This window comes from Sphaerodactylus townsendi, linkage group LG03, assembly GCF_021028975.2.
Source record: "Sphaerodactylus townsendi isolate TG3544 linkage group LG03, MPM_Stown_v2.3, whole genome shotgun sequence".
NCBI lineage: Eukaryota > Metazoa > Chordata > Lepidosauria > Squamata > Sphaerodactylidae > Sphaerodactylus > Sphaerodactylus townsendi.
In genome coordinates, this window is record NC_059427.1 from 3,856,153 (window position 1) to 3,997,992 (window position 141,840).

Below are 141,840 nucleotides of genomic sequence, written 5' to 3' on the forward strand. Positions count from 1 at the left end.
AACAAGTTTAGATTTGACTCTCAAAAGCATATACCCCCAAAATGTTATTGGGTCTCTAACGTGCTATGAGACTCAAATCCGTTATTCTTCTCTGTGGATACTGAAAATGGTCAGCTTCCTTTTCTACAGACTCAACGGCTAAAGAATTGTGAACATTCTTTTCCTTTTCAGCAAAGGGGTGTGTGTGTGTGCGCGCGCATGCGTGTGCGCATGCGCGGGCATGTGTGTGAGCAGTGGGGAGGGGTGAGGTAGTTGTGAATTTCCTGCATTGTGAAGGAGGTGGACTAGATGACTCTGAAGTACCTTCCAAGTTGATGGTTGGTGTTTCCAAGGAAGGGGACAGAAAGACAAGCTTTTAATTCCTGCACACAACTAAGGTAGGGGTCCATTAAGATCTCTGCTCATGAAACAAAGATGACAAGCATTTCTTTGGAGAGGGGGGAGTCTTGGAGGGGGGGGGGAATACTGTGTCAATGCAAAATGGTAAGACTAAACCCTATCAGAAAAGTTCAGAGTGCCAAGCAATCTCCAAAGCACTCAGACCCACAAACACTAAATTACCCACCTGCTGAACTTTCCCCTTCCTCAAAATAGTGAAGAAGCTGATCTTCCTCTTCTTTCACCCAAAAGTCCAGGTTAGGATTGGGAACGAACCCTTTAAAAATAAAGAGACAGACCAATTACCTTTGATCACAAAATATTCAAAATGCAATAATTTTTTAAAAAATTATTGCATTCAAAAAGAGGATAGAAAGGTAGTTTTCACACAACAGCAGAATAGGGTTTTGTGAAAAGACGCCTTTTACTGAAACTCAAGAATGATCTAGGACCAAGCATATACACTCAAAGCCTGGACCTACCTCCACAGGCTTTGTTGTGATGATATGAGGAAATGGAAGGAGGAGGGGAAAAATAAGTGAGTATTGAGAGAAAGGTGAGGTATATATGAAATAAGTCAATTTGGTCAGTCACATTGAGATTCCCAGTGGAAAGTGGAAGGACAGTCAGAATTCATAAAAATCCTTTCCAACCGTTTGTGGGTGGGTGTTTTTGAAGTGATGTCCAGAGTGCAGCTTTCAATCTTACATGGTGCAAACCCTCATGGGGGCCTAACAGAGGGTTTTGCCATTGCCTGGACTTCCTTGGTGGTCTTCCATCCAAGAAGCACCTAAGCAGGGCCCCATCGTGCCATTGGCTTCTCGGGCTGCTATAAGTGCCTGAGCCTGACAGGCACCCAGTTAGAGATCTTAACCTAACAGGCTGGGCATAAATGGGACAAGATAGATCAAAAGAACATGACAATGACATTCACGCTTGATTAGAAAAGGACTCCTCACATTTCCATGCCGGCGGGTTGGGCGAGCTTCTGTCTTCACCACCACTCCACCATGCTAAGGACAACATGGAAGCCTTACCCAGAGCAGCTTTCATGAGCCCCGTAGTTCTCCAGCCATGACGGTATCAATGAACAAGGCTCTTTGGTCCTGGATCCAGCAGAGCCTAATTCCTCATCGTGGTATTGAAATAATAACACACGTACACTTCCTGGAAAGTTACGATCTCCTGGAAGAAAAAAAGAGCACAAACTGCCTCGCACATAAGCACACCACACACATTTTTAATTATTTTTTCCCCATTTTTATCCCACCAATTTCCCAAAGGGCTCGAGGTGGCTTACAAAATAAATAAAACATAATACAATAGTTAAAAACAATACAAAAATATAGAAATATAGAAATATTAAAACCAGTTTAAACAAGATGGCAAAAAATGTCAAGGCATGAAAAAGCATGTTTGTAGCACTCAGCCGTCGGCCAGAGGATGATTTTTTGACGAGGAAGCATGCCTGGTCAGTCCGACTGAAAAGACGCAGGGAGAACAACTCCTGATCTTGCAGGTCCTGCGGAACTGAGATAAACACAAGGCCTGGATGTCATTGGGGAGTGTGTTCCACTCCGCTGGGGCCAGGGCCTTAAAACCCCTGGCCCGTGTCAATACCAGCTGAACGTCCCTGGGCCTGGTACCACTAGCAAATTCCTCTCCACAGACCAGAGGGGTCTTTGAGGGCAATAAGGGTAGAGGCGGTCTAGCAGATATGCCAGAATATCTCAGAGTTTATAAAGGAGTAGAGCAGGTAATCTGGGACGGAATAATAATTTCAAATATTATCGTAGCAGGATAATTGGAACACGTCTGTTTTTAGAGTTGGCTCAAAGCATAATTTGGCATTCAGAGTTAGAATGGCATTTTATCCAGTATTTTAATACAGTTAAATTAACTAGAGCTCTGGTTGACGGGAACCTGAACTCTGATTGCATATATGCTGCTGGGGATCTGTTTGGTAAAAGTTAAAATACGCTCAGTGCATCCCTCAATCTTGTCTACACCAGTGGCAGGTCTCCGGAGAGTCAGAGTCAGAGTCACTTTCTGCCTGGTTCTTTTAACTGGAGATGCTAGGAATTGAACCTGGTTCCTTCTGCGTGCCAAGAAGCAGCCCCCGCCACTGAAAAAAAAGACAGTCAGCCCCTCAGACACCAGCAGCCTTGACTTCATGGAATGTTTACTGAAGGGTGATGGCCGTCAAATAACAACCCAGCCATCAATAGACCAGAACCCCAATCACCTCGTCCTGTCAGAAGATCAATGGATTCCATGTCTGGCAGCAGGAAAAAGAACAGAGCAGAGATGGGCAACCACGGCTCAGTGGTAGAGAATCTGCTTTGCATCCAGAAGGTCCCCCGGTTCAATCCCCAGCATCCGCAGCTAAAAAATGGGTGAGGTTGAGAGAGAGGGAGAGTAAATGGCCCCCAATAGTCCCCCAGCAAGCTTCCGTGGCTCACAGGGAATTTGAACCGGGGTCTCCCAGCTCCAGTACTCTAACCAACATTCAGAATTCAAAGAATGAACAGGCACAGAAGACCAAGTGAGTATTTGTCAGAGCTCGCCATCTTTGTACTGCACCTAGTACACAGGTGTCAAACTCACGGCCCTCCAGATGTTATGGACTACAGTTCCCAGTTCCCATACAGTTCCCATGATGCATGATGCTGGCAGGGGATGATGGAAACTGTAGTCCATAACCCTTCCTGGAGGGTCACAGTTTGACACCTATGACTTCAAATACATTTTTTTAAAAGAGGCTTTTTTCAAAATTCAAGGTTGGCTGCTGGGGGTTTTCTGGGCTGGGGTCTGGCGGGTTTTGCTCCTAATGTTTCTCTTGCAGTTGCCAGCCATTAACTTGGGCAAAATGTTAGAAAGAAAAACTACGAGACCATGAACAGCCCGGAAAATCCAACTCACCCAGTTGATTCCGGTCATGAATGCCTTTGACAATACTTTATTTTTATGAGATTAAAAGCATCAAAGTGAAGAAAAACTCACTGAGGAGATTCAATGAAAAAGATGCTGGAAATTCTACCTGCTTATTATGGCAGGGAAGAACTAACTGAGGGAAAGGGGAACGCTTCAAGGGAGAGGGCTCCCCCAAAATGTTTCTAAGCTTAAAGAAAATGCTGGAAGAATCTACCATTGTCTGGCCTGTGCAAGCGCAGTCCCGGTGTGTGCCTGCACAGAAGACAACTCGATGAACAACAGTTACAGGTCAGGGCTACACAGTTTACCTGAGAAGGCTGCATACTGGTTCTTTCCACCCCACCCTAATGAGGAGACAATCCAGGGTGCAGCCCCGCTGCCTGCGAAAGAGACAAGAGCACAGATCTGTGGCGGGCATTTTACCATCCTCTCAGCCTCCATAGGTCTAGACCAAATTATTCCCTGATTCCTCCTTTCTTCCCTCTGTTTATTTCCCAGGCCAACTAATAATATCACTTTATTTTCCATTGGTTTTTGAAGGTTATCATGGCAAAATGGCATGTGAGTAAATTCTATCCCATTCATTTATTTGTGTTTGCAGACCAACTGATCATAAGCAAATATAGAAAAAAAACCTACATTGTTTTGAATAATGTAGTTACAATATGAGAATGCCATAGGCAAGAATTTAGTCACTGCAAGTGTTATGGGGTGGGGGGGTGGAGTCAACATCTGCTAACAATTCAGCTACAATCTTTACATCTGGAGCTGGAGTCCATTTCTACGTGGACTTCTCTCCAGCAGTAGTGTATGCATTATAGTCAATAATGATATACCAAATTATATCAAGTTTCCCAGATTTACTATCGCAAAGCCTCTCAGGGAAAGAAGAAGAGTGAGTTTTGGATTTATATCCTCCCTTTCTCTCCTGTAAGGAGACTCAAAAGGCCTTACAATCTCCTTTCCCTTCCCCACCCCCCACAACAAACACCCTGTAAGGTGGGTGGGGCTGAGAGAGCTCCAAAGAACTGTGACTAGCCCAAGGTCACCCAGCTGGAATGTTAGAGCTTCTTAAAGCTAATCTGGTTCCTGGGCCAAGCTCCACCCAGCTCAAGTGTCCCAGAGCAGGGAATGCAAACCCAGTTCTCCATAGATTAGAAGCACTATGCTCTTAAGTGTACATTCACACTGGCTCCCCTTTGGCAAACCTGCTACACATAGTTTCTTCCAATGTAGCTGCTAGGCAATGAAACCACGAGTGATGGGACTGGGTCATGGAAACTTACAAACTGCAGATAAAGTCTTTGGGGCTGAAAAACCCAAATAATATAGGAAGCAACCCCCCATGCTCTGCAGCATGTTCTCCATTGTCAAAATGCAGCATGCTTGATTTTAATCAATTGCCATAATGAGGTACATTCCATTTGCTTAAGAGATATCCTCCCAGTACTCAATCAAAACTGCTTCTCCAGATTACAGTCCACCACTCCTAACCATTAAACTACACCACCCTGATGCTCAATCTCCAAAACCATCTAGTCCCGCCCAATGCTAATTATATCTCCCTAAGCAGATATCAAATCTTTACCTACTCTTAATAGTGGACTTCATGACAATGTGGTCATTTAGGGTTGCTGCCCCCCACCCCACTAGCTGGTGATGGGGGCGGGGGGCAGGTGCAGGTCGGTTGCCTGATCCTGGAGATTTGGGAGTGGACCCTAGGGAGAACAGGGACCTCAGTGAGAAACAGTGCCCTACAGTCAGAGGTGGGATCCAACCAGTTCTCACCACTTCTCTAGAAGTGGTCACTAATTTTTTCTGAGTGCCCAGAAGGGGTTACTTTAAAACCGGCCTCCCTGCCCAATAGGGAAGAAGAGAAGAAGAGTTTGGTTATATCCCCCTTTCTCTCCTGCAGGAGACCTCAAAGGGAGCTTACAATCTCCTTGCGCACTTCCTCCTCACAATAGAAACACCCTGTGTGAGGTGGAGGTGGGGGGCTGAGAGCCTCTAAGAAGCTGTGTGACTAGGCCCAAGGTCACCCAGCTGGCTGTGAGTGTGCGAGTGCTCCAGGCTAATCTTTGAATTCCCCAGATAAGCCTCCACAGCTCAGGCGGCAGAGTGGGGAATCAAACCCGGTTCCTCCAGATTAGATACACGAGCTCTTAACCTCCTACGCCACTGCTGCTCCTGGAGGCGCGTGTGTGCGGCACTGCCACTGTTTGAATCCCACCACCATCGGAACCTGTTATTTAAAATTTTGGATCCCACCACTGCCTAGAGTCCACCCCACAAAGCATCCAATTTCTCGAGGGGTTATTGATATCTGTCGTCTGGAGATGGGCCATAATTCCAGGAGTCTCCAAGTCCCTCCTGGAGGCTGGCACCCCTAATTGTCATAATCCCTCAGGTCAGGACGAGGACCACCTCGCAGCCAATCTGCTTTTCCAACATACCGTGTCCCTCCCACCCCCCAAACGTGGAAACCCTCACTGGAACACTGCGCTGCAAATCCTGCTGTATAGCCTGCCCGGTCAGCAATCCGAAAGGAACAGCACTGGTGACTGGACTACACTGCATGGCTGGTGTAAACTCTCCTTTTGGAATTAAACGGGACGGAGACACCCCTTGCTTTCCCGCCCCCCCCCCGCCTTCCTCAGCCCCACGGCCTCCCATTCAGCTTTGCCCTTCCTTGTGCAACCCCCTCCCCAAATGCGCCCGCATAACCCACTAGATCGCGGGGAAGACGCCAATGCTGCCTGCAGAGAAATCAGGCTCTTTCCCATCAGAGGAGGCGGGGCAGGAAGTGGCGGAGTCCATTCATATTGTCCCCCGTCCCTTTTCTTTGTCCCTCCTACCTGCCTTTCTAGGAACTGGGACTCCCTTCCTTTAACCCGGTCCCCCCACCGGGCGAGATAAGCGCCCCGGCGCGTTTTTACGCAGCAGAAACGCTCGCTCCAGATCCCCCTGGATAGAGGGGGCGGGGCAGGGCGGGGAGTTTGAGTCGGTGGGTGGGAGCACAAACCCCTCATCTCCCGGAATTTCCCAACCCAGAGTTGTCAACCATCCTCCCTAATCTAGCCCTTCCCCAGGAAAGTGGTAATGAACTAGATCTGTCTTTCTGGTGATGCCCATTCCTATCTCTGCTGCCCTGGGTGGGACCGAACAGGTGTTTGAATGAAGAATCGCTCCTACTGATGGACTTTGAAAGATTTGGTTGGTTGTGCAGATTTTTTAAAATGTTGCTCTCCACCACGGCACAAGAATCTACACTGTGAAGCGGTGGCAATCATTTTGTGGATGACCCCACCTCCTCCAGGTGGGGCCTGCACATTTCCCAGGACTACAGCTGATCTCCAAACAATAGAGATCAGGGAAAGTGATCGTACCCAACTGAAATATCTCCCCCCCCCTCTAAATTCTGGTCTCCCCAAGCTCCACCCTCCAAATCTCCCAAGAATGTCTCAACTCAGAGCCCATAACCCTAGGTTTGTACTACGCATTCATTTGTTCACAACGTGTGCATTAAGAACAACTTCAGTGTCCACTGCACAGGGATTGAGCATGTATCAATTGTAATTTGTGATCAGGGCTGGTAACAGCTTGTGTTCTCAGGGGTTTGGGGGGGGGGGCTTTTCCTTTTTGTACTTTTGATAAGGCAGCCACTTGGATCAAAATCTTTGAAGCCCTTCATACAGTATCAGAATTCTTCTGAGAAGATGCAACTTGTTCCTGTCAGCCAGTCCCATGGAAACAACATCTGCTATTAAAGTCAGCATCAGATGCTATTTGCAAACTCTGCGCTGTAGAATTTAAGTGCGAGGGCCATATGGGTTTCAACTCCAGGTGCCAACTATGAATCTACTTTTTTAAAAAAATTCAATCCACAGAACTCAGGGCCATATACATAGTTCTGTCACCCTCATATTATCCTTAAATGACAATTCTCCTCTATGAGGAGAACCAGTCAGAAACCTGCATTTTGTAAAGCACAAGGAGGGGGATAGACGGTGTTTCGTACTGTGCTGTAACAGGATTTAATTGAAGAAAAGTCAACTTAAAGAAACAGACGTTTTCTCTGGGAAACAGAGGTTTTCTCTGGTGAATTTTTCATATTTGAAAATATTCCATTTTGCTGTATCCTCTGTCATCTTCCTCTCACCCTACCAGAAGATGGTTACATAGTTAATGCTGATGGATGGTGGATGTCAAAGGGAACCTGTAACTTGGAATTTCCCCCCAAAATGAATAGAAAAAGAAGATGCTGAGCTCTGACCCCGTCAACAATAATTGTGGGAAAAGTTGGAAGAAGCCATCCAGCCAAGGAGCTCGGCAGGATGCTCAGGGGAGTGGAAAGAGATCAGGTTGAGAGGAGTGAAATTTCTCCTGCACTCTTATGAGGCTGTAAAACCTAAAAGAGATGCTGATTGCCAATATTTTTTTTGGGGGGGGGGGAATCAAATCCCTTTCAAACCTCTGCATCAATTCGTTATATTATAACAGGAATTAGAAGAAGTGGTTGAGCTCAATGAGATTTCTCATCTTTTAAAAAAAAGGTTAAAAAAATAGAGACATGTTTATTAACAAAATGTTCATTAACTTATAAACATAAACTTCTGGTATTGAGAGCCAGCGCGGTGAAGTGGTTAAGAGCAGGTGGATTCTAATCTGGAGAACCGGGTTTGATTCCCCACTCCTTCATCTGAGTGGCGGAGGCTTATCTGGTGAACCAGATATGTTTCCATACTCCTACATTCCTGCTGGGTGACCTTGGGCTAGTCACAGTTCTCTCCAAACTCTCTCAGTCCCACCTACCTCACTGCTGTGTCTGCTGTGGGGAGGAGGGGAAAGGAGCTTGTAAGCCACCTTGAGTCTCCTTACAAGAGGTGGGGGTATAAAACGAAACTCCTCTTCTTTTACTTATTCAGAAACTCCCTCGCTCTCATAGGAGTCGCTCTCGGAATCTGACTCCAGGGGGATCTTCATTGAGGAAGTTTCATTGTCTTCCTGGAGAAAGTCAAGATCCCAGAACTGCTTCTCCTTCTCCATCACGTGCTGGACGAAGCTGCTCCACATCTCTGGGGTCACGGCACGCACCCCTTGCACAAATAATTTCTTGACATCCTTCAGTTTGAAAGTGGTGTTGTTAAGTGCCACATGTCCTTTTATGTAACTCCACACCAACTCTATGGGGTTCAACTCCGCATGATAAGGAGGCAGTCGGAGCACTTGATGCCCGGCGGCGATAGCCATCTCGTCTGCGCGATACCGAACAAATCGGTACTTTTCCCTTTGCACCAAAAGAAGCAGTTCGGGCTTCACTTGCTCATGCACCCAAGAGATGCCCTTCTCTGTCAGCCACGTCCTAATGGTGTCCTTTCTGGACCGAGTCGTCGGGATCTTATCGGACTTCACTGAGTGATAAGAGGCGTTGTCCATCACAATGACACTTTCCGGGGGCAGCTTAAGCAGCAACTCAGCAAACCATTTTTCAAAGTTGTCCCCACTCATTTCCTGATGGTAATCGCCTGTTGTTGTCTTCGACTTAAACAGAAGTAATGCATCCTCCACAAAGCCTTCCTCGCTCCCACAGTGAGCGCAAATCAAGCGACTACCCTTGCCAGATGGATCTTTGAGTCCTGTCGGCAAGTTCCTGGGGAAGAAGGCATCCTTTTCTGACGTCCCGGTTTGATCCTGCCAACATTTTGCGGCTGTGTGTCCTGCGTTCACCCACGTCTCATCCAGGAAAAAAATCTTCCTCCCCTCTGAACGGAAATGGCGAATCTTTCTCAGGTAACGATGCCTCCAAGCTACGACGTCAGGTTTGTCAGTCAAAGTGCAATTCCTATGTCTGCGATTGTAGGCAAAGCCAATGTCTCTCAAAATGCGGTGCAATGTCGTTTTGGAAATGCAAGGCAGATCCGGGTCGCTGTTGACATCATTGAGTATTTTATTCAGTGTGGGTGGTTCGTTTTTGAAGAAATACTTGTGTACAATACCCCTGATGGCGCAGCAAGAAATACTGTCACATTTCACGTCCCTCCTCTTTGTCTCGGATCTGCGAGGGCGTTTCTTGCCCGGCGTCCCAAGAACTCCGCCAGTTGTGTGCCACAGTTTCTTTGCCCTGTGGATGGCCGCAGAAGGCATGCCGGTTAACCTTGAGGTTTCTTCCGCACATTCCTCGACAGTGAGGCTCGGGTGCTTTTCCCTGATGCGTGAATACACATTGAGGATTATTTGCTGAGTCTGGCTTCTAATTGTCTGACCTTTGCGATGCAATTTAAAATAACACTGAGGAGATTTCTCTGCAGCGTCTGAAAAGCGGTTGAAAAGAAAATGTGAGTTGTAGAATCACAGAGCTGGAAGAGACCCCCAAAGGCCATCAAGTGCAACCCTCTGCCGTGCAGGAACACACAATCACAGCACTCCTGACATCCATCCATCCAGCCTCTGTTTAAAAACCTCCAAAGAAGGAGACTCCACCACTCTCCTGGGCAGTGAATTCTGCTGTAGAACAGCCCCGAGTCAACACTATGGCACCCATAATATCTAATTTGTTTCTGTTTGAGCTTCACACACACATATGCAAACAGCCTTTCCTATTAAGCTTGTAAGGTTATGGAACGTAACACCACAACCAAAGCTTATACTTATTTTATTGGTCTCTAAGGTGCTATGGGGCTCAAATCTGCTATTCTTTTCTGTAGATACTGAAAATGGTTTGCTTCCTCTTCTCAGTGGCTGAAGAATTGTGGCAATTCTTTTCCTGTCCGGGAAGAAAGGGGAAATCCCAGAGACTGGAAACAGAAAAAGGGTGCTCCAAGCACCATGGAGGAAAAGAACTGTAACAATTTAAAATGTATGTGTGTTTCTTTAAAAGGAGAGGTAAGTGGTAGAAGGAAGTGGGGGGTGAAACTGAGAGAGTCAGTCCATGCTAAACTGGAAGAGAGTGTTAGTCTGTGCTAAACTGGGAGCATCTGTGCTAAACTTGTATCGTTGTCAGGGGTCCCAGCCTCACTTTCGCCAGGAGAGCATGCCTGTCAGGAACGGAGCCTGGTGGTTAGGGAACACTCCTGTGTAACCTGATTGATATGCAACTTCATTGATATGTAAAGGATCTTTCTCTTCCTCTCTCCTCTGATGTTTACAGCTGTGACACAGACCGTAGATCAGTAGGCTAGTGACCCTGGCGAGCCATTCTTCAGGGAAACAGGATGTGCCTGTTGGCCTGGGGAGAGGGCGAGCCAGGTGGCTGCATCTATCTCTATTGTGGCCTTGAGGTGCCTAAACCTCCAAACAACTCTTTTCACACTTCCTCTGGGAAAGCAGGCGGGGGGGCTGGGTGAGGATAAAGGGACCCAGGAAAGCCCGGTTGGGCAGAACTGGCTTTCTCAAGCTGGGTGCTTTGCTGCCTTCCAATAAACACCACTGATCAAGAATCCAGAGTCTGTTCATTGGTTAAAGGTCCAAGACCTAACAGTGCCTGAGCACATATAACTAGAGTCCACCAGGATGCCTCAGAGCTGGGTGATGGAACCTGGCTGAGGGTGGAGAGAGGCAACAGACCAGGGGAAACCAGAGGAGAGGGCTTCTCCCAGGGAGTCAGGGGAGATGGCTCTCTTCAGCCTGCCCAGCAGAGGTGGGGAATTAGGGGCAGGGTGAAAGCCCAAGCAGACCCAGATTGAACCCTCGTCAGCACAGCTATCATGTGGACTAGCAGCAGCTGACCTCACACAGGTGAAAGGAGGATTAGGGAGAGATTTCAGAGAAAGCAGCACCTGGGGCTTGGAGAAGGGATAGGAATGGCGACAAAGCGAAGACAGACAGGAGGAGGAGCCAATCCCAACGCCCCAGGGTGAGCTCGTTCCAGGCTTTGGCAACCCCCTTAAAAAGAGCCAGAGTCTGAGACCTGGGGGGGGAAGTTTTTAGACAATGGAAAGGGGATGCCAAGCATAGTCGGATATGCATTCTAGACTTTCAGAAAGTTGATTTCAGTAAACATAGGAAACTACTGAGTGTCATCCCATGGTTAAGAATACTAAAAGAGGAGGGTGTGCCTGATGGACTGGCAAGGACTAGTGAGGGAGTGCATCTAATCTTCCCATCATCCACTATTTGCTCTATTTATCTAACAGCCCCCCCATAGTATCCTTCCTTTTTCTGTTTCATTCCTTCTCACTACCCGTCTGCTTTCCACAGCATTTGAAAAGCGCGCTTCCACTCTGTTGGCCATTGTTTCACTTGAAGGAAATGTCTCTGAACAAGGCAGGTTTCGCCGATAATCACTCAAGGCAATATAAATGCTCTCTTCTCAAAGTACCATGTTTAATACTGCACAAAATGATGGTCTTGATGAGGGCTGAGCTTAAAAATGATTAATGCTCATAAAAATTTGGAACTGTTTTCATCAGTGGAAACATCCAACTTTTATTTCTGCTGCCACACAAATAATCACACTTAGATCTTTCGGTGGAAAAGGGTATAGCGGACCAGAATAAAGCCATGTGGGGATGTCCACCATTAGAACAGGCAGCCTGGCAAATAAAACTGCATCGTGGAGCAGATTAAACACTACCAGAGAAAGGCAAAACATTTACAAGCAGCAACTCCAGTTTCCACCTGCAGGGTCACCATTCACCTCTGAGCACTTACCTGTCACGGTCTCCACTTCTGTGCAATCCCTGACAGAGGGATCTTCCTCTTCTTTGAACCAGGAGATCAGGTCAGGCTTGGGAGCTTTTTAAAAAGAAGAACAAAAAGAGACCTGGCTAGAGACCACTCAGGCATTTCAAAGAAACATTTCGTGCCCCAATCCCAACGATATGGTCGCCATCTTCAAGCATTTGAAGGGCTGTCATGTAGAGGATGGCGTGGAGTTGTTTTCTGTGGCCCAGAAAGTCAGACCAGAACCAGTGGGTGGAAATTCAATTAAAAGAGTTTTGGGCTAAACAATAGGAAGAACTTCCTTACAGTTTCAGCAGTTCCTGGAAGGAATTTTCCTTCAGGCCAGATTGGCCAGGGATCCGAGAAGACCCTTCCTCTGGGCAGGGTCACAGGGACACACTCTCTCTCTCTCTCTCTCTCTCTCTCTCTCTCTCTCTCCCTCTCTCTCTCTCTCTCTCTCTCTCTCTCTCTCCCTCTCTCACTCTCTCTCTCTCTGTGCATGCACGTGCACGCAATGGGGGGCAGGGTGAGGTAGTTGTGAGCAGGAGGTGGACTAGATGAATCTTGAGGTACCTTCCAAGTTGATGGTTGGTGTTTCCAAGGAAGGGGACAGAAAGACAAGCTTTTAATTCCTGCACACAAATAAGTCCATTACGATCTCTGCTCATGAAACAAAGATGCCAAGCCTTTCTTTGGGGGGAGTCTTGGAGGGGGGGGATACTGTGCCATGACAAAATGGTAAGACTAAACCCTGTCAGAAAAGTTCAGAATGCCAAGCAACCTCCAAAGCACTCAGACTCACAAACACCAAGAGACCCACCTGCTGAACTTTCCCCTTCCTCGAAATAGTGAAGAAGCTGATCTTCCTCTTCTTTCACCCAAAAGTCCAGGTTAGGATTGGGAACGAACCCTTTAAAAATAGACAGACCGATTACCTTTGTTCACAAAATATTCAAAAAAACTTTTTTAAATTATTGCATTCAAAAAGAGGATAGAAAGGCAGTTTCCACACAACAGCAGAATAGGGTTTTGTGGGCCTTACTAGCTCAACAACGCTCCAGATTTCGGACCAAGCATATACATCTGACCTACCTCACAGGCTTGTTGTGATGGTAAAATGGAAGTCAGGAAAATTATGTAAGCCATTGAAGAGAAGGATAAGGTATATATGAAATAAGTGAATGTAGTCAGTCACATTGAGATTCCCAGTGGAAAGTGGAAGGACAGTCAGAATTCATAAAATCCTTTCCAACCTTTTGGGTGTGTTTAAGTGACATTCAGTTGCAGCCAACTTACGGCAAACCCTCATGGGGGGCTAACAGAGGGGGTTTGCCATTGCCTGGACTTCCTTGGTGGTCTCCCATCCAAGCACTAAGCAGGGCCCGACCCTGCTTCGCTTCGGAGCGCAGGCTAGCCTGAGCCACCCCAGTTAGAGATCTTAACCCTAACAGGCTACATAAATGGGACAAGATAGATCAAAAACATGACAATGGCATTCACGTTGATTAGAAAGGACTCTCACATTTCCGTGCCGGCCGGTTGGGCGGCTTCTGTCTTCACCACCTACCAGCCAAGGACAACATGGAAGCCTTACCCAGAGAAGCCATGAGCCCATAGTTCTCCAGCATGACGTCAATGAACAAGGCTCTTTGGTCCTGATCCAGCAGAGCCCACTCCTCATCGGTGAAATACACGTACACTTCCTGGAAAGTTACGATCTCCTGGAAGAAAAAGAGAAACTCCCTTGCACATAAGCACACCACACACATATGCCAGAATATCTCACTTTACGAGAAAACTACCAGACTATGGCCTAACAATATGGGAAACCCACATCAGCCAGTTGATTCTAGCCATGAAGGCCTCCAACGACACAGAGTTTAAATACATACAAAACATTTTTAAAATTGCTTAGGAAAAAGAGATCATTGAGGAAGTAACAAACAAAACAAACAAGTCTTCACCCAAAGAAGTCTTCAGAGTAATGTAAAGGGGCTCCATGTGAGAAACTATTTTTGTTGGGTTAGATTTCATTTCTGAAGGATGTGTTCTTCTGCATTTTAAAATTCTGGGTTTTTTAAAACTTTATTATCATCTCTGTATTGCCAAAGGCTTTCACAGCTGGAATCAACTTGCTGTTGTGAGTTTTCTGAGTGTGTGGCCATGAGTGGGAAGTTTAATGTTTTGCTTGCATCTATGGCTGGCATAATCAGAGGTATGCCACGGTATTTACCATGACCTGCCTCTAAAGATGCCAGCCATAGATTCAGGTGAAACATTAAGAGTAAAAACTACCAGACCACGGCCATACAGCCTGGAAAACCCACAATAGCCAGCATCCTCTTCTTTCCCTACCCTGTGCTGTTTCTAAACTGAAATGTGATTTCCCCTCATTTTTATGATTATTTTCAAAAGTAAGCAACTTCTCAGATATCTGCAGTCAGTCAGTTCTCCAGTGACCAATCAGAACTCCAGCTATGCAAAAGTCCCACCAGGCTCTGCCCACATTCTCAAAACACTTGGCACGTGACCTTGTGCACATGGGTAGGATTTTGGGGGAACCTTCATGGACTCTCTAAAGAACATCCTAAGGATCCTAAGAAAATTCTATCAAAATAAATATGTCTATCATAACCACAGCACAACAAGTATAACAAAAATATGTCTGAGCATCTCCTGTGGCCACATGTATATGCAAGAATGTGTTTTGCTCTGTATTTTAAAACTCCTAACTCCCATCTATTTATTAACCAACTGCATGTGCATTGAGTGCTCTCCCCAACATACACACAGACTTTGTTTTGTTTCTTTTCTATATATTTCTACATATTTTGTTTATTTTCTATGTATTTGGTCTTGAGATGGGGAGATGTATATCATAGGCTGGAATAGAGTCATTTTATTAGTCGCCATCTGTAGATACAATCTAGGTTTTTATTATTAATTTCACAGTAGAGTTTTTGTATTATTGTATTATTTATTGCTTTTAAATGGTTGTAAGCCACTCTGGTTGGGAATGGGCAGGATATAAATACAAGACAATAAATAAATTCACCTGTGGGCAGCATAAACCCAAATCTATTGAACCTCTTGTCATTTTTCTGAAGCTGTTTCACTGTGGTAATGTGCTGCCCAACAAATGCGTCACAGGACATAACTCAAACGCATAACCTACAATGCACTCAACTCGGGACTAGGGCTCTCCTCTACTACAAATGCAGCAAAGTCCTTCTTAACTTTGTTCCATTTCCAACAAATTAGATTCATCAGAGATCGTAGCACATCTAAAGTTGCTGGCAAGTCTCAACTAACTCATAGGCCCCTTCCACACATGCAGAATAATGCACTTTCAATCCACTTTCAATGCACTTTGCAGCTGAATTTTACTGTGCAGAATATCAAAATCCACTTGCAAACAATTGTGAAAGTTGACTGAACGTGTGCTATTCTGCATGTGTGGAGGGGCCATAGTGACCCCATGAAGTTCCACCTTATGAGGTTTTCAAGGCAAAAGATGAACAGAGGTGGTTTGCTGTTCCCTTCCTCTACATAGCAGCCTCTGCCTTTCTTGGTGTCTAACAAACCCTATTTAGCTTCCAAGCTCTGATGAGATCAGATTAGTCTGGGCTATCTCATTATCTGGAAATGGTGCCGGAGACGGAAATGTCTCGGTGTTGCAACCCCACGCACCTGGGGGCAGAGCAGAAGAGACAGACATCCTCCGTGAGGTGCTTTTATAAGCACTGAGGCCGGGGCCGGGCTCAGAGGTGTGTGTGGACATGCCCCCGAGCCCTGCCCCCAGCCTCAGTGTTTATAAAAGCACCTCTTGGAGGACGGCAGTCTCCAGAGGGGGAGGGCAGAAGCCAGGGCTGCTGGCTGCCAGGCTTCTGGGAGAGGTGGGGGGGGGGGCATCCCTGGCCTTGGGCATCCTTGGCCCTGCCCACATTGATGACACCATGGGCGGGGCCAAAAAAGTCCAAAGACAACAAAGCAGCAGGACTTCTGCTGCCTCATCATCTTCGCACTAGACCTAGTCACGTGGGGGCCTATTTTGCACCCCCCACGTGACCAGATTAGTGGCGCCCGGGGACAGGGGTTACCCCCCGTCCCTGGGCAGATCGCCGGACTATTACAGCAGTTCCACACAGCCCGGAAAACCCACATCACACGATTGATTCAGGCCGTGAATGACTTCAGCAGTATGTTTTTAAAAGAGATTGGAAGCATCAAAGTGAAGAAAAACTCACTGAGATTAACTGAAAGAGATGCTGAAAGTTCTACCTGCTACCGTGGCAGTGAAGAACTAACTGAGGAAAAAGGGAACACCATGCCTTGGAGCATGTGAAAGTTAATGGGGAAAATGGTCACTGGCACACTTCAAGGGAGAGGGCTCCCCCAAAGTGTTTCTAAGCCAAAAGAAAATGTTGGAAGAATCCTCCGTTGTCTGGCCTGCACATGCAGAGTCCAGGTGCAAGCGCAATCCTGGGGTGTGCCTGCACAGAAGACAACTTGATGAATGACAGTTACTGGTCAGGGCTACACAGTTTACCTGAGAAGGCTGCATACTGGTTCTTTCCACCCCACCCTAATGAGGAGACGATTCAGGGTGCAGCCCCGCTGCCTGTAAAAGAGACAAGAGCACAGATCTGTGGTGTGCATTTTACCATCCTCTCAGCCTCCATAGGTCCTAGACCAAATTATTCCCTTATTCCTCCTTTCCTCCCTCTGTTTATTTCCCAGGTCAGCTAATAACATCACTTTCTTCTCAATAAAGGTTAGCATGGCAAAATGGCATGTCAGCGAATTCCATCCCATTCATTTATTTGTGCTCACAGACCAACTGGTCATAAGCAAATACATAAGAAAACAAACTACGCCATTTTGAATAATGCAGTTATGATAGGAGAATGCCATAGGCAAGAATTTAGTTTATTGGGGGGGGGGGGTCAACATCTGCTAGCAATTCAGCTGCAATCTCTACATCTGGAGCTGGGATCCATTTCTGTGTGGACTTCTCTCCAGCAGTAGTGTATGCATTATAGTCAATAATGATATGCCAAATTGCATCTAGTTTCCCAGATTTAGTATCGCAAAGCCCCTCAGGGAAAAGCATTCCTGCAAACCTGCCAGACAATTCCCCCAATGGTAGTCCATTTAATGTAGTTGCATCTGAGGGTATAAAAAAATTCACTGAAGCAATCTCAGAATCACTTGCTATAATCTTTGAGAACTCCTGGCGAATAGGAGCAGTCCCAGCAGACTATAGCAGAAATAATGTTGTCCCCGTCTTCAAAAAGGGGAAAAAAGAGTACCCAAACAATTACTTCCCAGTCTGCCTGACACTGATACCAGGAAAGATTATAGAACAAATCACTATAAGGACCATCAGTAAGCACTTGGAAGGGAACACTGTGATCACTAACAGTCAACATGGGTTTCTCAAAAACAAATCACCCTAGACTATTCTTATCTCTTTTTTTGACAGTGTGACAAGTTTGGTAGACGAAGGAAATATGGTGGATGTAGCACACCTTGACTTCAGTAAGGTCTTTGACAAGGTCATGATATTCTTGCAAACAAGCTGGTAAAATGTGGGCTACACATTAGATCAGGGGTCTGCAACCTGCGGCTCTCCAGATGTTCATGGACTACAAATCCCATCAGCCCCTGCCAGCATGGCCAATTGGCCATGCTGGCAGGGGCTGATGGGAATTGTAGTCCATGAACATCTGGAGAGCCGCAGGTTGCAGACCCCTGCATTAGATGAATTAAACCCAAAGGGTATTCACCATGCCCTACAAGGAGAGACTTAGGGAGCTGGGTAAGTTCAGTTTGGAGAAGAGAAGGTTGAAGGATGACATGATAACCATGTCTGAATATTTGAAGGGATGTCATGTTGAAGAGGGGCAAGCTTACTTTCTAAAGCTCGAGGGACTAGGACAAGGATTAATGGATTTAATGTACAGGAAAAGAGATTCCACCTAAAGGGCTGTTTGACAGTGAAATGTTCTGCTTTGGAGAGTGGTGGAGTCTCCTTCTTTGGAGGTTTTTAGACACAGGCTGAATGGCCAACTGTCAGGAGTGTTTTGATTGTGTGTTCCTGCTTGGAAGGGATGGCTCTTATGGTCTCTTCCAACTTTGTAATTCTATATTGAGATGGCACTAGCTTATACTTTGGCCTTTTCAACCAGTCATAGTATGAACAAATAGGTTGAGGGCTACAAGGTTTTGCGAATCAGAGCTCTCACCATCGGGAAAAGGTGCCACAGGACTCGAATCTAATGGCAGACCAACATGGCCATCCAGTAAAGCATATTAGACACTTAGTCTGGCTGATGCACTAAAGGCAAGGGAGACATTTTTGTGTGCCAGGAGCTGGTGGATTCCCAAAAGCAAAGAAAAGTTCTGTCAGGGTACCTTAAGAGTTGAAAACCACAGCTGTCAGCCTGTATTAAATTCTGGTGCACCTTCATCTGCTAAAATGCAGACATTGTAACGTGGGGCTCTGTTAACCCTCTCCTCCCCCCAATCTTCAACGTGGTACTCTTTATTTATTTAATCTCAGAGCTGGAAGAGATGAAGAAGGGTTTTGGATTCATACCCCACCTTTCTCTCCTGCAAGGAGACTCAAAGGGGCTTACAAACTCCTTCCCCTTCCTCTCCCCACAACAGACCCCTTATGAGGTAGGAGGGGCTGAGAGAATTCTGAGAGAACTGGGACTAGTCCAAGGTCACCCAGTTGGCTGCATGTGTAGGAGCAGGGAACAAATCCAGTTCACCGGATAAGAGTCTGCTGCTCTTGTGGAGGAGTGGGGAATCAAACTCAGTTCTCCGAATCAGAGTCCACCACTCCTAACCACTACACTACACCACCAAAGTCATCAAGTCCCACTGAATCCTAGTGCAGGAAATGCAACTATAATATCCCCACCCCCAGCGGATATCCAATCGATACTTACTCTTAACAGTCTCGTATTCAGCGTTCCCCTCCCGCTTTCGCCTTCATTGCTTTGCTTTATTTCTGCAACCCCCCCTACCCAAATGTGCCCGCATAACCCACTAGATCGCGGGGAAGACGCCAATGCTGCCTGCAGAGAGATCAGGCTCTTTCCCATCAGAGGAGGCGGGGCAGGAAGTGGCGGAGTCCATTCATATTGTCCCCCGTCCCCTTTCTTTGTCCCTCCTACCTGCCTTTCTAGGAACTGGGACTCCCTTCCTTTAACCCGGTTCCCCCACCGGGCGAGAAAAGCGCCCCGGCGCGTTTTTACGCAGCAGAAATGCTCGCTCCAGATCCCCCTGCATAGAAGGGGCGGGGCGGGGCGGGGGGTTTGAGTCGGTGGGTGGGAGCACAAAACCCTCATCTCCCGGAATTTCCCAACCCAGAGTTGTCAACCATCCTCCCTAATCTAGCCCTTCCCCAGGAAAGTGGTAATGAACTAGATCTGACTTTCTGGTGATGCCCATTCCTATCTCTGCTGCCCTGGGTGGGACCAGACAGGTGTTTGAATGAAGAATCCCGTTTCTTTTAGAGGTGAGAATGCCGATCATGAGGCTTTTTAACCCCCCCCCCCCTCACAACACTCTGGGGGGGAAATGTAGAGCAAGGGTGACCCGATGCGGAGCCCCTGGGTGCCATGCATCTTCTGGTTCTTGTGTGGCACCTGCTAAGAAGTTAAGCTGTGGCAATCTTTTTGCAGCTGGCTCCATCTCCTGCAACAGTCATTTTATTGTGAAATGGGATTTTAATTGTTGGTCACTTCCATGAACTCACAAGGGGAGGGGAGGGGGTATAAAATCAATCAATCAATCAATATAAATAAATAAAAACCTGTTCTACTGTAATATTATATTTTATATGTTTGTAAGCTGCCCTGAGCCTGATTCCAGCTGGGAACAGATGGGATAGAAATCAAATAAAATTAATTAATTTATTAATTAATTAAATGTTGGGATCACACTGTCAAAAATTTTAGTTCTCAGTTGAGAACAATATATCTTTGATTTACCTCTCGGAGTTAAATATGAGTTACACTTAAACCCCAGAGTGACAGTGGTAACATATAGCAGGCTGTACATATATCTTGTAGCAATTACATTGATCTAGGAATGTATCTCAGTCACTTAGATACAATCCCCCTGACATATCCCTAATATAAAGAGTCAGCAAACTTCTGAATACCAAAACTGGGAGGCAATGGCGGGTGAAGACCGTATCTAAGCCCTGTTTGTTCAGCCCTGCAGGGTAAGTAGTTGGCCGTTGTATGAGACAGGATGCTGGACTCGTTGGACCACTAACTAGTCTGATCTAGCAGGGCTCTTCTCTTCTCCAGAATTGGAAAAGCAGAAGAATTCCCTCTACAGGCAGCTCTCTTCTCTCTTCCTGAGGATCCTGGAAGATCCTTGGTATCTGGTATCCATTCATTTCCAAAATGCCTTTTGAGATAACGTTGGCACTGTATTGTTTAGCTATGCTGTCAAGATGACGACTGCCAACAGGACAGGCCCCAGGGCTAACTGAGTGAGAGGAAACAGCCAGATGGGCCCAAATTTTGGGGTCTAGACAGGTCACTGGCTGCCTCCCTCAGAATGAGTGATCAAGAGGAGTTGAGGTACTCTCCAGAAAGGATCCCCTGAGGGGGAAATTGTCCTCTTGCAAAAAGCCAGGGAAATGAATCCGATCAAAGAGCCTCAGATGATAGCTTAAAAGGAATCTGAAGTTGGCTCCAGGTTTTTTATTCACAGTTCCTCTCCCTTTATTCTCAAATCTATCTTTTTTCATTTAGAAGTTCAGCAGTCCAAGATATCATGTGTGAATTAAATTAAAATAATGCAGTGAAATGTGCTGGGTCAGCCAGTCACCAGCAGGCATACCACATATCCAAATTCATTGCTGAATCTGCTCCTCCACAAGAGATGAAAAACCAGATCTCCCCCCACCCCCTCCCCATGTGGAAATTTCTTATCAATCTTTGGGCAGCCAATTACGCCTGCATTTTTGCCCTCTTTGGCCATGCCACATGCTACATTTTTGAAAGAGATGTGTGTTCTTACAGAAAGAGCCCCTGAGGAGAAAAATTCCTCAGAAAAAAAGACGTGGAAACATCAGCAAAGACCCTCAAAGGGCAGACAGAAGAAGAGCAGAGCACGGCTAGGCTGGGCCATTCTCGGATGCCTCAAAGAGTCCCAAGACAATTCACAATGAAGTAAAAGAGCTTCAGAGCAGTTTGTGGGAAACAGAGCTCCCTTCTGCTCTGCTGGAGCCTCTCTCCTTCCATCCCATACTGGAGGAAGCAAACCAATCATGAAAGGAGGCCTGAATTTCAAACCATGGTTCCCAACAACCAGCCAGATATTGATTTTTTTCCACACGAGTCTCTGAAAACGTTTGCAAAACATTTTTGAGCCCCGCCCCCACCCCCATTTGTCAACACTCATTCCCTCAAAACTATTCCTGGATGCCATTTTGTGGGTTTTTCCCCAGGATTTTTAAAATTCTCTGACTTGAAAGATCTATATTGGCTTCCTAATTCGCTACTGGGCCCAATTCAAGATCTTGAGGATACCGCCCAGGAAAATAGCCAAAATATTTTCCTGAGTCAAGTTACCTGACTACACTGGCTCCAGGTCAAGACGCAAAGACCAGTGTAGCCCAGAAGCTCCTATGACCCACAAATGTGATTTTATTGATGTTCCCAAATAGGTTTTGTCCCCTGATCTGCTCTGTTAAATATGTATTATGCTTCTTGTACTAGGTCTAGTATGCTCTGCTTAAGTTTAGCCTTGGTTAAGTTAAGTAAAATGTCATTTTAGGTAAACTGTATTGGAAAAATGTAATGGCTTAGAATGGTGAATATTAGAGGCACAAGGAAGTTGGCTCTGGACTTCAGTTCGAGCCAACACCCGGCCGACTTCCCAGCTGAAACAAAGACCCTCTTTGGTTTTGCAAATCGAGTTTGATGACAGTGCCCAGAGGTCCCAGCCGTTGCAGAATGTGTCGGGATCGTCATTGGACTGTTTAAACTCTCTTTTGTTACGGGACTGAGGCGCGGGAGCCTCAGGTCATAACTCAAGGAAACAGCCATCTAATAAAGCAGATAACTGGGTGCGGTAGTGAGCCCAACCAGATTCTCTGAATGGACCTATTTTGCTCTCCTTTCAGCACCATTGCGAAATCTTGCGGGAAGATGCTTGACAGCGGGATTTCGTGATCCCATTCACAAAAGTTGAAATTGTATCTGTCTTTTGTATTGATGTCTCTTTATTGGTGTTTGGTAGGGGACCTGCCCCCTACCTGCCCCCTTACCTGCCCCTTTGCCCTCTTTGATGTTTATGTATAAAAGTTCTTGCGCTTGGTTACGAGAGCGCGATTCTCCTGCCCGAGCTGTCAGCACCGCTTCCGAATAAAATACTTTGCCTTGAAGAAACACCGGCTTCCTGCACCTCACTACGTTGCTGAGCTGAAATCACTTATTGTTACCCGAGCAGCAGCGGTAACATTGACATTGATGTTTAAACCCCTAAATGGCTTGGGTCCCACCTATTTGGACTGGATACATCTGGTGGACTGGATACATTTCCCCACTCCTACACTTGAAGCCTGATGGGTGACCTGGGGCTCATCACAGTTCTCGCTGATCTCTCTTAGGCCCACCTGCCTTACAAGATGCCTGTTGCATGGAGAGGAAGGGAAGGCGATTTTAAGCCACTTTGAGCCTCTTTAAAAGTAGAGAAAAACAGGGTATAAAAACCAACACAACTTCTTCAAAACCTTTGCCTCAATTCCACCCATTCCAGCATTCTGGCTGCATTTCGAAGATCTCGATTTGGGCTATGAGAACTGGAACAGTTCAGAAGAAAGCCAGAGGGTTTTTAAAAAATCAATTTATTGATTTATTAAAAATATTTGTACCCTGCCTTCACCTTGTGGCTCAAGGTGGCTTACAATTCCAAACATCAAAAACATACACAATAAAATAAAATCCCATTTAACACTCCCCCCCCCCTTGAGTTTTTTTAGCTCCCAAAAAACAGGCTCGGCTTTAATTTAAAACATGTTTCATAGCTTTAAGCAGCTGCCTGTGTTAAATTTCAAAAACAATGATATGTGTGGGCTTACACATTCCTGGGAGCTGTATCCCAGGGGCTCAGGAGATAAGTTGCCTAATTCCAGATGTTCGTGTTTACATAAGAAGAGCCCTGCCGGATCAGACCAGCCAGTCCAACATCTTGTCTCACACAACCAGTTGCCCCAGAGGGCCAAAAACAGAACATAGAGGCCTTCCCCTGGTGTTGCTTCCTGGCACTAGTATTCAGAGACTGAATGCCTCTGAATGGTCACTTACTTTTAGTGGCTATGGACAGTCCAATGCTTCCTGAATCTGTTTAATCCCTGTTTAAAGCTGTCTATGCCTGGGGCCGTCACCACATCCTCTGGAAGTGGATTCCACAATCTAATCACTCACTGTGTAGAGAAGCATCTCCTTTTCTGTATTCTTCTGAACCAATTGCCCGTTAATTTCTTTGGATGCCCTCAAGCTCTAGGCTTTTGAGGGAGGGAGAAGTTCCCCAACATGTGCATAATTTTATAACTCCCTATAACATCCCCTCTTAGTTATCTCTTTTCTAAACTGAAAAGTCTCAGTCTCTTCTGCCTCTGACTGTTGTGGGTTTTCTAGGCTGTGTGGCCATGGTCCAGTAGCTTTTGCTCCTAATGTTTTTCCTGCATCTATGACTGGCATCTTCAGAGGAATGTCATGGTAAGATGTCTTTCTCTCTATGTCACAGAGACAAACACCGAGAGAAGCACATCTTACTGTGACATGCCTCTCAAGATGCCAGCCACAGATGCTGGTGAAACATTAGGAGAAAAAACTACCAGACCGTGGTCACACAGCCTGGAAAACTCACAACCACCAGTTGATTCTGTCCATGAAAGCTTTTGACAAGACATCTTCAGCCTCTCCTCAAAGGTGTTCCTATCACCAATCATCTCAGTTGCCTTCTCCTGTACTTCTTGCTCTGCCATCTCCCTTTTGAGAAAGCAAAACTGTATACAGTATTCCAAGTGAGGCCACACCATAGATCTATACAGTGACATTATATTAGCCATTTTATTTACAATCCCTTTCCTAATAATCCCTAACATAGAATTTGCCTTTTTTCCCCAATCACTGCAGCACACTGAGTGGACACTTCCATTGAGCACTCTACTGTGACCCCAAGATCTTTTCCCCTGTCAGTCTCAGCAAGTTCAAATCCCATTTGCCTCTTCTGGAAATCTGGATTTTTGCTCTTCGTGTGCACGAACTTCATTTGATGCATTGTTGCCCACTCATCCAAATTGTGCAAGCTCTTTACAGTCATCCTTGGCTTTCCTGGTTTGGAATAATTTTGTGTAATCTACAGATTTCGCTAATACACTACAAACCCCATGTTCCTCGATTGCCTCTGATCCCTAGGCTCATTCTGCACATGCAGAATAATGCACTTTCAAATTGCTTTCAGTGCTCTTTAAAGCTGGGCGGAATAGCAAAATCCACTTTCAAACAGTTGTGAAAGTGGTTTGAAAATGCATTATTTTGTGTGTGCGGAAGGGGCCCTACGATTGCTGGGAAGCTTTGACTTCTATGCCTTCCTAGTGGATTTTCCTGCAGTGATTTTTTGTTCCAATGTGCATCCCTTAGAGCCAAAGGCAGAACTTGTGGCCACCACAAGTTCTTCATCACCATTTTAAAGTAGTTTCAAAATGTCACAAGGACACAGAGTTCTCTCCTTCTGTACCTTTTCAAGTGCCAAATGGCCTGTGGAGGGGCGGGGGTGCTGCACAAATCTCCCCACCTGTTTTGGTATTTGGAAAGCCACAGGGAAAAGAGCCATGCACCATGCTGCAACATTTTGAAAATGACTTTAAAATGGTAACAGAGAACTCGTAGCTACCACATTTAGTTTGGCTCTTACTCTGATCTAAGGTGAATTTCTTTTGCCCCTTTGATATCCACTTACCTGATTTGTGCACCTCCGGCTTTGGTGTTAACCGTCTTGAATGATTTGGTGTCATCTGCAATTGCGGCCATTGTATTGCTCACCCTTAGTTGTTGTTGTTGTTGTTGTTGTTGTTGTTGTTGTTGTTGTTCTTTATTTGATTTAATATATCGCCCTATCCCCGAAGGGCTCTGGGCAGTGTACAACATAAAACATCATACATAAAAACATCATAACTACATCATCACTAGTTCCAGATAATTTATGAACAAATCAGACAGCACCAGTTCTGATATCAATTCTTGTTGTAACTACAGTGCTCAGTTCCCTCCATTGTGAGAACTGTCCATTTATCCCTACCTTTTGCTTCCTGCCACACAACCCCAAAAAATTTAACCCCTAAAAAAAACATCCTTTTGTACCATAACTGCTGTGCTACCGTGCTTATCCCATGATGAAAGTTTCTGTGCTACCTGCTGCTCTAGAACTGAGGCTTGGTTGCAAATCAATTCCTCGGGGTTGTGTACATCAAGTCAAGTCCAGTTGCTTCTAACTCATCTTTCCTTGCCCCAGAGGAACCCCCCGCCCAGGAGTTTGGCACTCACATACAGTCCACCCTCCAAAGCTGCTGTTTTCTCCAGAGTAGTAGTCCAGAGTTCAGATATAATTCCAGGAAATCTCCAGGCACCATGCTGACAACCCTAGAGGAAATATTTGTAAGGAGGGTTCATTTCCTCCTTCTCAATGAAATCCTGGATTCCCCCCCACCCTTGAAATTAGGAACGTCAACCCCTTTGATCTCACTTGACACTGCATTATACTTCTGGGTTCAAGTCTAGTAGGACTCAAGAGACCAACAAGATTTGGGCACTGTGGGCTTTGGAGAGCCAAAACTCCCTTGGTCAAAACCAGCTTCAGTGGTGTGGTGGTTAAGAGCAGGGGGGCTCTAATCTGGAGAACTGGGTTCAATTCCCCACTCCTTAATATGAGCAGTGGACTCTTATCTGGTGAACTGGATTTCCTCCCCATGAAGCCTGCTGGGTGACCTTGGGCCACTCACAGTTCTCTCTGAACTCGCTCAGCCCCACCAATCTCGCAAGGGGTCTGTTGTGGGGAGAGGAAGGGAAAAGAAGTTTTCAAGCCCCTTTGAGACTTCTTACTGGAGATAGAGAAGAAGGATATAAATCCAAACTCTTCTGCCTAATATTGGTCATTGGTCCAGATCCTTGCTGATTTTGTCGGCTCTAGGTGATTCTTCAGGTTTGCAAGCAGAAGAAGTTGCTTTCTGGTGCCCAAGGAGGCCAAACCAGAGCCAATGGGTTGAAATTAAATCAGTAGAGTTTTCGGCTAATCATTAGGATGAGTTCACAACAGAGCAGTTTTTCAGTGGGCCGGGTTTCCCTGGGAGGCTCTCCTTTGGGGGGGAGGGGTTCAGCAGAGGCTAGATGGCCATCTGACAACAGGATTTATGCCCTTTCCGCGCATGCAAAATAATGCACTTTCAATCCACTTTCAAAGCACTTTGCAGATGGATTTTTCTGAGCGGAAGAGCAAAATCCACTTGCAAACAATTGTGAAAGTGGACTGAAAATGCATTATTCTGCATGTGCGGAAGGGGCCTTATTCTGTGAATTTACACAGATCGCGAAAGGGAGGGCAGAAAGAGACGTGCTAGTGCTTGGTTCTCATGGCCCAGGATAATGCCGACTAGGATAATGTTCGGTCAGGAAGGCAATTTCCTCCAAGCCAGACTGGCCAGGGATTTTGGAGACTTTTTTTTGTGTGCCATCTTCTGGGCACTGAGTGTGTGCATGTGCATGTGTGTGTGTATGTGTTGGGTTGGAGGGGAGGTAATTATGAACTTCCTGCATTGTGCTTTGGGTTAGACTATGGTTTGATTGATTATAATTATATGTATGGGATGTCGTTGCTGCCCTGAGCCGGCCTTTGCCAGGGTAGGGCGAGGTCTAAATTTAAAACAAAACAGTAAAGGTCCCTTCCAGCTTTATGATTCCATGAAGGCTTTTTTGGGGACATGCTACCTGGAAACTCCACTGGACACATGCCAAGCAGGTATTCTTGCCCTCTTATATCCCCCTTTTATCAACTCCCCCCCCCAACCCCCCCGATTTATTCTCCGACTTCCAGAGAGGGGAAAGGGGGAGAGAGAGCGCCTTTCGGCTGGAGAGCTCTCTTGAAGGCACTGCGGAGCCAAACTTTCTTCTGCTCGGACTTTCTCACCGATGCCGTCCAATCCCAAAGAGATCTGCTGGGAGCCCCGAGCGCGAGGTTTCCTGCTGGCCCCCAAACGCCCCCGCCGTTCCTGCTCCATCTTCAGCCGATTCCCACCCCACCCCACCCCTCCCTCCCTCCCTCCGCCCAGAAAGTGGATCTGGAGTGAATGCAGAAGCGCCGTTTGCGCACCGGATGGCATCTATGCAGCCGCTGCTGATCCTGGGGGCGACCACCCTCCTGCTGCTGGGGGGCTGCTCTGGTGAGTCGTGCCGGGGCGGGTGGGCTGAACTCCCACTCCTCTGCTTGGGCTGAGAAGGCAGAGGAAGGAATTGGCACGCACGTGAGTGCCCCCTGCCTGCATGCAGACGTGGATCTGGTGGGTGGAAGAGAGCTTGGGGAAAGCGAGTGACAAGCAGCCTCGCCCTGAACTCCATCCAGCACCCCTTCCGCACAGGCAGAATAATGCACTTTCAATCCACTTTCAATCCACTTAGCAGCTGCATTTTACTGTGCGGAAGAGCAAAATCCACTTGCAAACAATCGTGAAAGAAAGTGAATTGAAAGTGCATTATTCTGCATGATTGGAAGGGACCTGGGTTGTCAGAAGACCAGGGTGGAGAAAGGAAATTGAAACCAGCAGGGGCAAAATGTGAATCTGGAGCAAAACAAACTGTCAAAAATGGGAATAAATCCTTGCGGGATCCGGAGACAGTTTGTGAACTCAGGAATATCTCATCCTGTGGTTGCAAAAATGGCCTTTTCTCTCTCCTTGGGGTTTGGCATGAAAGAGGCTGAGCAGCACTTGTGTCCCAGAAAGGAGAAGAAAATGGAAGGGAGGGGCCTGTGGCTCAGTGGTAGAGCATGTGTTTGGTCTGCAGAAGGTCCCCAGTTCACTTCCCGGCAACTCCAGTTAAAATAATCAGGTTGGGGAGGGGGGGGGGAGGGGGGAGACCTTTGCTTGAGACTCTTGAGAGCAGCTGCCAGTCTGAGAAGACAAATCAATACTGATTGTGATGGCAGCTTTTTGTGTGTTGCGACAGCGGCTCTGGCCGAGTGGTAGAGGCATCTACTTGGCAAGCAGGTTCCATCTGAAGAGCGACTGCCAGTCCAAGTGGACAGTACATACAGATGGGCATCTACAGTTAAAAGATGCTGTGGAAAACTTTTGCTCGAGAGTGGCAGCCGGTCTGGGAAGACAAGACAATACTGGCTGTGATGGACCTCTGATCTGATTTGGTATAAGACAGCTTCTTGTGTTTTTGGAGAAGGGTTGTGGCTCAGTAGAAGACGAGAACCTGGAGAGCCACTGCCACTCCAGGTAGACAATACAAACACTGATGGGATGTATTGTCGAAGGTTTTCACGGCCGGATTCAACTGGCTGTGGCTGGTTTTCCGGCCCTTGTGCCCATCGTCTGTCTGGTGGATCTTGTTCCTAATGTTTCCCCTGCATCTGTGGCTGGCATCTTCAGAGGTGTATCACAGAGGGAAATCTCCTACACGCTGTGTCCAGTTCTACCAAGATCTACCAGACCACGGCCACACAGGCCGGAAAACCCACAACCACCAACTGATGGGATGGTCTGACTCTGTGTAAGGCAGTTTCATGTGCATTCCTATGAACAGGTGGCTAGGGCTGATTCCGCATGGGCCCAAAACAGTGGTGTGAAAACGGTGTGAAAACAGTATAAACCCTTTTACACCATTTTAAACCCTTTTACACCATTTTCACACTGCTGTTTTTGGCCCATGCGGAATCAGCCTTGGTCACATATTCATGATCCTAATCCTAACCAGTCTGGTGTAGTGGTTAAAGTGTTAGACTAAAACCTGAGAAACACTGGTTCAAATCCACACTCAAGCCACAGAAGCTCGCTGGACAAGTTTGGGTCAGTCACACACGCTCAGTCTTGATCCTGGCTAATATTTGGATGGGAAACCTCCCAGGAATACCAGGGTTGTGATATGGAGGCAGGCAGTGGTAAAACCACCTCTTACCTTGAAAATCCTGCAGGGTGGTCATAAATCAGCTGTGACTTGATGGTCAAAATTAAATCATATATATGCATGTTAATCTATGTATTCTCATGTAGTTTTTTGTAAGGCTTAGCAGAGGGTCATAAATAATACTGAACCACCTGTCAACTGGACATTTAATTAATATACCTGAAGAAATAGCAGATTGATCTTTTGATGGCAAAAAGTGGCTATTTGAACCTATAACTTTGAAGAAGAGAGAAAGGATTTGGATTTATATCCTGCTTTTCTTAACAGTAGGGATTCCCAAGCAGCTTACAAACTCCTTTCACTTCCTCTCCCCACAACAGACTCCTTGTGAGGTAGTCGGGGCTGAGAGAGTTTGGAGAGAACTGCGATTAGCTCAAGGTCACCCAGCAGGCTTCATGTGGAGGACTGGGAAAACAAACCCAGTTCACCAGATTTAAGTCGGCTACTCATATGGAGGAGTGGGGAATCAAACCCAGTTCTCTGGATTAGAGTCCGCTGCTCTGCACCATTACGCCACACTGGCTTTGAGAATTTGATTTGTCTCCTTCGGTATAAGGAAGCTTTGTGTTTCCAAGGGCAGATTTGAACCCTCTCTCTCCAGACCAGACATCAGCCCTTTCCCCTTCCTCTGTGTGTTTTTTCCAAACAAAAGAAGAATTGAATAAGACACATTATCGGAACAAGAGAGTGTTATGTTCATATGTTTGACGTACAACAAGAGAGGCTGTGGCTCAGTGAAGGAATCTGTATTTTGCAGGCTCAATCCCAAAATTCTGCAGCTAAAAGGACCAGGGGTGGGTGATGTGAAAGATTCTTCTCTGCCACAGTCAGTCTGAATAGACAGTTCAGGTTTTGACAGACCTATGATCTGATTCACTATAAAGCTGCCTTGTGTGCATGCACGTCTTTCCTCCTTCTCTGAGCTCAGCACTGAATCCATTCTGGAATTTTCTGAAGGTGCCTCACACTATATCTCTGGTCCTCTGTCTCCGCTGCTTCTCTCTCCTTCGCCCGCTGAGCCTCTTATTCCCCTGTTTCATTTCATTCAAAAACTGTCCTGAGACTTTGGGAAAGATAGCTGAGGCAAGAGAAGAGTACGGTCCATTATGCATACAGCCCTTCCCACACTGCTCCTTGCCCTGCAGTTCCTTCACAGTGGGGTTTGCCTGATTTTCCTTGTTTACACACGAGGAGATGTCCTACTGCTTGCTGTGCACCTTGCATGGCTGTCTTGCCTCCACTTCCGGGTCACTCCCCTGTTCAAGCCAATAACAAAGACCGCAGGTTTTTTTTTAGCTTCTTTAAATGTAATATCGATTTTCCTTATATCAGTATTATACATGCTGCAGCAGTTCCTATATTTATTTAGGGAAATGGCTCACAATCTCCAATCAGCACCCACAGTTAGACATGTCCCATATATGTCAATACAGCATATTCAGCAAAAGGATTAGTGAACTTTAGCAAACACCATATATGTTAATATGGCACAATCAGCAGAAATCAAAAGCAAGCCTGTCACAAGATTACCATAAGATTGCAACCACGGTGCTTTTACGGCCGTTACTTCCTTATTCTGTTTTCTGACTGGTCTTGCTACTGAAATTTCCTAACTGTGGTCTTGCAATTGGAAATTTCCCTAACATAGGGACCAACAAGTGGCATTTCCCTAAATAAGAACATAAGAACTAGCCTGCTGGATCAGACCAGAGTCCATCTAGTCCAGCACTCTGCTACTCGCAGTGGCCCACCAGGTGCCTTTGGGAGCTCACATGCAGGAGGTGAAAGCAATGGCCTTCTGCGGCTGCTGCTGCTCCTGAGCACCTGGTCTGCTAAAGCATTTGCAATCTCAGATCAAGGAGGATCAAGATTGGTAGCCATAGATCGACTTCTCCTCCATAAATCTGTCCAAGCCCCCTTTAAAGCTATCCAGGTTAGTGGCCATCACCACCTCCTGTGGCAGCATTTTCCAAACACCAATCACACGTTGTGTGAAGAAGTGTTTCCTTTTATTAGTCCTAATTCTTCTCCCCAGCATTTTCAATAAATGCCCCCTTGTTCTAGTATTGTGAGAAAGAGAGAAAAATTTCTCTCTGTCAACATTTTCTACCCCATGCATAATTTTATAGACTTCAATCATATCCCCCCTCAGATGCCTCCTCTCCAAACTAAAGAGTCCCAAATGCTGCAGCCTCTCCTCATAAGGAAGGTGCTCCAATCCTTCAATCATCCTCGTTGCTCTTCTCTGCACTTTTTCTATCTCTTCAATAAACAAATTCTTTAAATGTAATATCGATTTTCCTTATATCAATATTGTACATGCTGCATCAGTTCCTTTATTTATTCCTTTATTTCCTTTATTTATTTGTTCAATAAACAAGAAAATAAACAAGAAAGGGTAGTTGTAACCTGCATTATATTGATATAAGGAATATTGATGTTACATTTAAGGGGCTAAAAAAGGCAATCTCCATTCTCGGCTCGGACTAGGGAGCAACATGGCAGGAGCGAAACCTTGAAGAAAAAGAGAACATTGGGGTTTCCCCACGTTTGCTAACCACAGGGCTTCCAGTATTAGCAGCGCCGTAAGTGGAAGCACATCTGTACAGAAACCTCTGCTGTGAAGGAATGTCTTCTCCCCCCGCCCCCCCGGGGTTCAAATGCCATGTGTAATAAGATCACCACCCCTCAAGTACAAATGCACGTCCTCGTATTAAATCCCTGCTCCCTCTGTTTTTTAAGAAAGATCTCAGGGAGCAGGTTTTGCAAAGTTCCTTGCTGTGCCCAAGAGAGCTGCTGCCAAACATGAGAACCTCAGGGGGAAAAAAAACCCTGCTGGATCAGGCTAAGGATCCTTCCAGCCCCATATCCTGTTTCCCACAAGCGGGGCCAAGGTCTACCCACGCACCCCACCTTCTTCTTCTTGCTTCTGGCATTTTTCATTCCCAGGGTTTCTGGCTCTGAGCAAGAAAATTCCCACTCAGTCGCCATGACTAATAGCTACAAATGTCCCCCTATGAGTTGGTCAAGACCACTTTTAAAACTAATAGCCAAAACTACAATCTATTGCAGTGAGTTCCACCCAGGGCTGTATTAACTCATGACCGGTCCGTAGGTTTTCAGGTACTTCTTCAGCACTCCTGATCCTGGTACTGTAGGTACTAGACTGCGGTATATAGCCCTATATCCATTTTAGTCCCTTAAATGTAATTCTTCAGGTCTCCTGTAATTCTCCAAGGCCGCTTCCGCACGGAGGCGGAAGGGCTTGGGTCGGCGTACTCCACGCCGACCCGACGCGCCAGGAAGATGGCGCCGCGGAGCGCTGTCGCCCGGCTGACCCGGCATGTCGCTGGCCCTCCGGCGCATCGCCGAGGCCTGGAGCACACACACACCCCGCCCTGCGCGACTGCTCTAGCGTCGCAGGGCAGGGGGGCGTGTCCCCAGGCCTCGGCGACGCGCCGGACGTCTGGAGACAAGGTAAGTGCAGGGTGGGAGGGGGGGGGAGGCGCCTTGGAGCTCCAAGCCGGCATTTCCCAAAAACCTTGCTGGGGAAGCGAGGTTGGGAAACGCCAGCTTCGCGTCAGTCAGGCAGCGCGAGGGCGGTGCGGCTGCGCAGCAGCTGCGCCCCCTGTGCAAATGGCTCCCTGGGGACGCCGTTTTTGCCGTCCCCAGGCCGCCATAAAATGTCCGTGCGGAAGCAGCCCTAGTCTCCTGAAGAATTTTACCCACATTAAAAAAAAAATTTCAACTTGAAATAAAGTCTGTTGACCTCTTTTCATAGAATCATAGAGTTGGAACTTGGAAGAGACCCCAAGGGCCATCCAGTTGAACCCCATGCAATGCAGGAACACACAATCAAAGCACTCCTGACAGTTGGCCATCCAGCCTCTCTTTAAAAACCTCCAAAGAAGGAGACTCCACCACACACTGAGGTAGTGCATTCCACTATTTTAATTTTATTATTAAAAGAACAAATGGCAGCCAGCATGTACAAGAATGCATCAGGATTTCAATAGAGAAAATAAAAGGAAAAACGATTAGGCTCTATCCCTAATCCACAACCCTAAACACCTTTTCTTTTGGTTTCACAGAAATGGGATTTTGTAAGTAAGTCACAGTGGGTTAATATAAATTATGGGTTAATATAAATTACAAATAAGCTGTTCAGGCTGGTCCCAATGGCTCGTGGAAACGTTTGAGCACACGTGATCAAAATCCTAACTAGACTGTGTTGCTTGTGGAGGTGTGAAGGAGGAGGTGGCATGACGTCACAATCCGAATGCTGGCATGTTATAGGCTATTGACTATTGACTTAAAACAAACCTCATGTATTGCTACAGCACAGAGCACAAAGTGCCTTTAACCATTGGAGCCATAGGGCGCTGGTAACAGTGTTTGAGCAAACAAAATAAAAATAAAAATTGATGGGGCCCTTGTCCCTGCAGGGCCCCTAGACTTTAGTCTAGTCATCCTTATGGATAATACAGCCCTGGTTCCACCAATTAATAAAAATGAATGGTGGGGGAACTAAACCCAGACACATGCAAATCCACAACACCAACCTCCCATCTGTGAGGTGAACAAAACATATCACTCCACACAATTGTGCCACAGAGAGAAACACAACTTACTGTGACAGTCCTCTAAAGAGGTCAGCCATAGATGTGGGCAAAACGTTAAGAACAAAAAGTACCAGACCACAGCCACGCAGCCTGGAAAACCCACAAAAAGCCATCATGATGATAACACTGGAAATAAACTGAATAGGAGGGGAAGACACTTTGGCCCGTGCTTCTTGGAAATCAGCATCCTTTATAGGGTTGTTACTTGCTGAAATAACTTTACTGAGTTCCACAGATTTTTTTTTAAGGAGGGCAAAGCCCCCAAATGGTCCATTTCTCATTTTTATTGGTTAAGCCAAGTTGGAGTATAAGGAACAGTCACAAACACACAAATAACATTGTTAAGAACATAAGAAAGAGCCTGCTGGATCAGACCAGAGTCCACCTAGTCCAGGACTCTGCTGTTCGCAGTGGCCCACCAGGTGCCTTTGGGAGCTCACATGCAGGATGTGAAAGTAATGGCCTGCTGCTGCTGCTGCTGCTGCTTCTGAGCACCTGGGTGTTTCCCCCACAGACAAAATATCCTGGGATAGACCCGGGATCATATATCCCAGGGTGTTTTTATCCCAGTTTCTCCCTTCGCATGGCTGCCCGTCAGTGAGTTCAGGCTGGGAGGAAGAACTCCAGTAAATTATGCACAAGCCCATAAACATCGATAAACATCGATGGCCAAAAATCAGATTCTGAATTTAAAAGGTGCGGGGGGTGTAAAGCACTGTCAAGTTGCAGCTGACCGGACAACCCAGTTGGGCTTTCCAGGTAGGAGACTAACAGATATGGTTTGCTATTTCCTTCAAGTTGCTATACTCTGTCTCAGATAAAGATGTTAGTATGGTCAGTTGAGGTGCAGCAGTTGAGAAAATTGTATAGTTCCAAATTAGAATATAATCCCGAACAAATATGGTTCATTCCGCACTGCATATTTATAATGAGTTGCAGTCGTTAAAAATGAACTCATTTCCCCTATTTATAAATAGAAAATGAATTCATTTATGATGATTGCAACTCATTATAAATCTGCTGGGCAGAATCCATCTATGAGAATTATCATTCACTTTTACGCGCTTCCTTTGTCAAAACCATTATTTTGTGCATTATAGAACATGGCACTTTGATACAAGAGCATTTATAGTTAATTGAACAACTATCTTCCAATGGATGGGGAAGCAGAGCTAGGTAGGAGCACTAGGACCCATTCTACAACAAAGAAGGTCCAACATGTTAAATTCTGCGGCAGAGGTTTATATAATGTACTAACATCTTTTTGTGAAACAGAGTGTAACAGCCATATTTATAAATGACTGATGGACTCATTTTCTCCCAGATGAAGACTGCAGGGGTGATGGAAATGAAGATTTTTGCAGCCCTTTCTGCTTCCTCAACGAATTCCGGTGCCAGAACGGGCAATTAGTCCCCGAGCTCTGGACCTGTGATGGGTACGATGACTGTGGTGACGACAGTGATGAAGCCGGCTGTGCTTGCCAGTTCTTCCAGTGCAGGAATGGGCACCGGGTCGAGAAGAACGAACTCTGCGATGGAGATGACAACTGTCGGGATGGCAGCGACGAAGCTGGTTGTGCCTGCAGCGACAGCCAGTTCCAGTGTGCCAACGGGCGCTGCGTGCCGATCGAACTGAGCTGCGATGGGTTTGACCACTGTGGAGATGACAGTGACGAATCCAACTGCACCTGCACTGAGTCCCAGTTCCAGTGCCGGAACGGGCGCTGCATTTATGAGTTTTGGACCTGTGATGGAGAAGACCACTGTCTGGACGATAGTGACGAAGCCAACTGTACTTGTGCCACCGACCAGTTCACATGCAAGAACAGGCGCTGCATCCCCAATCTTTCGGCCTGTGATGGGGAAGACAACTGTGGAGACAACAGTGATGAGAACGATTCCCTCTGTGCTGTTCAGGGTGAGGGTTCGAGCGCAGAAAAGCTGATCGTGCCATATGCTGATAGGGTAGCCGACCTCCAAGTGGGGCTTAGCAATCTCTAGGAGTTACAGGTGATCTCCAGATGACCCTGATCAGTTCCCCGGGAGGAAACGAGAGCTTTGGAGGGTGGATTCACTTAGCTCCCTCTCCCCATAACCCCCACCCTCCCCAGACTCCACGTTCAAATTCTCCAGGAATTCTCCAAAGTTGCCCAGTGGTCTGCACCACGGAAATATTCTAACCTGAAAACATGAACATAGTTTAGAAAAGGGGTTGCCAACTGCACACTGGGAAATTCCTGGAGATCTGGAAGCAATGTCTGGCAGTGTTGCATAGTGGTTAAGAGTAGGCAGAGCAGGAGAACTGCGTTTGATTCCCCACTGCTCCAAATGAGCGGCAGACTCTTTTCTGCTGAACCAGATTTGTTTCCCCATTCCTACACTCCTGCTGGGCGACCTTGGACCAGTCACAGTTCACTGAGAATTCTCTCAGCCCCACCTACCTCACAAGGTGCCTGTTATGGGGAGAGGAAAAGAAGGAATTTGTAAGCCCCTTTGATACTCCTTACAGAAGAGGGGGTATACATCCAAATGCTTCTTCTTCTTACAATTGGCTGGCCTTGTGTCAAAACTCCAGTTGGTGCTCCAAACTGAAATAAGAAGAAGAAGAAGTAGAAGAAGAGTTTGAATTTATATCCCCCCTTTCTCTCCTGCAGGAGACTCAAAGGGGCTGACAATCTCCTTGCCCTTTCCCCCTCACAACAAACACCCTGTGAGGTAGGTGGGGCTGAGAGAGCTCCGAGAAGCTGTGACTAGCCCAAGGTCACCCAGCTGGCGTGTGTGGGAGTGTACAGGCTAATTTGAATTCCCCAGATAAGCCTCCACAGCTCAGGTGGCAGAGCTGGGAATCAAACCCGGTTCCTCTAGATTAGATACATGAGCTCTTAACCTCCTACGCCACTGCTGCTGTCTGTCAGAGTCACTGTGCATTCTGTCTGTCAGAGTCACTGTGAGTTTACCTCCACTGTGGCCTATCTCCTGAAAGAATGTGCTTCGTAAGCATCCTTGACTGTGGCTTACTTACAAAATCCCGTTTCTGTGCAACCAAATAAAAGGTGTTTAGGGTTGTGGATCAGTGATAGAGACCATCCCAGTCAGTAACTCCAACTATGGTATGAATTCTTGCTGCATCCTCAGTGTGGTGAAGTGGTTAAGAGCAGATGGATTCTAATCTGGAGAACTGGGTTTCATTCCCCACTCCTCCAGATGTGTTTCCGCACTCCTACAGTCCTGCTGGGTGACCTTGGGCTAGTCACAGTTCTCTCAAAACTCTCTCAGCCCCACCTACCTCACAAAATGTCTGTGAGGTAGGTAGGACGGAGAGAGTTCAGAGAGAACTGTGACTGGCCCAAGGTCACCTAGCAGGCTTCATGTGGAAGAACAGGGGAACAAGCCCAATCCACCAGATAAGAGTCTACCACTCTGAACCACTATACCCTGCTGGTTCTCTCTCTTTGGCTACAGACTCCCTCACTGCCTCACCTCTCTTCCCTTTCAGGCTCCACTGCACACTCTCTCTTCTATTTCCGCACAGCAGTGACCAAATTTGACCAGGGGTTGCCCCGTTTCACAGAAGTGGGCTACATGGACGGTCAACCCATTGAATACTTTGACAGCCATGTCAGGAGGGTCCTCCCTCGAGCACCCTGGATGGAGGAGAACCTGAATGAGCAGTACTGGAACGAACAGACCGACCTCGTGCACGTTAACGAGAGATGGCTCCGAGATTACCTCTTGATTCTGCAGAACCACTACAACCAGACTCGGGGTGAGTTAAAGGGGGCACACTCCACGCACCCATTCCCTCTCTCCATCACGAGAACTGCCCATTTGGTCCTACTCTCAACTATATTTTTTGTTGAGGGCATTTAAAGATCTTGTCTTTAACTCGGGCCCTTTCTGTATAAGTCACCTAAAATGTTTGCAAAACTTTTGCAAAGCATTCAGTTCCCCTCCCTTTACCGTGATGTTTGTCTGCACTCATTCGTTTGAAACTATTCATGGCTGTTGTGAGGTATCTCCCCCCCTTTTGGGGGTGGTTATTAGTAGAATTGATGCTTCATTGATTCAGTGATTCCTAGATGCAATTCTCTGCAGCCATGTGCATGCAATGGTTCAAAGATTTAACCCCCCAAAAGAAAAAACCCATAGAAATAAATAAATAGGCGAAATATAAATAATAAAATTATTGTTAATAATAATTAATAATTAATTTATTATTTATTTGTTATTATACTTCATAGACCGCTCAACCCCCGGAGGGCTCTGAGTGGTGTACAGGGCTCATAAACAAGGCCGATAAAACAATAAATATAAATATAAACATTAACATTAAAACCCTTAAAAGTTTAGGTTCAGAGTGAGCTCAGGGATGTGATAAAATGGTTTCAAGGAGGAAATTCAGGGACTGCACAGAGGCATGAAATATGGTTATGGGAAAGATAAAACGTTTTCAATGTGCCTACACAGCAAGGGAAAACATCTTTAAAATGTTTCAGATCAAAGAATCGTTTTGAAAGGGATTCAGATAAAATATTTTCAGGCTGGAAATAAAACATTTTTCAGAACCAAAGGGGAAAAACAATGCAAAATTCTCAAAACGCCAAAGCAAACGTGAAGAAAACATTTAACTTTGTTATGAATGTTAAAAAAGGAAAAAATTGAGAAGGGAGATGAGGGCTGCTCCAAACACAAATCTGTTTGCAATACATATTTTGAATTATATCAGCCTGGTCAGGCCTTAGCTTAGCCTAGCCTTTTGTGTGAGCTGGAGCTGGGATCGAGGGAGTGCAGGGCTTCTCTCTGGAGACGACCTCTTCTTTTCCAGGGTTCCACACCTTCCAGTGTATCCAGGGCTGTGAACTGAGTGAAGATCAGACCAAAAGGAGGTATTATCACCAGGAAGCTTATGACGGGAGGGACATTGACAGGAGGACCCATGAGGAGACGGGTCACTGGAAATACTTCCGGCACGAGGACTGCATTGAAGAGCTGAAGGAATATCTCGACTATGGGAGAAAAGCTCTGCAGAGGAAAGGTGAGGGGAGACTATGCCAATTGTTCCATATTTTACCAATACACCCTTTACACAGAGGATGGAAGAGGGGAAACGTATGACCAGTGCTTTATGGGTTTTATGGGACTCCAGTTTTATGGGACTCTAGGCAGAGAGTTTCCAGATGCCCCTACCCACCACCAGCCCCTCCTCATACCCTCATTCCCTCCCACTCATCCTTATGATTCCCCCCCCCCCACATACACCTGTGATCCCATCCCCTGCTTGTTGTGAGAATTCCCACCACCCACAGCCCCTGCTTAAGGTTCCTAGGTGGACAATCTCCTCAGGAACCCTACTGCTGCCTGCCAACACTTAGATGTTCAATGGAAAAGCAAGTGGAGAGCTCTATCTGGAGAACCGTGTTTGATTCCCTGCAACTCCACATGAGTGGCAGATTCAAATCTGGAGAACCAGGTTTGTTTGCCCAGTCCTGCTCAGGAACTCTGCTGGGTGATCTTGGGCCAGTCACAATTCTCTCCCACTCAAGTCCTAACCAGGGCCGACCATAAGGTGGTGCTTTATTTTTTCTGTTTCCCCCAAATTCATAGCTGGCTAGATTGATTCACATCAGCTTACTTTAACACGAAGATCTTCAGATAAATCATAACACTTTCAGAAGCAATGACCGTACAGGTGAGACTTTCAATCAGAATGTTTCCTTCCCACTACCCTTGTTTGGTTGTATCCCTTTAAAATGTCTCTTTTAAAATATTCAGATTTAATTGGGAAACTTTCTCTCCTCCCCGGCAAAATTTGCTGCCCTATTTTTGCCTCCGCCGTTTCCAGTCTTCTGAATGTCTTCCCCCTGCAGATAAAAGTGTCCTTGGAATTCTGCCCAGGTGCTTAAACAAACATTCCAAAATCTCTGGTGTTTCTGCCCGATCATTACGATTCAGGTCAGCAAAGCCAGGCGCGCACACACAAAAATCTTGTGTTGAGGTCTCAGGCATGAAGGCCTGGAATTTATACAACGGATTCAGCACGTCGTCTAACATCCTCCCTTTCGAGGATAGCCTTCATTCTACCAGCCAAGGGAAAGGTGCTATCTTAAGAAACTATTCCCATTTTTGCAGAGCCCCCAACAGTAAAAACAGTGCACAGACAGGGCAACGGCAGCCTGGAAACCCTCATCTGCCAAGTCTATGGTTTCTACCCCAAGCAAATCAAGACCACTTGGAGGAGGGATGGAGCAGTTTGGGAGCAGGAGGCTCTTCGTGGAGGTGTCGTTCCCAACTGGGATGGGACCTTCAACACCTGGCTGAGTATCCAGATCGATCCTGAAGACCGGGACCATTATCAGTGCCATGTGGAACAAAGTGCCTTGGAGCAGTCTGGTAAGAGAACATAGGGCAGAGTTGCCAGTTAGCTCCAGGCAATTGGTGGGAAACTTATCTTGCTGGGAGAAGGATCTTGCCAGCAGAGGCATACCGGGGGTAAATGGCACCCAGAGACAAATTGTCTCCAGGACGCCCCCAGCTCCGCCCCTCATGCCCCAGGCTCCACCCCCTGCCCTTGACCCCACCCATGTCACCATGGACATGGGCAAGATCTAGGGTGCCCACCTCCCCCCCAGACTCCCCCTGTCGGCTGGGAGCCCAGTCGGCAGGAGGGGGGAAGGAAGGGGGGAGTCCAGGGTGCTGTTGAGGGCGCTTGGAGGTAGCAGGAAGTCCTGCTGCCACATCATTTTTGCATGCCTCGACTGATATGCACGGGTCCGCGAAAACAGCAAGGCAGCAGGACTTCCTGGTCACATGATTTTGTGCCCCCCACGTGACCAGAAGAGTGGGGCCCGGGGACAAGGGGTACCCTTTATCCCTAGGTAGATACGCCACTGCTTGCCAGTGATATAATGATGTTACCAGTAATGCACTGGCATCACTAGCCTCACTTCCTATGCTCCCAGAAGTGATATCAGCATGTTGCTGGGGATGATCTGGCACTGGGGCAAAACACTATGGTTTAACTATAGAGGGTTGGACTAGCTAGCCTGTATGGCTCCTTCCAACTCTATGATTCTATGAGCCATAGAGTTTTGCCCAAATGCCAAAACATCCCGGATTACATGCTGATGTCACTTCCGGGCTCATGGGGAGTGACATTAGCATATCTGGACGCTGCCAACGGTTTCCCCTGGTTTCCTGCCATTTCCCTTCTGACAGCTGAGCAGTGGCAAGAAAATGCCTATTGGAAGCCACCGTTGAGGGCTTGCTGCAGAGCAGAAGGGACAATGCTGAAGAGGGAAGGCTGATTTCAAGTTAGGTGTGACCCGTCCAGGACAATGGAGGCCATTTTAGACCAACTGGAGATGGATCTTGCTTTTGAAAGACTTGGGGACATAATTAAAGCAGGGATTCCCAACCTTTGTGAGCCTGTGAATATCTTTGGAATTCTGACACAGCGCGGTGGGTGCAACCACAAAATGGCTGTCACAAAATGGCTGCTGCAAGAGGTGGAGCCAGCCATAAAATGGCCATCACAGCCAGTGGTGTGTCTGCCCAGGGATGGGGGGCAACCCCTGTCCCCAGGCGCCCCTAATCTGGTCACGTGGGCGGCGCAAAATTGGCCCCCCACGTGACTAGGTCTGGCGCGAAGACGAGGCAGCAGGAAGTCCTGCTGCTTCGTCGTCTTCGGGCTCCCTCGGCCCTGCCCACGTCATCATCGAATCATATACCCTGTTTCCCCTAATATAAGACATCCCCGAAAAATAAGACATGGTAGAGGTTTTGCTGAAGTGCGAAATATAAGGCATCCCCCGAAAGTAAGACATAGCAAAGTTTTTGTTTGGAAGCATGCCCGACGAACAGAACACAGAAAAATAAGACATCCCCTGAAAATAAGACATACCACATCTTTGGGAGCAAAAATTAATATAAGACACTGTCTTATATTCGGGGAAACACGGTATCAAAGTTGTTGCGTAATTAAAAATCTGATCCAAAGCAAAAGGCCGCTTGATACAGGGAACACATCAGTGCATAACTGGCCTCTGTCATTCTCCCTCATCAGGAACTCTTGCACACTCCATATTTCATAGACATAATTAGGGTGCGAAGCCTAGGAAGGGTGAGGTTTGGAGTGGGAGGGACAGAATCCACCCTCCAAAAGAGCCATTTTCTCCATTAGGTGTAATTCTAAGGAAAATCTGAACCCCTTCCTGGAGGCTGGCAGGCAAACCAAGCTGACATTGTCTGGGATTCATGCCAATGATCACTTTATTCTTTCTGCATTTCAGACTCAACATGGCCCATTGTGGGGTCTGTCTTGGGGGCTGTGGCTGCCCTCCTCCTTCTGGCTGGGATCCTTTGGTACATCAGTAAGTAAACTGTTCATGCCCTAAAGGGGGAGGGGAAATGTTCTGAGGTTCGGAAGCTGTGGTGTTCTTATTTGCAGGTGGCAATTTTGCAGGCGTTTTTTCTTTGCAGGTTGTTATCTGCAGGCGGCACATTTGCAGGCGTCTATGCCAAAGGCTAAGGTCCTTTACAGTCCTGCTATAAAAGCCAGTGTGGTAAAGTTGTTAAGAGTGGCAGTCTCTAATATGGGGAACTGGGTTCAATTCCCTGCTCCTCTACATGAGACTTGCTGGAAAACGTTGGGCTAGTCTCAGTTCTCTCAGAACTCTCTCAACCAGGTGCGTACCATGGGTGGGTCAAGCCAGGGCTTGTGCCCTGGGTGCCAGTTGTCTGTGGGCACACTGGCCACTGGCCCCTTGCCCCCCCTCCCACCAAAGACTGTTGTGTTAAGCCTGCCTGAAAGCCCACCTACAACAACAACAACAACAACAACCTTTATCAGGCATACTTCACTAGGTGATTGTAAACCACTTTGAGTCCCCTTACGGTAGAGAAAAGTGGGGTACAAAAACCAACTTTTCTGCCACTGGTGCTGGCAGGAAGATGCTCAGTCTGGATTCACACATGCGTGGATCTGATTTTCCACACAGTTTATTTGACCGGCCAGCTCTGTTTCTGGTTGGTTTATGCTCCTTGTACAAAGGACCTCTTTTCCCAAACAAAGACTCCGCAGAGCAGACTTGAACACTTATCTGGCAATGACGTTTTTAGAGCTTCTCCAGAAAATGATAATATTTACCATTCTTGTGTCTCTCTGTGCTGGGGGTATTGGCTCAGTATGTGGCTGAAGAGACCAAGTTAATCTGGTCTGAAAGGGAGGCAGGAGATAAAGGGGAGGTCTGTCTCTGCCCACCCACCAACTCTCTGTCTTTTATCTCCTTTTCAGCAAGGGGCCGAGAGTCTGCCAGCAACCTCAGAGGTAAATGTGCTAGAATTCCATTCCAGAAGCCAGAAATTAGGGAGGTCCATGCTCAAAAGTAGAGCATCTGCTTGGCACGAAGGTCCCAGGTTCCATCCCTGGCATCTCCAATTGAAAGGACCAGACGGGGGTGGGATGTGAAAGATCTGTGCCTAGGACTCTGGAGATCTGCTGCCAGTCTGAATTGACAGTGCTGATTTTGATAGACTGATAGGCTCATTATGCATGGAATGCTTTCCCCAGGGCTCTTTGCTGTGCAGTGGGATTGTAGTGGGGGGTCTCCTCAAATTTCTTTGTTTATGCGCAAAGAGGCACTGCCTGCTGCTGAACTCTCCCGGGTCTCAATTTTGCTTTTCTTGGTTCTCTTAATTCCACCCATCAACTCACTCTTAAAGGCACACATTTCATCATACCTAGTAGTCGTAAGATTGCTGGCTTTTTAAAGCCCTTTAAATTGCTGTTATATCGATATTGCTGTTATTGCTGTTATATCAAGGCTGTGGCCCCTTTCCAGAAATAATCCTGCCCCCTCCCGCCCCCGTGAAATAGGCAAAGCAATTCCCTGGACCGCACACAGCTGAAGAAGGGGACCATGTCCTAGAACTGATATTCCACACACACGCACACACTCACTTCTTGCTGCTGCTGCTGCTTCTATGGCTGCAGGAGGAGAGAGAAGCTTGTTATTTTGACATTGCTTGGTATTTCAGCATTCCTGTATTAGATCTATCATTATTTTGATAACTTTAATATAGTACTAATGCTTGAAGTTGAAATAAAGTTTTTAAAAGTAGAACGGGGGAGGTAAGGTGGAGCAAAAAAGCCCAAACCATCCCCCAGGTGAAGCAGGGGAAAAGGTTGCTTTTTGCCCGCTCTTACAAACAGTGAGATTATGGGTTCTGCCATGCAGTGAGTATGGGGGCGGGGGGAAAGCATCAGTAGATTCAGTTGTGGACTAGGACCCTGGGCAACCTGGTTTCAAATCTCTAGTTCTACCATGGAAGCTCACTTGGGTACTTTGGGCCTGTCACAAACTTCCTGCCTGGCCTAACTTAACAAGACTGTTGTCAGAAAATGGAGGAGAGAAATATTCCTAAATGTGTATGAGGACTGAAGGTTTGAACAGTTTTCCTTTCCTCCCGTGCAGGGAACAATTCAGAAGCTCAGCAACCCTAAAAGAGGTGAGTGATCGAGGATGAGGAAGGGGTGAGTCTCTAGCTGGTAATAAGGGGAAGGGGTGGGTCTCTAGCTGGAGATACCAACTGCAATCACAGCTTTTAGCTTCTCACCTTAAACTGTCCCTTCCAGAAATGAAATGCCTATGGGAAGGGGAGGGGATCCAAGAATTTCTGAATGGAGGAAATCAGAGACCTCTTCCCCTCTGGGCTTACAGAATACACTGACACAAGCTTTAGGTATTGTTTAGGTGGCTTGTCAAAGACTTTTACGGCCAGAATCAGCTGACCATTGAAGACTTTCTGGGCTGTACGGCCATGGTAAGGTAGTATTGGCTCCTAACATTTCACCTGCATCTGTGATGGCATCTTCAGAGTCATGTCATGGTATGGTGGGATGTAAACAATTGCTCTACACCATGCCATGGAAAAAAACACATCTCACCGTGATGAACCTCTGAAGATGCCACCCATAGATGCGGCCAGAACGTTTAGGAGCAAAACTACCAGACCATGGCTACAGAAGCCTGGAAAACCCACAACAGCCTCCTGTTTAGATAGCTGTTGAAGGCGGGGCCTTGAAGTATCTGGATTCTGTGAGGTATTCTGTAACTCAGCAATGATGACTAAGACAGCGCCCTCTGCTGAGACTGCTGCCTTTGCTCAGCTGCTGGGGGTAGAGATAGGGTTGCCAACTTTCAGATGATAGCTGGAGATCTCCTGGGACTACAACTGTTTTCCAGGCGACAGAGATCAGTTCATTTGTTATATTTTAATCACTACATTTTATTCATATGTTTTGATTATAATACTTTATTCATATGCTTTTATTATGTTTTTTATTGTTTTTTAACCTTTGTAAGTCACTTGAGACACTAGTATGAGGTGGGGTAAAAATCACTAAAATAAATAAATCTGGAGAAAATGGTCTCTTTGGAAGAGGGGCACTATAGCATTATAGACCATTATAGACCATAGACCACCCCAAACCCTGCTTTCCTCCAGGCTCCTCCCCACCCCCAGATTTCCAGGTATTTCAAAACAGAGTTATCAACCCCAAGTACAGAAGTGGGCTGAGATCCCATCAGACACTTCTTTCTGCCTATCAGGACGACTGCTGTAGCTACATCACCACAGCTTCACCCCAATCATGTTCTCTCTCTCTCTCATCTCTGATTTCTCTCACTGTAAACACCACTGGATTGACAGCTCTGCAGGTTCAAGAAAGAGGACCCAGGCTTGTTCCGGATCCATCTCTCTTCTGGTTCCATCAGTTGCCTCTTTGAGCACCTCCTCTGTGCTCTTGAGAACTAGGCCACCAAGAGATCAAAGCTGCAGAGACCTTTGCTGAACTTCACAATCTCTTCTTGGAAAGGTCAGAGCAAAGATATGTTGGCATCAGAAGGAGGACTTCAATCAAATGACTCCGGTGCTGGACTATATTGTATTTAATTCAAGTATCTGAAAAAGGGAATTTTGACTCTCAAAAGCTTATACTGTAAACTTCTTTTTGGTCTGTAAGGTGCTACTGGGCTTGAATCTAGTTAAGTTGTATTTAAATCACACATACCTAAATTTGGGCAGAAAACCCAATATTGAGAAGAGAAAGTAGCATCCCTTGATATGAAAGAAAAACAGCATCTCTTCCTTGCCCTCATTTAACTTTACTTTCCCAAGGAGTGTCTATTCAACATAAAAATGAGGCCGCTTTTGGAAAAGTGGTTTGTGTAATTATGTTGAAGGTCCATATATGAAGTCCTGCTTGGGTGTGCTCTGGGTACATTTATTCCCACCAGGTGAAATTGTCCCCTTTCATCCTTTTGAATTCTTGTATTGTGTTTGCTGCATTAACCTGGATGGCCCAGGTTATCCCAACCTTGTCAGATCTTGAAAGCTAAGCACAATTGCCTATGGTTAGTACTCAGCTGGGAGACTGTTAAGGAAGTCTCGGGTGGCTATGAAGAGTCAGGTAATGGCAAACCATCTCTGTGTGTCTTTTGTCCAGCGCTGGATGGCCCAGGGTCACGTGATCTTGTCAGATCTCAGAAGTTAAACCTGGTCAACCCTGTATTTCCTGCCCCAAAACGTTTTAGAAGGTTTGTACGGAAAGGGCCCATGATCATAAGGTCTCTGCTGCACATCAGAGAATTTAAACACAAAGGAATCCATTTAAAAGCTTGAAATGATGTAAGAGCACCAGTCAAAGCACCTATATACCTTACTTCACATCAAAGGAGGAGTGAAAGTAACTGAAATTGCTTGCTGAAACTGTATCTCTCAGGAAACCTGCAGCATACTGGACAGTTTTCTCTGCACGGGTCGATGAACCAGGGCTGAATTATAGATACTTGTAGTTACAGCATGTTCAATTTCTGTTAAAACCACTGAGATGTTTGGTTGTTATAAAAATGAAGCTGGTTTCCCTTGAATATATGCTTTTGAGGAGCCCTTGTAATAATTCCACAGTATCCAGTACCAAAAGAGTACAAAATCTTATTAGAACAAAATCAAGGCCTGGCTTGGGCCCTGCTAGCCATACAACAACAAACAAAGAACCTTTAATGGCATTTCAACATTATATACATAGATCCACATAACCCAATAGAGGGAAGCTAAAATAAATGGACAGGTAGAGAAGGCTGATGTTCAGGATTTGCTTCTAAAGCGTTGTTTTATATACAGGTCCAAAAATTTGGTGACTGCATCGTTTACATCACTACTGGAGCTGTCCAACAGAAAGGTGATCTTTTGCAAGTCAGATGCATACTCTTTTTTGAGTAGCAGAGGTGACAGGTGTTTGACTCTAGGTCCTGTGTAAAGTGGACAATAAAGTAGAATATGATCTATAGAGTCTACACAGTTCCCATTGCATATGCATAGCCTTAGGTGGTAAGGGGTTTTAATGTATCTCCCTGTCGATACGGCTGATGGAAGGGCATTGCAACGGGCCAGCATCATTGCTCTACGGAGCCTGGGCACGGTTATCTGGTGCAGGTATTGAGCCCCCTTATTACCAGTGTAGGTGATGCCTAGAGCTAAAGGAGAGCAAGTCCTGGAAGCCTTTTCGAGTAGGGTCTGACGTTCCTGGTCAAACAACCTTCTCCTCAGAAGCTGGAAAGTCTCTTTAGAAGGTAGCATTGCCAGATAATCCAAAGAGTAGCCTAATTTGTTGATTTTTGTTTCTATAATGCCCCACCATTATAGCCATACACAAAGTCAAAAGTGAAACTGAAAAAAGGACTTTTTCTTAAAGGGACCATGTTAAAATAACTGTCCAGCACAGTAAGAGGGCATCACCAAATGTACAGGCCCCCATGATGGGGCAGCCTGGTACTTTGCCAGCAAGCCCCTAAAGCACAGGTGGGAAGAAATGTGTGTATGTGTGTGTGTGGGGGGGTGCTAAGGTACACACCAGTCACACAACTTCATGGGGCACCCTAGGATTTTTTTTAAAACTATGGTTTTACCATAGAGTTGTTGTTTTAACAAATCCTAGAGTATCCCCTAACATCACTTCTGGTTTTCACTGGGAGAGATGTCACTGCTCAGGTATGTCAATCCCCCAGCACTCAAATTCTTCCAGCTGCAGACTAGCCATCCTACTGCCCAATATAACTGTCCATCTCTGAGGGTAAATGCGGCCTGATTAGGCCATCTTAGCCTGGGCTTGTTAAAACTTGGGAGTTAAGTAGAATTGCCAAGCAGGTAGCCAACAGTTATGGGTGGGACTCAGGGGCCATGGTATCGCCTGAAGTGCCACACCATTTCTGTTAAAAACACCTGGAAGCAATGAAGGGTATAACTAGGAATTGCAGGAAACCATAGAATTTAACCACAGAGTTTCCAGCCATTCTTGGAGCTACCCTTTGTCCCTTCCAGCAAGAACTTCCTGCACTTTAAAAAAAATCTCCCACCACTCAGAGTAACAGTGGGCAAGTGGAACTGGGACTGAGATAGTTCCCTGCTTGCACTGGGCCTTGGCAGATAAATAGGGTCAGTAACAGTCAAGACTCACATGGGAGACCACCAAGAAAGGCTGGGGTTGCTATTCAAAGGAAGGCAATCGAAAACCATCTTTGCTCTTCTCTTGCCTGGAACACCTTAAGGATGGGGTCGCCAGAGGATTGCCAGTTCCGGGTTAGGAAATACCTGCAGATGTTGGGAATGGAGCCTGGGGAGAGAGGGTCTGGTGAGGGAACTGAGCTCAGCAGCAATAGAGGCCACCCTCCAAAGTAGCTATTTTCTCCAGCGAATCTGATCATCTGGAGATCAGTTGTAACAGAGAGAGATCTTCATGTGCCACCTGGAGATTGGCAACCGTAGGTTGTTATGAGTCATTTGTTGACTCAACGGCACATTCTTCTTCCTGTGAGGGTAAAAGCTATCCACGTATCCTTGTTAATAATGTGTTTCAAAGAATAATAGTCACAATCCTGGGATAATATAACCAAATCAAAATCCCTGTGGATGAATTATTTTTGCCAAATGTTTCTACCCACCTCCTTTGCAGTTTGGGGAACCCTCATAATGTTGTTAATTATAATAAGTACTATTATTAACTGGGATCTCCCTATACCTAACCCACCATTCTCGGAAATTAAATGTTGGTTTTTATTTTATGTATGTGTGCATGTTGTTATTCCAGATTACCAGGAAATGAGATCGAGCATGTCCTTCAAGAGCAGTAAAGGAAACATGAGATCTTATATCAGCATGTTGGCAATATGAGTCAGCTAGTCAGGCAGTTCCCTGGTTTGGAATAATAGCTGATCGGGGTGGTCTGTTGTGGTTTCCAACAGGCATTTTACCCTGAATACCTCACAGGCTTACAGGGCAGCTGCAGGCTCAGCTTCATTGCAGGTCTAGCTTCTGCAGTCATCTCCTTTGTGCCCACATAGCTAATCAAAAGTAGATAATTTATTGCCGGCATTTAGACTCAACTGGGATTATATTAAATCTCACATCAGCAGACGAGTCCTGCCTCCCCTCCACCCTAGAGTCTTTGTTAAAGAAAGTTAAAAGTACATTAAGTAAATAAATATCTTGTGGGACAGGAGGTATTTATGAGCCAGCCCTTGGGGGCATGGCCAGCAGCCATGTTGTTTTTGAGTCTGACGGCTGGAGTTAGTAATCTCAAAGGGGATATTTGGAACAATCCCTTGAGGTTTGGTAAGAGAAGAACAAATTACTATTATTTTCTTAATTATGCAGGGGAGAATCACACCTGTGACATCCCTGTCTTTCTGCACGATTCCTTGTGGAGGTGTAGAGTCGAGAGGGGAATGTTTATGTGAATTCACCAATGCAGGTCCATCCTCTGATAGGCTCAAGCAGGTGGAAAGGGTTGCTCAACCTGAACTTTACTGATGAAACCAGTTCATTAGAGGCCACATCAGAGTAGCCTCTTGGGATGTATGAGGCGAGCAATCCCTTCACACCCAAGGAGATTAATTACCTCTCAACAGCTGAAGCAGCCATCTGAATCAAACCATTGTCCCACAAGAAGCCGTGCTTTTCTGTACTCAAATTAACTGAGAATGAGAGGGAGATTTATAGTGCAAGATTATTGATCTTTTATTGATTTCTTTCATACAGACATAATTCAGTTGGATGCCCTTATTTGTTCAGGCATGCTCCCTGTGCAAATTACCTCAAGAGCCAATCTCTCAATCCCACAGCGTGACCATATTAATACAAGGCGGCTTACAAACTCCTTTTCCCTTCCTCTCTCCACAGTAGACACCTTGTGAGGCAGGTGGGGCTGAGAGAGGTCTAACCTTAACCCTAACCCTAACTGTGTCTGGCCCAGCAGACTTCATGTGTAGGAGCAGGGAAGCAAATCCAGTTCAGCAGAATAGAGTCCACCTGCTCTTAACCGTTACACCATGCTGGCTCTGTTTGGTCTCTAAGGTGTGACTAGACTTGAATCTAGCTGACCCTGGGGTGGGTACACTGCCATAAATGATCATTTTATGGTTACATTAGCTATTGCCAGAAGTAATTAAATTATACATGTTAACACATTTGTTACTAAGATTGAGGAGATATAGGTTCAAGTCTGCATCCTGCCATGAAAACTTGCTGGGTGAGCTTGGGCCAGTCTCTCAGCCAGACCTTCCTCACAGGGTTGTAGTAACAAGAATAAAATGGTGGACAGGAGAACGACAGAAGTCGCTTGTCCAAACAAAGCAAATCACTTTGCTGCTTGAAGTGGAAGCAATTGTTTTCTGTTTGCGGCAGGTGTAACTCATAAGAACGTAAAGTGAAGAAGTTTCAAAAGTAGTAACTGAGATCCACCACCATGAAGTGGAGTAAGTGGAACAGCAGCAGGCTTCTTGTAACGAATATGGGGAAGTCCTTGAGATGAGCTCCCAAAGGCACCTGGTGGGCCACTGCGAGTAGCAGAGAGCTGGACTAGATGGACTCTGGTCTGATCCAGCTGGCTTGTTCTTATGTTCTTATGTTCTTATGAACAAGTAGAAAGTTCATGGTCTGAGAGATTGAGGATCCGCAGCCACTGATGACATTAGAGCTAATACAGTCTGAGCTAATGAGCCATTAATGAGCACCCTTTGAGTTCGGTCAGACAACCAGTTTTTGCTAAACATCTTTTTTCCATGCCTGCTCAACCTGACCCTCTCTTTTTAAAAAAGAGGGGATAAAACACACAAACCCCCCCCCCTTTTATTCCCCTTCCCGGTGCCCCAGAGGGAAGCAACCTTCCTCTTCCTCCCCGCAAAGAAAATGCAAACCACCTTTTGCAAAAAATATTTCTTTTTCCGGTGGGGGAATAGTGCTGAGTACTAGGAAGGACAGCAATAGAACACGCTCCTCTCGGCCTCTCTTTCTTCCCCTCTAGGAAGCGGAGTCCTGTTCACTTAACTCTTTGAAGGGGGAAGCGGAGGGCTGTGCCTGTGTCGGGAATTGGGAGAACCCTAAATGCGGCCTCCGTCGCCCCCCCCCCCCCCCACCACCACCCCGGATTCCTGGTCCTGCTGCTCGGCTGACCCAAGTAAGCTTCGATTGTAATTTCTGGGCTGCTTTTGTATTGCATTTTTTTCTTTTTGCAATATATTTTGCATTTTGCATTTTTTTCTTTTTGCAATATATTTTGCATTTGCAGTATTAGAGGATTTATTGGGGGTGGGGGCGAATGCATAAAATTTGCAGCAGCCCAAGCCAAGCTCCGGCCCACTGACCATCCCCGAGATACCCCTGTCCGCCTCCAGTTTGCACAGGAGCCCCTCGCCTCCTCCTCACCTTCTTGTGCTTTCTGGGAAGGGTCTGCATGCCTAGAAGGGCAGTGAGGAAGCTCCCCCCCCCCCCACAACAACCCCTGGAAAAGTAACCCGGTGTTTTCTCACGAGAAAGAGAAACAGCACACACACACACACCACCCCCAAAAAGTCTGGTCAATTGCAAATGCACTTAGTTGGTGGTTGTGTTGGGTTTTCCGGGCTGTGTGGCCGTGGTCTGGTGGATCTGGCTCATAACGTTCCGCCTGCATCTGTGGCCGGCATCTTCAGAGGTGTATCACAGAAGTCTGTTTCACACTGTGTGGGCAAGATCCACCAGACCACGGCCACACAGCCCGGAAAACCCACCACAACCAGTTGAATCCGACCGTGAAAGCCTTCGACAACACTTAGTTGTTGTTTTCTGAAGGTTTGCTTGTTGCATGCTATTTAGCAAAACTTGCTGGAATGCCCTGATTGGGGGGGGAGGGGTCGTCATCTGGTGGTGGCCCCCCCACCCTGGGGAGGAGGGGGAAGAGGTTAGGCATTTGGTGGGGGTCCACCCACTCTGGGGGGAGGGGGCCCATTATGTGGTCGTGGGGCCTCCCCTTGTGGGGAAGGGGAGGGAGTGGTAGGGAGAGGGCTGGCATCACACCCTGGGGCAGAGGTTCTCAACCTTAGAACATAAGAACAAGCCAGCTGGATCAGACCAGAGTCCATCTAGCTCTCTGCTACTCGCAGTGGCCCACCAGGTGCCTTTGGGAGCTCACCTGCAGGATGTGAAAGCAAGGGCCTTCTGCGGCTGTTGCTCCCAAGCACCTGGACTGTTAAGGCATTTGCAATCTCAGATCCAAGAGGATCAAGATTGGTAGCCATAAATCGACTTCTCCTCCATAAATCTGTCCAAGCCCCTTTTAAAGCTATCCAGGTTAGTGGCCATCACCACCTCCTGTGGCAGCATATTCCAAACATCAATCACAAGTTGCGTGAAGAAGTGTTTCCTTTTATTAGTCCTAATTCTTCCCCCCAGCATTTTCAATGGATGCCCCCTGGTTCTAGTATTGTGAGAAAGAGAGAAAAATTTCTCTCTGTCGACATTTTCTACCCCATGCATAATTTTATAACTTCAATCATATCCCCCCTCAGCCGCCTCCTCTCCAAACTAAAGAGTCCCAAACGCTGCAGCCTCTCCTCATAGGGAAGGTGCTCCAGTCCCTCAATCATCCTTGTTGCCCTTCTCTGCACTTTTTCTATCTCCTCAATATCCTTTTTGAGATGTGGTCAGCAGAACTGGACACAGTACTCCAAGTGCGGTCGCACCACTGTTTTATATAAGGGCATGACAATCTTTGCAGTTTTATTATCAATTCCTTTCCTAATGATCCCCAGCATAGAGTTTGCCTTTTTCCCAGCTGCCATGCATTGAGTTGACATTCCCATGGAACTATCAACTAAGACGCCTAAATCCCTTTCCTGGTTTCCTGGTAAAACCTTCCTAATGCCGCAACCCATTAATACAGTTCCTGATGTTGTGGTGACCCCCCCACCCCTAACATTTATCCATTTTTCAGATGGAGAACACTGATGCAGAGAGTCTTAGGTGACCCCTGTGAAAGGGTCGTTTGACCCCCAAAGAGGTCCCGACCCCCAGGTTGAGAACCACTTCCCTGGGGGGAGGTGGGGTGGCACAGTAGTGAATAGAAACACGAGGCACAGACGAAAAGGGCAGTCAGGTCCCACTGTTGTCAACTCCTGGTTGGAAAATAGCTGGAAATAGCTGGAGGGGTGGAGGGAGCCTGTGGAGTTCTACTGGAGGGGGAGGATTTCAGCAGGGTATAATGCCCTAGAGCCCAACTTGCAGGGGCCATTTTTTCTAGGAGAGCTGACGTATCTCCTTTGGAGATCAGCTGTCATATCGGGAGATCTCCAGGCCCAACCTGGAGGTTGGCAACTGTATCCCAGAGGGCATCAGTGCAACTGTTAATAATAAATAGGATATCAAGATAGAATGGAGACTCTGGACATCAGGAAAAATACAGCTGTGGAGATAGGACGTGGTTATGATATAGGAGGAAAAAATTAACTATAAAGGATTTTTTGAAGTATTGGCCAAGAGAGCTAGGTCATTTATTTGGTGTTTTTCAATAATAACTGTCAGAAGTCTTGTGTTTATTTTATAAAATTAACAATTAATATGGATTGGTTATTGTAAGGAAATGCAATTGTTCAGTTCCATGTGCATTTTTCCTTTCCTTTCTTTTTTTTAAATGTTGTTCTATGTTGAACTGGAGTCAAGTTTTTTTTAAAAAAATTAAGAAAGTATAAATGGGATGAGAGGAGGTGATCCCTGCACAGGGCCTTGAGCTAACTGTACAGATTGGCAAGAGAGTGTTGCAGATTTCTTGTGGGATCTTATCGGTGCCTTTTAAAAGTCAAGGAGCAAGGGAAATGGTCCCATTTGTCCAACGGTGCTACTGCTGGGACTACCACACAAGTCTCATGACTGTGTCCCACAATGTATTGTTGACTATGTTGTTTTTATACTTTTGATATATTACTGTATGTATGTATTTTTATGTGTCAATATCATCTTTTAGAAACCACTGAAGACTATCTAGTTGAAATAACTTTTTATCTATGTATTTTACTCTGGTCTGTATGATATTGTATGTTTTTGACTTATAGTAAGTTAAAATTAAAAAGAAAAAAGAGAGAGTTGCTGCTTGGATGTGGGTTCTCCTGGCTCAATTTTGTCCCAGATGTGTGGGCCATCTAGTCCAGCATCCTGCCTCACACAGTGGCCAGCCAGCTGCCAACTGGGCAATAGAAGGCCAAAGCATTCCCTCGATGTTGTCTTCTGGCATTGCTGTTCAGAAACAGACTGCATCTGAAAATGGAGGTTCCTTTTAATCCCCATGGCTAGTAACCACTGATAAACCTCTCCTTCATGAATCTGTCTAAACCCCTTTTAAAATATCTGTACCTGCAACCATCTGGCCGCGAATTAATAACTCACTGCGTAAAGAAGTATTTCCATGTGTCAGTGGTGGGATTCAAATAATTTAACAACTGGTTGTTTACAAGCACCATTTTAACAACCGGTTCTGCTGAAGTGGTGCGAACCTGCTGAATCCCACCACTGCCATTTGTCCACATTGAATCTACTGCCCATCAGTTTCTTTGGATGCCCTCAAGTTCTAGTATTTTAGGAGAGATAAAGTTCTCTTTGTCAACTCTTTCCTTCTTCTGAAGCCTGCTGGGTGATCTGGGCCCAGTTTGCTCAGAACTCTCCCCACAAACAAGGTGTTGTTTGTGGGGAGAAGGAGGACAGGAGAGAAAGGTACGGTATAAATCCAAACTCTTTTCTTCTTGTTGTTGGTGGGAAAAGATGCTGAGCTAGAGGGGCCTGTGGTCCATACTCTGCAGATGTTCTCATCTGGATGAACATATGTCAGGAGTGCTTTGATTGGGCACCTGCATGGCAGGGGGTTGGACTTGATGGCCCCTGGGGTCTCTTCCAACTCTATGATTCTATGACTCTCCACCCAAGAGAAGCCTCAGTCCGGGGCCCTCAGTTGAAGGAAATCTCTGTTTTGTCTTTATTTTGTTTCCAACAGAGAGGTTCGCTGATGCTTGCCTTTCAAGAGAGTGTCCTATTTTCCTCACAGGACATGTTTTTTGGCTTTGCAGACCCCCACAGAACAGACCCATTTGACTGTTCTTGGAAAGGAAGAAACAGGTGAAAAGCCCTCTAGCATTGTCTGACTTTCCCCTGGAAGATGGAAGAAGACGACTCTGGTAGCTGTGGAGCAGTAAGAATGCCTGAGGCCACAGAGGATGGGGAATTCTGGGAAAGAACACTGCAGAAGGCTCTGGATGGGGCCACCACCAGCTCAAATGTGCAGCACCACAGCTTCAGGCATTTCTGCTATCAGGAGGCGGAGGGCCCCCGAGAGGTTTGCAGTCAACTCCACCATCTTTGCCGCCAGTGGCTGAAGCCAGAAAGGCACAGCAAGAAGGAGATGCTGGACCTGGTGATCCTGGAGCAGTTCCTGGCCGTCCTGCCCCTGGAGATGGGGAACTGGGTCAGGGAATGCGAACCGGAGACCAGTTCCCAGGCGGTGGCCCTGGCAGAAGGCTTCCTCCTGAGCTGGGCGGAAGACAAGATGCAGGAACGGCAGGTGAGAGAGCATCCCATCCTGGGAGGTCCAAATAACAGAAAATGTGAAAGATGATTTTAAAGTGCTCTTGGTGATTTTCAGCCCTGGGCAAAAATCACAAATGAGACTCCCACCCACCCTTTTTATCCCACCCTTCTTCCAAGGTGCTCTGGGGGCCCCACAGCATTATTGGCTGCTACGTCTAAGACCCCCAGCTTCTATCCCTTGGTTTAATATAAACAATAAGAATGTAACTAAAATGATATTGCTCAATTTGCTTAATTCCATGGCTTAATTTGATTTCTCAAATGACTAAGGTTGTTTCTACACCAGTTAATGTTAACTTATCTTTATTAACAAGATTATAAAGTTTATAAGATTATAAATGTAAATCAACTTTCTACTTTCGATTATATCTGTTTTTTATTATATGTCAATATCTATTACAATTATTTTTTTCAGTTGTGAAGACTATTATGGTTGTTAAGTTTGCTTATTTTATGTCTTCTAATTATTTTTTCTATATTTCTTTGTAAAATAAGAATTATTGTTTGAAAAAAACCCTACACGCAACAAAAAATAAAAAAATCCATTCTATGAAAATGCAGTGCTTTATATTAAGTGGAAATATACAAATACAAATTGCAAACAGTATTACAGAATATAACATACAAAAGTACAGTCACCATGTGACCTTCAAAGAAATCGTTCTGCATTTGCTATTAAGGACATTTGAATAGTGCCTGGATGTGCCTGTCCACCAAGAGTGGCACTGTATGGAATGTAGGAGTGTAGAAACAAATTTGGTTCCCCAGATAAGATTCTGCCGCTCAAGTGGAGGAGTGGGGAATCAAACCCAGTTCTCCAGATTAGAGTCCACCTGCTCTTAACTACTATACCCAGTGGTGGGATTCAGCAGGTTCGCACCACTTCGGCAGAACTGGTTGTTAAAATGGTGCTTGTAAACAACCAGTTGTTAAATTATTTGAATCCCACCACCGGAGCCGGTTGTTAAATGATTTGAATCCCACCACTGACTACACCATGCTAACTCTCTCTGATATAAAGCAGTCCTGGTAGCTTATTTATACTTCCTGGGATCCAATAATGCTAGAAGGGCATTTATGTTAGCCAGAAGTAAGACCTTGCTGTATTGGAGGTCCCTGTACTACTGGAAAGTCCCTTATAATCAGAGACTTTGTGCCTGTCCGATATATCTCTTGGTGTCAGTTACTCTCTGCTTGACTTCCAGTCTCACCCACTCTCACCCAAGCTCTCACGAGCTCTCCTTTTGGATTTTCATCTTTGGTTCCTCTTCCCATGAGATACAAGAATGCTATTCCCATCATGGTTACTCACCTGCTAAAATGGGTGGATCCAACTCAGCACATACAAATCAGGCTTGCTAGTTGCACCCTTTACACTTGTTAAACAGCCAAATGGTTCTTTCTCTCATCCTGGACATTCCACAGGTATATACATTCCACTTGCTTTACTACCATCAGATCCTTTGAAGATGCCAGCCACAGATGCAGGCAAAGCGTCAGGAGAAAATGTTACTAGAACACGGCCATACATTCCGGAAACCACACAACACCCCAGTATACAAATCTTTTGAGCTGTTTACTGTGGGCTGCAGGCCAAAGGCTTACGTGGGTTACTTGTGCCTAGAATGCAGATGGAATATATTCCTTGTTAACCTTATTATACTATGCAGGATTGGGGGGGGGGGTTGTAACTGCTACATATTTTTTTAAAATAATGTGTTATATGATATAATTATTTTAGATTGTGCAGTTGTCTCTCTCTGGGGATCTGGACATCCAGCCACTCCATCATGTCCACAGACTGAGGGGGACTTTGAGCATCAGGAAACTTTCCTGGACTCAGGATCCCAGTATGCTGAGATAAGCTCCTTTCTGCAGAAGCAATGGATTCTTTCCCCCACTTGTGATTTGCTTCAGTTTCTCTTCTTTCCTATTGAACCTCTGCATTCAGAGGCAGTCAACCTCACACCATTAGCGCCCAGAAACAACAACAGGGGAGGGCTGTGGTTTCTGTTTCCTGTTGTTAGCCCTCTAGAGCAGGGGTACCAATTGGCCATGCTGGTAGGGGCTGATGGGAATTGTAGTTCCTGAACATCTGGAGAGCCGCAGGTTCCCTACCCCTGCTCTAGAGGAACTGATTGGCCACTGTGTGAGACACAGTGCTGGACTTGATTGACCACAGGTGTGACTCAGCAGGGCTCTTCTTATGCCCCTCCCCTTCCCAGGCCTTTGACTGAATGGTTCTTTCTCTGGACTCCTTCTCTGCCATTTCAGGGGCCATCCAAAGGGACAGAGAAGGCGCTGTCAGAACCCAGACAGGATTTCTTCTTCCAGGGGATCAAGCTGGAGGAAGACAGAGCTGCCTGTTCCCTGGGTAAGGATTAATGAGCACCAACTGTGCATTCTTCCCATGAGTAATTCCACCCTAGAATGGTTTGTCGAAGGTATTAGCCAAGAAGCAGGTGGGGAGAGGGGATGGATTGGGGGACCAGCTGAAATCTAAAATGTGCCAGGAAAAATAATGTATTAACTTTATTGACAGCAGAATTAGTTATATATTCGCTCAGACTGTATGTTCCTCCTTGACTTCTAAGAATTACCATTCACCTATCAAGACCCCCTCCATAAGTTGGCTGTGGCTCGACAATACTTTACATGCATACACGTAGCCCTGATCTCAGTATAGGCTGCTGATGGTAGTGGATTGCCATCATTAAGTGGTCAGGGCCTTTTGGGTGTTGGTCCCACTGGTGTGCAATTCTCTTTCCCCAGGACCTGGAAGGATTCAGTCCCTTTCTCCTTTTCAAAGGAGGGGTCACATTTGTGTTGGAGAACAAAGTTTCTGTTAGTAGGTAGATATGTGATTGTTGCTGCTGGGTGCAAGCCAGTTTTTGTGTATTTGGTGCCACAGTTTCACTTGGAAATGGAAGCTATATAGTGAGAGGAGTGATCTAGTCTCTCAGGGAGAGGATTCCAGTGTAAACATGATCAGTAGATTCAAATCAAGTTCTCTCCAGAGGTGGTCTCTGAGCAACTTAGAATTATTTTTTTTATATATACCACTTTCTTCCCCAGTTGGGACTCAAGGCAGCTTATAACATTGTTCTCCCCCCTCACAACAACACTGTGAGGTAGGACAGAATGAGAATATGTAATGGACCTGAGGTCAACTCAGTGGGCTTCCATGGTAGAAAAGGGTATTCAAACCCATGTTTCTCAGTTTCCTTATCTGACACGATATCCACTATGAGAGCCAGTGGGGTGTAATGTTTAAGAGCAGGTGGATTCTAATCTGGAGAACCAGGTTTGATTCCCCACTCCTCCACATGAAGCTGGTTGGGTGACCTTGGGCTAGTCACAGTTCTTCCAAACTCTCTCAGCCCAACCTACCTCTGGGGTCAGTTGTTGGGAGGGGAAGGGAAGGAGTTTCTAAGTTGCTTTGAGACTTCTTACAGGAGAGAGAAGTAAAGTATTAATCGAAACACTTCTCTTTTTCACTGTGCCATACTGGCTCTCAAAACTTAGCCTTTTAAATAGGAGAAAAAGCACTTAAACCTGGCCGGGCAGTGAACAAGATAATCTCTTCCCATCTCCTTTTCTTCCCTCACAGGCAGTGGAAAGACACAAGATTCCGGGACTTTTTCAGTTGCAGTGGGAACATCTGCCATGCACCAGGATCAGGTAGGGAAGGAAGGAAGCTTTGGGGACATCCCTATGCCTCTGTCCATTTCTCCATTGAGGCTGGATGAATCCTTCTGTTTTTATTCTCTGAAATCTGCCAACTAGGAAGGCAGATTTGAACCCTAAGAAAGAATGTTCCACCGTTTGACCTTGAACTCTTAGGTTGTGGAGAGTAAAGAGTTCCTTCTTTCAGGGTCTGGTGACATTTGAGGATGTGGCTGTGTGCCTCACAGAGGAGGATTGGGCTCTGCTGGATCTGGCCCAAAGGGATCTCTACAGGGAAGTCATGGAAGAGAATTACAGGAATCTGGCCTGTCTGGGTAATAATTTTTGTTTACTTAAAATATTTTTTCTGTCCTTTCCTCCCAGCTGGTGGCAGCTCAGTCTGGAAACATTAAAAAAATAATTTCAGCACTTCTTGGGTCATACCCCCCCTCCCCTCCCGATCCTTTTGCAGTGGAGCCTCCTTGCAGGAAGACAGCTCCTTTCTTTCACTTTGTAAAAAATGTATTAATGTGGAACTCTCCACAAGCCCAGTTGCAAATACTTCTGGATGGAAATGTCTGCACTCTTTGCTATTCTGCATGTAATAGGTTACAAATCATTCAGTTACAACCAGAGGTGGGATCCAGCAGGTTCTCACAGGTTCCCAAGAGTAGGTTACTAATTATTTGTGTGTGCCGAGAGGGGGTTACTAATTGGTGATTTTGCCACGTGATTTTTGCCTTAGTTACGCCCCTCCTCTCAGCAGTAGCGCGCAGAACTTGAAGCAGTCTAGCAGGAGGTGCACCGGCGTGCGTGGCAGCCTGCGCCTGCGTGCATTCGTTTCCCGCCCAAGGACCGGCGCAGTGGCTGTGTCCTTGCCACAACCCCGCCCAGGAATGCCCCGCCCCCGGAATGCCCGGTCACGCCCCTGTCGTGCCCCACTCAGCCCCATTGGTGCTACGCCACAGTTTGAATCCCACCACCATGGGAACCTGTTACTAAAATTTTTGCATCCCACCACTGGTTACAACTGAAATATCCTAACTTCTGAGCAAGGTTGGGGTTGCACAAATCACATACCGTATCAAGAGATAAACTGGCCATGCATAAGTATGAACAAATATCAAAAGTTGGAAGTACTCCAGTTGCCAGATATTCAGCTGGATTCTGTGTCAGGAGATAAGCTGGCCACATGTAAACATCAAATAGTAGGGCTAACTTGGGTAAGTTAAACACTCTCGACCTTAGTCTTCTTCAGCCATGCCAACTCTATACAGAAGGCAACAAGGCATCTAGCCCGAAGGGTTGTCATTGTGAGTTGCTTTGAGACTCCTTAAGATAGAAGAAGAATTTATATCCTGCTTTTCTCAACCATAAAGAGTCTCAAAGTGGTTTACAGACCCTTTCCCTCCCTGCAACAGACACCTTGTGAGGTAGGCAGGGAGTTCTGAAGAACTGTGACTAGCCCAAGGTCACCCAGAAGGCTTCATGTGTAAGAGCAGAGAAACAAATCCAGTTCACCAGTTTAGAGTACGTTACTCATGTGGAAGAGTGGGGAATCAAACCTGGTTCTCCAGATTAGAGTCTACCTGCTCTTAACCACTGCCCCACACTGGCTATTAGATAAAAGCGGGGTATAAAAACCAATTCTTCTTCTTTTAAATAAATATCCTCTTTCCTTGGGTGATGCTGTTTATTATGCCATTTCTATGCTGCCCTTCTCCTCGTGGGCTCAGCATGGCTTCCAACATGTCAATTCATGCAGTAAAATCAAGTTTACAATCAATTTCAAATTCAAAAGTACTGGGAAAGGCAATCCCATAGGTATTATGGCCCTAGATCTGTGGTGGCGAACCTATGGCACTCCAGATGTTCATGGACTACAATTCTCATCAGCCACTGCCAGCATGGCCAATTGGCAGGAGCTGATGGGAATTGTAGTCCATGAACATCTGGAGTGCCATAGGTCCGCCACCACTGCCCTAGATTGTTTAGGGCCTTAAGGGTAAGTACCAGAACCTTGAACTTGATTCAGTACTCTACCTGGATCCCATGCAGCTGGCAGAGCACCAGTTGTGTGCCCACCACAGGGTCCCAGGGAGGACCCATGCTGCAGCATTTTGCACCAGCTGGAGTTTCGGGAGCAAGTTCAAGGGTAGCCTTGTGTAGAGAGAGTTGCAGTAGTTTATCTAGACTAGACAACCATTGCATGGATCACTGTTATTAGGTCAGTTTGGGACAGATGCCAATAGTCTCACTTAGGAAAGGTGATAAAAAGCCAGGCAAGCTACATTTATTTATTTGTTTATAAAATTTTATACCCCACCTAATACCTGTGTCTCTTGGCGGCTGGGGCAGTATCAGGATGGCTGTCCATCATTAGATACAGCTGGATGTCATCGGCATATTGGTGACACTCAAGCCCAAACGTTTGGATCAACCTGGTAAGAGGGTGCATATAGATATTAAACAATATTGGAGAGAGAATTGTTTAAAAAGCTGTGCTTTTGTGTGGGGAGAGCCTCATTGCTCTCTCCCACCTGAGCTGTGGGACAGCTAGGAACACCTTTTTGCTGTGTGCTGTCCCGGACCTAAATGAAGAAGAGAAGTTGGACTTAGCACAAGACAACAGACTTCTGTTGAGAAGCTGTCTAGTGTAGAGGATTCTCTAGTAAGCTTTCAACTGTCCCAAAGAGACATCACTTATAGATCTCAGCGTGGCTCTCTGGCCAAAATTGACTTCCTCTAATAATATTCTATCATCTGAATTACTATGTTAGATAAGTATTCTGTTGCTTCCAAAATTATGTTGGTTCTGGTAGAAAAAGAAGTTTTCATTCTCTTTCCTGCCACTGCTAAATGTGGTGGAATTTCACACCACATTCAACTTCTCTTTGGTACCCAAAATTGTGGGGCAGATCCCTCTGTGATAGCAGACCTGATTATTCAATAGCAACAATGATCCTAAGAAATTTTCTTGTGAGTAACAGGCCTGGGTAGGATTTTCAGTAAACCTTCTGAGGATTGCCCTCCAAGATATGATTCTATCATTATATTATCTTCCTCTGTATTATCACTGACTGTCACTAACCCTCCAATGTGTCTTATCCAACCTTGGTATATGAGCTTTTCCAACAGAAGACTTCAAGCACTGAGTGGCCATGTTGTGCAGTTGTTGGAGCAAAAAAACTTACTTTATATAACTATCTGCATGACTTACTTTACATTACTTTCTGTATAGATTTTTCCCATTAGCTTTTTCAAAGGAGTTAACTGTGATTGTTCATTGATTCCTCCTCATTTGATTTTTCTTTTGATTCTTAAAGAGAGAGAGAGAAAGAGAAATGGAGAAGAACAGAGAAAGGAAGCTGAAGCAAATCATAAGTGGGGGAAAGAATCCATTGCTTCTGCAGAAAAGAGTTTCAGAAAGAACAACTTTATTGAACATCAAGGAATTCACATTGATGAAAAAACTTATAAATACATACAGTGTGGAAAGAGCTTCATTTGGGAGGACTACCTCACTTTTAATCAAAGAGTACTCATAGGAGAAAAACCCTGTACATTATCAGAGTGTGAAAAATATTTCATGTTGAGTGGGCTACTTGCTTCTCATCAAACAATCCACACAGGAGAGAAACCATATAAATGCTCAGATTGTGGAAAGGGCTTCAATCAGAATGGTCACCTTATTATCCATCAAAGAATTCACACTGGGGAGAAACCATATAAATGCCTAGAATGTGGAAAGTGCTTCACTCGGAAGGAGAATGTTATTAACCATCAAAGAATGCACAAAGGGGAGAAACCATATCAATGCTTACAGTGTGGAAAGAGCTTCACTAAGAAGTCTCATCTTACCAATCATCATAATACCCACATAGAAGAGAAACCATATAAATGCTCTGAGTGTGGAAAGAGATTCACTCAGAATGGCCATCTTACTATCCATCGAAGAATCCACACAGGGGAGAAACCATACAAGTGCTTAGTGTGTGGAAAGAGGTTCCGTCGGAAGGAGTATGTCACTGTTCATCAAAGAATTCACAAAGGGGAGAAACCGTATAAATGCTTAGAATGTGAAAAGAACTTCACCAAGAAGTCTCATCTTACTGATCATCAAAATATCCACACAGGTGAGAAACCATATAACTGCTTAGAGTGTGGAAAGTGCTTCAGTAAAAAGTCCTACCTTGCTGACCATCAGAATACCCATACAGGAGAGAAACTGTATAAATGTTTGGAATGTGGAAAGAGCTTTAGTAAAAAGTCCCGTCTTACTTACCATCAGCATATCCATACTGGGGAGAAACCATATAGTTGTTTGGTGTGTGGAAAGAGTTTCAATCAGAAGGCCAACCTTACTACCCATCAAAGAACCCACACAGGGGAGAAACCGTACAAATGCTCAGTGTGTGGAAAAACCTTCAGTCAAAAGGGTCACCTTAATGACCATCAAAATACCCATGCAGAGGAGAAACCATATAAATGCTTAGATTGTGGAAAGAGCTTCAGTAAAAAGTCCCACCTTACTGACCATGAAAATACTCACACAGGAGAGAAACCATATCATTGCGCGGAGTGTCCAAAGAGTTTCAGTCATAAGGCCAGCCTTACTACCCATCTAAGAATCCACAAAAGAGAGAAACCATGTCAATGCTTACAGTGTGGAAAAAGTTTCACTCTCAAGTCCAGTGTTACTAACCATTCAAGTACTCATGCAGAAGAGAGACCATATAAATGCTTAGATTGTGGAAAGAGCTTCAGGAAGAAGTCCCAACTTACTAATCATCTCAGAATCCACACAGGGGAGAAACCATATAAATGTTTAGGCTGTGGGAAAAGCTTCAATCAGCAGAGTAACCTGACTACCCATCAAAGAATTCACACAGGAGAGAAACCGTATAAATGCTCAGATTGTGGGAAAAGTTTCAGTCGAAGCTCAAGCCTTAGTTCCCATCAAAGAATCCACACAGAGGAGAAACCTTATAATTGCTCAGAGTGTGCATAGAGCTTTGGGCATATCTCATGGTTTTCTTCCCATCAATCCAGACACATGGGGCAAACCTGCCAAGGAAACAAAGAATGTAGACTTCAGAGGTATACATTCCCCTTTGAAATAATAAATGATTCCTACAGCATTGAGAAGTATGCACAAGTCACTTTGCTAATGCTTCTGATATATAGGCCAATCAGTACTTACAAATGTCATTGCCTTTGGTCTCTGTTCTTCATGGTCTCTTAAGCATTACAGACTATTTTGAGCTTTCTCAAAGTGGTTTCCAAACTGGTTAAGGCATGAAAACGGTCCTAGTTGCCTGAGTTAAATGGTCTTTGGTGCTCTCTTGTATGTATGTATTCTGAACTGACACCTGACAAGACAATGTAGCTATACCCAGGCTACAAAAACATAAAATGATTGCAAGAATTGAATGTACATAATGCACATGCACAGTTTAATACTAGGTGCAGCCTACAACCCTTAAACACCCAATGCAAATGAAGTGTGAAGCTTATCCACAAAGATTCTTAAAGCTGATGGTACAAAATATAATCACAGTCCAAACTGCAAATTCACTTTCAAAATCCTTAATGAAGATAAGTATCTTGTAAACCTTTATATAGTATGTACAGATTAATTTCTTGCTGGACAGGTTTCCTGACGTTCTTCTGTTTCATGGAATGATGCCCACATCTTCAGCAATGTGATTATCTTTACTCTTTTATTAGGGATCACTATCTTGTAACTAATCTGGAATAAATAATTAAAAATAGTACTATGCAATAATACAATAATGTTAATACCATGTTTCCCCGAAAATAAGACAGTGTCTTATATTAATTTTTGCTTCCAAAGATGCGCTATGTTTTATTTTCAGGGGATGTCTTATTTTTCTGTGTTCTGTTTGTCGGGCATGCTTCCAAACAAAAACTTTGCTACGTCTTACTTTTGGGGGATGCCTTATATTTCACACTTCAGCAAAACCTCTACTATGTCTTATTTTCAGGGGATGTCTTATATTCGGGGAAACAGGGTAAATAAACATATATATAAAACATCTATGTGTAAGAAATCTAAAAATTAAAAAGTCAAATATGTTATCAACTATGAACAGCATTGGAAAAATACATATATATAATATTAAGCCTAAACATATTTTACTATATACAGAAAATACAACTATGTAGAAACATGTAAAAATATTTTTTCAAAATTATTCCTTTACATACAATTAGTGTTTCATTGTAATCTAAAATGTGTCCCGTTCTCTGTTGAGCTGGAAGTTTTATCTTCAAGAATAATCTGAAGTCCCCGCAAGGGTCGCATTGTTATATAATAAACGTTACAAGCCTAATCCTTTAATTGGCTAAATAACTTCTGCTGGATCATGACATTGTCCCTTCAATAATTATGAAATTGCTGTTTTTCTTAATTAGATCAAAACTATCTGTGGAGCACAACTTCTATGGAGACATAAGAGTCGTATAGGCAAGCAGCGTGTGCATTCCTTTTATATAATTCTTTCAATCATTTTATGTTTTTGTAGGCTGCATATAGCTATTTCAGCTTTGTCCCTCTTTGTTTGTTCAACAAGCCACACCTGTTTGTTGTTTTTGTCACTTGTAATTAAGACAACGTAGCTGACAAAATAGCAGATTGAGTATTGTCTTTTGAGTGTTTTCCCAGCCATATGGCCGTGGTCTGGTAGTTATAGCTTCTACCATTTCACCTATGGTTGGCATCTTCAGAAATGTGTTATGGTAAGATGTGATTCAGTCTGTGGCACAGATTGAGTATTCTTTAACCTCAAACAGTTCTAATTTTAGTTTCATAGCCTTTGAGAGTTTTCATGAGGGTATCTAGAGCTTGTCTCATATTATTTATTTGAATTACTTAGCTTTAGGTTCCACTTATTTTATTTAGAGGACAATTCAATCATGTGTCATAGTTAGATTTATTTCTCGTTTCTGACTCTATGGAAAATGCCATGCATGGGTTTCTTCTGGTGTGTTCAAGTCAAAGTGGACATTACTTTTGGTGAGCATATCCTTAAAAGGCAGAGAAAAGCGGGGTATTAAAAAAACAGCTCTTAAAATGTGATTTGCCATAACTCTAATGGTTATGCACTTAGCTCAAGTTTAAAAAATGATAGAACTATTCGTACTTTTTATATTTAGAGTTTGCTGCATAATTACTTATCTGTTAAGTTGTTCTCTAATAAAAAAGAATTATGCTTTATTTTAAGTAAAATCATTAGTTCAGAGTTCTCTTTTTGTTCTGCTGGCATAAGCTCTGACATCTGACCCATAATGTATATTTATGCTGCAAAAGATAAGTCTCTTGCGGAGATTTCAGTAGACCAAATTGGAGTGTTTAGTGTTGTGATCAGTTAATGAGGTTTTAACTTCAACTGTTCAAGATCTGAATTCAGTGTAGACTTCTACACTGGGCCCAATTATAATTATTCATCACAAAAGAAAGGGCTCTTTCCCTATAAATTGCCCTGGACGCTTCTGTTATGCTAGCTAGCTGTCAGATCAATTTTCCATCAGTTCCACTTGTTCTTGGAGGGCAGGAACCAGAAGTTCTCTTCCTAGGCCTTGAGGGTTTAATCTTGATTCATATGCTGTTTGTTGTCTACTTGTGTGAAGTTGCCAAGTAGCTTGGGATATAAGCATATCACTACATGGCTGGTATGTATCTCTCTTCTCCTCCTCCTCCTCCTCCTCCTCCTCCTCCTCCTTCTTTTGAACATATTTGAAATAGACCTTGGGTTGGTTTAACTGTTAATCCAGCCTCTCTTCAAAAACCTCCAAAGGAGGAGACTCCACCACACTCCAAGGTAGTCCATTCCACTGTCGAACAGCTCTTACTATCAGGAAGTTTTTCCTGATGTTTAGGTGGAATCTCTTTTCCTTCACCTTAAACCCATTACTCCTGGTCCTAGTCTCTGGAGCAGCAGAAAACAAGCTTGCTCCCTCATCAACATGACATCCCCTCAAATATCTAAACATGGCTATCATGTCACCTCTTAACCTTCTCTTCACCAAACTAAACACCCAGCTCCTTATGTCTCTCCTCGTAGGGCAAGGATTCCAGACCTTTTACCATGTTGGTTGCCCTCCTCTGGACCCATTCCAGTTTGTCAATATCCTTCTTGAATTGGGGTGCCCATAACTGTACACAATATTCCAGTTGAGGTCTAACCAATGCAGAATAAAGAGGTACAATTACATCCCTCGATCTAGAGATTCTATACTCTTATTGATACAGCCCAGAATCGCATTGGCTTTCTTTGCTGTTGCATCACACTGCTGACTCATGTTCATTCTCTGGTCTACTAAAACTCCCAGATCCCCTTCGTACATAGTGTTGTCAAGCCAGGTATCACCCATCCTATATTCATGCATTTCATTTTTTCTGCCGAAGTGTAGTATCTTACATTTATCTCTGTTGAAATTCATTTTGTTTGTTTTGGCCCAGCCCTCTAATCTGTCCAGGTCATTTTGAATTCTGACTCTGTCCTCTGGCTACCCCTCCTATTTTGATGTCATCTGCAAATTTGATTAGCATGCTCTCTATTCCATCATCCAAGTAGTTGATAAAAATATTGACTAGCACTGGGCCCAGGACAGAACCCTGTGGCACCCCACTAGTCACTTCTCTCCAGGATGAAGATGAGCCATTGATGAGCACCCTTTGAATTTGGTCAGTCAACCAATTAGAAATCCATCTAATAGTAGCCTTGTCTAGTCCACATTTCACTAGCTTACTTGCGAAAATATTATGGGGCACCTTGTTAAAAGCTTTACTTAAACCAAGGTATGCTACGTCCACATCATTCCTTTCATCTACCAAGCTTTTCTATCAAAGTTTTTGGGAAAATCATGGCTGGCTTAGATCCAGTTCTGTTTTGTGTACAAATATGGAGATTTGGGATTCTTCCTTGTCTTCAGTTTTTAGCCTTCAATGGAAACTGGGTCCACAGGAGGTTAGGTAGGCCTCAAGGCAGGGGTGTTGAACTCATTTGTTATGAGCGCTGAATGTGATATAAATGTAACTTGGGCTCATTCTGCACATGCAGAATAGTGCACTTTCAAACTGCTTTCACTGCTCTTTGAAGCTGTGCAGAATACCAAAATCCACTTGCAAACAGTTGTGAAAGTGGTTTGAAAACGCATTATTTTGCGTGTGCGGAAGGGGCCTTGGTTTGGCCAGGCTGGTGGAAGAGGGGTCGCGAGGGGTGCCTCAGCTGCCAAACCTCCAGCAGGCTCACCAGCAGAGATCAGCGTGTGGGAACGGCTGCCTCGGTGAGCTTGCCAGCCCAGAACGGCTCTGAGGGAAGTGGTTGGCACTGGGGTGGGGGTGAGGGGGGTAGTGGCTTCCTCAGATGATAAGCCCACACTGGGCTTGCCAGCCCAAATTGGCATGGGCGGGCGGGGGGGTGGCTCCTTGGACTGACCAGCCTGCAGGCTCACCAGGCCAAATTGGCCGTGCAGTGAGGTGGTGGTTAAACTGCCCAGCCTGCTACAGGTCCTGCAGGCCAGATCAGGAGTGGGGTGGGTGCTTGGACTGGCCAACCTGCACTGGGTTTGCCAATCCGGATTGATGGGTGGGGTGGGGTCCTGGACAGCTGTCATAGACAGGCCCTCAGGGACCAAGGATAGTCCACACACTGGTCTTAGCAGCTTCAGACGTTTAATGTGAACAGAGCAAGGAATCCACACAAGAAACAGAAATAGTAACCTGCAAACTAAAACACAACGTTGCTGCCACAAGCTAGCTCAGCTGCAGCCTCTCTTTTATAGCCAGTTCACCCCTGTGCAATAACCTCTTGCAGCTGGGTTACTCTAGTCTGGCTCCTGAAAAGACTCCGCATCTACTCTAGCTCGCCCTATAGCGGCTAACCTGCTGCTGCACCTCCTTTGGTGTAAGCCAGCACGCAACCTCCTCCTGTGTTGCTCCTGGGGGTCCGGAGACAGGGGCGGCGGGTGAGGGAGCTGCCAGGGTCCCCTCTGGCTCTGTATCAAGGGTCGGAAGAGTCTCAGAGCTAAGCTCCTGCTGGGGAATCTCAGAGCTTGGACCTGGCTGTGGATCCCAGCCTGAATGCTCTGCCTGAGCCTCTGGACCTGATCCTGCAGGAACTTCTGGCTGCTCAGTCTCTGCATCTACAGGCAGTGCCTGAGAATCTGGAACCAACACTGTCCTCTCTCTCTGGGTCTTCCTCCCAGGAGTTCCCACTCAGACCAGGCTGAGCCCTAACACTAGCTCACAGCAGGCCTGCCAGCTCAGGTTGGGAGTGGGGGTTGCCTCCGCTGGCTTGTGGGCCTAATAAGCCAGCTCATGCTTGTCACCCCTACCTTAAGGACTTCTTGTTACCACAGGGAACTCTGCACATGCTCTGAGGAATCAGCTACAGAATAGCCAACAAGTTTAGTTATGAGTACAACTGTATCACTTTCCATTTGAATATCTCTGTGTTGTTCTTGCCATGTCGTTTCTCCTGTATTTTGTTTTGCCTTTTTCTACCCCCTTTTTGAATCCAAACAACTTCCCCTTTTTCCTAACAATTCGAATCTCTGGGATCTCTCGCTCTAATCTGTTTCCCACATGCTAGACTGCACAGGTTGGTGAGAAGTCATTTTGTTATTGCTCTGACAGTGTGCCTCCTCAGCAGACGCGTCCTGCCGTTGTGGGCACAGATCAGGGTCCCTTCTGTTCCTTCCCCCGCAAAAGCAGCTTCTTCCAGTCGTGGGGCCAGGAGCACCCCACTCTCCCTCCCACCCACACCTCAGCACCCCATGGAGGTCTGGATGCAGCCTCCTTCCAGAGGATTGCGCAGGGGACCCAAGGAAGTTGGGGTCGCACTTTGGAGCTGCAGTTGTGGGGGAGCCTGAGATGTCATTCTTGGGGGGTGGGGGTGGGTGGATCACCATGGGAGTGTTTCTGGGCCTTGCTGCGGCATCTCTTTTAAATTACCCCATCCCAGATATTTCACCCCTCTAGCTCTACTCCGCTCTCCCAGTAACAAGGGGGGGGGTATTGACTCCTGTTTAGGGACTTGACTATCTTTGTAGCATTTAACTTTCTGCACCTCTGCACTGGGATTCATGAATGCACTAAACCAGTGATGGCGAACCTTTTCAAGACCAAGTGCCCAAATTGCAACCCAAAACCCACTTATTTATCACAAAGTGCCAACTCAGCAATTTAACCAAAATACTGAGGTTTTAGTTTAGGAAAAAACGGTTGGCTCCGAGGCATGTGTTACTCAGGAGTAAGCTTGGTGGTAGTCGATGGCTTTGCTTTGAAGCAACCGTGCAACTCTTCCAACGGGTGAATCACGACCCTAGGAGGGTTTACTCAGAAGTAAGCCCCATTCCTAGCAACTGAGCTTACTCCCAGGTAAAGGATCACGCTTTAGTTCTTTGCATGAAAATCAGTGGGGTTTAACGGCGCCTAACAGGGTTACCTACACTGCTTCCCCAAAACTATGTCTTAGGTTTAATGCTAATAATCAAGCCCAGTGGTCCAGGCCAGCCTAGATGTGTGTGTGGGGGGGTGGGAGTTACTCTGTTTGCTCGTGCCCACAGAGAGGGATCTGAGTGCCACCTCTGGCACCCGTGCCATAGGTTCGCCATCACTGCACTAAACTATCAGCTGCGCCAAACACAGCGAGCGCCCTCCCCCTCCCCCTCCCCCTCCCCCCTCCCCCTCCCCCTCCCCCCTCCCCCCTCCCCTCTCCTCCCCTGCAGCCTGCAATGGGCAACCTCTCTCTCTTGCAAGGGGGGGCTGGAGGAAGGAGGCAAAACACAGAGACTGCATTCCTAGAAGGGCAGGGAAGAAAGAGTGCAAGGAGGAATGTCCTCCCCCACCCCCAGTCTTTTGTAATAAGCCTGGTATTTTCCCACCAGGAGCAGCAGCAGCCCCAATTCCTGCGGCCCCCCCCCCCCCCAAATCTGGTGAGTTGCAAATGCTTGTGGATGAAATGGATTGGTAATGGAAGGTGGGAAATAGCGAGGGGGGTTTGGAGGCAAAGGCAGTCCGAGGGGCGGAGACCCCAAAGGGATCGAGACCGAGCGGCTGTTTTGATGGGGAGGGGTCAGGCGGGGCACCCCTCTCAGCTGCTGGGGCGCAGGGGGCTCCGGAGAGGCTTGCAAAGAGCGATTTTTGCAGAAGTCCAGCCTGGAGGGGGGGGGCGGGCTCCCGTGGCTGGATTCTGTCCCTCCAGGAAGGGGCAGCGCTGGTAGATTCGGGCCCCACGCATGGTTCTTGGGCAGCCAAATCGAAAAACCCCCTCCCTCCCAGTCACGTAAGCAGAAAACTGCCCCAAATATTTCATGCATGGGCATCCAACCTTTCTCCCCAAAGCTGCTTTCATCGTTCTCTTTCCCTCCATTTCATTGTCACAACAACCCTGTGAGGTAGGTCAGGCTGAGTGTGCAACTGGCCCCAGGTCATCCAGTGGGACGCTGAACCACTACATCGCACTGCTTCTTTATATGTTTTCCATGCAAAGGACTGCCAACTTGTCTGAATGCAGGCTGCTCTTAGGGTGTATGAAAGGGAATGACAAGAATGCCCTTTGGGAACAATTGGAACTGGAATGAATGTTGTGCGTATGGAATATCATCATAAGAACGTAAGAAAGAGCCTGCTGGATCAGACCAGGGTCCATCTAGTTGTTACACCCTCGGGGCTGTCATTCTGGGTTCCTGAGCTATTGTTAGGAGCAGAACCTGGTCTATGTAACCCAACTGCAACTTTCATATAACCATGGTATACCCTCCAGGGATGGGGCGGTATACCAAATTTAAATAAATAAATAAATAAATAAATAAATAAGTAAGTAAGTAAGTAAGTAAGTAAGCAAGCCTTTCGGGGGAGGGCGGTATTCAAACATGATAAATAAATTAATAATAATAATAATTACATACATACATACATACATACATACATACATACATACATACATACATACATACAAACAAACAACTTCAGGAGAAAAATGCTACTGGAACACGACCATACAGCCCGGAAACCTTACAACACTCCAGTGATTCCGGCCGTGAAAGCCTTCGACAATGCAAAATCCAGAGTTAGTTGGTTAGATTCAGGTTGCTAATCATGGAAAGGATTCTGAGGTCCTACAGACAGCATAAGTTTAGTCTGTAGGATTATGAAAGATGGTATTCTTTTGAAACAGCTGGGCAATAAAGAGGGGCCCTATAGCCCTTCCAAGCAGGCCATCTAGGGCATGGGCACTTTGGGAACAGTCAAACTGTCCGTGGGGCTCTGGGTTCCTCAAAAAGAATACCGAACCTCTGAAAAAGGAGCACCAAAGATCATCCCAAAAGATCAAAGTACTGGAGGAAGTTCCTTGAGCACAGATGTGAAAACACCCAAGAAACAAGAAAATAAAATTTGGTGTGGGGGGTACTTTTTCTTTTCTTTTTTTGAGGACCCTTTTGAATTCTGTGGTGGAAAAATTTGAAATTTTGAGTAGCACTGAAAAACAAAAACTCCTATGAAATATTTTCTTCTTTTTAATGAGTAAAATGAAGACAAGATGGGCATGCCAATATAGCTCTGAGATGCATTTCGTGAAGGGAGCATGCTCTCAGCCTATTTGGGAAAGGGCGATGAAAAAAATCAAATTATTAAATAAATAAACAAACAAACAAATAAATACAGTTCTTTCGCTGCTATTCAACCGCTGTAGTGCGTTTGACCAGACTCTTCCCCCGTGGTTGACCTTTCTGCCTCTTCTCCCTATGGCTTCAAAATTTATAGAAATGTTACATCTCTGTCCCTGAGATAAAGTTTTTATTTTTTTAGACTAGAGGTGTACCTGCTTGAATTTTAAGTGAGTAGCTTTGCCTCGAATTCCTATCCTCCAGGAAATCTGCAATTACAAATGTATGAAGTATGAAGATCGATTCCCCTGAAAACAGCTCCTTTGGGGAGTGGGGGTTGACTCTTCAGTGTTATTCCCTGCTGAGGGACCCAAGGAAAGCTTCAGGATATGGGCCTTAGCTGACACAGGTCTTTGTTTTGTCTTTATATTGTTTCCAACAGAGAGAATCTCTGATGCTGTACGGATTCCATTCCTTTTGTTTGCCGGCTGAGAGAGCGCCGTGTTTTTCTCACTGAACTGCTTGTGAGCTTTGGAGGGTTTGAACATGGAAGACGAACGGTCTGCTAGCCCCCAAGCAGAAAGAGATCCTGAGGCCATGGAAGATGGGGGAAAGCGGGGATTCTGGGCTGGAATGGGGCAGAAGGCTCTGGATGAGTACACATCCAGCTCAGATATCCAGCAGCAGCTCACCAGGAATTTTTGCTACCAGGAGGCTAAGGGCCCCCGAAAGATTTGCAGCAGACTCCACCATCTCTGGCGTCAGAGTCTGGAGCCAGAAAGGTACACCAAGGAGCTGCTGGACCTGGTGGTCTTGGAACAGTTCTTGGCTGTCCTGCCCCTGGAGATGCAGAGCTGGGTTAGGGAATGCAAACCAGAGACCAGTTCCCAGGCGGTGGCCCTGGCAGAAGGCTTCCTCCTGAGCCAGGCAGAGGCAAAGAAGCAGGAAGAACAGGTGAGGAGGTTTCATTCTGGGGGGTGCTAAAGGCAGAAATTTTGTCAGGAGATTCTAAAATTCCCCTTTCTGCAAATGCCAATTGGAATGCCAATAAAGGCTATCATTACCTAAAAAAAAAAAATGCCCCATTTCCCCAAGAATTCATCTGAGCATATCCCCTTCACCCCTCGCTTCCCTAAGCCTTTTGATGGCCTGTCATTTTCCTCACCATGCTTCCCGCTTCTTTGCTGCCTTTTCAGGGGCCCTCCAAAGGGACGGAGATCAACCCCTCTGACCCCAGACAGGATCGTCTCTTCCAGGGGATCAAGCAGGAGAGCAACGGAGGGGCCACTTCTCTGGGTGAGAATTAATGGGAACGTGGGCCCCTCTCATGTTGCTCTAAGCTCAAGCTTTTCACCCAGGTTAAAATGTTGTGAGGAGTTTTTTAGGCCCCAACCAGTGCTTAGGATTGCAGCCAAGAAGCAGCTTAAACTGAGCTATGATAGGAGGTAGAACTGCACAGCCCCCAGGTCCCATTTCCTGCCACTGCTGGAAGCAGCAGCAAGAGAAGAAAAAGAAAAGAAAAACAAGGACTCGCCTACTAATAGGAAGTTTTTACCAGAGTTTCTGACAATTCTGTAAGTGAGAATGGGAAGCTCTAGAGATCACCAGAAACTCTATGGTGAGAACCTCTGGTTGTACCTTTCCAGCAATTCTTAGAACTAACCTTTGTTGGTGCTGGGGACCTCTAGGGATCTCCAGGAGCTCTATGGTAAGAACTTCCTTTCAGCTGAGAAGGCCTTTAAAAAACATTTTTCTCCTAGAACAGTGCCCCGCCCAACACTGCCTGGCAGTCGAAGTTGGATGAGATAAAGGTTAAAATGCTTAAGAAAAAGGGTATTGATTTTGCAAGTGGCATGATTTGTTGCTCATTCTTTTGGACTGTCTCTTCCCCTCAAAACTCCCTCCAAGAATTATCACCCTCCTACCAACCTTTAGTCTCAATACAGGTGATTGCTGGCATTTGAGTAAGGATCAGGGCCTTTCCAGTGGCGGCTCCACAGGTCTGGGATTGTCTTTCCCTAACGCCTGGGGGGGTTCTCTCTGTGTTTTTCAAAGAAGTATTCACACCTGTGTTAGGGAAGAAAGAACAGTTTCATCTTCCATTAGTGAAGTGGGTGGATTTCTGATTCTCAGTGCTGGGTGTCACTCAGTCCTTGTGCATGGGTGTCTCTGTTTCACTGGGAAATGGGAACTATACAAAGAAAGAGCCAGTGTAGTTGTCACAAGACCAGGGTTTCAGCGATAGGACTCCTGTGCAAACTATGATAAATGCAGGGATCTGAAGCAAAGTATCTCCAAAGGGGTTACTGAGGGAGGAGACCCATATGGAAGTGTGGGGGAGGATCCTTTGAGTTGTTGTCTGGCTTCTGTGATGAAAAAAGTTTAAGTTGAATATGGCCAGGCCACAAGCAGGATAATCTCTTCCTACCTCTTTTGCCCCCCTCACAGGGAGTGAAAGGACACAGGCCGGATATTCCGAGCCTTCCTTCTTTTTTGAAGCAGTGAGAACAGACTACGGGCTGCCAGATCAGGTAAGGAAGGTGTTTTTGAGGACAACATGTATGCCACTGCTTTGGAGGCGGAGGGGGTCAGTAAACTTTCTCTGGCACTTCTACTACTTTGTAAGATCCCGCCCCCCACCCATGGCAGCCTTCAACACCCGTGAGGCAGATTTGCACCCCAGAGGAGAATGTTCCACCATTTGACTTTCACTTTGGACTGTCAGGTTTTATGCAAAGAATTCCTTCTTCTTTCAGGGACTGGTGACCTTCGAGGACGTGGCTGTGTACTTCTCAGAGGAGGAGTGGGCTCTGTTGGATCTGGCCCAAAGGGATCTCCACCAGGAAGTGATGGAGGAGATCCACAGGATTCTAGCATCTCTGGGTAGTAATTTTTATTTATTTATCACTGTGTCTATATCTGGCCTTTCCTCATAGGTCAATTTGGAAACATTAAAAAATAATTTCAATGCTTCTGCTCTCTTTCTGCGTTGTGGCCCCTCCTCCCAAGGAGACTCTTTTCATGCAATTGTATGAATTGGAATGTTTTGTTCAGTTGAAAGGATCGGTGTCTTACTATTCTACTGTCAAAACTCCAGATATACTGAAAGTGAGAGAGTGGTACAAATGGTTGCATTCTCAGTGTGTTTATGCATCTGTGTGTCTATGTGCGATAGTGTTGAGTTGTGTCACTTTAGAGGCCTACCAGCATTTCAAGTAAATCCACCCTAGCTCTAAACTTGGCCAGCATTTCCAGGGCCTCTGTTTATCCTTACGTACACTACACGTAAGAAGAGCTGTGCTGGATCAGACCAGTGAGTCCAACATCCTGTCTCACATAGTGGCCTGGCCACCAAATTCTTCTGGAGGGCCGACAAAAAGGCGTAGAGGCCGAAGCTTCCCCAATGTTGCCTGCTAGCACTGGGATTCAGAGGTAGTGATAATAGCTTCTAGATGGGAAAATTGTCCAAAATAATCTGACAGAAAATTCTGGAGAAGCTTGACATTGCGAATGGATTAATAAAATTTATTTACCAAAAATGTTTAAACATGCCATGAATACATAATTTCATGCTACATATTTAAAAACTAATGTTTATTTTATATTGAATAACCTTTGGACTACAATGTATCTTTAATAGAAAACTATCCACCCTGATTGGAACTATCTGTCCTCTTCTGCGGATGTGGCCATTGATTGCTGTGGATGCATCTTATAGCCCAATCGAGATAGAGGAGTTGTGCAAATGGACTGTGGGAAAGGCGCTGGGTTGCATGGATGCATTTGCCTCTTCCATCGGCGCAAGGAGCACCCGTGCCAGCAGAGAGGGCAAAGGTGCCAGCAGCCAAATATCCCTCAGCTCTGTGGTGGCAAAAACGCAAGTGAGCACCGCCACGGAGGCATGCTGGTATCTGATTGGACAGCAGCACAGGGCATTCCCAGGGGTGGAGCCAGCTTTAGTCAGTTTCCACCCAGGCTTTAGGGCTGGGAATGCCGTGGCCCTATGGAGGGCTTCTGGTAGCCAGAGTTTTTGTTTGTTTGCTGCCTCCCTGTGCCACCTGGAAGCCCTCTGGAGGCAGCGCAGCAGCAGCAGCACCATCCCTGGCTACCTCTGGCTGTGGAGTGGGTTGTTAGCCTGGTGTCTCAGCAGTGACCATTCCCCCTTGAATGACTCTGCCAGGAGTTTAGCTTCTTGACAGAGTCTGGACCCCTTTTGGTATTGCTCTCAGCTTTGTGGAGCCACACAAATCCCCTCACCGTGTTCAGGTGTACATCCAAAAGGGAAACTGATTTTACACAAACCAAATACTGGAATCGCCAGAACAGGGAAGGACTGTACTTGAACTTCCATATGCAGTCAATTAAACTAATGACATAATAGCTGGGGGGAAAATTGAAACAACAATACAGTGCTTTACCCACAGGGGCCCACAATGAATTCAAGGCTCTGTTGCAAGCATATGTGGGGAAAAAAGATGATGAAATTGGACTGGACACATTTTACAGTGCTATTTTGATGGATGGACTCTATAAAGGAAACCGCAGCTCTCGGTTTCAAAGACCCGAGCAAGGCTGTTAATGATAGGACATTTTGAAAGGCATTAATTCATAGAGTCGCCATGAGTTCAAAGTGAATTGATTGCACTTGGCACCACCACCACCCCACACGCACACACATTTTGAGAACCAGTGAGCATTTTTCAGACCTATGGAATGCTATCAAGATGTTCCTTATCCTACCTCATGATAATGCCTCGGTTGAAGGTATATTTTCAATTAAGTCCATGTTGATAGAGAGTTTGCATGAAAAAACTTGTCTGTCAGTGCCAGGTTTATCATACTGTCTTGAATTCTGGAGGACTTGAATCTACTGGAATTATTAGGAGTCTGTTGCAGTTGGCTTGGCATGCTCACACAGAGCACTTGGGAGGTTAAATGCCTTTCATCTCAGTCCAGATGGGAGAATGCGAAACAGGGTTTGAGAGTGGATGGGAGCCTGTGCCGGGGTGTTCCCTGACCCCGTCGGCATAAGGGGCACCTGTGCTGATGGAGAGAGCAAATATGCCAGAAGGCAGGCACCGCATAGCTCTGCGCCGCCCAAACCCAGAAAGGCCCTAAAGCTACGCCAGCATACAAAGAGAGCATGCAGCAGAGGATGGGCTGGGTTGTTCCCAGGAGTGGAGCGGCCTTTAGTCAGCTTCTGTCAGGTCTGAAGTCAATAAGAGGACTCAGATTGCTTAGCCAGAAGTCTTTATTGCACCCAGCTAGTACCTGGCTTTTGTAAAGCCAGTTCTGCTGGGCTATGGAGATACAGTTACATTTATCCCTCAAGATTCCCGCTGCAAAACATCCTCCTTGTTTCTCATGGTATGTGAGAATAGTAGAATAGAAAGAAGGATGTTTGGGAGTCCAGCATCTCAAGGACAGCGCAGTGATAGTGGTCAGCCACCTGCCACCTTCCCCCGCTGGGGCGGCGCCAGGGTTGCTTCTAGTTACTGCAAAACAAAAACAAATATCGAGCAGTGATAGCTATGGATCATTGTTTAATCTTTTTAAAAGAATACATGGACTCACATTTCTAATTTGATTTTAATTCCAGTTTCAGAACTAAATTTCACATTGGGGTTTCAGTACAGCCATTAAAAAATATTCATTGCAATTTATTTTGTGCATGTTTAGTTTTAAAAAACAAAAATGTTCTGTCATTTGGTAATGTATAGAGATGGTGTATATTGAAGCCCAATTTTTGTTTAATTTTAGTGTTGTTTTCAGATATCTGTTCATACTGTTCAGATATCAGTTCATACTGAAGCTCTCATCTTGACAATTTTTTTGCATTTCAGTACTTGTATAGTTTTAAATCATAGAATAAACATTTATTTAATGTAATCTGTCATTTTAAACCGTCTGGGGCTATATTTATCTGGTGGTAAGGGAAACTGACTAAAGTTGGTCAGAGAAAGTCAGGGACATGGAAGAGAAGTTTTAGTGGCAACCTTGTAATGTCCAGGATTTATAGATGGTCAACCTGCACCCTGAGGCTGTGCAGAGTAGCTCATTAGGAATTCCTGGCAATTGGAAATGGCAGCATAGTTTCGATGTCAGACTTTGGAGAGTTCTGGGAGGATCTCCTCTCCTACACAGGTTAAAAGTCATATATAAAAAGAATGGAAAATTGCAGTAACTCGAACTTACATTTTGGAAGTCTAAGAACACTTTTCTGGGAGTAACTCCATTGACTAGACCTCATTGAGTAGACCTGCTTAGGAGCTTTCTAAGATGGGTATCTGGCATAATGCTGTTGTATTATTTATCTGAACAAGCAGTGCTTTTCCAGTGTCAGAAATGTTTGAACAGGAGAGAGCAAGAGGAGTTGCCTGAGCAGAAACTTTATTGTTCATGACTTTGTGCATGGAAAGAAGATCTTGCCTTCCAATTTTTTCAATATTATCAATATATCTAATTCTCAATGTGCTTCATTTCTGGATATCTAAACCTGGAAACTGAAATATAGACATATAAGACAAATGTTTCTGCAACTAGGTATGCAGAATAACCTGAATTTAAAAAAAACCATTGTAGGGTTTAACCCCCCTTCCCCATGTTAAAAGCTGCATCCGTATCTTTAAGAAACAAATGCCCTCAGTGGCTGTTGATAGGCAACCATGACATTATTGACAGCCTTCACATCTTGGTTTCTGTTGAGAAAAGGCAGGTGGAGTAGCCAGGGTCCTTTCTAGGGTCGTTTTAGCCTTTGAGGGAGAAATTCAGGTCTGGCAGCAGCCACTGGACAACTTGCTGCTACATGACTTGCATAATTCATTCAGCTCTGGCTGCTTGCTACTGTTCAACAGCAGTCACCTCACTAAAGACAGATTTGCAGACTAGGAAAATGAGTGGACAGGAAAGGTAAAAGAGAAGCAGGGAAATGTGAAGATATAGGGCTGTCAGGAAGAAGGAAAGAGGAGATGCTGCTGGGGTGGAGCACACAGGGAGAAATCAGGTGCCCCCTGCAAGTCATTGTAGGCTTTCCACCACACAATTGGGTTCAGGACAGTCTGACGGCCAGAACAACAGAGTTTTCCCAGATAGAGGCTGCCAGTGGAAGGGAAGGAGTAAAAGCTGAGACAATGAACAGATAATTGGTTAGAGCTTTCAGTGAAAATAAAGAGGAAATTATGGTGAGGGGAAATGAGATGCTCCCAGAAAGTTCTTCTGGCTCTACCTCTTATGTTTTACACTGCTTAACATATTTTTTTCCACAGAACCTGCTTTGTTACAGGACATATATGTTGAAATTGGTATTTTCAGTTTTGCCATTCTCTTTTTCAGGTTAGACTTGGTATGTTTGCTGATTCTTCCCTGATATAATTTATCTCTTTTTATTCCTACAGAAAGGGAGAGCAAAGGAAAGGAAAAGGAGCAGAGAAGTTATACAGAAGCTCAGAAAAAGCAGAGTAAGGAATCCATTATTTCTGTAGAAAAGGATATCATAAAGAAGGACAACCTTAATGAACATCAAAGAGTGCATAAGGAAGAAAAATCATATCCATGCTTCACTGAAAGGAGTAATCTTACTATCCACCAGGGAATTCACACAGGAGAAAAACCATGTCAGGTCTCAGAGTATGGAAATTTTTTTAAGAAGAGTAGCCTGACTACCCATTATAGAATTCACACAGAGGTGAAACCATATAGATGTGCTGAACGTGGACCGACCTTCAGAATCCATATAGGGGAGAAACCATGTAAATGCTTACAGTGTGGAAAGAGCTTCAGGGATAGCTCGAATCTTGCTTTTCATAACAAAAACCATACAGGAGATAAAGCATATAAATGTTCAGAATGTGGAAAGGGCTTCAGTCATCAGTCCAGACTAACTATCCATTATAGAACTCACTCAGGGGAGAAACCATATGGATGCTTAGTATGTGGAAAAAGCTTCAGACAGAAGATCCTCCTTCGTACCCATCACAGAATCCACACAGGTGAGAAACCATATAAATGTTCAGAGTGTGGAAAGAACTTCAGTGACAAACGTTCCCTTACTACCCATCACAGAATCCACACAGGTGAGAAACCATATAAATGTTCAGTGTGTGGAAAGAACTTCAGTGAGAAACGTTCCCTTACTACCCATCACAGAATCCACACAGGGGAGAAACCATATAAATGCTCAGTGTGTGGGAAACGCTTCAGTGACAAAGGTTACCTTCCTACTCACCTCAGGATCCACACAGGGGAGAAGCCATATAAATGTTCAGAATGTGGAAAGTGCTTCAGTCAAAAGAAACGACTTACTGCCCATCACAGAATCCACACAGGGGAGAGACCATATAAATGTTCAGAGTGTGGAAAGAGCTTCAGTGACAAAGGTTACCTTACTACCCATCTCAAAATTCACACAGGAGAGAAACCATATAAATGCTCAGAGTGTGGAAAGACCTTCAGTCGTAACACCAACCTCACTACCCATTTTAGAATCCACACAGGGGAGAAACCACATGAATGCCTAGAATGTGGGAAAAGCTTCAGGGATAGCTCAAGTCTTGCTACTCACCACAGAATCCACATAGGGGAGAAACCATATAAATGCTTGGAGTGTGGAAAGAGCTTCAGTCGTAAGGCCTATCTTAGAGTCCACAACAGAAATCATATTAGAGAAACCATATAAACTGAGTACAGTAAACTAATTTCTCACCCAAAAATCCACATGGGGAAAAGTGTTCTCAGTATGGAAAGAGTTTCAAATTCCCATCCAAGAATTCACACTGATGCTGTATGAGAGAAATAGTGGAGATCTGTTTCATGTCCCTAAATCTATAATTAAAAATGTCTGTCTATTTATTCATCTCCGATATGCAGAACTCATTTAAAAAATGAGTGCAGAGTCTCATATTTGGCCAGCAATAGTGTGAGTTTCAAATTCCCATCCAAGAATTCACACTGATGCTATATGAGAGAAATAGTGGGGGTCTGTTTCATGGTCCCAAAATCTATAATTAAAAAGTCTGTCTATCCATCCATCTCCGATTTTAACATTTAAAAAATAAGTGCAGAGTCTCATATTTGGCCAGCAACATCAGAACAATTGTTGGAATTGCAATGCCAGCAAACCAAAAAAAAAAAGGGGGGGGGGATGTGACAGGTGACAACTTCGTTGTCATGTAAAAAGCCCCTGTGTGTTTTGCTGAACATGCTTCATCAGGGGGCATCAATTAAAACTTCATTTTGTAATAAACACAACTAGTAAAAGAACACTCCTTAAAAATTACAATCTTTCGAAATTAATATTAATTAAAATCTAGGATAAAATCTCAAGAGATTACTCAGATTGATCAAATTATAGAATGAGATAAATAATCTATTCGTTGGCTATGAAGACAAATGAGCTTAGTGCCTCCAGACCAGACTATCCCAATGGTTCCAAATGGATCCTCCTCAGCCCACAATTGCTCTTTGGCCTTTCTTTAATCAGAATGCAGCAATTGATTACTCCCTCCCTGTTCCCTTGCTCAGTAAATTCCCTTATAGTCCTTCCCTTTATGCCAAAGTCTCTGGGCTGTAGGGAGCTCTTTAACACATTACTTAGCTAGCCTCTTGCAAGACTCCAGCCGTCCCACATCAACTTCTTACATTCCAGGCTTCCAGCCTCTGCTGTAGCCCTCTCTACTGGTGAGTAACCTGCTGATAACATACAAACTTCAAGAACCTGGCCTCTTCCACAGCAGGTCTGCCTCCTGCTTTGCTGACTCCATCTGTTTGTGTCTTCCTACAGCTTGCTCATATTCTTATCAGCTTTCTTCTGTGTCTGTCTCCCTTTCTCCTGCCATTCATATCCTGCTCCCCTCTTTTCAGCCTCGTCCTTAAAGTACCCAGCTGACTGTCCTGACCCAGCTGGCACTCTGGCATCAGAGAGCCAGACTGCCAGCCACGCAAATATATAAATATATAAAACAACTACTGACCAGAGCTCCTTTCTTCTGACCCTTTCCACAACAGTTGTTGTGGTGTTGAGTGGAGGATGATGCAATGCTATTTTATAGAGAGATTAGCTGAGCAAAGTCAAGAGTCCCAGATCACAATTTAAACCTGGATGTGCCAAAGTCTATAACCTTATAATCCAGTCAATCTCCCATTTTAACCAATATTTTTTCATGATAGTGGTATTATTTATATAAACCCCAAAATGAAAACATGTCTGTGTTCTTTCTCAATAAAAGGTTATATTAAAGGGGGTACCAATTAATATGTGCTATATGTTACTCCTATGTTCAATTATCCACGCCTTTAATTTTCTAGAGATCTTTCCTAAAAAAATTTTATTGCAGGAGCATCTGATGGCATAAATAAGTATCAGAATTATTTGTCTTTTAAGATGGATGTTCTTTTAAAAGAAATCGTGTTTTTTCTTACAAAGTCAAAATACAACAAATTCCAGTTTTTGTATATGTTCTTTTTAATTATATGCTGAAGTGTTTATAAGTGAAACTGATTAGAATTCTCCCATTTTGTGACCTATTTTTATTGTTGTTTAATAAATCTTCCATTCTATGAACTGTGGATTATTTCATACAATGTTTGTAAGATATGGTCTGGATAACCCCTGGTGGCAAAGTTTTGTTTTAAAGTTCTCACTTCCCTTAAAGTTCTTGCCTTTCTTCAATAATCTTCCATTTTTGTGCAGTTATTTCTAACCCTCAAGAGCTGACTGTACATTAAGGTAAGGAAATGCACACCATACACACATGTGTTCTGCTGTGGAAGCAAGGGCTGTCTCTGGCAGGCATAACTCATCTGAAAATAAAGTTAGAATCTGAGGTCCTCAGTTTAGAAGAAGAAGAAGAATTTGGATTGATATCTCCCCTTTCTCTCCTGTAGGAGACTCAAAGGGGCTTACGATCTCCTTGCCCTTGCTCCCTCACAACAAACACCCTGTGAGGTGGGTGGGGCTGAGAGAGCTCTGAAAAGCTGTGACTAGCCCAAGGTCACCCAGCTGGTGTGTGTGGGAGTGCACAGGCTAATCTGAATTCCCCAAATAAGCCTCCACAGCTCAAGTGGCAGAGCAGGGAATCAAACCCGGTTCCTCCAGATTAGAATGCACCTGCTCTTAACCACTACACCACATTGAAAGTGATGCTGTTTCAGGGTGGGGGATAATCCACCCCAAAACAGCATCACTTTCAATGTTGTTTAACTAGGGAACCCAGATTCTTCCTTTAAGGTGGATTTAAAAGGAGAATTTGGGCTCTCTAGTTTAAACACCATTGAAAGTGATGCTGTTTGGGGGTGGATTCCAGCATCACAGTGGCTGCCGGGGCCCCCCCGCCAAACTCAGATTTTGCACCAGGCTCCATTTTCCCTCTATGCCTCTGCCCAGAGGGGAGGGGCAGGGGAGGGCAGGGCAGGGGAGTCTGCCATCCCTGACCTTGGAGAGCTGCTTTTATAAGCGCTAGGCCAGGGGCGGGGCTTGGGGAGGTGTGGCCATGCCCTAGGGGCGGGTGGGGGTGTGGCCCCACCCCCGAACCCCTCCATAAAAAATCTATACCTACGTCCCTGACTACGAACAAGGATTATTTTAGTTAATTATTGTTATTCAGTTAAAATCTATTAGTATAAAGAATGAAATGTTATGTAGCCATTTTAAAGTATTTTTGAAGAAGTCTTGGCCCAGGTTGATTTGTGTTATCTTTCTTTGGCGCTTCGAACGCCTGGGATGTTGCAAAGTTATAAGAACATAAGAACAAGCCAGCTGGATCAGACCAGAGTCCATCTAGTCCAGTGCTACTCGCAGTGGCCCACCAGGTGCCTTTGGGAGCTCACGTGCAGGATGTGAAAGCAATGGCCTTCTGCGGCTGTTGCTCCCGAGCACCTGGTCTGTTAAGGCATTTGCAATCTCAGATCAAAGAGGATCAAGATTGGTAGCCATAAATCGACTTCTCCTCCATAAATCTGTCCAAGCCCCTTTTAAAGCTATCCAGGTTAGTGGCCATCACCACCTCCTGTGGCAGCATATTCCAAACACCAATCACACATTGCATGAAGAAGTGTTTTCTTTTATTAGTCCTAATTCTTCCCCCCAGCATTTTCAGTGTATGCCCCCTGGTCGAAGCCTGATTCTCCATGTCTTCTTCTTCATCTGAGTCACTGTGTGTCTGGGACTCTGGAGAAATTCCCAGTTTATCCAGTAGCTGTTTTGCTTCTTGTGGTATTTCTGCCCATCGGCAAAGTGTAAAATAGCCATCGGGAGTATCCAGGAGAATTTCTTTCCTGCTTTAAACAGTGCATTGGCATAAGGGAGTAGTGATCTCTTGATCTGCAAAGTTTCTGGTGAGAGGTCTTGTCTCACAAAAATTCTCTGGTCTTTGTACATCAAAGGCTGAGCATCTCTCAGTTTCTTATATAATGTTTCTTTAATCTCTTCTGTAGAACATTTAAAAATAATGTCTGGAGTTCTGTTCCCACGAGAAAAACTTCTGTGGGCTCTATCTATCGATTCCGGTGTTTTGGAATGTTTATAGAATTGAGCCACAGTGTTAGTTGATTTTTAATATCTATTTCATCTTGCATTCTCGGGACTCCAATTAGACGAAGATTTGCGCGTCTTTGTCTGTCCGAGAGCATTGCCAGTTTTGTTTTCAAAAGATCAATATCAAAAGTCCCCCCTCCCTGTATCCCATAGAATGTGAGAATACAATGAAAAGAAAGATGTGTGCGAGTTGAACATCTTAAGGTCAGCGATAGGTTGACTATGATTCCCATTGAGGCTAACTGTGCTGCATGAAGTTCTTACACAAGCGCAGCTCTTGCCAGTATGAAAAATTGCAGGATGCTCTTCTTGGACTGACTCATACAAATAACTGCTAGACTGATTGTGCCTGGGGGGCAGGGCAGGGATGATGCTCTTCTAGGGCTCTTCTAGGGCATCACTAATGCAGATATACCCTAGGGCCGTGGTGGCGAACCTTTGGCACTCCAGATGTTATGGACTACAATTCCCATTAGCCACTGCCAGCATGGCCAAGGAGTTCCAAAAGTTTGCCACCACGGCCCTAGGGCCTAGATCAGTGATTCTCAACCTCCCTAATGCCGCGACCCTTTAATACAGTTCCTCATGTTGTGATGACCCCCAACCATAAAATTGGTATATATAAAATATAAAAAGACCATTTTCCAATGGTCTTAGGTGACCCCTGTGAAAGGGTGGTTCGACCTCCAAAGGGGTCGCAACCCCCAGGTAGAGAACCACTGGCCTAGATTCTCCTGGTGGCGGCAGCCTGCTAAACTGACAGTTTGCCAGCTGGTGCCGAGAGATCGCACCCAAGAATTGCGGTCGTGGGAGAAATGTGTATCTCCAGTGCTTTTTTGTTATCCAAGAGGGATAACTGGAGAAATAGAAAAAGATTGTTTGGCTGAAACAGTTGAAATAAAAATAAGAATGTGATGATTGTATGAATCGTAAGAAACATTTATGACTCTCCATCATTGATCCAAATCAATTGCAGTTTCGGTCAATTTGGTTTTCATTAATTGTCTTAACTTCTTTGGAGATGCGACTGCCAAAAGAATCTCAAATAAGACTCATGGCTAAGGCTAAAGTTAGACTGTTGGCTTGAGTGCATGCTAGTGCTTGAGAAATGTTTTGTTACTGTTGGATTAAAACTGTTTCCTGAACGTCTGTTTTGAATATGTGAGAACCCAACACTGGATAAGCTGCCTTCCAGAGGGTCTGTGTGTTGATAATGAGAGGATCAAAAGTGAAAATGGTGGGGTTGTGAATGCCAAAAGTGAGAGTGTATTTGCCTTCTATATGTAAGTTGTGAAAGGTGATCACCTCAGCGGATAGGAAGGCGATTGTCATCATTCGTAAATCACATCGGCAGCCTGTGTCAGGTCTTAAGACTGAAGACAATAAGCAGACTCTGGGTGCTGGACCAGAAGTCTTTATTGGTAACAGCTAGTACCTGGCTTTCAGAAAGCCAGTTCTGCCAGACTACAAAAGTACAGTTGCCCATTTCCCCAGAATTCCCGCCATAAGTCCCCCCTCCCTGTTTCCCATAGAATGTGAGAATAATACAATGAAAAGAAAGATGTGTGGGAGTTGAACATCTCAAGGTCAGCGCAGTGATAATTCCCACCCACCTACCACTCCCTCCCGCTGAGAAGGTGCCAGGGTTGCTTCTACAAGCTACAAGCATCAAAGGAAAATGAATGGAAAGGAAAAAGGTCCATTAACATATCAGAAGGTAAAGACAACTGCCCCCTTCCCAGTCAGATGTGAGACCTTGCTCCCGAGCCCTGCTGTTTGATGGCAGGAGGGAACACATCCTGACAACTAGCCATGACCACAACACAATCTGGAGAACCAGATATAACAAGGTCTTGGACTGTTAGAGACCATTTGTAAGAATGACAATTTGCTAAAGACAGATTGTGAGAGGAGCCTGTGAGGGTAGTCATGGAGATTGCTAACAGATCTCCATCTACTTGCTGTACAATGGGGAGGGGGTCCCCTCAGTTCCAGACAGCTGTTGATACTAATGCCAATTCACAGAGCTGACGGAGCTTGTCTTGGGGTATATCACTGTCCTTAACAGTTTGTTTCTGCATGTTTGCTGAATTGAATCAAATGCTTGCGAATCCCTCATTCCTACAATAAAGATTGTCAAATTTCCATCATATCCCTTTCTGTGGATTTCCTTCTGAGAGCTGATCTCAGTATATAATGGGATTAAAGATTCCTTTCCCAAGCATCTTAATACGCAGGCTGTTCTAAGCTAATATTCCCCACATTATTGAGAGACTGTGTCTCCACCCTGGGTAAAACAGGTGTCATGCCCCCACAGAGCCTTTGTTTATTTCCCCTTTAAGATTTAGTTTCCCCACAGTTAGTATGGGTTTTGCTTATTGTTAAGTCTTCCTTGGGAGGGTGTTTTAGTTAGTCCCTGCCCCTTTAAGACTTTTCCCAGTAGGCAATTTTCTCTCCTTACCCAGCATCCCCTGTTCTTAGTTAGTCAGTCAGTCTCAAAGAGGTGTCAAGGGAAGCTGGGGTCCCTTAATATTCACGACATCCACGGGTCCATATGGTGATCCAAAGAGGAGTTCATATGTCCCTGTGATGGTTTAAAGAAAGCAAGCCAAGTCTATCAGCATCCAGAGCAAAGACCCAAACCAGCAGAGCCGTGAGGAAGCAAGAGACAGTATTCCAATTGAAAGAAGCCAGAAAAGGACACAGTTTGAAGCTCCCACCATCAGAAGTCAAGCAATTAACCCCCTTAGTCAGAGCCAGGGTGGAGTTAGAGGCTTGTCTTCCTCTGTTAATAAAGCCTTTATTAGAACTGTTAAGACTGGCTTATGTCTCAACCTTTCTGTCCCAACTGAGAACAGGGCACCTCCAACAGAGTCACTTGGGGGGGGGGGGGGGGCAGGGGGCAGAACAACAGGAATTTCTATCGATTCTCCTCTGTGTGAATTCTTTCATGGGAAATGAAACTGTTGCTCCGAGTGAAGCTTTTCCCACACTCCAGGCATTTGTATGGTTTCTCTCCTGTGTGAATCCAGTGATGAGAACGAAGGCTTCCAGGAGCAGTGAAACTTTTTCCACACTCCAGGCATTTATATGGTTTCTCCCCTGTGTGAATTCTGTGATGATTTTTAAGGCTTGTTTGAAAACCAAAGCTTTTCCCACACTCTAGGCATTTAAATGGGTTCTCCCCTGTGTGAATCCTTTGATGAGAACTAAAGTCTCCAGGGAAAGTGAAACTTTTTCCACACTCCAGGCATTTGAACGGTTTCTCTTCTTTGTGGATTCTTTCATGGGAAGAAAGTTCGCTTTTCTGAGTGAAGCTTTTCCCACACTCAAAACATTTATATAGTTTCTCTGTGTGAATTCTTTGGTGGGAAGTTAAAACATCTCTCCGATTGAAGCTTTTCCCACAATCCAGGCATTTGTATGGTTTCTCTCCTGTGTGAATTCTTGTGTGGATAGCAAGTATTTTTCTCTGACTGAAGCTTTTCCCACACTCCAGGCATTGGTATGGTTTCTCTCCTGTGTGAATTTTTTGATGGAGTGTAAGGCTTCCATGAAAAGCAAAGCTTTTCCCACACTCCAGGCATTTGTATGGTTTCTCTCCTGTGTGGCTTCTTGTGTGAGAAGTAAGTTTGTTTCTCTGAATGAAGCATTTCCCGCACTCCAGACATTTATATGGCATCTCCCCTGTGTGAATCCTGTGATGAGACCTAAGGAGTCCAGGATAAATGAAACTTTTTCCACACTCGAGACATTTATATGGTTTTTCCCCTGTGTGAATTCTTTCATGGGAAATTAAACTGTCGCTCCGAGTGAAGCTTTTCCCACATTCCAGGCATTTGTATGGTTTCTCCCCTGTGTGGACTCTTGCATGGTAAATAAGTTTGTTTGCCTGAGTGAAGCTTTTCCCACACTCCAGACATTTATATGATTTCTTCTCTGTGCGAATTCTTTGATGAGATATTGTGCTGTTTTTGTCCCCAAAGCCATTTCCACAATCCACCTGTTTATATAGTTGCTTTTTGTTTGAAGTGACTGAATTTTGGGGAACATCTTCCCTGCTTGCATTGCGCTTGTTCCTCTTCTTTCCTTGATATATGTCTTGCAGTACAGAGTTCTCATCCTGTAAAAACCCAGAATTTTTCCTTCTGTAAGGTGGACCTTCTCCCACCTGCTTCCACAGTACATGGAAATCTTCAAATTTCTCATTCACATCTGAAGATGTATCCTCTTTCTTTGTCAGTGGGAGCTGTTTCGTTTCATTCGCTGACTCCTGCACAACCCCTACCAAAAAAAGAAGAGAGATTAAACTCTCAGTTCACATTGAGTCCCACTAGCTCCCACTAGTCAATTCTTGCTGAAAGGAGAGGCACTTTTGTTTGTCACTAAGGGCAGCAACACACACGGAGCCTGTGGCATATCGTCCTCAACCGTAGGCCAGCCAATCTTCTGGACCAAGGTCCAAATCACCCTGGCCCAAACGCCTCCGCCTCTCAGAGAGGACAATACTTGGCTCAACTTGGCAGAAAGAATCTGGGTTGTTAGAAGGCAGTTGCAGATCTTCAGGGACCATTTCAGCATCTAGCTTTTTAGAGGAGAACCTCACACTGGCAAGACAAAGAAGGACCACTGAAGTCCATCAGCCATTCAAAGAATGTACACACAACACAAAGTCCCACAACAGACCTAAGCTGCCATCTGCCAGTCCCTGCTCCTCATCACAGCCCACGAGAAACAGCTCTTCCTCTTCTTCCAGCCAGGAAATGAGATCAGGTTTGGTGATCTGAGGTCCTCCTATCAGGAAAAAAACCACAAATGTTCTAAATGTTCTTCATGGACATAAATTTAGCAGGTCCAAGACAGATTAACTCTGTCCCTCCAGAAATACAAAAGAAGTTAAGAAATAGGGATGTGATGGAGAGCCTTAAGGGGTTATTCGTCTGGCACTGGCTGTTCTCTGCTTACTCCTGACTTGGGAAAGTGGGAAATGTCAGCTGACAACAAAGCTTCAGAGACAGCACCTGAGCTCCCTCCACAGCCACATCTCAGCCCATCAAAGCTTAGATTGGAGGGAAGCCCCTCCTGCCAGTGCTCCACTTTCTCCTGAGTAGGCATCATCTAGAGAGCCTCTTCTGATGAGGAATTCTCACACAGAAAAGTCAGACACTGAGACTGCCAGTCAGGGGGGGGTCCCCCGCTCTGCAAAGGAGGAGCCCAGAACCCCCTCCCATGTCATAGCTTAAGGATCACAGGCGGTGCTTGCAGAGATCAGCCTTTGGGCCCAGAACTGAGGCGAACAGCCTAACCACAGCTTTTTCTTACAGAGCTTCCCTCTCAACAAGAGGGAGACAAACTCCCCTCACCCAGGCGTACCCGTTCTCAAGAATTCCTCAACATGTGACTTCCTTGCTTAGAGAATTCTTTGGAGCACTTGACGTGCCCAGCAGAGGTCCACTCCTCCTGGGTGAAATAGACAGCCAACTCTTCAAAGGACACCCTACCCTACAAAAAGAAGAGGGAAGCATTTCTTTACATCAATTGGAAAGCAGGTTCATGGGAGGAAAAGCCAAGAAGCCAGACATAGACCATTAGTACTGGAAAAACAGCACAAAGAGGAGACAAGAAGAGACCCTTGGGGCTCCCCTTTCCAGAATACTCTGGGCCCCAGAGTCTGGGGCATCTTGGCACTGCCAGGGCTGTGCTCACTGGCAGAGGGCTAGCAGCATTGTGAGGAACATGCCACAGATATCTATATGGAAAGGCCCAACATGTGTTCTGTGAGAAAACCATAGTCCAGTATTGTCTCCATAGTCCCAGCTTGGGTTTCTCTGCACGTTCCATGCTAGATATGGGTGACCACTCCCCAGCCTCTCCAGAGGGCAGACTTGGCATCTTCAGAGCCAGGTTCAGGGAACCAGATCCTGTGAGCCATGCAACCAAGAAGGAAGCAATCCTGCCCCGCTTTGCACATCTCCCCCCGTGACATCCCCATACCTCAGTTGGCTGCATGGTGGTTCTTGTCCCTTCATCACACGGAGGAGATGGCGGAGGAATCTTCCAGGGTTTTTGTCTGCTGCTGACTGGGAGGGAGGGAAAGAAAGAGGGTTTCAAATCCTTTCTTCTATTGCCACATTATTTTGGCTGGTCCCAGGGGTGAACCTTCCCCTGGATTGGATTTGGGGCACAGGTCAAAAGCCTGTATTCAAGTCTAGTTGAACAAGTAGTGGGAATACATGTGGAAAAAAGGTCTTAATTATATACGAAACTCTAACTTGAAAGAGATTATTTATACAGTGTTATAAAAATGGTATATGATGCCAGATAAATGAGCAAAAATATTAATTTTTGATGTGTGAGCACTGTGAATGGACGTTCTATTATCTATGGTGGACTTGTGATAAGGCTAGAGAATTCTGGAGAATTACACATTAAACCATCCAAAAGATTTTAAAGATGAATGCTGCCACAGGAGGTGGTGATGGCCACTAACTTGGGCTCATTCCACACATGCAAAATAATGCACTTTCAAACTGCTTTCAGTGCTCTTTGAAGCTGTGCAAAATGGCAAAATCCACTTGCAAACAGTTGTGAAAGTGGTTTGAAAATGCATTATTTTGCATGTGCGGAAGGGGCCCTGGATAACTTTAAAAGGGGCTTGGACAGATTTATGGAGGAGAAGTCGATCTATGGCTACCAATCTTGACCCTCCTTTATCTGAGATTGCAAATGCCTTAGCAGACCAGGTGTTCAGGAGCAGCAGCAGCAGAAGGCCATTGCTTTCACATCCTGGTGGGCCACTGCGAGTAGCAGAGTAGCAGACTAGATGGACTCTGGTCTGATCCAGAAGGCTCTTTCTTATGTGCCAATGAGACAAAAGGCCTTTTTCTTCAGACCTAGAGATGGAACTTTGGAGAGGAAACAAGGATCTTTGTTTTTATCTATGACAACAGCAGCAAGAATAATATATGTGCTGAAATGGAAAACTTCATTCCTACAATTGAGAAATGGTGAGTGAAGATATCAGAATTAGCAGAAATGGATGAGCTTACTTAATTGCTTAAAGAAGGGGACATGAATAAATTCTGGGGTAATTGGAAACCTATGATAGAATATATAAAAAGAAAAAAAATGGCTAGTAGTTTTGAAGCCTAATGCATTTTAAAATTCAGATTAAACAGAGAAAAATGGGATGCTTATCAATGCATCTAATTTTGTTATTAAAGAATGTTATAAGGAATGCCTGAGCTGGGGCTGCGGCCAGGAGAGGCCGGCTAGGAACAACTATCTCCCTACACAGAGAAAACTAGATGTCCAGGGAAATGGTTCCTGCTTTCTCTGCCTGCGCTGTTCACAGTGCTTTTCTATGGAAGGGTCATTTAGCCCAGATGGAATGTGTGTCCCTCCACACACAGTCTCAAAGTAAAGCTGCCTTCAATTCACCCATCCAGAAAGCAGGAGAAAAGTGCCTAGTCAGGTATTGCCCAGGCTGCCCCCTAAGGCTTCTGCTGGCTCTTCCTCCTGGCTACGTGGACCAGACCTGACACTCAGACGGAAGCACGTGCCTGACAGGGAGAATGTCTCTTCCCTGCTGACACTGATGATTTCCTGAAATTGTGGTTAATAATCCATTGGGGCTGGGGGGAAAACTCCCCTTCCCCCTTGTCTGAAAGTCTCTGACTCCCAGAGTGGGCAACACGTGGCTAGACTAAGAAGCCCGCAGGACTTGGGGAAAGAAACGTTATCCATTTTCATAGGCTGAGGATCTACCGTTCCAGCACCCACAACAATATCTAAGCTCCTTTGAGGATAAACTCAAACTGGGAGGATAAAGAAGGCGACAGAAATCCTCCTGCCCTTGGAAGAAAGTGCAGCCAACAGGCAGTCCCGGCACACTGCAGGGACCTCCTGGCTCCACGCAATTGGGGGGATCGCAATGGGGGGGGGGCTTCCTCCCCCTCTGGCCACGTGGTGCACGTGCACCCCCTCTCTGCCTTGCACTGCAGCACTCCCTCCCCCCAGACTCACCAGCTGCATTGGGGGCCGGGGGCACCGCAGAGACCCCCAAGATCTCCGGGACGGGAGCCTGGAGAGCCTCTCCCGGGAAACTACCTGGGAGCTTCGCCGATTCCTCCCCCGCCATTGAAGAGGGAGCCCCGGAAATGAGGCTGGAGAAGGAGGGACAGGAAATGGCTTTCGGGGGGTCGTCGTCCTCCCCACCTTTGCCTCTCTAGGACAGTGGCTGTGTCCCTCTCTATCACCCCCAGGGAGCATTGCTCCTTAGGGGTAGGGAACCTGCGGCTCTCCAGATGTTCAGGAACTACAATTCCCATCAGCCTCTGTCAGCATGGCCAATTGGCCATGCTGGTAGGGGCTGATGGGAATTGTAGTTCCTGAACATCTGGAGAGCCGCAGGTTCCCTACCCCTGAATGGCTGGGGTCCAAGTGTCAGTGTCTAGAAGAAGCCAGCACCAGTCAGAAGAACAATCAATCTTGTAAAATAGCTTTTTGTTATAATAAGAAGCAGACACATCCAAACAAAGAGAGACTATATATATATATATATTTTGGAAAAGAGAGACTATATATTGGAAAAGAGAGACTATATATATATATAATATTTGTTTTCACCATTTAGGAAGCTGAAGATAATACTATTTCAACATCAAATAATGTTCCTAACATGACAGATGATTGTTCGAAAAAACCCTTTTCAAAAATAAAACATTCCAGCTTGATAACCACTTTGCAACAACACACTCCTTTTCTTTCTGGCTTCTCGCCTTACAATCTCAAAACATACGTCAACATTCCTTTCCCTATCTTCATCCATTCCCCTCCATGTAACTGAGTTAGCAACATGGTTCTCCTCTCCCATGCAGCCTTCATGGCAACTGACTGTCACTCCCACCCGTTCGAAAACACATTGGCATTCTGAGAGTTCCAAGACACCTCCCCCCCCCGCCCCCGGTCCCCCAAATCTCCCTACTGCGACCAGAGAGTTTTTAGGCTGGAATCCCAAAAGCCAACATCACCTGGATTTGTGGTTTCGACAAGACATGCAAAACGGCAGGAAAGGCATTGCATGGGGTTGAATAGTCACGGTGTCTAGCCAGTCTCAGGCAAGGCTAGGCAACAGTGTATTCTTGTAGCATAAATAATTAACTGTTTGAACAATAGACACAATGAACACAATACACAAATAGTTTGAGAATAAACAAACTCAGTGGAGGTGTTAGAAAAGGAGAAAGTGTTGAGAGCATTCAGCATTGCAATGGGAATTTTCACCATGAAAGACACAAAAGAAAGACAGACAGGAATTCATGCAAGGTCTAGAAATTGCAAACAGAGGCTTAAGAAGGGGAAATGACACCCGGGGACAAAACCTCCTCCAGGTGCCCCCCCTCGCAGCTTGCAGCGCCGCGCCCCCACACATCCCTGCAGCCAGCTCCTGCTCCCCCCAGGGCCTGAGTGAGAAGGTCCTGGATTAATTTTATACCTAGACCCAAAAATACAGGGGAAACAGATTTGTATAAAGAAGAGTTTGGATTTATACCCCACCTTTCCCTCCTGTAAGGAGACTCAAGGTGGCCTACAAGCTCCTTTCCCTTCCTCTCCCCACAACAGACACCTTGTGAGATAGGTGGGGCTGAGAGTTCCGAAGAACTGTGACTAACCCAAGGTCACCCAGCAGGAGTGTAGGACTGTGGAAACACATCTGGTTCACCAGATAAGCCTCTGCCACTTAGGTGGAGGAGTGGGGAATCAAAACAGTACTTGTTGGGTCCAAACCCAAATGGAAAAATCAAAATCACAACTAAAAATGGAAGTAATATTGCAAACACAATTGATCATGGGAACGATAGGTTGAATATGATTCCCAGCAGCTAACTGCTGCATGAAGTTCTTACACAAGCGCAGCTCTTGCCAGTATAAACAATTGCAGAACGTTCTTCTTGGACTGAATCATAAAAACAACTGCCGGACTGATTGTGCCTGGGAGCAAGGCAAGGATGATGCTCTAGAAGGGCATCACTAACGCAGATATACCCTAGATTCTCCTGGTGACGGCAGCCTGCTAAACTGACAGTTTGGCAGCTGGAACAGCGAGATCACACTCAAGGAGTGCGGTCGTGGGAGTAAAATATATCTCCAGTGCTTGTTTGTTATCCAAGAGGGATAACTGGATAAACAGAAAAAGATTGTTTGGCTGAAACAGTTGAAATAAAAAGAATAATTTGATGATTGTATGAATCATAAGAACCATTTATGAGTCTCCATCATTGATCCAAATCAATTTCAGTTTTGGTCAATTTGGAGTTCATTGTCTAACTTCTTTGGAGATATGACTGTCAAAAGAATCTCGAATAAGATCCATGGCTAAGGTTAAAGTTAGACTGTTGGCTTGAGTGCATGCTAGTGCTTGAGAAATGTTTTGTTGCGGTTGGATTAAAACTGTTTCCTGAACGTCTGTTTTGAATACGTGAGAACCCACCACCGGGGAAGCTGCCTTCTGGAGGGTCTGTGCATTTGTAATGAGAGGATCAATAGTGAAAATTGCGGAGTTGTGAATGCCAAAAGTGAGAGTGTATTTGCCTTCTAAATGTGAGTTGTGAAAGGTGATGACCCCAGCGGATAAGAAGGGGATGGTCGGCATCTGTAAATCACATGGGGAGCCAGTGTCAGATCTTGCGACTGAAGTCAATAAGCAGAATTTGAAGGTTGATCAGAAGTCTTTATTAATAACAGCTAGTACCTGGCTTTCAGAAAGCCAGTTCTGCCAGACTACGAAAGTGCAGTTGCCTTCATTTCCCCAGAATTCCCACCATAAGTCCCCCCTCCCTGTTTCCCATGGAATGTGAGCATAATACAACGGGGGAAAAAAGATGTTTGGGAGTTTAGCATCACAAGGCCAGCTCAGTAATAGTTTGCAGCCACCTGTCATTCTCTCCCATTGGGAAGACACCAGGGTGCTTCTAGTTATCTAGAGTTACAAGCATCAATGGAAAACAAAAGGGAAAAGGTCCATTAACATGTCAGAAGGTAAAGACCTGCCCCCTCCCCAAAGTCAGATGTGAGACCTTGCACCTGAGCCCTGCTGTTTGATGGCAGGAGGGAACACATTCTAACAGCCAGCCATGACCACAACCCAATCTGGAGAAACAGATCTAACAAGGTCTTGACCTGTTTGAGACCATTTGTAAGAATGCCAGTTTGCTAAAGACAGATTGTGAGAGGATCCTGTGAGGGTAGTCATGGAGATTGCTAACAGGTCTCCCATCTACTTGCTGTTCAAAAGTGCCAACTACAAAGGAAATGGGGAGGGGGTCCCCTCAGTTCCGGACAGCCGCTGATACTAATGCCAATTCACAGTGCTGACAGAGCTTGTCTTGGGGTATATAATTGTCCTTAACAGTTTGTTTCTGCATGTTTGCTGAATTGAATCAAATGCTTGCGAACCCCTCATCCCTACAATAAAGATTGTCAAATTTCCATCATATCCCTTTCTGTGGATTTCCTTCTGAGAGCTGATCTCAGTATATAATGGGATTAAAGATTCCTTTCCCAAGCCTCTTAAGAAGCAGGCTGCTCTAAGCTAATATTCCCCACATTATTGAAAGACTGTGTCTCCACCCTGGTTAAAACAGGCATTTCTATCCTTTCTCCTCTATGTGAATTCTTTGGTGGGAAGTTAAAACATCTCTCCGACTGAAGCTTTTCCCACACTCCAGGCATTTGTATGGTTTCTCTCCTGTGTGGATTCTTGTGTGGGCAGTAAGTTTGTTTCTCTGAATGAAGCTTTTCCCACACTCCAGACATTTATATGGCTTCTCTTCTGTGTGAATTCTTTGATGGTATTTAAGGCTTGTATGAAAAGCAAAGTTTTTCCCACACTCCAGGCATTTGTAAGGTTTCTCCCCTGTGTGAATCCTGTAATGCGAACTAAGGTGTCCAGGATAAGTGAAACTTTTTCCACACTCGGGACATTTATATGGTTTCTCCTCTGTGTGAATTCTTTGGTGGGAAGTTAAACTGTCGCTCCGAGTGAAGCTTTTCCCACACTCCAGACATTTGTATGGTTTCTCCCCTGTGTGGACCCTTGCATGGGACGTAAGTTTGTTTGCTTGAGTGAAGCTTTTCCCACATTCCAGGCATTTGTATGGTTTCTCTCCTGTGTGGACTCTTGCATGGGAAGTAAGTTTGTTTGCCCGAGTGAAGCTTTTCCCACACTCCAGACATTTATATGATTTCTTCTCAGTGTGAGTTCTTTGATGAGATATTGTGCTGTTCTTGTCCCCAAAGCCATTTCCACAATCCACCCGTTGCTTTTTGTTCGAAGTGACTGAGCTTTGGGGAACATCTTCCCTGCTTGCACTGCGCTCATTCCTCTTCTTTCCTTGGTATATGTGTTGCAGTACAGAGTTCTCATCCTGTAAAAAGCTGGAATTTTTCCTTTTGTAAGGTGGACCTTCTCCCTCCTGCTTCCACAGTATATGGACATCTTCAAATTTCTCTTTCACATCAGAAGATGTATCCTCTTTCTTTGTCAGTGGGAGCTGTCTCGTTTCATTCGCTGACTCCTGCACACCCCCTACCAAAAAAAGAAGAGAAATTTTACTCTTAATTCACATTGAGTCCCACTAGCTCTCACTAGTCAATTCTTGCTGAAAGGAGAGGCACTTCTATTTGTCACTAAGGGCAGGAACATACACGGAGCCTGTGGCATATCCTCCTCAGCCCTAAGTCAGCCTGGCCAATCTTCTGGACCAAGTTTGCTCTGTTAACATCATTCCCTGTCCATTTGAGGGCCATCCCCATGCTAAGGGCCTTGGGCACAGTTTTTGGAGTATGAAATCAGCTCCCTGAGATACTTAATCTTACTATCATCCAATCAGCTGTTAATCAGATGGGACCAATTCTGAGTAGGGTTTGAAATATGTGGGGAAAGCCAGGATTTCCTCTCCAAGTGGCTGGACTTAACATTGGCACACTGTATATGCAGATATCCCTTTTAGATGAAGACTTTAGCATGGTGAAAAGGTTTGTTATTGCCAGCTAAGCTGAGAGCAATGCCATACTGGATCAAGACCCTGTCAAGAAGCTGAACTCCTAGCACTCAAGGCGGAAGGGTCACAGCTGAGAAACCAAACTAAGATGCATCCACCTCCTTCCAGGATCAAAGGTCACACTGGCAGAGGAGAATGGAGCCAGTGGTGATGGGGGCCAAGAAATCCTGGAAGAGTACTACTGCACAGCAGCAGATATGGAAGTTAACACTGGCAAAGGATCTTTCATTGACAGTGAAGCTTCCCATTTCAATAAGGCAATGGGAAAACCCTTCTGATTATGAAAGGCCATAGCTGGTTTTAAAAGAAATAGGTGTCCCACAGCAACTGGCTGTTTTGATGTGAAACCTATACTTTGAACAAGAGGTTAGTGTTAGGACAGAACACAAAGAAACAAAATGATCTCCAATGTCCTCCCTCCCTATTCAATCTGAATGCAGCATTTAGTATAAGGAAAGCTAGATCAGATTCAAAAAAAGTGGGATCCCACAAGGACTGATGAAGTAAAGCAGAAACAGCCCAAGCAGCATTACAGCTAAATATAAAGAAGAAAAATCACACAATCATAGAGTTGGAAGAGACCACAAGAGCCAGTACGTTCAATCCCTGTTCATGACGTAACACATCATCAAAGCACTACCGACAGATGGCCATCCAGCCTCTGCTTAAAAGCCTGCGTCACCTTCCAAAGCAGCGTGTTCCACGGTCCAACAGCCCTTACCAAAAGTGATGACTTCTAGGAGAATGACAGATCGTTAAGGCTGACAATGGTGAAGTTGAAAAGGTTTAAGATTTTTTGGTCCTTGGGTCCAACCAAGAAATCAGAAGGAAACTGGATTGAAAAGGTGAGCTGGCTTGGAACTAAGCTGTCCTAATCTTTGAGGCTCTCTGCACACTTGATCTTGCAGAAGCAGTGGAGGCCACAGAAGGAAGTGCTCATAAAGACCATTTGCAACCAGCGAATATAAGGTTTGTCATGGATTGTGAACTGATTGGCAAAAGGAAAAGGATGATAGCACCTATCAGTCCCTGCTCTTCATCACAGCCCATCTTTCTTTGGTTTATTCTGCTTTGTATACTTAGTACCCTGACTTTGTGCCTTGTAGAAACAGAGGCAATTCATTAAGAGAACTGGCATGTTTCCTTATCCACTTGCCTTGGCTAATCAGAATGCCCAAGTAAGTCAGGCAAGACCACAAGAGTGAGAGGGACTGTCTGGAGAAAGGGAGAAGGAGAGGAAGACCACACCTGATCCTCAATGCAGACTCACTTTGTTTAGCAGGCACAGCACTGCAGGAGGGCCAAGGCCGGCCATCTCCACTTCAAGGGACTTCAGGAGAAACAGGGCTGGGAAACACCCTGGCCTGAAAGCCTCTGCCTCTCGGAGAGGACAATACTTGGCTCAACGGCAACATTATTTGGGTTGGTCGAAGGAAGTTGCCAGTTTTCATAGGTTACAAATCTACAAGGACCATTTCAGGATCCGAACATCATTCCAGCTTTTTGGAGGAGTACCTCTGAGTGGGCAGACAAAGAAGGCCCACTAAAGTCCATCAGCCATTCAAAGAAAGTACAGACAAAACAAAGTCCCACAACAGACCTAAGCTGCTACCTGCCAGTCCCTGCTCCTCATCACAGCCCACGAGAAACAGCTCTTCCTCTTCTTCCAGCCAGGAAATGAGATCAGGTTTGGTGATCTGAGGTCCTCCTATCAGGAAAAAAACCACAAATGTTCTAAATGTTCTTCATGGACATCAATTTAGCAGGTCCAAGACAGGCTAACTCTGTCCCTCCAGAAATACAAAAGAAGTTAAGAAATAGGGATGGGATGGAGAGCATTAAGGGGTATTCACTTATCTGGCACTGTTTGTTCTCTGCTTACTCCTGACTTGGGAAAGTGGGAAATGTCAGCTGACAACAAAGCTTCAGAGACAGCACCTGAGCTCCCTCCACAGCCACATCTCAGCCCATCAAAGCTTAGATTGGAGGGAAGCCCCTCCTGCCAGTGCTCCACTTTCTCCTGAGTAGGCATCATCTGAAACCTCTTCTGATGAGGTCTCACACAGTCCAGACACAGGACTGCCAGTCAGGGGTCCCCCGCTCTGCAAGGAGAGCCCAGAACCCCTCCCATGTCATAGCAAGGATCACAGACGGTGGCAGAGATCAGCCTTTGGGCCCAGGGCAGACAGCCTAACCACGGCTTTTTTCTTACAGAGCTTCCTCTCAACAAGAGGGAGACAAACTCCTCACCCAGAGCGGCCACGTTCTCAAAATTCTCCAGCATGACTTCCTTGTAGAGAATTCTTTGGGCACGGCGCAGCAGAGTCCACTCCTCCTGGGTGAAATAGACAGCCAGCTCTTCAAAGGACACCATGCCCTGCAAGAAGAAGAGGGAAGCATTTCTTTACATCACTGGAAAGTAGGTTCATGGGAGGAAAAGCCAAGAAGACAGAGACAGTCCATTAGTACTGGAAGACAGCACAAACAGGTGACAAGACCCATGGGGCTCCCCTTTCCAGAATACTCTGGGCCCCAGAGTCTGGGGCATCTTGGCACTGCCAGGGCTGTGCTCCCTAGCAGAGAGCTAGCAGCATTGTCCGGAACATGCCACAGACATCTATATGGGACGGACCAACATATGTTCTGTGAGAAAACCATAGTCCAGTATTATTTCCATAGTCCCAGCTTGAGTTTCCCTGCATGTCCCATCCTAGATAGGGGTGACCACTTCCCAGCCTCTCCAGAGTGCAGACTTGGTGTCTTCAGTGCCAGGTTCAGGGAACCAGATCCTGTGAGGCTTGCAAGCAAGAAGGAAGCAATCCTGCCCCTCTTTGCACATCTCCCCCCCCCCCCCAATGACATCCCCATACCTCAGTTGGCTGCATGGCGGCTCTTGTCCCTTCATCACACAGAGGAGATGGAGGAGGAATCTTCCAGGGTGTTTGTCTGCTGCTGCCTGGAAGGAAGGGAAAGAAAGAGGGTTTCAAGAAATAAGCTGGTCCCAGGAGTGAACCTTCCCCTGGATTGGATTTGGGGCACAGGTCAAGAGCCTGTATTCAATTCCAATTGAACAAGGAGTGGGATAATATGTGGGAAAAGGGTCTTAAATATACATGAAACTCTAACTTGAAAGATATTATTTATACAATGATGTAAAAATGGTATATGATGCCAGATAAATGGCAAAAAATATTAATTTTTGACATGTGAGCACTGTGAAAGGACGTTGTATTATCTATGGTGGACTTGTGACAAGGCTAGAGAATTCTAGAGAATAATACATTCAACCATGCCAAAGATTTTAAAGACGAATGTGCCAATGAGACAAAAGGCCTTTTTTCTTGGGACTTATGACTAGAACTTTGGAGAGGAAACTAGGATCTTTGTTTTTATCTATGACAACAACAGCAAGAATAATATATACGCAGAAATGGAAAACTCCAGCTAATCCTACAATTGAGAAATGGTGGGTGAAGATATTAGAATTAGCAGAAATGGATGGGATTACTGTATTGCTTAAAGAAGGGGACCTGAATAAATTTTGGGGTAAATGGAAACCTATGATAGAATATATAAAAAGAAGAAAATGGCGAGTAGTTTTGAAGCCTAATGCATTTTAAAATTCAGATTCAATAGGGAATAATGTGATGTTTACCAATTTATCTAATTTTCTTAATGAACACCTGAGGGTTTGACCCAGGAACTCTCTCTGCTCAGACAGCCATTGTGGAGGGAGGAGCAGGTCCCATGTTATGGAGGGAGAGGCCCCTCCCCTCCTCGAAATGCCTCCTCTCAATCTCACCAAATCAATTCCAGGGTGCCAAGTCCCTGACTTTGCTTGAAGCCACGCCCCCCCTCTCCCCTCTGAGGGAATCCACCTGGTTCACACCACAAGGAGAATGTCTTGGGAATGTGGCTGCAGAGCTTGGAAATAGGAGGTTTTATTTATCAGGAGGGAATTTGACTGCAGCAGCCGGGATGGAATGCCTGATCTGGGGCTGCGGCCGGGAGAGGCCAGCGAGGAACAACTGTCCCCCTGCACAGAGAAAACTAGACGTCCAGGGAAATGGTTCCGCTTACTCTGTCTGCGCTGTCCACAGTGCTTTTCTGTGGAAGGATCATTTAGCCCATCATTTAGACACAGTCTCAAGTGAAGCTGCCTTCAATCCACCCATCCAAAAAGCAGGAGAAAAGTGTCTAGCCAGGTATTGCCCAGACCACCCCCTCAGGCCACTGCTGGCTCTTGGATAATTGGAAACCTCTGATAGATTTTTTGTGCAGAACAGAAACAGCTGAACTGAACACCAATGCTTTCGTATGTGGGGGTTCCTAGAGCCCGTCTTATAGTCACCTTATTCTGAATGTCCTGAAGGATCATCTTCGGTCTCTGGCAAGGCCAAATAAAATGAGGTAAACATTTTGGGATTTTTTTTAGCTCCTCCTTTTGTAGTGCTATGGGCACATTCCAACACATTCTAGGCAATATTCACATTTTAAGCAAACTTATTTTTGGTTTCTAAATCCTTTCACACAGACCAAGCATCCCTTGACACCCAATCCAATGCCCTCTCAGGTGTTTCACACACAGGACTACTAGGCAGAGCGCCATCCCTGCAAGGAGAGCCCAGGACTCCTCCCAGGTCACAGGAAGGATTAGGAAGTGAGGCAGAGCTCAGCCCTTAGGCCAAAAGGGGACATCTCCTTCCTCTGAAGCGATTTGCTCCCAGCAAGAGGGAGACACACACCCCCTTCCCATCTCTCTCAGTTCTTCCTTTGGCACCGCTCCCACACCTACCCCCCCCCCCTCACACCCTCAATCCCGTTTCTTCCCCACTTTCTGCATCGGCTCCATCTTCCTCACACCCAAATTTCTCACCAGCACCCCCACCCTTCCTGCATCTGGTCCCTCCTTCTCTCTCTCCCACCACCTCCCATCAATGAGCCTTTGGAACCTGCGGCCACTTGAGCCCCGTCCAGCCTCCCAGGGCGCCGCCTGCGGGCCTCGCTCTCCGTCCCACTGCAGGGACCTCCTGGCTCTGCGCAAATGGGGTCCGGGGGGGGATCGTTGGGGGGGGCTTCCTCCCCCTCTGGCCACGTGTTGCACCCCTCCTCCTCCTCCTCCTCTCTCCCTTGCACTGCAGCATCCCCCCCACCCCACCCCACCCCACCCACCAAAGGGACCCCCAAGATCTCCGGGGCGGGAGCCTGGAGCGCCTCTCCCGGGAAACTACCTGGGAGTTCCGCTGATTCCTCCCCCACCATTGAAGAGGAAGCCCCGGAAATGAGGCTGGAGAAGGAGGGACAGGAAATGGCTTTCGGGGGGTCGTCGTCCTCCCCACCTTTGCCTCTCTAGGACGGTGGCTGTGTCCCTCTCTATCACCCCCAGGGAGCATTGCTGCAAATATTAGACTAGAAGGCGAACGGGCCAGGGTGTGAGTGTCAGTGTCTAGATAGAAGAAGCCAGCACAGTCTGAAGGGAGAGAGCCACGTAGATATTGCTGATACGACCATGTTTTGAGTAAGCAAGTGCACTAGCAAGAGAAATTATGACACCCAGTCCAGTAGTCCACACTCCCAAAGCAGCCACGTCCTCCAGGGAAACTGAGCTCTTTTCTCTGGAAATCAGGTGTCATTTCAGAAGAACAATCAATCTTGTCAAATAGCTTTTTGTTATAATAAGAATGTTATAATAAGAAGCAGAGACATCCAAACAAGCCTTGAGTGTTTTGGAAAAGAGAGACAAATATATATATATATATAATATTTGTTTTCCACCATTTAGAAAGCTGAGGATAATACTATTTCACCATCAAATAATGTCCCTAACATGACAGATTATTGTTCTAAAATAGACAGGGAACATAAATCCTTTTCAAAAATAAAACATCTATTCCAGCTCAATAAAACAATTGGCAATAACACACTTCTTTTCTTTCTGGCTTCTCGCCTTACAATCTCAAAACATACATCAACATTCGTTTCCCCATCTTCATCCATCCCCCCCCCCTTTGTAATTTGAGGATATGTGGCATGATAGCCATGTTTAAATATTTAAAAGGATTTCACGTTGAAGGGGGAGCAAGCTTGTTTTCTGCCCCTCCAGAGACGAGGGCAGGAAGCAATGGATTCAAACTATGGGGAAACAGAAACCATCTAAACATTAGGAAGAACTTCCTAATGGTAAGGGCTGTTGGACAGTGGAATACACTGCCTTGGAAGATGACGGAGTATCCTTCTTTGGAGGCTTTTAATTATGGATGGCTATTGGGTGGAAGTGCTTTGACTGTGTCTTCCTGCATGGCAGGGGGTTGGACTGGATGGTCCTTGTGGTCTCTTCCAACTATAGGATTCTATGAGATGCTTCCTGCAGTGTAGGCACCAATCAGAATCTTTTTCTTCTGCCCCAAAGGTGGCTCCTTCCAGCTGTGGGACCCAGGAGCATCCATCCCCCCCCCCCAATCCACACCTCAGTATCCCACCATGGAGGTCTCAAAAGGATCGTGCAGGGTACCCAAGAAAGTTTTGGTCCCACTTTGGAGCTGGAGTTTCATGGTGTTACCGCTGGAAGAAAAATTTAAAAAAATGTTTTCTTTAAGAATAAAACCCCCGATACCATGTACCCCTGTAAAGCTAAAGAAAGTACAAGGGAAGAAGTGTTAGTGGCAAAAGAAACTACTCATTAACAAAATACTGTTTAAATGATTCTTTCTTTATTCCGTTTTAATACATATATGTAAAGCATCTTTCATTACGATTTAGAGTCTTTGATGTATATGCATTTTTGTTACGTTGTAGATTCTGTGGTGTTACTTTAATTCTGCTTAATATTAATAGCGTTTATGATCTTGTATGGGGAAAATGTTGTTTTTAGGTAGAATAGATATTTGCTGTAGTAACCTATCACAGTCAGTATTAGGATTTCAAGAAAGGCCACCCTGGAATGCACCAGAAGCCCACACCCAGGGAAATCTCATCACCAGAAGACAAAACCCTTTTGTATTACAAACTGATAACAAACTGATAACAAACTGATAACAAACTGATAACAGCGGCCCCAGATGTTCCAGCCATTGGAGAACGTTCTTGCACCATCATTGGGCAGTTCGAACTTCCTTTTGTTTTAAGAACTAAGAGGCGGGAGCCCCAGGACAGGACAACACCCAACACCTATTGATAACACGATCCTTGGGTGTGTTATCAATCACCCAGGTTTTATGAATGGGAAGCTTCTTACTCCCTGTTTTTGCAACACCGCCAGAAGAGACTTCACCAGCCCATTGACTAAAGTTCTAATTGTATCTGCTGTCTTATGTAATAATGCATTGATGTGTTCCTACTTGTTATAAGGTAAGGGACATGCCCCCTTACCTGCCCCCTTACCGGTTTGCCCCCTCCCCTGATCTGAGTGCATAAAAAGTTTTGTGCTGGGTTCCGCAGCTGAGCTGCTTTCGATGAATCACTTTGCAATAAAGAATCTCCTGCTTAGAAGGATCTTCGGCCTCCTGCGCCTGTTTCTTCCCGGTTTTGCTGCCCTGAGCTGAAATCACTTTGGGTCACCCCTAGACTCACCTTAAGTTACCAGGGCAGTGGTAACAATGGGGCCCAATTTCTCCTTCTCAAAGGGGTTAGGCCTCTGCTGCCCCTTCACATTGGAGGCTCATAGTGGGCAGTTTGCATGGGGGGGGGTTCCCTCTGTTTCCTCACTGCTTTATGGATCCCTTCTTGTCACTGGATCCTGCATAGAGAGAACCAGAGAGGTGATTCCACGAAGGGGCGAGAAGCTCTGTTAAAAAAGGGGGGTGCCCCGGACCCGTCCTCTCCATTCTCCATCACCAATAGACACCCCCCCCCCTTCCTTGTGCAGGTTCTCCCTAACTACATGCAAAATCCTATTTGGAGATATTTTGGGAGGTGGGGAGGGAAAGGGTGGCGGGAAAGCTACTATTAATTCTCCCCCTCCTCCCCCTGTCCTTCCTCTGTAGGAAGCAGAGAGGTAGTAAAGGATAGTGCTGATTTCTGTCCAGGTGCTTGACTTTCTTTGTAGCATTTAGTTTTCTGCATTGGGGATTTCAGGGAAGGGGGCAGTCTGTGAATGCACAAAACGACAAAACCCCAAGCCCCGGGCCGGGCGCCTCCCCCCCACCCCTAAGTTTCCTCTCCGCCTTCAGCCTGCAATGAGCCATCTCTCCCTCCCTCTCTCGCAAGGGGGGGGGGGGTCGGCTGAAGGAGGAAAGGCACAGAGCCTGCATTCCTAGAAGGGTAGAGAAGAGAGAGGGGAGGGTGCTTCCCCTCTCCCCAGGATTTTGCAAATTGTATTTTGCAAATATTCTCCCCAAATCTGGTGAGTGAGGTTGAAAGGGAGCTGTGATTGAATGAGGGAAATTGCTGGAGGGGGGGGGGGGACCCGGGCAAGGCGGGGGGGGGGAGGGTCCGAGTGCCCCCAGCACCTTTTTCAGTAATGCGGAGGGGATGCGATGGGGGCGGTTCCTGTTCAGCACTGGAATGACAATTGCCAGAGAGGAATGGCAATCCCCGGACTAGATAAACTGGCAGTCCTCAGAGGGTTGTGAAGGTCCTTGAGAGTGGGATAAGTGTTCTGGGTCGGGAATGGCAGTCCTGGGAGTAGAAAAACTGAATAACAACCCCTCGAATTGAACAACACCTGGAGGCAGAAAAACCTTGTTGAGCTTGGAGGGGAATGACAGTCACTGGGAGTCAACAGTACTCCTTGGAGTGGAATAACAGATCCCCACTCCCCCAAGTGGAATGACTGCTCCTGGGAACAGGATATTTGTTCTGGGTCTGGAAGACAATCCCCAAAATGGAATGGCAGCCCGTGGGACCAGAGGAACTATTCAGGAACTGAAATGACAGCTCTTGGAGTGAAATAATGATCAGAAAGGCTTTTGGGGGTCTGGAATGACAGCCCCCAGAGCAAAACGTGGTTCTGCTTCCAAAAACTATCATTCCACTCTGGGGACTGTCATTCTGGCTACTAAGGCATTTACAGTACTTTTATATGTCATTAATAGGTCAAATGTTGCAATTTTGTATGGTACATAAGATATAAATGAACATGTAATGATAAGGCAGTAAAATTACTTTATGTTTGATAGGTGTATTGCATATATTTAAATTTAACCCTAACTTTGGGCCCCCCCCCCCCCCCGTTTAATATTTCTGGAAATTTTGCATCTCTGTCTACAAGAGGAGCAGATTTATTTTTCGACTCAAAGTGTGCCTGCTTTCTGTGCTCATGATATTTAAGGGTAGCTTGAATTTTGAACAAGCAGCTTTTCCTTGGGTTCCACACTACAAAAATCAATTCCCTTAGAGAAAATGACTCCTTTTGATGGGGCACCCCATGGTATATTCCCTACTAAGGAGGCCCAAGGAAAGCTTCAGTTGGTGAAAGTCTCTATTTTGTCTCTTTCTTGTTTCCTGCAGAGAGAGTCTCTGATGTCGGATCAGTTAATCTTTTGCTTTACCAGACCACAGTCACACAGCCCAGAAAACCCACCACAACTAGGCTTTTGCTTGTCTGCAGAGAGCACCTTGCTTTGTTGACAGGACACCTCATGAGCTGTGAAAGGCTTCATAGCTTCTACCCATCTGCCTATCCCTGGAAAGGAAGGAAGACACAGAGAAACCTTCAGTTTTTTATGACTCTTCCTTTGAAGATGGAAGAAGAACGGTCTGCTAGCCCCCAAGCAGAAAGAAATCCTGAGGCCATGGAAGATGGGGGAAAGCGGGGATTCTGGGCTGGAATGGTGCAGAAGGCTCTGGATGAGTACACATCCAGCTCAGATATCCAGCACCAACTCAGGAACATCTGCTTCCTGGAAGCTGAGGGCCCCCAAGAGATTTGCAGCCGACTCCACCATCTTTGGCGTCAGAGTCTGGAGCCAGAAAGGTACACCAAGGAGCTGCTGGACCTGGTGGTCTTGGAACAGTTCTTGGCTGTCCTGCCCCTGGAGATGCAGAACTGGGTTCGGGAATGCAAACCAGAGACTAGTTCCCAGGCGGTGGCCCTGGCAGAAGGCTTCCTCCTGAGCCAGGCAGAGGCAAAGAAGCAGGCAGAACAGGTGAGGAGGTTTCATTCTGGGGGGTGCTAAAGGCAGAAATTTTGACAGGCGATTCTAAAATTCCTCTTTCTGCAAATGCCCCATTTCCCCAAGAATTCATCTGAGCATATCCCCTTCACCCCTCGCTTCCCTAAGCCTTTTGATGACCTGTTATTTTCCTCACCACGCTTCCCGCTTCTTTGCTGCCTTTTCAGGGGCCATTCAAAGGGACGGAGATCAACCCCTCTGACCCCAGACAGGATCTTCTCTTCCCGGGGATCAAGCAGGAGAGCAACGGAGGGGCCACTTCTCTGGGTGAGAATTAATGGGAACGTGGGCCCCTCTCATGTTGCTCTAAGCTCAAGCTTTTCACCCAGATTAAAATGTTGTGAGGAGTTTTTTAGGCCCCAACCAGTGCTTAGGATTGCAGCCAAGAAGCAGCTTAAACTGAGCTATGATAGGAGGTAGAACTGCACAGCCCCCAGGTCCCATTGCCTGCCTCTGCTGGAAGCAGCAGCAAGAGAAGAAGAAGAAAAGAAAAACAAGGACTTGTTTACTAATAGGAAGTTTTTACCAGAGTTTCTGGCAATTCCGTAAGTGCAAACGGGAAGCTCTAGAGATCACCAGAAACTCTATGGTGAGAACCTCTGGTTGTACCTTAAGAGTTTCCAGCAATTCTTAGAACTAACCTTTGTTGGTGCTGGGGACCTCTAGGGATCTCCAGGAGCTCTATAGTAAGAACTTCCTTTCAGCTGAGAAGACCTTTTAAAAACATTTTTCTCCTAGGACCCTGCCTGGCAGTCCAAGTTGGATGAGATAAAGGCTAAAATGCTTAAGAAAGAAGGTATTGCTTTTGCAAGTGGCAGGATTTGTTGCTCATTCTTTTGGACTGTCTCTTCCCTCAAAACTCCCTCCAAGAATTATCACCCTCCTACCAACCTCTAGTCTCTATATAGGTAATTCCTGGCATTTGAGCAGGGGTCAGGGCCTTCCACAGCTCTGGGATTGTCTTCCCCTAAAACCTGGGAGGGTTCTCTCCTTTCCTGTTTTTCAAAGAAGGGTTCATAGCTGTGTTGGGGAAGAAAGAACAGTTTCATCTTCCATTAGTTAGGTGGGTCAATTTCTATTCTCAGTGCTGGGTTTAAGTCAGTCCTTGTGCATGGGTGTCTCTGTTTCACTGGGAAATGGGAACTGTACAATGAAGGAGCCAATGTAGTTTCCAGCGATAGGATTCCTGTGTAAAGTAGGAATGCAGGGAACTGAAACAAAGTCTCCCCAAAGCAGTTTATTGAGGGAGGAGACCCATGGGGGGTGTTGGGGGGACGTTGTATAGTTGTCTGGCTTCATAGAACCTTTAATGAAAAAGTGGAACTTGAATGTGGCCAGACCACAAGCAGGATAATCTCTTCCTATCTCTTTTGCCCTCCTCACAGGCAGTGAAAGGACACAGGCGGGATATTCTGGGCCTTCCTTCTTAATTGAACCAGTGACAACAAACTACATGCAGCCCGATCAGGTAAGGAAGGAGTTTTTGGGGACACCAGATATGCTTCTGTTTCCCCCATTGCTCTGGGGATGGTGGGGGAGAGGTAAGTCATCCTTCTGTTTCCCTTCTACCACTTTCTAAGTTGCCTCTCAGGCAGATGCTCAACACCCCTGAGGCAGATTTCCACTCTACGGGAGAACATTCCGCCATTTGACTTTCAGTTTGGAGTATCAGCAGTATGATTGTGATTCTGAACACCTCCCTTACTATGGAGGCGCAAGTCACACATGTAACTAGACCAGACGCATAGTGGCAATGGGGACATCCGGGGCAGATTTATACCCTGCCTTTCTCTCCTGTAAGGAGTCTCATAGTGGCTTACAAACTCTTTTCCCCTCCTCTCCCCACAACAGACATCTTATGAGGTAGGTGAGACTGAGAGAGTTCTGAGAGAACTGTGACTAGCCCAAGGTCATCCAGCAGGCTTCATGTGCAGGAGCAGGGAAGCAAATCCAGTTCATCAGAAAAAAGTTTGCCGTTCATGTGGAAGAGTGGGGAATCAAACCCAGCTCTACAGGTTAATCCACCACTCTTAACTGCTATATCATGTTCTCAGGACAACCATACTTGCGAGATCGCTTTTCCCAATATGTCCCATGGAGAACATTGTGCTTAGCGTATAAAAACCTGCTTTTTTTCCTGGCCCAAATTTGTCTGCCTAGCCATGACCAGAGCAAGAGCCTTTTGAGCTCTGGGACTGGCCTGGTGGAACACTCTGCCTTATAAAACCAGGGCCTTGTGCGATTTACCTCAATTCTGCAGGGCCTGTAATGTAGAGCTGTTCTGTCAGGCCTATGGTCCAGGGCAACTACTCTCGTTGGCCTCTCTTTTTCCTTTTATTTTTCCTTTCTTTCCTTTGTTCTTCATCTTTTCTTTTCCTTTGATTTTTTTTTGTTTAGTTAAGCCCTGACATTAGCTCCCTCCCTCACTGGGTTTAGGCACATCGGAAGGACACAGTGAGATTGAATGTAAGGTGTGCAGTTTGTTTATTGTATAATAAACTGCCTTGAACGTGTTCAGTGTGGGGGGGGGAGCGATCAACAAATGTATTAAACAAATGAATAGAGTTCCTTTTTTTCAGGGTCTTGTGACCTTTGAGGATGTGACTGTGTCCTTCTCAGAGGAGGAATGGGATCTCCTGGATCCAGTCCAAAAGGAGCTCCACAAGGAAGTCATGGCAGAGAATTGGAGGAATCTATTATCTCTGGGTAATAATTTTTATTTATTTATGGCAGTATCTATATCTGGCCTTTCTTCTTCACTCAAGGCAGCTCAATTTAGAAACATTGGATAAAATCATTTCTTCTGCTCTTTTCCTAGGTTGTAGTCCCTTCCCCCAAGCAGACCATGCCCTTCGTTTTTCTTTGTAAAATTGTATTAACTGGGATATCTTGTACAGTTAAAAGGATATGTGCCTTACTGTTCTACAGTCAAAATTTCAGATACAACCAAAGGGAGAGAGTGGTACAAACTGTTGCATTCCTTCTGTGTGCTTGTGTATATATGTGTGTCTTGTGTGTCTATGTGCGATAGTGCAAGTTATGTCACTTTAGTCTGAGTTGGTACCAACTAATGGTAAGTCTACCCAGGCTCCAAATTTTACAAGCACTCCCAGGGGCCTCTGTGTATTCTTTTCTTACACATAACAATGTAAGAACAGCCCTGAATATCACAAAGGCGGCGCACTTTCCATCATGAGCTATGCAAAGTGAAGTTTGCAAATGGGGTTTGTCTGCTCCTGCTAAAATTTATGGAGAAGAAGCTCTCACTCTGCCTCCTCAACCTCTCCCAGACTTAAAGCTGGTGGGACCAGGCAGGGCGAGGGGGGAAGGGGTTGGGGGCAATTTTCCACCCCCACTGGCGTGCGCCCGGTACATGACACACACCCCATTCCCCTTATAGCTCCACCACTGCAGATGGGTATATCTGCTTCTGCTAGTTTTCATAAACGGTCTGCAAGCATTCAAGCTTCACCTCATTCCTTCTGCTGACCTGTTCATTACACATTCTGGAACCCAGGGATGCTGGCGTCGCAGGGGGGTGACTTTCCCCACTGGGTCTCCTTCCCCCACCCCCCAAAGACAAACCTGGGCATGGAATCAGCCCTCCCAAGACCCCTCCAACTCTCTCCCCACCCCAAACACCAAGGGACTATTTCCATACCCACTACCACAGAAGCATGCAACTTACACCCTACAATGCAGGACCACATTTCTTTCTATTGTGAGATGAGGCATAGAACACACATTTTTGGGGGGAGGGGGGCATCTACAGTGTTCATAAGTTTATCTTCCAATACCACATTTCAGAGGAATCTACTTTCTTCCTGTCAACACATAATTCTTTATAAAATATATCTTTATGATCTGGAAAGGAACTGAAGAATCCTGCCAATGTCCCGGAAGTGAGTGCTTCCCCCAGTCGCGGGGGTGTGTGTGTGACTTTGGGGCCCCGAAGAGGGTTCAGGGGGAAGGAACAATGCAGGTCGGGAGGGGGATTTTTCATGGTTCTCCCTCCCAATTCCAGGCAATGCGATGTGGGAGAGAGAAATGTGCAAATTAGTTTTAGAAATTAGTTTTAGAGGATCTGAGGAAAAAGAACAGACACAAATTCTAAAAAAGAGCCACATCCTATAGTTTCCCTAAGAGTGGCACTGTGCCAGTATGAATTCTGGGCCATAAATAAAATTGGGGCATTCTTTCTTTCATTTGTATATGAAAATCATGCATTGATTTATCAATACAGCCTCATCCATAAGGTCAGAAATTTTCTTTCTTGATTTTATTGGTGAGATTTTCTGTGCTTTTAACATACTGTAATGCATTGTCTAATCCTCTGTAAGCCTCTTTGAGATAATCTACTCTGACTCATATTACCACTGCTTCTCCCTTGTCAGGCTGGTTTAAAAAATTATGCCCCTGCATAAATTGAGTTGGTTCAATGCATTCTTCTATTCTTTCTCAAAATTATGCCACATGGAATTTGTGTCTGTTCTATTTCCTCAGATCCTCTAAAACTAATTCCTAAAGCACAATTAAATGTATTTTTTTATTTATAATTAGATTTGTCACCCTTCCCCTAATGGGTTCAGGGCAACCTCTTTCACAATAAAATCAGCAATCAATAATAATTTCCCACAATAAATATTTATCTGATTGTGCCACAATCAATTCTAAATAACAGGGGTGAAGGGTAAAGGGAGGCCACCTTTGTTGGAATGCTGTTGCTCACCTCAACCATAGACTTGGTGGAATAGCTCCATCTTGCAGGCCCTGAAAAAATGTGATAAGACCCACAGGGCCATGGTCTCATTTGACTGAAGATTCCACCAGGCAAGCACTGTTTTTCCAATGCCAATGGGAAGGAAGGAGGAAAAGATGAGACAATGTCCAGATAAAGGTAAATTGGTTGGCGTTTTCAGGGAAGGGAAACAGGAAATTATGGAAAGAAATTAAACGCCACCTGCAAGTCCTTCCAGGTATCCCTCTTATCATAGGCAGTTTCTGCACGGGCTGAAAGCAACGGCTTCAGCCTGGTAAAACACCGTTTTGGCGGGGACCCTTCACACAGGCGCCACTGCCAAATCGATGCAGCAGCGCTCTGTGCCCGCCAAAACAGTGTTTTCAAAACTCGCTTGAGGAGCGAGTTTTCCTGCAAACGCCGGCTTCCATCCTCTGCCATGTGAACGGCAGTGGGTGGAAGCCGGCGTTTTCCCCTCCCCTCCCCTCCCCCAAATGCCTCCTTACCTTTTGCTGGCAGCCGTCACTCTGCCATCACTCTGAGGAGGGAAGGGGACACACCCCCTGGCCTCCGGTGCTTCAGCTGTCATTCTGGCCATGGGGGGCCTGTCCCCTGGCCTCCTCAGAGCGACAGCAGAGCGACGGCTGCCAGCAGAAGGTAAGGAGGCGTTTGGGGCTGGGGAGGGGAATACGCAGCTGTGCGGAGCTTGCTCCAACAGCTGCGCATCCCATGGGGCCGTTTGTGCTAACAGCCCCAGAGCCTACATCGGCATGATTAATACTGATGCAGGCTCTCTCCCTTGGCTGTGCAGAAACAGCCATAGAATCAAAGAATTGGAAGAGACCCCAAGGGCCATTAAGTCCAACCCCCTGCAATGCAGGAACACACAATCAAAGCACTCCTGACAGATGGCCATCCAGCCTCTGTTTAAAAACCTCCAAAGAAGGAGACTCCACTACACTCCTAGGTAGCGCATTCCACTGTCTATTATTTTCTATAATACCTGACATCTTCTGAACATTTGGACATAGCTATCTTTTTCACACAAAACCTGCTTCATCACAAGACATGTATCTGGAAATTATGCCATTTTTTCTATTCTTGCCATTTGCTTTTTTAGTGTAGGTCGGGAGATGATGACATTGTTTGCGGATTTTCCCCTGATTTAATTTTTCTCTTTTGATTCCTACAGAAAGGGAAAGCAAAAATGATGGAAAGGTACAGAGAACGGGTACTGAAACACAGAAAAAGCAGAAAGAGGAATCCATTACTTATCTACAAAAGAATTTCAGAAAGAAGGTTGACCTTATTGAACATCAAACAACTCTTAACAATGAAAAAGCATGTAAATGCACACAGTGTGGTGAAGTCTTCACTGACAAGAGTGAGTTTACTACACACTGGAGAATACACAGAGAAGATAGATTACATAAACAGTCAGAGTGTGAAATGAACTTCAAGAAGACCAGCCTCACTCCCCATTATAGAATTCACACAGGGAAGAAACCATATAAATGCTTAGAGTGTGGAAAGAGCTTCAGAGTGAAGACCAGCCTTACTACCCATCACAGAATTCACACAGGAGAGAAACCATATAAATGTTCAGAGTGTGGGCAGAGCTTCAATCAAAAGATCCTCCTTACCACCCATCACAGAATACATACAGGAGAGAAACCATATAAGTGTGCTGAGTGTGGAAAGAGATTCAGGCGGAAGACCTTCCTTACTATCCATCACAGAATACACACAGGGGAAAAACCATACAAGTGCTCAGAGTGTGGAAAGAGTTTCAGAGTGAAGACCAACCTTATTACCCATCATAGAATTCACACAGGGGAGAAACCATATAAATGTTCAGAGTGTGGTCAGAGCTTCAATCAGAAGATCTATCTTATTACCCATCACAGAGTTCACACAGGGGAGAATCCATACAAATGCTCAGAGTGTGGAAAGAGTTTCAGTCAAAAGATCCTCCTTACTACCCATCACAGAATACATACAGGAGAGAAACCATATAAGTGTGCTGAGTGTGGAAAGAGATTCAGGCGGAAGACCTTCCTTACTATCCATCACAGAATACACACAGGGGAAAAACCATACAAGTGCTCAGAGTGTGGAAAGAGTTTCAGAGTGAAGACCAACCTTATTACCCATCATAGAATTCACACAGGGGAGAAACCATATAAATGTTCAGAGTGTGGTCAGAGCTTCAATCAGAAGATCTATCTTATTACCCATCACAGAGTTCACACAGGGGAGAATCCATACAAATGCTCAGAGTGTGGAAAGAGTTTCAGTCAAAAGATCCTCCTTACTACCCATCACAGAATCCACACAGGGGAGAAACCATATAAATGTTCAGATTGTGGAAAGAGTTTCAGTCGGAAAACCTACCTTACTACCCATCACAGAATCCACACAGGGGAGAAACCATATAAGTGCTTAGAGTGTGGAAAGTGTTTCAGAGTGAAGACCAGCCTTACTACTCATTGTAGAATTCACACAGGGGAGAAACCATATAAATGTTCAGAGTGTGGGCAAAACTTCAGTCAGAAGATCCATCTTATTACCCATCACAGAATCCATACAGGAGATAATCCATATAAATGCTCAGAGTGTGGAAAGAGCTTCAGTCAAAGGATCCTCCTTACTACTCATCACAGAATTCATACAGGGGAGAAACCATATAAATGTTCAGATTGTGGAAAGAGTTTCAGTCGGAACACCTTCCTTACAACTCATTACAGGATCCACACAGGGGAGAAACCATATAAGTGCTCAGAATGTGGAAAGAGTTTCAGAGTGAAGACCAGCCTTACTACCCATCACAGAATTCACACAGGGGAGAAACCATACAAATGTTCAGAGTGTGGGCAAAGCTTCAGTCAGAAGATCCATCTTATTACTCATCACAGAATCCACACAGGAGAGAAACCATATAGTTGCTCAGTGTGTGGAAAGAGTTTTCAGAGAAAGATCCATCTTAGTACCCATAACAGAATCCATACAGGGGAGAATCCATATAAATGCTCAGAGTGTGGGAAGAGCTTCAGTCAAAAGGTTCACCTTATTACCCACCAAAGAATTCACACAGGAGAGAAACCATATAAATGCTTGGTGTGTGGAAAAAGCTTCAGGGATACCTCAAGTCTTGCTTCTCATCACAAAATCCACACAGGAGAGAAACCATATAGTTGCTCAGAGTGTGGAAAGAATTTCAGTCAAAAGGTCCATGTTATTAGCCATCAAAGAATCCACATGAGGGAAAACCCATATATATGTTCATAGTATGGAAAGAGTTTCAGATGGAGACTTCAAGGTGCTAAATTTATTGCAGTGAATTTATATTTGTTGTGAACTGTCCTGAGCCCATGAGCAGATACAAAACCAATAAATAATAATAATAAATGACCCCAACTCTTTTTCTCTCAGCTACCTCCAACATGGTCTGCTTGAAATAATGTTCTGATGACCCTGGAAGGCTGGGGGAGGATATAATAACATTACAATAATACTTTAGCAGAGTTGTCTCAATAAAGCTATTGAACAGTAAGAACTTGATGAACATTTTGAGAAGTTCTGAAAAGAATCCCCACCTAGAAGGTGTGTGTAACCATCTCTGGCTTATTCACTTTGGTTGTAAATGCCCTCCTAACCTATTTTCCACTAATGAGGACTGAAAACATAAGTTTTGGCAAAATCCTAGGAGAAGAAGGATGATGAGTTTAGATTAATACCCTGCCTTTCTCTCCTGTAAGGAGACTTTGAGCAACTTGCAAACTCCTTTCCTCTCCCCACAACAGCCACCATGTGAGGTAGGTGGGACTGAGCAAGCTCTGAAGAACTGTGACTAACTTAAGGTCAAATCTATATATATAAAAAGCTAACAGTGTTTTTGTTGATGATAGTATAACTCAGTAACTGCTGGGCCAATTCCTCTGAAAATTCCCAGCCACTGTAGTGCATGTGAGCCCCCAAAGGCACCTGGTGGGCCTCTGCGAGTAGCAGAGAGCTGGACTAGATGGACTCTGGTCTGATCCAGCTGGCTTGTTCTTATGTTCTTATGTTAACCTTTATTGGCATAACAATATTATATACACAAGTCCACTTAACCAAATAGAGGGAAACTAAAATAAATGTACAGGAAAAGAGGCTGATGTTCAGGATTTGCTCCTAGAGCGCTGTTTCATATACACATGCAAAAATTTGGCGACTGCATCGTTTGCATCACTACTGGGGCTGTCCAACAGAAAGATAATCTTTTGTAAGTCAGATGCATACTCTTTTTTGAGTAGCAAGGATGACAGGTATTTGACTCTGGGTACCGCGTAGAGTGGACAATAAAGTAAAATATGATCTGTAGAGTCTACACAGTTCCCGTTGCATATGTGTCATGGAAGATGCTATCGCTACAGTAAAGGGAAGTCACATATGACTGTGAAAAGCATCTTTGCCTTTTGATCTCCTGGAGGGAGGACAGGAAACTATGCAGAGGTGCTAGGATGAAACTTCAAAGGCCTAAGTTACCTCATGGCCTGAACAGAGTTTTCCTGAGAAGGGGAAAAGTTGAAAAGTCTCTTTAGATGGTAACATGGCCAGATAATCCAAAGAATAGCCTAGTTTGTTAATTTTTGTTTCTATAGTGCCCCACCATTCCAAATGACAAGAAGTCTTGAGGGCTTTATATGACAAGGAGGCGGCATCGAGGTTGAAACAGATGTGCAGCCAAAATTTGAATGTGGCAAGCCATGCTCTTGTCTCTTAGAAATGTTGCCCAGCTTCGAGGCACAGGGTGGTGTAAGGCAGGCAGTGAGGCATGCTGAGACAGTTCACTCCAGAGAAGGTGGAGGCAGCACAGACAGGGGAACATAAGAACATAAGAACTGGCCTGCTGGATCAGACCAGAGTCCATCTAGTCCAGCACTCTGCTACTCGCAGTGGCCCACCAGGTGCCTTTGGGAGCTCACATGCAGGAGGTGAAAGCAATGGCCTTCTGCTGCTGTTGCTCCCGAGCACCTGGTCTGTTAAGGCATTTGCAATCTCAGATCAAAGAGGATCAAGATTGGTAGCCATAAATCGACTTCTCCTCCATAAATCTGTCCAAGCCCCTTTTAAAGCTATCCAGGTTAGTGGCCATCACCACCTCCTGTGGCAGCATATTCCAAACACCAATCCCACGTTGCGTGAAGAAGTGTTTCCTTTTATTAGTCCTAATTCTTCCCCCCAGCATTTTCAATGTATGCCCCCTGGTTCTAGTATTGTGAGAAAGAGAGAAAAATTTCTCTCTGTCCACATTTTCTACCCCATGCATAATTTTATAGATTTCAATCATACCCCCCTCAGGCGTCTCCTCTCCAAACTAAAGAGTCCCAAACGCTGCAGCCTCTCCTCATAAGGAAGGTGCTCCAGTCCCTCAATCATCCTTGTTGCCCTTCTCTGCATTAGATTTCCTCCTCCCGGAGGAAAATTAGATTTCCTCCTACCTCCCGGAGGATCACAACGGTTGAGCCACAATAATTAAGAATATTACTAGTATATATTTATTAAGTGCAATTGTAGTTCAGAAAAGTGAAAAAACACAAACCTCAAAAGGTAAACTTCATAAACGTGAAGAGTCAGATGAAACAACTAAGTTGGTCACACAATAAATGCCACCAATTCCTACACAACTTTCAACTTATTTTTTCTTCAGTGGGCAAAATACAGTGTGTACACATATCTAGGGTCTAACATAACATTTGCAGCAATCAATGCAGGTTGCATGTGAAAGCTAAGGACAGAAAAATAATATAAGAAAATATATTGTAGTAAAAGGTTTATGACCAAATTTGAAACTTCGTCATACCAAAAAAAGTTTTTTTTTAAATTGTCCAACCAACTTAGCTGTTTCATGTGATTCTTCACTTGTATGAAATTTATCGTTTGGGATTTTACCTCTTTTAAAGAGCAATTGTGCTTAATAATGAATATATATATATTAGTAATGGGTTTTTTTAAATTATTGTAGCTCAAGCTTCCAGGTTCCCAGCCTTTTTTATGGGTTGGGGACACCTTCCTTTGTTCTGTTGGGCTCACTGCAATCATACAGCAGAGAAAGCAACACAATTGCAAGAGGAAAACATGGCCAGACGTCTCCTTGGGAATTAGCCAGTGGATCCTGCAAAAATAAAATAAAATAACAGGGCGAGTGAGGGCAGGGAACCACAGGGGGCCAGGCCAGCAAGAAAAAGTTCATGAGCTCTGCTGGACCAGACCGGGGCTCCGTCCAAGACTTCAGAGCAAAACACGCCCAGGTTGGTGAAACGACAAGGGACCCCCCACCCAATTCAGTGATCTTGGTCGGGTAAGCCCCCACCCCATCCCCGCTCTCTTCGCCCAGCTTTGCCTCCCTTTCTGTTCACACGTGTTTTTTTTCTCTCCTGCCCTCCAATTCTTGCTCACAATCTATTTATGACATTCCACACTGGGACTGAGTAAAAGCCAGATCCAGATGACGTTAATTCATGCTCTGCAGTATCACAGTGGGTTCTTTTCGTTTTGATACCCGCTGCAAAAATGAAACAAATATTTCTGTTATTATTGTATACTAAACATTTACTAGTTAGACATATGTAATGTTAGTTAGGATTGTTGAACATGACTCCATTGCGTACGTGACTGCTGGGGGCTTCCAGAAGCTATCAGATGAGTGACGACCCCCCCCCCCGCCCGCCAGCAGCAAGAATCAGCAATCCATCACACCCTCAACGACTTTGGATGTTCAACATACCCAGGAAACGCCAAGCTGCACCAACGGTCAAGGCGGGCGCCCCAGGGTCTGGGGTTTGCCCACCTCCGGATTCCACCCTTTGTTCTCCCCGGGAACTCACCTTCCGCACCCTGATAAGAGTCTTCATCTTTAGATGGCTGGTAGGAAATCTCGGGACAGCGTCCTGTCGCGTGTCTTCACTTTCATTCATGGATTTCAAACTACTACGTTGTCACCTGAAACGCCCCCCATTGTTTGGACTTTTGATTTGACTGGTCTTCTCCTTGCCTTGCCCAGATTTTGTAAGCCTCTTGTGTGCTCACCTGGGAAGAGTGGGTTTTGCCGGGACCTTGCAGGACACGTGTTTACTTTTACGACTCTTGTGTCTGCCATTGATTTCTCCATTGAGGGAACTGTCGCTCCTGGCTGGGCCGGGCTAGCGCTGCTCCCCGGTGTTCGCACGTGGATTTTTTTGGACGGATCCCTTGCCCAGAGATCCTGGGCTGTTCCTTCAGCAGCGGCTAACAATTTCCAGGTAAAAATCAGACGGATTCAGGGTTTTATGCCGCTGCAGCGTCACAGATAGTGTTGCAGCCACGTTTCAATGGTCCATTATTCCTGAGTCCTGATGTCCGCATGTGATTTGATACTGATGGCGGTGGGGGGGAGTTCTCCTTTAAAGAGTGCAGAGTCCATCAGGATTCCTGTAGATCCGCCTTCTTCCTTTCCCCCGATCCGTGGCGCGCCCCTCCCCATTCCCTTCCTATTTAGAAAGCCGATTTAGGGGGAAAGGCAGGGGAGCGGGGAGATGCTTCACTTTCTTTGTAATACTGTGCTGAATTTTCTGCATTTTTGCTGAGGGTTTCGGGGGGGGGGGTGTCAGTGAACGCACCAAACTTGCGGCAGCGCCGCCAACCAAGCTCCGGGTCAGGCACCCCCCACCCCTCCCCTCCAGTCTGCAATGGGCCATCTCTCCCCCCCCTCTCGCAAGCGAGGGGGGCAGAAAGAGGAAAGGCACAGAGCCTGCATTCGTAGAAGGACAGAGAAGGGGGGGGGCGATTCCTACCTCTGTCCCTCCCCCCATCTTTTGCAAATTTGCTCACGAGGAGTAGCAGCAGCAAGGGCGTCCCCACTGCCCCCAATTGTGGTGAGTTGGGGTGAACCCCCCCCACCCCCCCAGCAGAATCAATATAAATGTAACCAAAACTCAAAAGAAACTGGCACGGCATCTTATTCACGAACCCTGCTATCCTAAATGGCCTGATCTTTTCCCAACTTGCCAGAGTCTGCCCTCAGCCAGAGCAACTGCTAATGTCTTAAGTAACTAATTGGTGGAGAACCGTTAGTGGCAGGATTCAGAGCGTCCCCAGCCTCCATTATCAGAGTGGTTGCTGTCCGAACATCCAGATCAGCAATCGACCCATCAAAGCAGGAAAGGGATTTGGGGTTATTTAAATCCACATATGTAATGAAAAATTACCCTGCCTGGCTCAAAAGATCAGCAATAAAACTGTCTATCCAGTTTTGTGAAGATGAATAGATTTGCAGCTCTTCTCCACCTTGATGTGTCGTCTATTTTGCAAACAAAGTTCAAATTTATTCTTAAAAAAAAAATAAGACACAGGATATATGTTAGTGCCCCCTTCCCCATCCCAATAATTAATTATTAAGAGTTTGATGTAACATCGGGATGAGGGATCTTAGACTATGATATTTGACAAGTCACCATCACTAACTCGCACTTTCTTTCTTGCAGGCTCTAAGGCTTGGTTTCAGGGAAGCTGTTGCTCGGGGCAGCCTGTCTCTATGGTTTTCTTAAAATCATATGATTTTAAGAAAAGAAAATCACACATACAAAAAACCCACAGGCAGCATCCAAAAAACCTGAATCCACTGCCTCATGAGGCTGCGATGGTGCAAAAACATAATTCCAAAGAACAGATTTGGATATAGTTATGATTTCTGTGTTAGGTCACCCTAAATTCACCATCAAATCACAGGTCACATTCACAGCCAAAGGATGCCCTGCAAAAATCAGGAATCCACCACTTTGTGGCACTGCCACGGCGCAAAAGCATGGTTCCAAAGCATAGATCCTTGTGGCTTTTGCCCTGGGACACCACAAACCTGCCATCAAACCAAATATTATGTCCATACCGACAGACAGCACCCTAAAAATCATGAATCTGTTGCTTGGTGGCACCCCCACAACGCAACAACAGAGTTCCAAAAGATGGATCTTCACTATTATTTCAGTGGATCATTCCAGATTTATTATCAAATTACGTATCATGCCCTCAGCTACGGAATGAGAGTTAAAACTGAACTATCTGGCCCATGGGGCAAGGGGAGATTGCAGTCCAGAATGTGACAACTATAAATGTTTCTCTGCATAATGGAAAACTCCCTGCCCATAGAACGCTAGTACTGTGAGGAAAAAGACTGTGCTCACTGTCCTTGCTTGTATGAATCCAGTCTTGCTAGGCTTGCCTGATGGGGGCCTTCACTCTGTTCTTCCATCCAGCACTCAGGGCTGCTGACCCTGAAGAGATCCCGCAACTCTGGTGCATCTTCTCCAGGAGCCTGGGGTGACTCCCCACTTTGTACACATTTCGCGCAGTAGACAAGCAGCCCACAAAGCAGACAGCCGATAATTCAACAGGGAGAATAAGGGGGGATTGCAAGGGGGGCTGTCCCTCACCCATATCCCAGAAAACAAATGAGAAAGGTGCATTTTTGTATTCTGAAGAAGCAGAGGGGGTAAGGGGGGCTCTCCCCAAATCTGCAGCCCCTCCTCAGCTTTGATCCATCAGCCCCCTCCCCAGTCTAAAGCAGTTAGAAAATCCATTTCTTGTCTTAATTCTTGGCTCTTCTTCTTCTTCTTCTTCTTTTGTTTTGCACCAAGTGGCTCCTAGCTCCTTTTGGAACAGTGGGCGTGTGAATAAGAAGGGGATAAGGAAGATCTTCTCCCAGTTCACTGCTCCCCCCTTCCTTTGGGGCCTGCCTGGCAGATCCCGGCCCCACATTTCACCCCATCCTCAACCCCTCAGTGTGAGGATTTTGGCCCCAGAGTATCGCTTCCCTCCCCTAGAGAACCCCCTTTGGAGCTCTTTTCCCTCCCCAGCGAAGGAACGTTCTCTGCAGACTCAGCCCCTCCTTGAATGAGCCTCATTTGCACAGACAAAGGGTTGGATCCCCACGCTCACTCCTCTCCCTACGTTGGGGGGCACAGACTCCCCTTGCCCACCCAGATTCCCCATCTGCAGCCAGCCTCTGGCCCTTGAGAACAGCCGCCAGGGGGTCTGGCCCTAAGAAGAAGAAGAAGAAGAGTTTGGATTTATACCCCCCCTTTCTCTCCTGCAGGAGACTCAAAGGGGCTGACAATCTCCTTTCCCTTCCCCCCCTCACAACAAACACCCTGTGAGGTGGGTGGGGCTGAGAGAGCTCCGAGAAGCTGTGACTAGCCCAAGGTCACCCAGCTGGCGTGTGTGGGAGTGTACAGGCTAATCTGAATTCCTCAGATAAGCCTCCACAGCTCAGAAGGAGGAGGAGGAGGAGGAGTTTGGATTTATATCCCCCCTTTCTCTCCTGCAGGAGACTCAAAGGGGCTGACAATCTCCTTTCCCTTCCCCCCCTCACAACAAACACCCTGTGAGGTAGGTGGGGCTGAGAGAGCTCCGAGAAGCTGTGACTAGCCCAAGGTCACCCAGCTGGCGTGTGTGGGAGTGCACAGGCTAATCTGAATTCCCCAGATAAACCTCCACAGCTCAGGCGGCAGAGCGGGGAATCAAACCTGGTTCCTCCAGATTAGATACACGAGCTCTTAACCTCCTCCGCCACTGATGCTCCGCAACCCCCCTCCCCAATTCAGCCCCCTCTCCTCCCCCCTTTTCCTCCAATTCCAACCCCCTCCCCTCCAAGACGACTCTCTAAACCACTCTCCAGGCCTCCGCAATGCAGGGGAGGGCTGAATGGTGCATCTCGCCCCCTCCCCCAAGCCTTGTGCAGAGAGGAGGGCGGAAAGGGGGGGGGGTGCCAGAGGGAGCAGGGCCCCCCCCCCGGCTTTGCTGTGGGTGAGTTCTCCTGGATCGCCCCCCCCCCCCCTTTCCACCTACCCTCCACATTGGCGTCCGTCCGTCCCCCCCCCCCCCCACTCACTGGGAAGAGGCTGCTGATGGGGCTACAGGAGTGGAAGCAACAAAGGCCACCCCCGGAAGGAAGGAAGTTAGTTGCCTCCCCGCCCCCTTCCCTACTGGCCTCTCTAGGAGTTCATTTCCTTGATGCGGAGACAGTGGGGGGAGGGACGTCCTCCAAAGCGTCTCCCCCTCCTCCCCTACTACAGGGGGGGGGGGTAAACCAGTGGGGGGACCCTCCCCCCCAATTCCTGCAATCTGCACTGGGCCGCCTGGGATTTCATGCCTTTGGAAATGATGTTGCCGAGTCTGCAGAAATCATCCATTTATTCCATGCTCAGGGGTTTCTGTGAGAGGGAGGTTTTGGGGTGCAGATGGGGTTGCAGTTGCTGTGCAGTCCCCAAAAAAGGGGAATCCACCCTCACCTAATTCACTCCCCCCCCCCATCCCACGACCCACAGAAGGCAGAAAAAGAGCCTGAACTCCATCTTGAGACATGGTCAGGGAAGCATCTCTGGGCCATGGGTTCCCGGAATGGGGACAAAGAACCGAAAGGAATGTAACCAGTTGAGAATCTCTCACTGCATTTATGTTTAACTGAGAAACCTGCACCTGGTTATGCAGTAGAAACAGGAAAGATTTATAAGCTGAAAAAATCTTTATATGGTCATAGACAAGCATCTCACAATTGGAATAATTGTTTGAATGATGGTCTGTGTAAATTAGGATTCAAAAGAAGTTTTGCAGATTCCTGTGTGTACACAAAATGAACAGGAAAAGAGCAAATGATTGTCATTATCTATGTAGATGATATGTGTGTAACAGCTCTAACAGATAAATAAATCACTGATGTTTTGGAGAAACTGAGTAAAACATTTCAGGTGAAAGATGTGGGCAACATTAAGACATATCTAGGAATGGTGATATCCAGAACAGCAGAGAAAAATCTTTTGTTAAGCCAGAAAGAGAAAATAAAGGAAGTGATTCATAGAGCTGGTTTAGAGAATGCCAAAATTGCTAAAACTCCTATAGCTGCAGAGTTTGCCAAAAATGATAACAGTTCTGATGAGAAATTATTTGAAAAGCCAGACTTACATCGCTCCATAATTGGAAGTTTATTACATAAAGCAAATTGAACAAGAGCAGATATCATGTATGCTGTAAGCTATCTGAGCAGAAAAGTTTCAAAACCTACACAACATGACTGGCAAAGTGTCAAGAGAGTTTTAAGATATCTCAAAGGTACACAACAACATTGTCTAGTGATTGCACCTGACAAAACAAATGTGCTAACAGCAACAGCAGACAGTTCATTTGCAGGTGATGCAGATAGAAAATCCTGTACTGGATATATTATGAAATATGCCAATACACTGATTGTATGGAGGTCAAGAAAGCAATCATTTGTAGCATTGTCTGCTTCTGAAGCCGAATACAGTGCTCTAAGTGAAACTTGTACAGAATTACAGTGGGTAAAACAACTGTTAAAAGATCTGAATGTGAAATGAAATGAACCAATAGTTGTTCAGGATGATTCACAAACTTGTATCAGTCTTGCAGAGACAGAGAACATGAAAAACAGAACCAAATACATTGGTATGAGAGACCAGAATATAAAACAAATGGTACAGAACAAAATTAGCATTTTGGAGCCAACTGTATCTTGTTGATAAATTTTCTTCAGTGTTTCCCAGGACTCCTTTGCACTGACAGAGTCTCTAACATACAGGAGCTGAGAATTCTCCACAGCTAGGATTATTGATGCATGGGCTTTCTCATCTGCTTGCTTACCATCTGCATCATCAGCTGCTGGAGTTGCCTGCACCACTGTCTATAAGTTTTCTCTTATTAAGCAGTTCTGCATCTTGCAAGCCCAGGACAAATAGTTGCTTGCACTGAGTCACTCGAAGGGCATACTTGCTGCCACAAACGCCATCTTCAGCTCTGTTCCAAACTGCTGAACCACAGCTCACAATCTGGTCTGTTTCTTCTGTCTTACTCCCGAGTAGATCTGGATTCTGGGCCCAGAACCTATCAGCAGAGTTTAAAGCGGAGATACTCTGGTAAGATGAGAAAGTCTATAGTCTTCTTGCACTCACTGCAGCCTCCTACCACACTTGGAAAAGAATACTCTTCATGCAAGATGTTCTTTCCATAGGAAGGTTTTACTTTAGCAGTTGCAAGATTACACAAGTCTATGCTATGCAAGACTATAAAGCTATACAGAACTCTTCAGCAAGAACAAAGTTGAACACACACAGAACTCAACTCTCAGTCACTTTGTATATACAATGCAATGGTTCTTATACATTCTATGAGGATACCTTCCCCTGCCCCAGCAATGGCCTCTGATTGGTCTAGAGTCACAGTTGAACTCACCAATCATGTTAAAGGTGAACTGTTGCTCCTTCGCTCTAGACCAGGGGTAGGGAACCTGCGGCTCTCCAGGGGTAGGGAACCTGCGGCTCTCCAGATGTTCAGGAACTACAATTCCCATCAGCCAATTGGCCATGCTGGTAGGGGCTGATGGGAATTGTAGTTCCTGAACATCTGGAGAGCCGCAGGTTCCCTACCCTTGCTCTAGACTCACTGTCTCCGGCCTTGCTGTTGGGCAAGCCTCTGCTAATTAGAAGATGACCCTTCTTTGAACCTTTATTTTTTATACCATGACAGTTTTATCTGCCCCCCTTATTAGTTTTCGATAATCCCATCATATTAAAGTAGTCTTTAACAGTTTATATGATTCCAAATACGTCAAATAAGCACTCTTTCTAGAGATAGACCTATTTCTTCTATTTTCCTGATAATTTTTTAAATGCCAGATGGAATTTGTTAACTCAGATTGCAGCAGATTGATGAAACTCCTCATTTTGGCGTTAAAATGGATAAACAGCCAATACTTAAATGTTTTTAACTAAACCAAAGAGATCAGTATAGTTTGACCCAATTCTATATATCATGCCGCATACGATACACAGTTCAACTTGCATGTCTAGACAGATGATTAAGCAGTTGATAATCCTCAGAATGGCTGGGGAAAGATAGAAAGAAGGGAGGCGGGTGGTTACCAGTTAAGTTCTTGAACTGTGGAAAGGGTATTCATATAGCCAAATGAAAATGAAAATCTTGATGGATGAGTTAGGAAACTAATTGCTAAAAATAAAAAGAAGCAAAGATTGCAGAAATAGAATCAACAACCTCAAAGCAGCATTCCAGGTATGCACACATAGGAATAAAGAGAACTCTTACACAAAGAACACAAAATGAAGAAAAAGAGAACTAATCACACCAACTGAATCTCTCTTTCTACATTCTGAGCAATCAAAAGGTCTCTCTAGGGTGCTGTGTGGTTTCCGGGCTGTCCTTTGTGGGGGTTGTTGATGCTTTTGAAGATAAGGCCCTGACCCCAAAGGGTTCCCAAGGGAATGCAAGACACAGGTGCATGGGTTCTTTCACAGAGACTGAGCACTTTGCACAGCCAGAGCTGCCAGAAATATGTACTGGGTTTTGTAAAGAAAAAAATGGTTCGAGGCGCTGGTGGTGGCGGGGTGCAGATGGTGAACAGAATCAGATGCTGAGAATGTTGCCGTGCTTTGCAGCATCGCAGAAAGGAATCCCAAAAAAGAATCAGTTAGAAAAAATCATTCTTGCATAGCCTCTGTCTCCTAAAGCAAGCAGATTCAGTCTCTCCAAGTCAGGAACAAGGTACAAAGCCAAATCAAAGTGATACTACATATAACAGCAAAACAGGATAAGCAAGATATATCTGATACATCATGCTAAAACTATATAGGAAGGTGCTCTATACCATGTGATACCTGCTAAACCAATGATATTACTCAACTAATTAAGCCATAGCAAGAATGATTATCTCAAAAGTTCCTAGGTGAAAACAGTTACAGAAACCAAAATTAACTCTAATTAACCCTCCATTTAACTTTAGTCATTTTTTGTGGCCATGATGAGAGAAAGCCAATCTTTTACAGTTGCATTTGGTAGAACAGAACAGACAAGACAAAATAGCTTCTAGAAATATAACAAAATGGCTATAATTATGCCAACATAATATTATAATAAGTTAAAAGCACACTTTCTTTACAGCTACTATGACTGAATTCACAACTTGTTCGCCTCTGGGCTATGGGCTTACCCCTACATATGGGTGTCTCCTCGCATACTTTTGCCTACTTACTGCACCACAACTACGAAGGAAGTTTCTGCAAGCGCGGTTTAACATCCTTTAAACATCAAACTTAAATGGCTGCTTTATGTCCATACCACCCCATGAAAGACTATGCCCATGTTCCCAGATGCAGACCGAATCCCCCAGCCATATTCTGCTACATTGTGAACTATATGGTCTCCTGAGGAATTCCTGTCTTGATGCACACCTTAAAAATGTCGGCTCATTAACTGACAGTGGGAAAGGTCACTTTCTTTTACAAGACTGCGTGCCCCAGAGAACAGTGGATATAGCAAAATATTTATTACAAGCTATCATGAAAGCAAGCCTGGGAGAGCCACGCTTGTTTCAGTAAAATCTGGGTTCTTTTCTCCAATAACTCCAACCAGCTGAGGTCTCAACGATTTTTATTGAAAAACAGAAATCAAACAAATAAAACTTAAATGGATGGAGGTTGCTCAACTGGTTATATTCCTTTTGGTTCTTTGTCCCCATTCCGGGAACTCATGGCCCAGAGATGCTTCTCTGACCACGTCTCAAGATGGAATTAAAAAACCTTTGTTTTCCCCTTCTCAGGAAAACTCTGTTCAGGCTATGAGGTAATGTAGGCCTTTGAAGTTTCATCCTGGCACCTCTGCATAGTTTCCTGTCCTCCCTCCAGGAGATCAAAAGTCAAAGATGCTTTTCACAGTCATATGTGACTTTGCTAGTTTTACAGTACTATTCCATCACACGCCCTCTTTTGGAGAGGAAATCTGTAGTCTAATGGCTACATATTTCATCTAGCTACATAGAAAAGATTACATGTGTTACTTCCACATCAGTTATCTCTAACCAATACAGAGATCTGCTAACTACAATTCCTTTCATGCATAACATAGTCCTTATGATAGCACAACAATACAGAATGAAGAAAATGAGGTTAACATAGAAACACTCTCAGACTAATACATACTTTCAGACTAATAAGCAATGCAATACTCAAGGGTATTGAACAACAGTACTCATGCTCACTTTCACCCATAGTCTGATACCTTCTTCTCTGGAGAAAACACAATAGTACCTCTCCCTTTGGAATTTCTCTTCCTGTTTACTGCATGATGCAACATCTGTAACATGTCCCTAGCCACACTTTGCTTCAATGTGTAAGGCATTACCTCAATAGGCAAATTCCCTCCTGTGTCAATGTAATGTGAAATCAAGTCATTGTAACCTACTGCAGAATACATCTTTTATTTCAGCCAGTATTTCTGCCACTTGAGCCTGCTGCTCTGGTGTGATACCTTTAGCACTTTGCATATCAAACCAAACAGTTTCATCCTCAAAGTTTGCATTCAAAAAGATTTTCTCTCCATCCCCCTTAACTTGAAGAGGAATGCTGCCGTTCTTGGCAGTTACAGGATCTGCCACATCTACATAGACTGCTTTGACTGGTTGTGTAATTACAGTTGTATCACCTTGTGGAAAGTCCACACTCTCTTTCAAGAGGCCTGCCTGCATCTCCAGGTATCCTGCTGTGATAGGCTTTTCGCTAACTTCTGGGTCCTGTTGCAAATCACTGTCAGGTAGAGAAGTTAACCCTTCAGTAATATTGCCCTCCCCCTCTAGCTCACTACAATTGGGCAAAGGCAATTCACTGAGAGCATCTGTGCTCTGTTCAGGACTCCCTTCTGGCAAAGCTGTTTCACACATCCCCTCCTGCTGCTCCTCTGTACTATTCCATCACACAAGCTATGCAATTCCGTTCTTTTTTATGAACCTAATTTTGTAAAAAAATTATTTGGTTTTTTCCCCTACTTTTTCTCTTCTAACTATGTCAATTAAAAATTGATGAATTAATGAATACTATGATTAAATCTGAGCATTCAAAAGGTCTTTGTGTGAATTCTTTGATGCTCTTAAAGAGTGCTACTCCGACTGAATCTCCTTCTATATTCTGAGCATTCAAAAGTTCTCTGTCTGAGTTCTTGGATGCTGTTGAAGAGTGCTACTGTGACTGAGGCCCACTCCACATGGGCCTGGGAGTGGCGGGGCACCAGTGTACATGATAGCGGTGCAGCCCTGGGGCCATTCACATACTTGTGCGCAGGCAGCCTGGGACCTGCTGCGGTCACACGGTCACTTGGAAGTGCACCACTTAAAAAAACATATTTCCTCTTGGCTGCGTAGCTCCGTCGGGCCAAGGGGACATGCCCGCATGGCCCTGGCAATGCCCCAGGAATTGGGGGGCAGAAAGTATGTCTTCTCAACCCGATGGACTTATGCAGGGGAAAGGGGTGGGTTTTTCAAAAAAACGGCGTGATGAAAAGCGGCAATGTGCACCTGGTGCAGTTCGCTCAGCACTGGCTGCACATAGCCGCTTTTCAAAAGACTAGAACATAAGAACTAGCCTGCTGGATCAGACCAGAGTCCATCTAGTCCAGCACTCTGCTACTCGCAGTGGCCCACCAGGTGCCTTTGGGAGTTCATATGCAGGAGGTGAAAGCAATGGCCTTCTGCTGCTGCTGCTCCCGAGCACCTGGTCTGCTAAGGCATCTGCAATGAGATCAAGGAGGATCAAGATTGGTAGCCATAGATCGACTTCTCCTCCATAAATCTGTCCAAACCCTTTTTAAAGCTATCCAGGTTACTAGCTAACCTACCGAGCCAGAAAAACGTCATTGTGAACTCCTCCCTCACAACTGCGTTTTTACCAGGGGCACACTGGTCTTTATGGCCTGTGCGGAGTAGGCCTGAATCTCTTTCCACACTTTGAGCATTCATTTTTTAAAAATTTTTTTATTGTATAGAATATTCTTACATTTGTTACATTCAATATATTTGTTCCATCTATACATTTTTCCTTTTTCTCCCCCCTCTTTTCTATTGGTTATTTCATGCAAGCAGCAGGAGGTTCATTCTTCTTATTCTCTTATTCCATGGTTCTTCGTCAAATCCGGCTTCTTCCATCCATTTTTCATACAATGTCCATAGCTTCATAATATCTTCTAGTTTTTCTTGCCATAATGTATTTTTTGCCAGTCTCTCAAAAATCTCTAACTGAATTTGTTCCCAAATATATTCCAACCATTTTGTGACTGTCCATTTTTTGTTATCTCTCCAGCCCAACGCCAACACTGCGTATGCTGCTCTAATCATTATTTTATACATTGGTTCCAAACTTCTGTTCACTCTTATATCATCTATTATCCCCACAATTAATAAATCATTATTTACATCAATTTTTACTTTTACTAACTGTTCTACATATTTCAAAATATTATCCCAAAACTTTTTAACCACTTTACATTCTATCCACATATGAGTATAATATGCTCCTTTTTCTCCACAGTGCCAACATTTTGGGCTTAATCCTTTGATCATATAGGCTAGTTCAGGGGTCGGGAACCTTTGCTACCCAAAGAGCCATTTGGACCCGGTGGCAGCAGCTGGGGAGCCTCACCCCCGCCCCGCGGCGCTGCCCCACCCCACCCCCAGCCAGCCCTAGCTCTGCAGCTCCAGCTGCCACCGATGGCAGAGCACCTCCTCCCCCCTTCCAGAACAGGGGGAGAGTGCCTCCTCCCCAGCAGGCTTCTGCCCCCCACCCTTACCCACCACCACCACCCCACCACCACCCTTACCCCCCACCCCCGCCAACTGGCCAGCCAGCCGTCATTCCCCTCCTCCCCTCACCCTCCCACGGCAAGCTCTGAGGCTCGGCTTCTGGCAGCCAGCCTCTATGTGACTTTCTTAAAAGGGCAATTCTCCAAAGATTGATTAAAGATTGCTTTCCCCTTTAAGCAATCTTTTGGGGAATTGCCTCTTTAAGAAAGTCATAGAGGCTGGCTGGCTGCCTGGAACAGCAGCTTGGAACTAGCCTGGGTAAGTCGGGGTGGCTGCAGAGGAGGCCAGGCTGCGCGAGTAAGCGCTGCAGTGCTTACTCGCGGGTAAGCTGGCGCGCTTACTCGCGAGTAAGCGGGGCTCTGCAGGGGGGGTGCCCAGAGGGTTTTTTGGTCTCCGGGCACCATTTGGACCTAGTACGCCTCTGGAAGGGACAGCCGTGCCAGGAGCCACAGTACAAACGGGAAGGAGCCACATGCGGCTCGCGAGCCACGGGTTCCCGACCCCTGGGCTAGTTGTATTGGGATTCTATACCATTTAAGTAAGACCTTTCTTTCCAATTCCACAAATTTTTCAATCTTTATCTTCATCATACTGTCCATAATTATTTCTATTTTTTCTTCTTCTAAAAAATTTTCTTTCTCCCATTTTTGTTTCAACGTTCTTATCATGAATTCTTTGTCCTCTACCATATACTTGTACACTGATCCTATAATTTTCCCTTTAAATAATTCATGGAGTCTTAACCATTGGTTTATTATACAGTCCCGTTTCATTCTAGATTTCCTTAATCTTTCCCATATTTTATTTATTTTTAAAGCTTTTATACTGCCCCATCCCCGAAGGGCTCTGGGCGGTGTACAACAGGTAAAAGCAATAATACAAGGTAAGTAAAAACATTAAAAAGCAGTAACAATTAAACAACAATTATCAGAGGAGTAAAAATATAAATGGGCCCAACATCTTAATTTTAAAATTCCCTCCCCACCCCCTAGGGGAGGCATGGTGGCCTCGTTGGATGACAATGACCCAGTTGTCCGGGTCGGGCGAGGGCCAAACAGGGAAGGGGGGCACCACATCAGCAGCCAGTTCCTCCAAAGGCCCGGCGGAACAGCTCCGTCTTACAGGCCCTGCGGAACTCACGAAGGTCCCGCAGGGCCTGGACAGCTGGAGGAAGAGCGTTCCACCAGGCCGGAGCCAGAGCCGTAAAGGCCCTGGCCTGCGAGGAGGCCAGCCGCATCATTGAGGGGCCAGGGACCGCCAATAAGTTGGCCTCAGCTGACCAGAGAGGCTGTGCAGGGACATATGGGGTGATGCGGTCTCGAAGATATGATGGTCCCAGGCCACGTAAGGCCTTAAAGGTCAACACCAGCACCTTGAAAATGATCCGGAACTCTACTGGAAGCCAGTGCAGCTGGCGCAATACCGACTGGATATGTTCCCAGGCGGCGCTACCCGTCAGCAGGCGCGCCGCTGCATGCTGGACCAGTTTTAATCTCCGGATCAAGCGCAAGGGAAGGCCCGCGTAGAGCGAGTTACAATAGTCCAATCTGGAGGTGACCGTTGCAAGGATCACAGTGGCTAGGCGAAGGTGGAAAAAGGCAGCCCGGGTTGTATGGGCCACCTGGATCTCCATTGAGAGAGACAAATCCAGGTGGACCCCCAGGCTGCAGACGGAGGGGGTTGGCGCCAATGTGACCCCCTCCCACACCAGAGGCTGGAAGGTTCCACCCTCCCCCTCACGGCCAAGCCAGAGGATCTTCGTCTTCGATGGGTTCAGTTGTAACCTGCTCTGTCGCAACCAACCAGCGACCGCCTCCAGACAGTGCTGTAGAGCCACAGGGGCGGCGGCTGCTCCCCCCTCCATCAACAGAATGAGCTGAGTGTCATCTGCATTTTGATGACAAATCAGCCCAAAACTCCGCACCAGCTGAGCAAGGGGTCGCATATAGATGTTAAACAACAGCGGGGATAGTAACGCCCCCTGGGGTACACCGCATTGAAGCGGGCACTTCCGGGAGGCCTGATCCCCGCACCTCACTTGCTGATTCCAGCCCTGGAGAAACTAGACTATCCACTGAAGGACAGTGCCCCGTACTCCGGAGGCAGCCAGGCTGTGGGTCAAAAGGTCATGGTCGACCATATCAAACGCTGCGGTAAGATCTAACAGCACCAGCAGCGCCAATCCGCCTTGGTCAAGCTGGATGCGGAGTGTATCTGTGACGACGACGAGAACAGTCTCCGTCCCATGCCCAGCACGGAAGCCGGACTGAAAGGGGTCAAAAGCCGATGTGTCATCCAGGAAACCTTGAAGCTGCTCCAACACCACTCTCTCAATTACCTTCCCCAGAAACGAAAGATTCGAGACGGGGCGGTAATTGGCCAGATCTCTCGGATCTAACGATGGTCTTTTTAAGAGTGGGTGGACCACTGCCTCCTTCAACCCATCCGGGAAGGCTCCTTGCTCAAGGGAGCCATTGATTATACTCAACAGATGGGGTCGTAGCTCCGCCCGGCAAGCTTTAACAAGCCAGGACGGGCACATAACCCTCTTATTGCCAGCCAATTCTCCTTCCCTCCCATTTCTATCAAGTTTTGTAATGGTATGATTTCTCCCTCACAAACTAAATCAGACACTTTATGTATTCCTTTTTCCTTCAGGATTCTTATAATTTTCCAACCTTCTTTTCCAGTCACGCTTGCCACTGGGGCTCTATCCAGAATGCCAGGCATCCATTTGCTTCTCCATTTTCCCCATATATCCATATTCACTTTTCTTGGACCTATTACTTTGTGTTTTACGTTTTTATAATCATTTGTATAAATACCATAACTACCTATTCCTTCATTTGCTTCATTCACTTTGAGCATTCAAAAGGGCTCTCCTTTGTGCGAGTTATTTGATGCCGTTGAAGAGTGCTACTCAGACTGAAACTCTTTCCACACTCTCAGCATTCAAAAGGTCTTTCCTTCGTGTGAGTTCTTTGATGCTGTTGAAGAGTGCTACTGCAACTGAAACACTTTCCACACTCTGAACATTCAAAAGGTCTTTCCTTTGTGTGAGTTCTTTGATGCCGTCGAAGATGGCCACTCCGACTGAATCTCTTTTCACAATCTGAGCATTCAAAAGGTCTCTCCTTTGTGTGAGTTCTTTGATGCTGTTGAAGAGTGCTTCTGTGACTGAAACTCTTTCCACACTCTGAGCATTCAAAAGGTCTCTCCTTTGTGTGAGTTTTTTGATGCCGTTGAAGATGTCCCCTCTGACTGAAACTCTTTCCACACTCTGAGCATTCAAAAGGCCTCTCCTTTGTGTGAGTTATTTGATGCTGCTGAAGAGTGCTATTGTGACTGAATCTCTTTCCACACTCTGAGCATTCAAAAGGCCTCTCCTTTGTGTGAGTTCTTTGATGCCCTTGAAGATGTCCACTCTGACTGAATCTCTTTCCACACTCTGAGCATTCAAAAGGCCTCTCCATTGTGTGAGTTCTTTGATGCTGGTAAAGATTGCTACTCTGACTGAATCTCTTTCCACACTCTGAGCATTCAAAAGGCCTCTCCATTGTGTGAGTTCTTTGATGCTGGTAAAGATTGCTACTCTGACTGAATCTCTTTCCACACTCTGAGCATTCAAAAGGTCTCTCCTTTGTGTGAGTCATTTGATGCCGTTGAAGATGTCCACTCTGACTGAATCTCTTTCCACACTCTGAGCATTCAAAAGACCTCTCCTTTGTGTGAGTTCTTTGATGCCGTTGAACAGCGCCATTCCAACTGAATCTCTTTCCACACTCTAAGCATTCAAAAGGTCTCTCCATTGTGTGAGTTCTTTGATGCTGGTAAAGATTGCTACTCTGACTGAATCTCTTTCCACACTCTGAGCATTCAAAAGGTCTCTCCTTTGTGTGAGTTCTTTGATGCTCTTGAAGAGTGCTACTGTGCCTGAATCTCTTTCCACATTTTGGGCATTCAAAACCCTTCTCCATTGTGTGAGTTCTTTGGTGCACAAGGAGTTTTGATCTGCAGCTGAAGAACTTTCTACACCAAAAGCATTTATGTGCCCTCTTTATAATATTGTTTGGGATGTGTACATTACCATTTCTTTTACCAACAAAGGTCATTCCCCTCTCTAAGCAGATTAGTGGCTTCTCTACTGAATGAATGGTTTGGTGTTGAAAAAAATTTGATTTTTGTGAGAAGCTTTTGCCACAATCTGAGTACTTACAAGGTTTCTCTCCTTTATGGTTCATTTGATGTCTGAGCTCTACTCTGCAAAGGATAGTCTTGCCACAATCCAAGCATTGATGCATCTTCTTTCCACTCTGCATTTGCAAATGGATCTCGTATTGGCTTTGATCTGAGAAGTTCAGTCCACACTCTATGCACTTATATGCTGGGTTTTCACAGAAGCCTACTTCTTGGGATTGTACAGGTTTATCCCTTGTTCTGTCTGCATTGCTTCTCCACTGCCTCGGTGGTCCGTCTCTGTCCTCAAGGTTTCCTTCAGAAACTTCATCCTTGTTTTTTTCCACAGAGGACCCCTGTAATACCCCCACTGTCTCCTCTACATGTGCTGCTGGAAGATAGAAAGAGGTCCAGTCAGCACCTTGACAAGGAGCCAACTTACTAATCAGGCTCATTAATGTGTAAACATGATGTTTATCAAACCATTTTCCTCTCCAACTGTTCCTTCAACTGAGCTGTGGGTCACACCTTATCCCCAGCCTGACCCTCCAGGTCAGCAGTTTTTATACTTGATTCCTCTCCAAACTCTCTGTAAAGGCTTTAAGTGAGAAGGAATCCTTCCCCCACTGTTCACATTTGATTTGTCACATAGCTCTTTTGACCCTCTGCTACTTATGATTAAATAAAAGAGGAAGAAAAGGCTTTTATACCCCACTTTTCTCTACCCTAAAGATCCTCAAAGCAGCTTGCAAATCACATTCCTTCTCGCTCCCTTACTTTGTGAAGTAAGTAGGACCGAGAGACCTCTGAGAGAACTGGGCCTGGCTCGAGGTCCAGCAGCAGGCTTCATGTGGAGGAGTAGGAACTCCAACCCCTCTCTTCACATTAGAGTCCACCACTCTTAACCAGTAAGCCACACTGGCTCTCCACAAGGATTTGCCAAGGATCTACTGCAACTACACAGAGAGGTTCGTTATAGTTGTGATGAAAGCCATTAATAGATGGTTTTCAGCATTTGCTAGGAGGGAGGGAGAAGTTAGGAAATCTCCAGGTTAGCCAAACACTTCAAAGCAGAGCCCCATGGTTTTTGGAAGAGGTTCCATTTGGGGGCAGGTAATGCCCAAAGGCATCGAGGCAATAGTTGTAGAAAAGGCCTTTGGCCTCCTCCAGCTTGTCTTTTTTTTAAGTAACTACCCCCTACACTCACACCTTTCCCTGGAATATCCCATAGTTAAAAATACAGCAGCCCCTGCAGAGCCACGGCTAAGCCCAGAAGGAGTTTTAGAGTATCCCACATTTCAGGCCAAGAAGCTTTCCCTCCCTTTTTTCCCAGCAAGCTTTGCGATTCTGCCAAACTAAGACGTGCAAAGATATGAAGCAGAAATCCTTTGAGGGTATTCCTTGATCATTCCCTTGATATAACCATGAAGGATACTCACTTGCAGTCGGCTCATCTGGGAAGGAAACACCCTCTACAGGTCTTCTGGATAAATTCTCTTGCATTTCATCAGAAGTGAGGCCTTTGTCTGTCGTAACCATAGCCTTCATTACATTCATGGCTCCTTTCACACACAGAGGAAGAAAGTGATGGTTCTCATATTGGGAAGGAAAGAAATTCAAAGAAGGGGGGTTGGAATCCAGGACAAGATCAAAGCCCACAATCCCAACCAGTATAAGAAGAAGAAGATCACACTGGTTCTCTACCTTTAAAGAGTATCGGAGCAGCTTACAATGAACTTCCCCTCCCCGCTCCATGTGAGGCAGGTGGGGTTAAGAAAATTCTGAGTGAACTGCTGCTGTCGCTCTCCAGTTCATAATCAGAGGAAATCACAATAATCTCATCTGGAGGACAAATGTGTTCTAATGGATGTAAACTGAGATGTTAACCCTCTCTGGCTCAGTTAACCTGGGCAAACCAGGTGTCTTGGGTCAGTCTACTTAGCCATGCTGAATATCGCTTTCACTGCCTTCCTGCCACCTCAAGGCCTCCATAAGGGAGCAAGTAGCAGGAAAGGCCTCCACATAACGTATTGGGGTTCAAGATTTTGATTCATGCCTCATCCCAAAGGCAGAAATGTATACCTGTGGAACCTATGAGAGTTCCTTACCCAGACACGCCACGCTCTCATAGTTCTCCAGCATGATGTCCTCATAGAGAGCTCTTTGATCTGGATCCAGCAATACCCACTCTGCCTCGGTGAAATACATGGCCACCTCCTCAAAGGAAACCAGAGACTGAAAGAAAATCAAATTCCCTCATGAGAGGTCATGTCAGGCACAGACAGGACTCAGGGAGGGGGTGTTCTGGTACGGTACAGGATGGAGAACGTATCTTGTGTGTAAGGAGTGCTGTTTGGATCCTCTTGTCTGGGCCCCTGAGTACCAACTGCAGGAGAAAAGCCCCCCTAAGAAAGGAGGGGGGACCCAGGCAGTCCACTGCTCCATACCTGAACAGGAGGTGCAGAAGTTGTTTTCACCCGTCTACAAACAGAACTGCTCAACACTGTCCCTTCACTGCCTGTGAGGGAGGGAAAAGGGAAGAAAGAATATTAGCGTCCATATCTATTCTGTTTGCTTGTATGAATCATGCTTCCTGCATCCCTGTTCACAGGGCTGTCAAACCTTGCTGTATGAAAACTCAGAAAGGAGACTCAAGCTTTCTAGAAAGTAGTGGAAGAGGAAAAAGAGAAGTACAAGATGCCCATGAGCCTCGGTGGCTATGAATGATACGGACACCTTTCAGACTTCTTAGATACTTGAAACTTGTCCCGTGGAGCTAAAAAATGTAATACCATCTCTGCTGCATCAGACCAAAGACCCAGTCAGGCTGCTGGAAGAAAAATAGGCAAGCAAAAAATGTTGTTGCCTGGAAACTCGCTGTCACATCATGCCAAAAAACCCCCGGACCTGAATTAAGCACATGCTGAAACTGCGGGTAATCTCAAGGAGTGTCCGTAGCACCTGCTGAACCACTAATGTCATTTCTGGGTTTTCAGCCAGAGGAAACTTCAACATGGCATCACATCACCCCAAGCCCTTTGGCAAAGCCTAGCATCCCTCATCTATTTCCTACAGTGGCTCATCAGATGCCCCAAAAGCATGAGCCCAAAACACAGTTGGCCAATGTTCCTAGAGCTGTGCTGACCAGAACATACAGACTTTATTTATTTACAAGACTGAAGAACTCGGCTGAGATTTGTCTGCCTTTTGTTTTGAGCTGCCTTGAGTCTCTCTAATGGAGAAAGGAGGGATGAAAATATTGTAATCTATGTGAGGAGCTGCCTCCATGAGTTTTCTAATCCACTTTTATGAGCATCCCAACGATTGAACATTGAGCACCATAATGTTGATGAAGAAGCGTTTCATTTTTTTTCCTGACCAGAATTCCCTACCCATCGAATTAACTGGGTGCCCCAATCTCAGCCAGTCAGAATGAGTCCTTACCATGTGAGATGACATCTTGGGCAGATTCCTGGGCCTGGCCCAGCTGCCCTTCCTCCAACAGAGATCTTTCCAACTGAGCTTCCATCTTCACGGATAGACCCAACCTCTGAAACAACAGCAACAAGCAAGAAAAGGAGTAGAAAGAGAAGAGTTTTGATTTATACCCCGCTTTTCTCGACCTTAAAGAGTGTCATAGCGGCTTACAAAACTCCTTCCCTTCTTCTCCCCACAACAGACACCTGGTGAGGTGGGTGGGGCTCAGAGAATTTGGAGAGAACTGTGACTAACCAAAAGACACCCACACGGCTTTCATGTGGAGGAGCAGGCAAATAAACCTGGTTCACCAGACTAGAGTCCACCGCTCATGTGAGGGAGTGAAGAATTAAACCCAGTTCTCCAGACTAAAGTCCACTGCTCTTAACCACCAAACCAAGGAACAGATTCTGCCACGCTCCAACTCTCTGTATCTTCCTTTAAGCAGAACTGGTAGGGTTTTCTTTCAACACTGGAGAATTATCTGGAGGAATAAGTAATTCTCCAGAAGAAGAGGTTGCTGACCCACCTTCTTTAATTTCCCATACAGAGGATTAAAACTTGGACAAATATCAGGCAGGGAAGTCTTAGGTGAAGGTCAAATATTGTTGCTTGAGTTGGACATACCTGGAAAGAAAAGCCCTCACCTGTTCTGCCAGTCTGTTCTCTTCAGCCTGACTCAGGAGGAACCCCTCAGCCAGGGCCACTGCTTGGGAACTGGTCTCCGGCCCACATCCTCTGACCCAGTGCTGCATTTCTTGGGGCAGGACGGTCAGGAACTGCTCCAGGATCACCAGGTCCAGGATCTGCTTCTTGGAGTGCCTCTCCGGCTTCAGCCATTGATTGCAAAGTCCATGGAGCTGGCTGCAAACCTCTCGGGGCCCATCGGCTTCACCGTAGCGGAACTGCTGGAAGTGTCGACAAACTACTTCTGAGTTCAGGGGCTCCTGATCCCAGACATCTGGCACAGCTCTCTCCCAGAATGCAACACTCACACCTTGAATGGGAAGGGGGTCTTTCCACACTCTCTTGCCAAGTCCAGGTTCTCCTGGGTCCTGCTCTTCCATCTTCTTCTTCTTCTATAGGGTCACCTCCCACTGGGATATGAAGAGAGGCGTCTTTCTGTGGGAGTGGGGAGTAGCAGATATCAACATGTCAGATGGAAAACAAAAGAGACTGGTGACACATGGTGGATAAGAACAAAAGTGTGGTTTTTAATGATTTGCTGAACTACATACCAAGCTTTTTGAAATATGCCTGTTTGGTCCTTTGGGAAATTTAGCTGTCTCTGGCTGCTCTTAAAAGGTGTTATTTTGTGTCAGGCTGTTCTAAGGGCTTCTGATGGCTTCTAAGTGGGTCATGAGATATGTCTATCCACAGGCACAAGGGTCTCCTGTTTCTGTAGGGCAGGTGTAAATCTTGTGCTGGCACAGAGTGGAGTTGCGCCAAGGATATGGTTTGTGCTTGGTCAAGGCACAAGGGTACTCAGAGCTACTCTGAGTAGAGAAGAAGGTCTAGTAGTCTTCTTGCACTCACTGTAGCCTCCTATCTCTTAGGAAAAGAAAACTGTCCATGCAAAATACTCTTTCCAACAGGAAGGTTTTACTTAGCAGTTGCAAGGTTACACAAGACTATACTAGGTAAGACTACAGTGCTATACAGAACACTTCAGCAATATTATAACACTAAGCTAGAACATACTTGAAGACTAGAATAGAAGAGAATACTGCATATATACAATGCACAGCTTCATACATTCAGGTACTTTTCCCCAGCAACACTCTCCCATTGAACGAGAGTCACAGTTGAATGCACCAATCACATTGAAGGTCAACTGTAGCTGGTTGCCCCCAAACTTCCCCGCTCCTGGCCCTTGTTGCTGGGCAAACCTTTTTGCTGCCTAGAAGCTGACCTTGTGAAGCTTTTATATATATATATATATATATATATATAATGACAGTTTGGGGGTCTGTAACTTGCATGGCAAAAAGACGCTGCTCCTGTCACTCAAAAT

General features: G+C 45.7%; 7 protein-coding genes and 2 long non-coding RNA genes across 42 annotated transcripts in view; 3 read left to right on the plus strand and 6 right to left on the minus strand.

Moving 5' to 3' along the window:
- Positions 1–1,449, minus strand: part of LOC125428787 (zinc finger protein 501-like) — a 3,783-nt gene extending 2,334 nt beyond the window's left edge. Inside the window, exons 1-2 of the mRNA XM_048489437.1 lie at positions 1,416–1,449; positions 566–655 (exon numbers count right to left, since the gene is read on the minus strand). Of these exons, the coding sequence (XP_048345394.1) occupies positions 566–655; positions 1,416–1,431 (106 nt within the window). The 5' untranslated portion in view covers positions 1,432–1,449. The remainder of the gene's footprint in view (positions 1–565; positions 656–1,415) is intronic.
- An 80-nt stretch (positions 1,450–1,529) lies between these two features.
- LOC125428928 lies at positions 1,530–6,103 on the minus strand. Its single transcript, XR_007243895.1, has 3 exons — positions 6,041–6,103; positions 3,621–3,692; positions 1,530–1,563 (listed from the first exon to the last, which is right to left on the minus strand). It is a non-coding gene; the product is annotated as an uncharacterized LOC125428928 (long non-coding RNA).
- A 2,002-nt stretch (positions 6,104–8,105) lies between these two features.
- Positions 8,106–19,082, minus strand: LOC125428705. 2 transcript variants are annotated; one of them, XM_048489257.1, is made up of 6 exons: positions 18,933–19,082; positions 16,523–16,594; positions 13,568–13,694; positions 12,794–12,883; positions 11,962–12,045; positions 8,106–9,623 (listed from the first exon to the last, which is right to left on the minus strand). In XM_048489257.1, exons 2-6 carry the CDS (start codon positions 16,535–16,537, stop codon positions 8,230–8,232), a joined length of 1,710 nt encoding a protein of 569 aa, XP_048345214.1. In that variant the 5' UTR covers positions 16,538–16,594; positions 18,933–19,082; the 3' UTR covers positions 8,106–8,229. The 2 variants fall into 2 exon arrangements, with proteins under 2 accessions (XP_048345214.1, XP_048345215.1); XM_048489258.1 differs by having other exon boundaries at positions 19,034–19,076.
- Positions 19,083–27,118: 8,036 nt separating this feature from the next.
- Positions 27,119–46,855, plus strand: LOC125428738 (class I histocompatibility antigen, F10 alpha chain-like). Of its 3 annotated transcripts, none has more exons than XM_048489343.1 (9): positions 27,119–27,448; positions 35,142–35,735; positions 37,314–37,583; positions 38,643–38,852; positions 39,947–40,207; positions 42,106–42,186; positions 43,110–43,142; positions 44,290–44,323; positions 45,527–46,855. In XM_048489343.1, exons 1-8 carry the CDS (start codon positions 27,382–27,384, stop codon positions 44,316–44,318), a joined length of 1,545 nt encoding a protein of 514 aa, XP_048345300.1. In that variant the 5' UTR covers positions 27,119–27,381; the 3' UTR covers positions 44,319–44,323; positions 45,527–46,855. The 3 variants fall into 3 exon arrangements, with proteins under 3 accessions (XP_048345300.1, XP_048345301.1, XP_048345302.1); XM_048489344.1 differs by having other exon boundaries at positions 37,350–37,583; XM_048489345.1 differs by having other exon boundaries at positions 37,353–37,583.
- A 4,361-nt stretch (positions 46,856–51,216) lies between these two features.
- LOC125428591 (zinc finger protein 420-like) lies at positions 51,217–83,621 on the plus strand. Its single transcript, XM_048488986.1, has 7 exons — positions 51,217–51,329; positions 55,243–55,733; positions 58,034–58,133; positions 59,370–59,440; positions 59,634–59,760; positions 62,752–64,428; positions 81,667–83,621. The coding sequence occupies exons 2-7, from the start codon at positions 55,332–55,334 to the stop codon at positions 81,735–81,737; spliced, it is 2,448 nt and encodes an 815-aa protein (XP_048344943.1). The 5' UTR covers positions 51,217–51,329; positions 55,243–55,331; the 3' UTR covers positions 81,738–83,621.
- Positions 71,259–116,914, plus strand: LOC125428888 (zinc finger protein 845-like). The gene is given in 7 exon segments (XM_048489596.1): positions 71,259–71,389; positions 73,506–74,017; positions 74,260–74,359; positions 75,512–75,594; positions 75,820–75,946; positions 80,458–81,689; positions 114,971–116,914. Coding segments are annotated over 6 exon segments (3,843 nt in total). The 5' UTR covers positions 71,259–71,389; positions 73,506–73,609; the 3' UTR covers positions 116,864–116,914.
- On the minus strand, positions 90,994–93,770 carry LOC125428918. Its single transcript, XR_007243884.1, has 3 exons — positions 93,702–93,770; positions 91,587–91,672; positions 90,994–91,094 (listed from the first exon to the last, which is right to left on the minus strand). It is a non-coding gene; the product is annotated as an uncharacterized LOC125428918 (long non-coding RNA).
- On the minus strand, positions 96,304–103,926 carry LOC125428775 (zinc finger protein 383-like). Its single transcript, XM_048489409.1, has 5 exons — positions 103,888–103,926; positions 101,527–101,612; positions 100,907–101,033; positions 100,257–100,364; positions 96,304–98,181 (listed from the first exon to the last, which is right to left on the minus strand). The coding sequence occupies exons 1-5, from the start codon at positions 103,916–103,918 to the stop codon at positions 97,244–97,246; spliced, it is 1,290 nt and encodes a 429-aa protein (XP_048345366.1). The 5' UTR covers positions 103,919–103,926; the 3' UTR covers positions 96,304–97,243.
- Positions 116,915–134,632: 17,718 nt separating the features above from the next.
- The window catches only part of LOC125428587 (zinc finger protein 883-like), a 1,608,225-nt gene continuing 1,601,017 nt past the window's right edge, over positions 134,633–141,840 (minus strand). For 20 of the 31 annotated variants that reach the window (XM_048488956.1, XM_048488952.1, XM_048488959.1 and 17 more), the window contains 3 exons: positions 138,458–138,584; positions 137,789–137,911; positions 134,633–136,740 (listed from right to left, as the gene is read on the minus strand). In XM_048488956.1, coding sequence (XP_048344913.1) covers positions 135,119–136,740; positions 137,789–137,911; positions 138,458–138,584 — 1,872 coding nt within the window. In that variant the 3' untranslated portion in view covers positions 134,633–135,118. Of the gene's footprint in view, positions 136,741–137,788; positions 137,943–138,457; positions 138,585–138,796; positions 138,868–139,793; positions 139,900–140,453; positions 140,516–141,840 lie in introns of those variants that run through there. The other 11 variants (XM_048488975.1, XM_048488964.1, XM_048488970.1 and 8 more) reach the window with 6 other exon arrangements.

Coding starts and splice junctions, on each gene's coding strand:
- LOC125428705 (XM_048489257.1), bottom strand. Junction 12,046..12,793: donor GGAAGGGGAAAGTTCAGCAG/GTGGGTCTCTTG, acceptor CTTTTTAAAAAG/CTCCCAAGCCTGACCTGATC. Junction 9,624..11,961: donor AGAAGTGGAGACCGTGACAG/GTAAGTGCTCAG, acceptor ACCGCTTTTCAG/ACGCTGCAGAGAAATCTCCT.
- LOC125428738 (XM_048489343.1), top strand. CDS start 27,382: ATGGCATCTATGCAGCCGCTGCTGATCCTGGGGGCGACCACCCTCCTG. Junction 35,736..37,313: donor TTCCCTCTGTGCTGTTCAGG/GTGAGGGTTCGA, acceptor CTTCCCTTTCAG/GCTCCACTGCACACTCTCTC. Junction 37,584..38,642: donor CCACTACAACCAGACTCGGG/GTGAGTTAAAGG, acceptor CTTCTTTTCCAG/GGTTCCACACCTTCCAGTGT.
- LOC125428591 (XM_048488986.1), top strand. CDS start 55,332: ATGGAAGAAGACGACTCTGGTAGCTGTGGAGCAGTAAGAATGCCTGAG. Junction 58,134..59,369: donor CAGAGCTGCCTGTTCCCTGG/GTAAGGATTAAT, acceptor CTTCCCTCACAG/GCAGTGGAAAGACACAAGAT. Junction 64,429..81,666: donor ACCTTATAATTGCTCAGAGT/GTGCATAGAGCT, acceptor AATGCTTGGAGT/GTGGAAAGAGCTTCAGTCGT.
- LOC125428775 (XM_048489409.1), bottom strand. CDS start 103,918: ATGGTGGGGGAGGAATCAGCGGAACTCCCAG. Junction 101,034..101,526: donor CCGCCATGCAGCCAACTGAG/GTATGGGGATGT, acceptor TTCTTCTTGCAG/GGCATGGTGTCCTTTGAAGA. Junction 98,182..100,256: donor ACTGGCAGGTAGCAGCTTAG/GTCTGTTGTGGG, acceptor TTTTTTTGGTAG/GGGGTGTGCAGGAGTCAGCG.